Source organism: Rhinolophus hipposideros (assembly GCF_964194185.1).
Source record: "Rhinolophus hipposideros genome assembly, chromosome: 23".
Taxonomy (NCBI): Eukaryota; Metazoa; Chordata; class Mammalia; order Chiroptera; family Rhinolophidae; genus Rhinolophus; species Rhinolophus hipposideros.
Window position 1 is genome coordinate 3,537,830 of NC_138069.1, and position 144,179 is coordinate 3,682,008.

A 144,179-nucleotide genomic window follows, 5' to 3' on the forward strand; every position below is an offset into this window, starting at 1 on the left:
TGTGCCCAGAGCAGCTTTTTCAACAGGTTTTTATTGAAATGGTTATATTGGCAAATCCTGCACATACAGGTATACACTATTGGCACATAGGTATACGCCATATAATTTCACTACTTAATTATACTTACATCAACCACATGGACCTAGGGGTTGTGCTGCTCAGAGCATTTGAAAGGGCTTATACTTGCAGGTGTCTGTGTTGTAGACAAGGTAACTCCCCCTACAGTGAGTCCCCAAATTAAGCTAATGATCAGTTTTGTTTCTTGGGTATTTGACGTTTGTTCTTTCTGGCACAAGCTAGCCAATGGTGAATTAAAATTCAAGTGCATAGTTTCCCTTTCATCGCTCAAGGTGGAAGATAAGTCATTCGCCACATTGAGGTGTATTCAAGCCGCCTCTGCCCCAAATCACCTGTGTGTAGTTAGAAAAATAGTTTGTACCTCATCCTCGGAGATGTTGTGCATAGTTAGCAGGGACTCAGAGTAAGAGGGGCTCTTGGGATGACTCAGATACGAAAGGGACCACTTTAATATTTGATATGAGTACAAAAGCTACTGAGGGTCAGAAACAATTGTGACATTGTGGCCTAGGATTTGGACCCCCTCCTTCTCTTGTACAGGAACAGACTTGTTCTATTAGGGACAGTGTTCCCCAGACCCAAACAGCATTTCCTAGCTTGGGGTCTCTTCCTGTTTCTGTAATCACATTGGTCAATGTCCTTAGACAGAGCCATTGCCACTTGGGAGTAGACCCTGCTTCCCCTTCTCAGCTAAGGCACCAGAGTCCGGCCCCAAGTATGGGCGAAGGGCACCATGCCTCAGCTGGGTCAGCAGCCAGGTCTGGGCTGCCAGGGGACATAGTGCCCTCTCCGCTTCTCTCCAGGATGGCATGTGTCATCACAGGCTGTCCAGCCCCAGGAAAGGGGCTGGCACCCTGGTACCGGCCACACCTGGTGACCTGGTCCTCATGGCATGCCGGCAGTCCGTAGGTAGTCAGCCTTTCTGCTTGGGAAGAGCTTACTCACCTGAGGCCCACGATGTTACAGTCTGCCCACGCTACCCCCACTGGAGGCTCAGTACCTCCAGTCGCTAGAAAAGTCCTTTAATGTCACTTAGCATAAATATACTTGGATTTAGTTGTGGATGAAGGATAATTCTGTAAGCCAATTAGAATGCACTTTGTGTTGGGTTAAATTTGTAAAAACTAGCTCAGAACAATCATCTGTAACTCTTAATAGTCACCAGTAGCTGCAAAGATTGATTGCTGGCGAGCAGGGATGAGAATGACTGAGGAGGGTGAGGAGCTGAGGAAGGCGTCAGCATCGTCAGGCGAGCAGCAGTGGCCTGGTGAGCATCAAGCTGTTTCAGCTCAGCATTAAACAGACCGAGGACCCTGGGGATGTCCCCAGGGTCCCAGGGGATGAAGGGTCCACTGCAGCTGGGAAAAGGGTGCTCATGACATCCTCCAGCTCTCGGCTTTTCCACAGAAGAAAAGCTGAAGTTTCTGAAGGCGCTTCCTGCTGAGCTGGACCACCACCTCAGCTTGAGTATGCACACGCTGATAGCCTCCGGGCACAGCAATGCTTTCCCAGGCCTGCTACTCCTGAGAAAGTCCTTCAGGCAGCCGAAGCAGGTCTGCGCGACGCCAAACCTGCATCTTTCAGTGGGAGAAACTAGGAGAGCCCAGGACGGAAAGCTCCAGCAGCACTAATCCTCCTCAAAGTTCAATACTCAGGTTGCACGAAGTTCAAAGTTTTTATGTTTTTCGTTTGTCTTAAAGTATCTTCCTTCTTCTCCAAGTCAGATGGAAGAAAACAGAAAAGGTGGCTTGAGCTAGGGTGAACTGCAAGAGGGAAAACTCCAGATGAGTTCCAGGTTATGGACTGGGGACCCCCACAGGGCCTTGTGGGAGCATGAGAGCCAGATCTTGGGCGCAGATGTGTCATCCTCTTAGCAGCCGAGGCTGGTGGTACCCCTTCCTCTCCATGGTCCTTGAAGGCTGATGGGATGCAGCTCTGGAGAACATGGGTGACTGCTTTCATCCCATGTCTGTTGGGGACCCAACGATGTCTCTTATTCAAGGCTCAGTTTGTTGGGATCTTCTAGGACATCCCTAAGAAAGAGGGCAAACCTCCCAACTTGACCAACACCCCAGAGGAGCAGCATGGCCACAAGGGGGCTCCTGACCCCACCACAGCACCCCTCACCCAGACCTCAAGAGGAGGTTTGAGCTGGGGACCTGGGGCTCCAGCGCAGCTGGGGGGGCGCGGTCAGGGACACGTCCTCTGCAGGAGAAACCCAACCCCCTGGGCGCAGGCTTCTGGGCCTCGCTCTCATTGCTCTGGCTGCTGTTTCACCGGACGGGAAGGAAAGCAGAATTCCACGCAGGCGCAACATAGGCAGCTGGCCTCCGCGCCCTTCTTTCTGTACTTTCTCTGATGTCACGATACCTAAAATGCATAAGATATTTCCAGTCCTGCTCACAGGACCTCAACCACGTCCACGGATGTCACATGAACACGTACACTCAACACTCATCCTTGCCCAGTGTGCTTTGGAACAATTTACTAACGAGGCGAAAAGAAATGGCAAAACTAGATGTACCTTACTTGTAACAACTGCCCTCAATAGGGAAGACGCTGATTTTAAGTTGTGGGTGTCATAATGGTCACCCTGTGATACGGTCCCTTACTCATGAGTTGAGTTGGGAGCAAATGCTGAGTTTAATCCCAAACTCCATTTCTGGGAGTGGGTGAGGGCTGGCCAGCCTGCCTCGGGCACGGCGGTGAGGTGAACAAGCCTTTCTTAAACAAGGCAATCACTCAGTGGTTTTTCTAAGTCACTTGCTGTTAGCAGCTCCTTCTGTTTATACCTAATGTCAGTCTCCTCAGGGCTTTATCCCAGGCCTGGCTCTCATGTTGCTGGGCAATTTAAGCCCCGCTCTGGCTTCCACCATCATCCAAACTAAGGGAACACCAGGCCTGGCTAGACACTCACTCCAGGAAAGAGAGGGAGAGAGAGGGAGAGAGAGAGAGAGAGAGATTGGGGCACCTAAGGGACTGCAATTATGTGGCGACTACTTTGGTAGGTCTAGGTAACCTATACAGTTTCCCAGGAATCCTGGTGCACAGAAAGGCCATGCCCAGATCACCCTTCCATCACCAAATGTGTGCCTGAGACCCAGAGCTGCACCTCCATGCCCGCCTCTCGCCTCTCGAGGCCCTGCCAGCCCCACGATCTAAAGTGTCCCCATAAGGGCTGTCCCTGGGTCCTACTGCCCAGCCACAGAAACTGGCAACCTGAGTTTCTGCTTCAATCTCGTGGCTCCCTCCTTTTCCACTTTCAGTCAGACCTTGATCTTGGGCCTAACTGTGACGTCCTCAGCTCTGCCTGGCCCCTAAGGTAGGCCCAGGCACGAGGCATTGCAGTGTCTATCTGGCCCACCCCCACCCCAGCTCACTCTCTAAACAGAGATTTGAGTCCTCCCCACAGCAAAGCCTTTCCTGCCCAGCAAGTGACACCCAGACCCTTGCCAGTCTCATGCCCCCTTGGAGGTGGTGCGTTCCCAGCAACTGCAGGTCCCTCATGGCCTCAGCACAGCTGCACTATGTCCCTCCATCTGTGCCCTGGAAAACCCCTGTCTTCATGACTCACCCTCATTTCATTTGGTCTCACATCCCACTTGGTTGTTAATGTGCCAGTTTTCTACAACAGCCATAATCTTAACGATCATTGGATTCATCTACACTCTGAGAATATGCATTTGGTACACAATGAGAATGTAATAAAGGTCTGTTGACAAAGTTAGCCTTATAATCCTACCTTTTTCCTTCTAAATCCTAGTTACTGGAAATCAGTGTTTTTGTTTCATGACCTTTATGAGCAGCAACCACTTGTGAAAGTGACCTGACATTAACACCACTTCCTTGTTTTCCTGTATAGCAGAACCACTGCCTAAATAATAAAGGTTAACAGCAAGATCACATTTTGATTTTTCTTCAATTAAAACCAGTTTCATTTAACATGTAGACCAAGGAAAGAACTGGATATGAGGGATAATAAAAATATGAGAAGAACTTATAAAGCCCATAGGAAATATCAAGTTAGTTAATTTAGTAATCTTATTTTGTTTAAATCTTTTGCAACTGTGTCTTTTGGGCTGTTGCATGCATTAGGGCAGCTGGCAGGTGCAGGCTTGGCCCGAGGTCCAAGCTGGTGTTCAGGGAAGTGCCTTGTGGACATTCTCTGAGCTAGGCCTGAGGAGGGGCAGGGAGATGGAGTCTTTCTTAAACAGTGAAGTTCACCAGACTTTGCAAGGAGTTTTGAACCACCTGGTGGTAGAGCTTCTCTTTCCTTGAGGGGGCAGAGGCAGGCAGCCCTGGGTGGACATGCTGTCCGATAATACCACCACCACCACTGGGCAACTCTGCTGCAGACAGCATGGTTCTTTTCTGGCCAGCCGCCTCTCCACTCTCCCTAAGATAACAGGAAAAGAGAGCTGTGGGAAGTTCTCTTAGGAAGTTAAAAATCACCAAATAGTAGGTGTTTGCATTTTACCCATCACAGCCCAATTCCTGGCTGTTCCAAGCGCCCTCCCCATGCAGCCTGTGGTGTGTGCTGCCAGTTCTGTACCCAGCTCGGCCTGGGGATGGCTGCAGCCGGGCCGGGAGGAGAGGCTGGAGCCAGGCCCAGCTCAGAGCAGTCCACTGGAAGGACGGAGGGTCTGTGGTGTCAGTAGCTCACTCCTCTGCCCCTTCCATTCTCCAAATAGTCCTCCTCATACCCCCCACAATGATCAAAGGTTATCATACATTTTCTGGGTGATAATCACTGTGGCTGAGACTTACAGCTGAGATGCTCAGGCATGGCGGAAAAAGCTCCTCTCTGCACACCAATAAACTGCTCCCACACCTCGAGCTTCTCAAAGGCAGGGGTGCCCCTATTGTGTCCTCACAAAGCTCATATGCAAGCAACCAGGATGTCCCGCCCCAGCAGGGTCCATGGGTGGCTTGGCAGGTGATTTCCCCTCAGCACAGCTGCCAGCAAAGAGGCTGCTATTTGGGACAAATCATGGCACCCTCGCTATACCCAAGGTATGTGACCTTCACGGAGAAGTGATGGTCCCTCCTGACAAAGCAGGACATTCTGTAGCTGAGCAGGCAAATGGCCCCGATTTTCAGAAAATGGTGTCGAGGTGAGATCTGAAGCACTATTCTGAGTGAATTCCCTATAAGAAATGCCTCCTTGGTTATTCAACAGGGAATATGTGCCCTAGCTTTACCAGAAATTCAAATATTGTATCAGTACGTGGACTTTTAGGGGCCGGAAATTTTAATTTCTTCTCAAGCCATGTCATTTCTTTTCAGTAAAGCAATGTCTCGAGTGAAATTTAATGTATATGCTTTTGTAAGACTGCGCAAATCAGAAGAAAATACTGCTCTGGGATCTGAGTTTTAGTCCAGGAAAGCCAGGTCATGGTGGGGATAACATGGTCAAAACAGCTATCTCCCTTGGGGGCAGAGCCAAAAACAAACCAAATACAAATGCAGGTGCAGGTCTGGAACCCACGGCCGACAGGGTTTAACTTCCTTGACTCCACTGTCTCACCACAAAGCCAGTGGCAAACCTGCCTCTGAACAGTGTTCACTTGAAATTGGCTTTTATCAACAACCTTTTTTATAGTGCAAAGACTATTTAGGAAACAAACAAAAGCGCTTGGTTAGACGAAAAAAAAAGAAAAGCTGCGAAGACTTTAAAAATCTGCACTGTTCCAGTCTCAGATGATTAAAAACAAAATCCTGCTGGTCACGCCCAGGCGATGATCCTAAAGGCTGTCACCACCCTGGTTGTCTGAGGGTTTTTGTTCCAGGCACAACTGTGTCTGAGGCATCTTAGCAACGCATCATGAGAAGAGACACGGCTAAACAGGAGCCAGAGCACGTGGAGATACGGCACGTGCTCCCCTCAAACTTCTGTTCCACATCAGTAAAAACAGCAGCGTAGGGGGTCCACGGGTCTGCGTGGTTTGCTGCTGGGTCTGCCGCTAGGCTCATGGAGGCTGAACTTCCCACTCTCATAACAAGGACCTGCGGGTTTGAGCACATTCACACCTCTGCGTGGCTCGAGTCCACAGGAGAAACAGGCTGAGCTCTGTGCGTCCTTCACCAAAAACGATGCTTAGATTTGTTTGATAAATTTGATCCTCGTGGTTCCATGTCGGGATTACTCTTAAGATACACATTTCTAAGGGATGTTAACCTGATATCTTCCCAGATGTGTGGGAAGAGCGCGTGTGAATCGGATGTGCACTGTGCTGGCCTCGGCGTCTTTTCTGGGAGCTCCTGTGCCTTCATCATGCTGATGCCAGCTGGCGGGAGGGGACTGGGTTAGACCAGTGAGGACTGAAGAGGGAGCTTATCTGGTGTCTTAACAGCAAGGAGGAGGTTTGATTTTCTCAAGAAACTACTTGACGTTTTGTTCTGACGTTGACACCCACTGGCCATCACCCCAAGATCATTGCCAGGCTGGCCTCCCGGGAGCCACATCCCCACACACCTTGGCAGTTGCCAAGCAGACAAATCCACAGGCCTCAGGGACAGGGCCTTCAGTGTTTTGGTTGTCACATAAGCACGTGTCACCTTACGTCATGCTCTATGACAATGTGGACTGCCCATCCTGCTCGGTCTTCCTGCAGCCCCATTGCGGTGCTCTGGGTGGTCAGTCTCAGAGGCGGGACAAAAAGCGAGGCTTTCTCTCAGGAACCTATAGGAAGAGGGCCTTTAACAGAAAGAATAAGAGACAGGAAAACACAGAGCGGGCCACGCAGCAGCAACTGCTGCCATGTCAGTAAGAAGCACGCCTGCAGGCTTTAGTATGCGTAGTAAGTGGGGAGTGCAAAGGTATTTAAAAACCCAACGTCACCCAGACAGCATGTAATTATTCAGAGACACGTTTGCAATGCAACATTAACCCCCGGCCCGCCTCTTCTCTGCAAACAGCCAAGGTTGTCGGGGCCCATGTACAGTGGCCAGCTTTGGGTGGGTTTCAGTGCCACCAGGTCACCTGGACAATAACGCTGTCCTCAAAGCCTCACTTTGGGGGAACACTGCATTTTAACCCTGTGCCCCAACCTGTGCTTGGAAAGCGCTGCCATTCTTCCAAAATGGACGCTGACAGAAGAATACAAATAAGAAAGGTGATCATAAATCAAATCACAAAAGAGGTGACCCCCAACAGCCCATTTAAAAAATCAGGTTTTGTTCTCATCATACATGTCCAAAGAAGGTTCGAGTGTGGAGAATTCACTTTCATACACCAGGCTCCGAGGGGACAAAGAGCTTCGATGAAAGAAGTGACCACCTGGAAAAGGAAGAAGAAAAACAGACTTAGTAGGTCATCAGGCTGATACTTCCCACGTGGCTTGAAGGAAAGAATGTGGATTATCTTCAAAACATCACATTTCCTCAAATATATGTCTATATTTTGGACTCTTATCATGAGAGAAATTACAAGAATTCAGGCATTCCTCAATTTAACCATATACATACTTTAAACAAGTAAATTCCAATGTTTAGGTCCCCAAAAGACTAATCACTGGAGCTCTGCAAAGCCACAGCTGCCCGATACTGTTGCAAAGCCTCCACTCACAAACCTGGAGACTTCTACCCAGGGACCTCCGAGCCTGTGGCCAACGCCTGCCCCTCCCGTGTGAGCCCCTCCTCACTGGGCAAACTGCGGTTGTGACTTCGAGGCTCTGGTAGGGCACTACAAAGGTTTTATTTATATTAAGGCTATATCGTTATAGTGTGCATTTCCCTGATATTTGGCATCTTTTCATGTGCCTATTAATTGTGTATTTTTGTAAAGCATTTTCTTCAAATCTTTTGCCTAAAAAACTGAGTTGTCTTTCTATTAATGATTACACACACACACACACACACACACACACACACACACACATATTCTAGAAACAAGTCCTTTGTCAGACATATATATTTTGCAAATAATTTCTTGAGACAGTTAATCCCACATGTTAAGATCAGAAATCTGAGGTCCCCTTTCTCCGAGACAGCTGCTTTGAGGTGATTCGTGGCATATTTACCTCCATGTGTCTAAATAATATGACTGTGCTGATCTTTCCTCTTTTTTTCAGTCTTAAACTTTATCTATTTAATTCCCACTATGGAAGATGAGGACTTCCTCCCACCCCCATTTTCCTCTCTACCATATCCACCCATTTTTCATTGCCCCAATATAATTATATTTTGATATGAAAATTCAGTGTTTACATTATTGATGCTCTTCAGAGCTATGCCATGCTTGCATTTCCTTTTCTGAATGACTGTTTTGGTTTTTAGAGTTTTACTGAGGAATAGTTGACATATAACGAAATGCACGTATTTAAAGTGTATCATTTGATGAGTTTTGACCTACGTACCCACCCTGAGACCACCTCCGGAATCAAGACCGTGAACAGCTCCATCAGCTCCAAGTTCCCTGGTGACTCTCGCAATTCTCCCCCTTCTTCCCACCCTACTCCCATGCCCAGGTAAATGCAGGTCAGTTTGCATCTTTCTAGAATTCTATGTAAGTGGACTCATATAGTAATTTATTGGCTCTTATAAATAAAGCTGCTGTGAATATGTGTGTACAAGTTTCAGTGTGGACTGTGCTTCCATTTCTTTCGAGTGGACACCTAGGAGTGGAAAACTGTGTACGTGTATGCTGACTTTTCTAAAATTGTTGAACCATTGAACCAGCAGTGCGTGAGAGTTCCAGTTCCTCAGCCTTCTCAGCAACACTCAGATGGTCGGTCTTTTATATTTTAGCCATAGTAGGAGTACAGTAGCATCTTACTGTTTTAATTTGCATTTCCCTGATATTTGGCATCTTTTCATGTGCCTATTAATTGTGTATTTTTGTAAAGCATTTTCTTCAAATCTTTTGCCTAAAAAACTGAGTTGTCTTCCTATTAATGATTACACACACACATACACACATTCTAGAAACAAGTCCTTTGTCAGACATATATATTTTGCAAATATTTTCTCCCAGTTTGTGGCCTGCCTTTTTATTTTCAAACAATACCCGTTGAAGAGCAAAAGTTTTAAATTTTGATAAAATCCAATTTGTTGATGTTTCCTTCTATAGTGGGTGCTTTTTGTGTCAGAATAAAGAAATCTTTGCTGGAAGACATCTGGTCAAGATGGCAGAGTGGGTAAATGCTACACTCACCTCCTTTCTTGACCACATCAAAATTACAATTAAACTACAAGACAGACATCATTGAGAATCACCTGAAGTCTAGCTGAACAGAAGTCCTACAACTAAGGACATACAGAAGAAGCCACATCAAGACTGGTAGGAGGGGCAGAGACATAGAACAGGTTGGCCCCATATCCATTTGTGGTGGTTAAAAACCAAGAGGAATATCTGACTGCAGAGGTCTTCCTGAGGAGCAAGGGGTCCCAGTTCCACACCAGGCTCCCCAGCCTAGGGTTCTAGTGCCAGGAAGAGAAGTGCCCATAGCTTTTGGCTGTGAAAACCAGAGGAGATAGTAGCTGAGTGAGACTAGGGCAGTTCCAGTTCCAGGCGTTACTCTTAAAAGATCCGCACATGGGCTTACTCACTGACAGACTCACTCGCCCTGCGCTCCAGCACTGGGTTAGCAGCTTGAAAGGTGCCAGGGACATACAGGAAGGAACTGAAGTGTCTGGCTTCAAAGCAAGGGCTGGAGGGGCAGCTTTCTCCCAGACAGAAGTGCTGGCAGAAGACATTGTTGCTTTACTGAGCCCTCCACCCTCCCAGTGCACAGACTCAGGCAGCCATCACATCTGTGTCTCCATCAACCTGGCAAACACCATTCGCCCCACCATGGTGATTCCTTGAGACTCTACCCCATCCAACTTGCAGGTCCACCCAAGCCACTTACAGTAGCTTTCCCATACAAACAGCCTGTCTTGGTTCATGCTGTGAACTTTCCTAAAATCTCTCAAAGGGTCACAAACCCCCAACAAGTGCCATCAGACCTTGGCAAGTCCTGTACCTCTTGTTAAGTGGCCTCAAGCCCAGCATTAGTGGCAGCTGGCCTTGGTTTGCAGCTTAGCCTCTCCCAGTTGCCTCCAAGCCCAGTAAAACGACAACCAGTTGTAGATCATTTTGTAGCTCATACCAGGTGGCCCTGGGCCAGGCAAAAACAGAGGCTGACCTTGGCCTCCACCAGAGCCCCTCAAGAGGCCCCAGATACAACATACCCAGTGGCCAGCTTCAGACCATACCAGGGCACCACCCAATTAGCACCATAAGCAATACACCCAAAGGGCACACTGGGCAGGCACCAGACCCCACTAAAGTGAATCCTGCTCCATGGGGTCAGCCCTTACACAATAGCTCCTCAACTGTAGACATAGGCAGTCCTCAGCCAATCATTCTGAGCATCAATCCCTCCCACTGACGTGTCAACAGCAATCAAGACTCAACTACAGCAGGAGGGCACACAAAACCCACACAAGGGACACACCCGGAGCACCTGGCTCAGGTGACCAGGGAGACTGTGCTACTGGGCTCCACAGGACACTTACTAGATAAGGCCACTCTACCAAGACTGAGAGACATAGCAGCCCTACCTAATACATTAAGAACAACAACAAAAAATACACACACAGAAAGTCAGCTAAAATGCTGAGTTAGAGAAACATGTTTCAAATGAAAGAAAAGAACAAAATTCCAGAAAAAGAACTAAACAAAATGAAGACAAGCAATCTACCAGATGCAGAGTTCAAAACACTGGTTATAAGGATGCTCAAGGAATTTAAGGGAAGAATAGATGAACTTAGTGGGAACCTACACAAAGAGCTAGAAACCATAAAAAAGAACTAGTCATCCAAGGTGTGATCAAAAAATATAGTGAATGTTTAAATTAAAAAGAAATTATTACAGTAAAAGACACATTGCCATTAATCCCCCTCAACACACTCCCCCTCACTTTGAACACACTTATCCCATTGTTCTTTCCACTTTCTGAAACAGTTCTAGAAGTCCTACTTTGTGAGTGTCTTTGCTTTATCCTCCATCATGACAATGCTCTGTGTCACACATCACTTCTGGTATGACAATTTCTGTCAAATAAAAACACTGCAGTGTGTCCTCATCCATCTTATCCACTGCATCTAGTACTGTGTGACTTCTGGCTCTTTCCCAAAGTCAAAATGAGCCTGAAAGGAAAACATTTGAAATCGATTCAGGACATCAAGACAGCCACGACAGTGCAACTAAAGACACAAAAGGGGACTTCCAGAACTTCTTTAGAAAGTGGCAAGAACGATGGGAAAAGTGTGTTCAAAATGAGGGGGAGTATTTTGAAGGCGATTAGTGGCAATGTGTCTTTTACTGTAATACATTTTAAAAATTTAAACACTCACTGTAATTTTTGATCACACCTCATAAATGAAGAATACTAGTGAAATGAAGAATACATTAGAGGGAATAAACAAGTATATTAGATGAAGTAGAGGACTGAATCAGAAATTTGGAAGACAATGTAGTGGAAAACACCCAATCAGAACAGCAGAAATAAAAACAAATAAAGAGAATGAGGATAGGGGCTTTTGGGATAATATCAAGTATACCGACATTCGCATCACAGAGGTACTAGAAGGAGAAGAGAGAGAGCAGGAATTAAAAACCTATCTGAAGAAATGACTGAAAACTTCCCTAACCTGGCAACGTAAATAGATATAAAGCCCGAGAAGCAGAGTCCCAAACACAGAGAAGCACATGAACCCAAAAGAGGCCCACACCAAGACCCATCATAATTAAAATGCCAAAGTTTAAACACAAAGAGAGAAACTCTTTTTTAATTAAGAATCTACCATGTAGTAGGTAATTTATTATATAGAGTCTCATTATATCAACCTTACAAGGTGGATATTCCCTAAAAAGAAGTTGTTTCCTACAAAGGGAGAATCTTAAAAGCAGCAAAAGCAGTTAGTTACCTACAAGGGTAACTATCAAATAATGGGTATTTTCAAAACTGCAGCAAACATCATACTTAAGTAATGGTGAATTATTAAAAACTTATCCCATGGGCTGGCCCACTGGCTCAGGTGGTTGGAGTACCGCGCTCCTAACGCAGAGGACCCTGGTTAGATTCCCACATGGGCCAGTGAGCTGTGCCCTCTACAGCTAAGATTGTGAACAACGGCTCTCCTTGGAGGTGGGCTGCCATGAGACTGTCAGCTGATTTCTCAACAGAAGCTTTGCAGGCCAGAAGGGACTGCATGAAATATTCAAAGTGATAAAAGCAAGGACCTACAACCATGATTACTCTACCTAGCAAAGCAATCATTTAGAATCGAAGGACAGGTAGAGAGCTTCCCAGACAAGAAAAAGCTAAGAGAGTTCATCACCATCAAACCAGTATTACAAAAAATATTAAAGGGACAAGAAGGAGGACGAGGAGGAGGAGGAGGTGGGGGAAAAAGATAAAAAATATGAATAATGGTAATAATTATATACCTATCAATAATTACTTCAAATGTAAATGCTCTAATCAAAAGACATATGGTGGCTGAATGGATAAGAAAACAAGACCCATATATATGCTGCCTACAAGAGACCCACTTTAGATCGAAAGTAAAGTGATAAAGTGATAGTAAAACCAGGCATCCTGATTTCCAATCTTAGGGATAAGCGTTTCTTTCTTTCTTCTTCTCCTTCTCCTTCTCCGTCTTCTTTTTTTTTTTTTTTTTTTTAGTGAAAGTTTTACTTCTTTTCCAATTTGGATGCCCTTTTCCCCCCTTCTTCTGCCTCCCCCTCCGGTTCAAGCCATTGTTTCTCAGTCTAGTTGTGTAGGACACAGCTCCCTGGCCTATGCTGGTATTATGAGCCTTGCGCTCCCCCCAAGCTGAGGCAGTCGGTCGCCAGTCATCGGCTGGCCACTCACAGCAGCTCATGGCAGCTCTCGCCAGCTGCCAGCCAACGTGGTAGCCCACGGCAGCAGCCACAGCAGCACACAGCAGCCCATGGCCACCTACGGCTGCTCACGGCAGCCCACCTCCAAGGAGAGCCGTTGTTCACAATCTTAGCTGTAGAGGGCGCAGCTCACTGGCCCATGTGGGAATCGAACCAGGGTCCTCCGCGTTAGGAGCGCGGTGCTCCAACCACCTGAGCCAGTGGGCCAGCCCATGGGATAAGTTTTTAATAATTCACCATTACTTAAGTATGATGTTTGCTGTAGTTTTGAAAATACCCATTATTTGATAAGGAAGTGCTCTTTTTTACCTAGTTTGCTAAAAGTTATTATCTTTTTAAAACAAGAAATGGGTGTTAATTTAACAAGTATTTTTTCTGTATCTGTTAAGATAAAAATGTAACTTTCCACCTTTATTCTGTTATGTTGAATCACACTGATTTTCAACCTTCACTTTTTGACTAAATCTAACTTGGTTGTAAATTTTTCCTATTTATATATTGTCATATTCATTTAGCTAATATTTTATTTAGAATATTTGCATCTATATTCATAAAAGAAATTAATCTGTAATTTTTCTTTCTTGTAATGTCTTTGTCATGATTTTTTATTAATGCTATGCTGGTCTTGTTGAAGGACATGAGATTTTTTTCTTTTTCTATTTTCTGGATAAATTTGTGTAAGACTGGTGCTATTTCTCCCTTAATGTTAAATAATTTAACAGCAAAACCATCTAGGCCTAGAGATTTTTTTTTTTTTGAGGGAGGATTTTAAACTATGGATTTAATTTATTGCCTAGATGTAGTAGAATTCAGATGTCCTGTTTTTTTTGGTGTAAATTCTGGTACCTTGTATTTTTCAAAGAATTTGTCCACTTCATTTAAATTTCAGAATTTATTAGCATCATGTGGTCATAATAATCTTTTATTATTAATTTTTAAAATTGTAATAAAAACACATAACATGAAATTTGCCATCTTAATTTTTATGTGTACAGTTCAGTAGTGTTAAATTTGTTCACATTCTGAAACAGATCTGCTGTGGAACAGAACCTTTTCATCTTGCAAATCTGAAACTCTAATCCCATTAAACAACTCAATCCCATTAAACTTCCCTTTTCCCCTCTCCCTAACTCTGACAATCACCATTCAACTTTCAGTTTTTATAAACTTTATTACTTTTAATGTGTGTAGGCTCTGTAATGATGCTCCCTTTTCTGGATATTGGTCATTTGGGTCTTTTTTCTTGATCAGTAGAGGTTTGTTTTTAATTAGTTTTTATTAGATTTTATTAGTCTTTTCAAAGACATAAATTTGTTCTTGATTTTTTTCTATAGGTATTTGTTTTCCACCAAATTAATTTATGATCTTTATTATTTCCTTCATTTAATTTAATTTGATGTTCTTTATTTGAGAGAAATGCTTAGAACACCGATTTCTAGCCTTTCTTCTGTTCTAATATATGCATTTAAGGCCACAGATTTCCCTCTATCATGGCTTTAGCTGCATCACACAAGTTTTGATATGTATACCAATTCATAGCAGTATTATTCACAATGGCACAAAGGTGGAAGCAACCAAAATGTCCATCAGTGTATCAAAGGATGAATGGATGAACAAACTATTATATATATATATATATATATATATATATATATATATATATATATATATATGTATGTATCCATAAACGGGCATGAAGTACTGATACGTGCATGCTACAATGTGGGCGATAATTGAAAACATGCTAATGAAAGAAGCTAGACACAAAGGTCTCATTCTGTATGATTCCATTTATTTGAACTATCCAGAATAGGTATATCTGCAGAGTCAGAACACAGATAGGTAGTTACCAGGGGCTGGTGGGGGGTGGGGGTGGAGGGGATAGTGGAATAAGGAAAATCTACTTAATTGGTAGGGGGTCTCCTTTTGCCGTGATGAAAAATTTTAGAACTAAATAGAGATGGTGATTACACAACATTGTGAATATACTAAGTGCAATTATTAAAATGTTTAATTTCATGTTATATGAATTTCTTCTCAATTAAAAGTTATCTTTTTTTGTGTGTTTTTAAGTTTTTCTTTTTTTTGAGTTTTATTACAATGTAGTTTGGGCTGGTTTTCTTCAATCTGTGGTTTGATGTCTTTTGTCAATTTTGGAAAATTCTCAGCCATTCTCTCTTCCAATACTAGGATGGACAACTAAGTTCGCGAACTCATCCTAGAAAATGTGATACACACCTCATTGCTGAATATCATTACAGTCACCTTCAAAGTATTCCCCTTGGGAATCTATGCACTAATGCAAGTGCCTAGCCTATCCTTCAAAGCAATTTTGGAACTCTTTTTTTCTGGAATGGCCATCAGAGCTGTCATCATATTACCCTTGATGTCCTGAATGTCATCAAAATGTCTTCCTTTCAATATTTCCTTTATCTTTGGGTAAAGAAAGAAGTCACTGGGGCTCAGATAAGGTGAATAGGGAGGGTGTTCCAATACAGTTATTTATTTACTGGCTAAAAACTCCCTCACAGACAGTGCTGTGTGAGCTGGTGCATTGTCGTGATGCAAGAGCCATGAATTGTTGGCGAAAAGTTCAGGTCGTCTAACTTTTTCATGCAGCCTTTTCAGCTCTTGCAAATAGTAAACTTGGTTAACTGTGTCCAGTTGGTACAAATTCATAATGAATAATCTCTCTGGTATCAAAAAAGGTTAGCAACATCATTGCAACAAGTATGTGAACTTTATTGTCAGACCTTGTATAGCTTTGCCTCAATCTATCTCCTTTCCTTCTATGACTTAAATTACATGTATTTTAGATTATTTTTCATCATGATATAAACTCTCTTATAGCCTTTTCTGTCTTCTTCTCCTTCTCCTTCTTCTTTTCTCTGTCTGTCTCTCTGTCTCTGTCTCTCTGTCTCTCTGTCTCTCTCTCTGTCTCTCTCTCTCTCTCTCTCTCTCTCTCTCTCTCTCTCTCCCTCTCTCCCTCTCTCTCCTCTCTCCTTGCCACCCTCCCTCCCTTCTTCCCTCTCTCCCTCCCTCTCTCCCACTTCAGGTTGGATCTCTCCTGTATTCCAGTTCACAAGTTCTTTCTTCAGCAACATTTAAGTTGGTGTTAAACCTTCTGTTGAATTACTTATTTATTATTAGTTATTTATTATGTTTTCCAGTCTTCACATTCAATTCTTTGTTGTTTCCATTTAGTTGCTGCAGTTATCCATCTTTTCACTGGTTTCCTAAACATGCTAAAAGTTATTTTAAAGTCTGTGTCTACTGTTTCCAATATTTGTGTTTCTTGTAGATCTATTTCTATTCTTCGGTTTTCCTCTTTTTTGGTCATTTGGTCTTTTGGTATGCTTATTTCTTTTTTCTTTTTATTATTCTTTCTTTATTAAAGTATAGTTGACATATAATATTACTTTCAGCTGTACAACATAGTGATTCTACATTTATATAGTTTATGATGTGATCATCATTATAAGTCTGTTAATTATCTGTCACTAAGGTTATTATGATATTATTGGCTATGTTCCCTATGCTGTACATTATATCTCTTTGATTATTTATTTTATAACTGGAAGTTTGTACTCCTTAATCCCCATCACCCTTTTCACCCCTCACTTTACCCCCCTCCCCTCTGGCAACCACCACTTTTTCTTGGTATTTATGAGTCTGTTTGTTTTGTTTGTTCACTTGTTTGTTTGTTTGTTTTTTAGAATTCCACATACAAACGAGGCCATGTGCTATTTGTCTCGGTCTTACTTATTTCTCTTAGCATGATTCCCTCTAGGTCTATCCATGCTGTCATAAATGGCAAGGTTACATTCTCTTTTATTGCTGAGTAATATTCCATTGTCTATATAATGGTATGTCTATTTTTTATGGATTGCTAGATATTATATATGAAAAATATAGAGATAATCTGAGGCTGCTAATGGTGTCCTGTTGCCTTGGGAAGGGACACATCCCTTTTACAGCATGGGCATATCACTTTAATTAGAAATTAAGTAGATGCAGAGTTGGGCTTCAGTCTTTGAGATGGCTAGTCAAATTCATCTTCTAGTGACAGGGTGCAGACCTTTGGGAATCCCAATGGAAAGCCAGGGTGTTTTTCAGGGTTAGTCCTCCTTGGTGGGCCCTGCACTCCAAGTTTGGTCTCATAAGCACTGTAAGACTGCCTGAGCTGTCCTCATCTCTCAGTCTTTCAGCCACATTTTGGCCACTTCTTAGCTGTTGTTTACGAATTAGCAAACGCCTCAAATGCCCAGTGTTGAACTTTCCTTTTCTCTGGGTTCTTGGCAACTAAATTCCTCACCACTTGACAGCTCTTCAATGTCAAACTAGAATGTTTTTAAAAATGCTTTTTCCATTTTCTGATTGTGCTTGGTATGATGAATGGACTGAAACAAGCTAGTATGACATTACCAGAAGCAGAAACCTAATCAACTTATTATCAATGGCTGAGAGTTCCCTTAGAGTGGTTCAAGTCCCTTCTAGACTTTAGAATCCTGAAATTGATGAATGCAATTAAAAAAATAAAGAGATTTTACAATTCTCTTCAAAACATAGGTATCTGATATGCGTGTTATCTTATTTGCTGTTTTATATCTTTCTTCCTCAGTTAGACTCATGGGTACTACTCACAAATACCGTTTCAGTCTCCTCACACTGTGCCCATAAATACTCCATAAAATTGAATTGATTGGGATGTATACTATCCCAATTAGAGATCACTCACTTTTGTCCAGTTTTAACTTGGAATTATCTCAGCATAAAATAAAGAGGGCTTTCGCACTAAGAAACAATCAAGAAGCCAGGAATTACACAATAACCAAGACATGGAAACAACCGAAATGCCCATCGGTAGATGACTGGATTAAGAAACTGTGGTACATTTATACAATGGAGTATTACGCAGCCATAAAGAAGAATGAAATCTTACCAATTACAATGATATGAATGGACTAGAAAACATTATGCTAAGTGAAATAAGAAATAAGAATAAATGAACAAACTAATCAGAAACAGTCTCAGAGATATAGAGAAAAAAAACTGAGAGTTGCTAGATGGGAGGAGGTGAGGATGAGGGAGAAGGTGAGAGGATTACGAAGCACAAATTGGTAACCACAAGATGGCCACAGGGATACGAAAGACAGTTCGGGGAATATAATCAACAATGCTGTAAAAATTTTGTAGTGTGTCTGAGACCAGTTCATGGACGGTGTAGAGGCCAGACCACCGCAGTGTACACCTGAAGTTGAAGCTGAGTAATAATGAACGTCATCTATAATTTGTACTCCACAGGATGTGGAGCACAGCACAGGGAATAGAGTCAGTGGAACTGTAACAGCTACATAGGATGTCAGAGGGGTAGTAGCTTGGGGGAGGAGGGTTATCACTTGGTGAGGGGTAGAAATGTTTTGTACACCTGAAACTAATTTTAAAAAAAAGAAGTAAAAATTGTTTGTTACAGAATAGTCAAGGGATATAAAGTATAGCATAGAGAATATATGTAATGCCAGTACTGTAATAACTACGTATGGTGCCAGATGGATACTAGACTAATCAGGGGGATCACTTTGTAAATTATATAAATGTCTAACCACTGTGCTGTGCACCAGAAATAATACAAACTAATGCTGTAATGTTACCTATAATTATAAATAAATAATAAATAACTTGATAAGAGAAAAAAATATTTAAAAAGAAACAGAAAAAAAAAAGGCCAGGAATAAACTGCTGCTTGTTATCTGTTTATCATCAGTTTTAGTACTTATATGGCATTCATAAAAATTATGAACATTTTAAATAAGTGAATTGTCCATCAATTGAGAACTAATTCAATATGTAATACAATGCATTTGTTAATATTAAAGAGATTGAGGCAGACAGATCTGTATGCACTGATGTGGAATAATCTCCAAATATTGGGATTAGAAGAATATTATGGTCCACATATTCTTTTTTGGATAATCCATTGTTTCTTACATTCTTGGTCTCAAATTTTAAGTACTTGTTTTCTGATTCAGTTCCAGCAAAGAACAAATGGAAATCTGTCTGTGCCTTGAAATTGCAAGCTTTTGTAAGAAAGAATTTTAGACAGTTAAGGGAAATGTTGGTGCGGGTGCCAAATGGGAACAGAGTTGCGTAGAGGAGAGCTGTTTAGGAGAAACTTGTCAGTTTAAGATGAAGACAGGAAACATTCAAAAACCATGATCCTTCCTGCTTACAGATGTAACCATTAGAGCATCTGTGACGGCATTTGTGAAGCCCTTTTCTGAGATTTCTGGGTTTCAAAGGTAAAATTTTTTCCGGGGATGTAACATTTAATTCTTAAAACACCCTATGTTAATTTGTCATCTGTAACTGTGTCAGCTGTAACTCTCTTCTGTGGATATAAGGCAGGGATTCTTTTGTTTGTCAGAAACAGCTTTTTTTTTTTTTCTTTGAGCTAAAGAAAAATTATCAGACCAGTGACCAGTAGATAATTTGTCTTAAAGCTATGTGTAGAAGAGATTTTGTTGGGGAAGGGCAATGCATATATTATACTAATCCTTGTCTTATAAAGGTGTGAGCGAAATAACACGCTTCTCTATGCACATAACCTCTCTGGAAGTACACATACAGGCCACAGAGATGGTGGGGAGGTGGGGGACTGGGGCAGGGTGGGAGGGAGATGGACTTCTCACCTTACAGCCTTTTGTACTATTGTGACCTTTGGTTTCTACCATGTACATATATTATTCATAAAAATAATTTAGAATTACTTCTAAGTACAGTAGTAGGGGATAAAGGGGGAAAACTCAATATTTATATATAATTTCACAACAATCCCACAAGATAGATATCTTATTCTTATATCCTAGAGAGGAACACTGAGGCTCAGAGAGATGAAATCACTAACTCAAAATCACAAAGCTAGAAGTAGAATCTGGGTAAAACTGAATCTAAAGCTAAGTTATCTTTCACTTTTATAGTCTTAATACATAAGTACTTTAAATTATAGTTACAATCAAACTGCAAAAGATGTTTAACAATGATTTAAGCTCCCCAGTTGCAACACTACTGACCTGTTTGTTTCCCATGATGCATACAAAATGGCGACAGCACATGAGAAGCGGTACTTTTTCTAAGGCCATCAAAATGCAATTAAACTCAAAAACTTCCCAAGGACTTTACAAAGGTCCCGGGAACAACTTTGATTAAAAAAATACAATATTGGCACAGTTCCTCTTTCTTTTCAAGAAATTTAAAAAATATCCACAGGTGAAGACAGACAAGGTTTCAGCATTCAGTGCTATAACAGAACCAACCAGAAACCTGCCCGAGCTGGCAAATTTTAAGAATGACTTTCACTATGGAAACCTTATTTATAATTCATGTGACAATGGAATCTACAAGTCTCCATCTTGTGTTGTCTTAAAGAAATTAGACAAAGTTCAGGTCTTCTTATCCTGGAGTGAGGCTCTGGGGGGATATTGCCTGGCTGTCAGTGGGGCTGCTGCCCCCCCAGACTCCTTTTTCCTATTTTCTCTGTCTCGTTTCTAGCCAAACTGCCGCCCCATTTCCAGATCGGGTGGGTATGTTTGCTTCCAAGTGGCAGAGCTTTGTTTTAATGCTGTGTCTTAGGCTTAGTGGTGGCTGTACCTGCTGAAAAGTGATAAATGAGCAGAACTGTCACAGAAAGCTTTCCTCATGTAAAACAGGAATCATCACTGGAGGTGTGACACCCTTTCCAAGAATCCTTTCAAAGGGCCACACGAGTGCTCGCCTGTTCCTCCATGAAGAGGAGCTGTGCTGGGTGACCATGGGGTGGAGGCAGTGGAGCCCAATGGACCCAAACTTCAAACAGAAGAGTGGTCACAAAACCTGAGCAGTGTGGGGCCTTTTCCTGGGTTGGAGGACGCCTGAGCGAGGCTTTTCCAACCTCAACACTAGGCAGGCCTCTCATGGAGCCTGTTTTATGGATCAGTTCATCTTTCACGTGAGGAAGGAAGAGACATTCCTGGGCAACACGAGGTGCACAAACATCGCCTTTCTAACTGTCACAGCCCTAGGTGGCTGTTATTGTGCTTTCATTCCACTGGTGAGAAACTGAGGCTGGGAGAGGCCAAGTGGCCGACCCAGTCAGGAAGGGGCTGCCTGGGCTTCACACCCCTGTCGCCTGACTGCACCAGGATCAAAAGCACCAGGTGGTTCAGCTGGCTGTGCAGGGGAAGCACTCAGAGGGCAACGGAAATTCAATTTGTTCTGCCCACAGCTTAGGGAAGCTGGGACTCCACACGAACCCAAACAGTCTGGGCTGCTGCCGTGACCATTCGCCTCTGTCCCGGGCTGCTCGTGATCCTCCCAGCTGAAGAGGATTCCAGCCGGAAGCCCAGAGCTGCGTGATGGAGCACTCATACCCACGCACCACAAACGCAAGCAGAAGAAGAGGAGGAGGGGGGAGAGCACATATTTGGAGTGGGGTGACTCTGCCTGCGGCTCCACATGAGGAGCACCCGCCCTGTCATGACAGGGACACGAGGAGCACACGACTCATGTTCCTACAGCAGCTGCAGTCCCCTGTACTCCTCGTCAGCATTTCACTGTGATGTGAGGGAGTTTTCAAACATAATGGGGACATCTTGTTTTTTCACCTTTATAAACAATCTCAAATCCCTAAGATGTGACTCCCTCTCCTGTCGTTATAAGCATGGAATGAAAAGCGAGGTGCTAGAAACACATTTTTCTGGGTGTGAAGATTATAAAATCATTTGTGCCTCTGAGTTTTGAACGATTCTTTTCTGTCCATGCGCCCAGGCCGTTCTGATGCCAAAGCCAGAGAAAGATATTACAATAAAAGATATTACAGACTAACATGCCACAACTTCTCAGCAAACTAATAGCTAACTGAATCCTGCAATATATAAAACCATAATCCCATATGAAAAATTGTGATTTCTCTCTGGATTACAAGGTTGGTTCAATATATGAAAACCAATCAATGTAATATACCATATTAATAGAGGACAAAACCCACATGATCATCACAATAGGCACAGAAAAAGCGTTTGATAAATGCCAAAACTCTTTCATAAAAAAACATTCAACAAGCTAGGAATAGAAGGGAACTTTTTCAGCCTAATAAAGGGCATCTACGAAAACCTCACAGGTAACATCACACTCAGTGGTGATAGAATGAAAGCTTCTTTCCCAAGATCAGGAACAAGACATGGATGACTGTTTGTACCACTTCTATGCAACATTCCACGAATGGCGATTCTAGCCAGGGGCAATAAGCAAGAAAATGAAATAAAAGACATCCGGATTGGAAAGAAGTAAAACTATCTCTATTTGTAGATGACATGATCTTTTCTAAGGCATCTACTAAAAAAGTTATTAGAGGTAGTAAATGAGTTCAGTAACATGGCAAGAATGAAAGATCAATGCATAAAAATCAGTCATATTTCTATAGAAATTAAATAAATAAACGCCCATGGATGAGAAGACTTAGTTTTGCTAAAGTGACACGACTACCTAAAATGAACTGCAGATTCTGTGAAATCCCTATCACAAAGTCAGCTAGCGTTTTTGCAGAGATTGAGAAACCGATCCTAAAATTCATATGGAAATGCAAGGGATCCTGAATCACCAAAAATATCTTGAAAAAGAACAAAGTTGGGAGACTCATACTTCCCAAGTTCAAAACTTAGTACAAAGCAACAATAATCAACACCATGTGATACCAGCACAAGGATAGTCAGCGATCAACAGAATAGAATTAAGAATCTAGACATAAATTCATATATAATACTTAACTGACTTTTGACAAGGGTACCATTCAATGGGAAAAGAAGAATCTCTTCAACAAATGGTACTGGGATAAATGGATATCCACACGCAAAAGAATGAAGTTGGACCCCTATCTCACACCATATACCAGTATTAACTCAAAACGGATCAAAGAACTAAATATAAGAATTACAATGATAAAAATTTTAGAAGTTTTTGTGACCTTGCATTAGGCAATTGTTTCCTAGATATGACATCTAAAACACAGACCAAAGTAAAAAACAGGCAAATTGGACTCTCACCAAAATAAAAAACTTGGGAGGTGAGTCCTAGATGGTGGTGTAGGAGGATGCTGAGCTCGACCCTCCCAAGAACACACACATAATGTATACATATATTTAGAGCAATTCCTCCTGAGAAATGACTGAGAGCCAATTGAATAGCTTCTACACAACAAACGAGACAGAGAGAGATAGAGAGAGTGCGAAAAAGAGAGAGAGACTGAGACAGCATAGAGAAGGTTGTTTATGTTTCCCGGGCACTTGGGTAGTGGGCGGGAGCTCTATCCAGGTCCTTTGGCCAACCTGCAGGGCTGCTGTAGTGTCCCCAGCCATACTTATCAGAGCTAGCTTCAGCAGGAGGAGGTAAAGGCGTATATAACTGTGTATATATGACACACACAGTAAATCAACCACTTAAAAAGCTAATATAAAGGTTAAAAAACAAAAGTAGCAAACTTAACTATAACTACAATAAATAAGGGATACATAAAACAAAAAGATATAAAACATGACATCAAAAACATACAATGTGGAGGGGGGAATAAAAATGTAGTGCTTTTAAAATGTATTTGAATTTAAACACCTACTGGCATAAAATAGACTGATGGTAAGCACAAACCAAAAACCTACAATAAATTGAAAGGAATCAAAACAAAACACTAAAGAAAACCTGCAAATCAAAAGAAATTGAGAGAAGAAAGGAACAGAAGATAACAAAAACAGCCAAAAGACAATTAACAAAACAGCAATAAACATATACCTATCAACAATCAATTTAAATGTAAATGGAGTAAATGCTCCAATCAAAAGACATAGAGTGGCTGCATGGATTAAAAAAAAAAGACCCTTCTATATGCTACTTCCAAGAGACTCACTTTAGATCAAAAGGCACACTCAGACTGAAAGTGAAAGGATAGAAAAAGTACTTATATGCAAATAGTAATAAAAAGAAAGCTGGGGTAGCAATATGCATATCAGACAAAATAGACTTCATAACAAAGAATGTAAAAAGAGACAAAAAAGGACATTATGTAATGATATAGGGGTCAATCCAAGAAGAGGATATAACAATTGTAAATGTTTACACACTCAACATAGGTGCAAATATTAATGGACATAAAGGCAGAAACAGTAATACAATAGTTGGGGACTTTAATACCCTACTTACCTCAATGGATAGATCACCCAGAAAAAAGAATTAATAAGGAAATAAATGGCTTTAAATGTCATATACAACAAGACTTAAGACATTAATAGGACATTTCATCTCAAAACTGCAGATTACACATTTTCTCCAGCGTACATGGAACATTTTCCAGGATAGACCATATAGGACACAAAACAAGCCTCAAATTTAATAAGATTGAAATTATATCAAGCATATTTTCTGACCACAATGGCATGAAATTTAGAAATTAACTACAGGAAAACTGGAAAAAACACAAATATGTGGAGATGAAATAACATGCCTCTAAACAACCAATGAAAATCAAAAACTTCGAGACAAATGAAAATGAAGTATAACTTTCCAAAATTTATGGGATACAGCAAAAAAAAAAAAAAGAGGTAAGTTCACAGGTTTACAGGCCTACCTCAAGAAACAGGAAAAGTCCCAAATAAACCAAACAATCTAACTTTATACTTAAAGAAACTAGAAAAATAAACAAAACCAAGGATAAAAATCATGATCATCTCAACAGATGCAGAAAAAGCATTTGACAAAACTCGACATTCATTTATGATTAAAAACTCTCAACAAAATGGGTATAAAAGGAACTTACCTCAAAATGATAAAGGTCATATATGACAATCCCACAGCTAACATCATACTCAATTGTGAAAAATTTAAAATCTTTTCCTCTAATATCAGGAACAAGACAAGGATACCCACTCTCACCACTATTATTCAATACACTGGGGGTGCCAAAAGATGCATACAAGTGGACACTTTGGTCAACACAGCTCAAGCAGTAATTTGCCGTAATCAGAAGTGTCTGGACACTAATGGTAACCACTTTGAGCACCTGTTGTAAATTGCAGAAGTCAAACGTGACTTGTATTCATCTTTTGCTATTGGTACATATTAACTATTACAATTTTAATAGTTTTTTCCTTTCTTAAAATGTGTATACATTTTTTGGGCAACCTCTGTAGTACTGAAGTCCTAGCCACAGTGAGCAGACAAGAACATAAAAGGCATCCAAATTAGAAAAGAAATAAAACTTATTATTTGCAGATAACATACTACATATATAGAAAACTGTAAAGAATCCACCAAAAATAGAAAGAATTAAGTAAAGTAGCAGGATACAATATTAATATACAGAAATCTATTGCATCTTTATACACTAATGAATGATCAGAAGGAGAAATTAAGAAAACAAGCTCATTTACAACTGCATCTAAAATAATAAAATACCTAGGAATAAATTTAACAAAGGAGGTGAAAGATCTGTACTCTCAAAACTATAAGACACCGAAGAAAGAAACTGAAGAGGACACAAATAAATGGAAGGAAACACGGTGCTCATGGATTGGAATGATTATTAGTTAAAATGACCACAGTATCCAAAGCAATTTACAGATTCAATATAATCCCTATCAAAATACCAATGGCATTTTTCTCAGAACTAGAACAAATAATCCTAAAATTTATATGGAATCACAGAAGACCAAAAATAACTAAAGCAATCTTGAGAAAGAAAAGTTGGAGGTATCAGGTTCCCTGATTTCAAACTATACTGCAATGCTGTAATGATCAAAACAGCACGGAACAGAGAGCCCAGAAAGAAATTCTCACTTATATGGTCAATTAATCTATGACAAAGAAGGCAAAGAATATACAGTCTCTTCAACAAGTCATGTTAAGGAAAAATGGACAGACATATGTAACCTCCCCAAAACAAGCAAACAAACAAAAAACAAAAACTGGACCACTCTTCTATATCATATAGAAAAACAAACTCAAAGTGGATTAAAGATTTAAATGTAAGACCTGAAACTATAACACTCTTGTAAGAAAACATAGATAGTAAACTATTTGCCATCAATATTAGAATTATCTTTGTGGATATGTCCCCTTGAGCAAGGGAAATAAAAGCAAAAATAAACAAATGGGACTTCATCAAACTAAAACGCACAGTGAAGGAAACCATCAATAAAACAAAAAGACAACCTACTGAATGGGAGAATATATGTCAGTGATACATCTAATAAGGGGTTAATGTGCAAAATATCTAAGGAATTCATATTAAAACCAATAATAATAAAAAAAATCTGAATGAAAAACAGGCAGGGACCTGACTAGACATTTTTCCAAAGACATTCAGATGACCAATAGCCACAAGAAAAGGAGCTCAAAATCACTCATCAGGGAAATGCAAATAAAAACCACAATGAGATATCACCTCACACCTGTCAGAATGGCCATCATCAATAAATCAACGAACAAGTGTTGGTGAGCATGTGGAGAAAATGGAACCCTCCTGCGCAGTTGGTGGGGTTGTAAATTGGTACAGTCATTATGGAAAACAGTACGGAGATTCCTCAAAAAATTAAAAAAAGAACTACCGTATGACCCGGCAATTCCACTTCCCAGTGTTTATCCGGAGAAATCCAAAACACTATATTGAAAAGCTATATGCACCTCTGTGTTCATTGTGGCATTACTTACACTACCCAAGACATGGAGGCGACCTGTGTGTGCATCCGTAGATGACTGGATAAAGTGGGCATGTACGCAACGGAGCATTACTTAGACATGACAAAGAATGCAATCTTGCCATTTGTGACCACATGGAGGGACCTACAGACTCTTATGCTAAGTGAAATAAGTCAGACAGAGAAAGACAAATACCGTATGATCTCACTTATATGTGGAATTATGTGACATCTGAAGCAAATGAAGCAAAACAAAAAATGACTCACAGAAACAGAGACCAAACTGATGGTTCTGGGGTGGTGAGGGTGAGGGATGGGTGAAAAGGGAAGGAGAATACAGTCAACAATAATGTGATGAGTTGGCACAGTGACAGTGGTCACTACACTTAGTGTGGTGAGCACATTATAAGGTATATGTGTTGAATCACTCTACTGTACACCTAAACTAACTGAATATTGTATGCTAAGTATAATTAGAAAAACTAAAAGACAGGTATGACTGCAGAGGAAGGGGATACAGTTAAAAAAAAGGATATTGTAAAGACTAATCCAGCAGTGTCCCACAGAATCAAGTGAGTCACTTATGTAATTTTAAATTTTCTAGTAGCCATCTTTAAAAAAGTAGAGAGACAGGTGAGATTAATTTTAATAATATACAGTACCTAACTCAATCTATCCAAAATGTTATTATTTCAACATGTACTCAATATAATTGAGATACAAAATAGAAACTTGTATTTCAAGAGACATTGTCAAGAAAGTAAATAAAGGCCGGCCCAGTGGCTTAGGCGGTTGGAGCTCCCTGCTCCTAACTCTGAAGGCTGCCGTTTCGATTCCCACATGGGCCAGAGGGCTCTCAACCACAAAGTTGCCAGTTCAATTCCTCGAGTCCCACAAGGGATGGTGGGCAGCGCCCCCTGCAACTAAGACTGAACACCGCACCTTGAGCTGAGCTGTCTCCCGGATGGCTCAGCTGGTTGGAGCGCATCCTCTCAACCACAAGGTTGCCGGTTCAACTCCCGCAAGGGATGGTGGGCTGTGCCCCCTGTAACTAACAACGGCAACTGGACCTGGAGCTGAACAGCACCCTTCACAACTACGACTGAAAGGACAACTTGACTTAGAAAAAATCCTGGAAGTATACACTGTTCCCCAATAAAGTCCTGTTCCCCTTCCCCAATCAAACCTTAAAAAAATAAATAAAGAACTTATAACAGAAAATATTTGCAAATCATGTATCTGATAAGGACCTAGTACCTGGAATATATAAAGAACTCTTACAACTCAACAACAAAAATACAATCCAATTAAAACACGGGCAAAAGACTTAACACACATTTTTCTAAAGACATTCAAGTGGCCCACAAGCACATGAGAAGATGCTCCACGACATTAGTTATTAGGGAAATGCAAATTTTTGTTACATTACATAGTGTTATCTTCACACCCACTAGAAATGGCTATAATTTTTCCAAAAAGGAAAATAAGTGTTGGTGAGGATGTAGAGAAATTGGAATGCTTGTACATTGCTGGTGGGAATGTGAAATTGTACAGCTGCTTTAGAGAACAGTCTGGCAGTTTTTCAACAATGTAAACTAGAGTTACCACATGACCCAGCAACTCCACTGCTAGGAATGTACCAAGAGAACTGAAAAGGTATGTTCACACAAAAACCTGTACACAAATGTTCCTAACAGCATTACTTACGACAGCCAAAAGGTGGAAACAAGCCAACACTCACCAATGGCTGAGCGGATGGACAGAATGTGCTACATCTACCATCATGGAATGTGATTCAGCCACAAAGAAGAATGAAGTGCTGATGCGTGCTACAACATGAACGCACCTTGCAAACATCAGCCAGACACAAAAGGCCACACATTGTATGAGACTATTTATATAAAATGTCCAAAACAGGTAAATCCTAGAGACAGGGAGTAGATTAGTGGTTCCCGGGCTGGCAAGAGGATGGGAGGCGTGAGTGGTTACCATTAATGGGTATGGGGCTTCTTTTCTGCGGTGATAAAAATTGTATGGAGTTAGTTGTGATGGTTGTACAACCTTGTGAATATACTAAAAACCATTGAAATGGTTTACCCTTTAAAAGGGCGTATTTTATGGTATGTGAATTATATCTTAATAAAAAACAAAGAAAATCACCTCCCACCCCCTACCAATCTGAGTCTGACTGCAGCAGGAGCCCGTTCCAACGGGCCTCTGTTCTCTCCCCTGGTACGCTGAGGTGGAAGGCTGAGAGCTCACTGCTTAAAATGTTTATGCATACTGATAACCTTCAAGGGTATGATTCAATGTCACAAAAATTTCAATATCTTCCTCATCAATAAAGCAAAAATATTTTATTTACACATGTAAAACTGCTCCATTCTTTTTAGAATTTGCTGTTTTTAAAAGAATGCTATACAACAAACAAGGCTAAAAACAAGTCAGATATAATATATTACCAATCAATGTATATTTTGGAAATGTTTTCTTATGCTCATCCCTTCATTCCACAAATATTTATTGAGCACTTACTGTGTGCAAAGCACTCTACTAGGTATGGGTATACAGTGGCAAGGGACACAGTTTAAGGTCCCTGGCTGCTGCTGTGCAGCTGCCGTTCTGGTTGGAAGCAGCTCAACCACAAACAAGGGCAAAAGAAATGATCTGAGTGAATGGTGACCTTGAAGAAAAGAAAATGGAGTGACGCACGCCCCAGGGGGCACTACCACACAGGATGTCCATATGCTCAGGTCCTATCTGGGCACAGCAGGAGCCAACATGAAAATACCAACAGAAACAGCGTCACTGTCCTTCCCATGGGGAGTCATGAGCTCTGTCTCTGAAACAGAGAAATTTGGGTATGTGACCTCCAAATCAGCCTTCTAAAATTTACACAAGTGGGTGAACAATACTCAGTGGCACAGTCTTTTTATTTTATTATTTATTTATTTTAATACAAAGCTTTGGCATTAGCAATTTTATGAAAAAATAAAATGTACTAAAAATAAATGCTTGTGTGGCATGATTGGTAAATGATGCACAAAAATAGGTTCTTTTTCCTTCAAGGCAATCAGTCAGAAAGCAGTTTTTTCTTCTTCTTCAAAACCATTCTACCCTATGGAATAAAAGGAAAAAAGACAGAGATCAAGAATTAGTTAAAGGGCAGATGTCAATGTTTTAAAACAGAGAAAATGATCCTAAGTGAAGGGTGGCCTAACGGGGGTTGTCCTCAACTATCTCCCAACCCCATCTGGTAAAGCCAGGAAGCCATCAGCATTTTCCTGAACTCAGCAGCTTCAGATCTGTGGTCAAGTGGTACAGTCCTAGACGTGTGTTATAACCGCCACCCCCGCCCCGCCCCAAAAGTGCAGGCTAACAGCATCTTGTTAAAAATGCAGGGACAACTGGACAATTTACAACTTTTCCTGGTTTGAACACATGTTCTAATTCCTGAGAGTCCTGACATCTGTAGCTGTTGTCTTTATAACATGTTTCCCCCTTTGTACCTCAAACAAGAGTGTTATTATTTATTTGGAATAAGATTTGAAGACTATAGACTTCCAGAGATGTATGGTTCTCGAATGAGAATTCCCCAGACTGTGTGTGCACACGTGCCCCCCTAGATCTGGTGCCTGAAAGGTACGCTCACGCCTTGTGACATTTCCCGCACTGCCCCTCTGTAGCTGGCACTGTAGGACCACCCTTCCTGAACCATTGTACAGTCTGGTTCATTTCCACAGTTCCCAAATCGTGTCTTCAGTTTTGCTCTTTTCTCTCTGTTGAGTTCCTGATGTGCTTAAAACTGCTTCATCTTTCGTTACCATACAATTCTCCAGCGTTTCCTGATTTCATCTCCTCTCTAGCACCCAAACTTCCTTCATCAATTCTGTTATTGTCACCTAACATAACTTCCTGCCTCCAGTGTCTTCTCTACCAGGCCAGAACAACTTGTCAACCACCAGGAATTATTGTTTTGCTGAAAAGCCTTAGACATTAATCACTGTTTACAAGAATAACGTCCATCCAGCAGACACATCAAACCACACAGTCCCTGAACCAGCTGTGCTTCTTCCTCACTTTGCACCCTAATTGTGCCCGGCCTGGTTCCTCAGTCGCTCCCCCAGGAACGACTGGCAGGTGCTCTGTGTCTGTGATGCTGAGCGACTGCTCCCTGCACACCAGCACCCCTGCTATTCCGTCACGTCCCCTTCTCCCAGGCTCGGGCAGCCCAGGTGAGATGGTATAGGAATGAAGGAAAGGCTACTGCAACTTCATGTCACACTCTCTGCTTTAATATTTACTGTAGTTCATATCTAAGAAAACACAATGTTTTTATAGTATCTCCTCAGAAAAACTGGTATCACATGGAAGGACTTTAAATGGGCAAATAAAACATTTTAAACTTACTTTATTTTGCTGTTTTTCTAACAAAGTATAAACAACTAATGCAGCCATAACATAACATTTTTCAGAAAGGTACTTCTGAAAAATAAAAAAAATGACCATTGCCAAAGACAGTATAGAAGTCCAATCAAAGGTCCCATTGGCTTTAATCCTCTTTCTGTCATCGTGTTTTTAGAACCCAAATTTGTCTCTTCAACTACATGGTTTGGTGCATGGCTCTCTGGTGTAGTCAGAGACAAGCAGTGTAAAAGAGATGGAACCAGAAACACTGGCGTGATGTATACGGCATTTCTTGGGGGTCACTCGGCCATCTGGGGGCTCATGTTACTCTTCTGCGTACGGATCTCGGGCTCAGAGTGACTAAAAGCAGATGTACGTACTCAGAGGAAGAAGACGGTTCATTAACAAACTGGGGCAACTCCAAATCGTTGCTGACATTGCTCTAAGAAAGGCTATCTCAGACGGGTGTTAGTGTGAATAAAAGGTATTAAAAGTTGAGAACTAAAAAAATCAAAATTCTTTGGACCAGTGCTTCTGAAGCCGCAGACTGCAGCCTATGAATGGACTGCAGCCTATGAATGGACTGCAAAATCAATGTGGGAGCTCGTGACCAGCATTAACAACGAAGTATAGAGAAGAGCAGCTCAGAGAATGCTGCATGTGTAAGGAAAACGTTTGGGAAACTTCTGTTCCCGTTATACACGTGGGAGTACTGGGTCACAATATAAAAAGTATTTCTTACAGTGGGAGATGATAAAAAAAAAACACATTTTAAAAACACTGCTTTCGATACTTAAGGTTCCAAAAGAGGTGGCCAGCAGAGAACCCAGCCGGTCCTCTGGCTCTGACCTCTCCCAAGAAGGGACCTTTGGGGGACACAGATCAGGAGGAGTGTGCCCCTGAACAGCTCCAGTCTTGTAGCTGCTGTCTGAATAAGCAGGTCCTGCAAGCTCACCAGCTTTCAAGACATCCCACGTCATGGTGGACAATTCTGACGGGCAGAAAGTTCTTTCTTACATTAAGTGGAACTCTACCTCCCTGCAGATGTCTCTAGAGCTCCAGAACTACATAGTAAACGTCACCTCTGTGAGCCCTGGATAGTCACAAATGGGACTATTACGTGGCGAGTCCTTCAAATAACTGGAGACACCTCTCCTATCACCCAGTCTCCTCCTTCTCTGAGCTAAGCATCCCCAAGACATATGATGTCTGAGATATGTCAGTGTTTCCCTTAGTCTAAGCAGAACAATTCAGAAATACTGAATAGTACGTAAAATACAGACATGCATTCCTTTAATCTAGTCTACATGTTTCTACCATGTCCCCTTGGAGGCAGACAGCTCACGAGGGCGACTGATGGGACAGCCGAAGCCCACCGGCTGGCTACAGAGGCCGGCGCTTTGGTCCTGGGTGATGCTCCAGGATTTGACACTCGCTTGTCATTTCACTAGGCTAACCACAGCAGGTTCACTTCCTCCTGCTGAGGCTCGTTCTTGATCTTGAATGTCTGGGCTACACTCCGCTGCAGACTTCGGGACATGATATCTATGAATCCAAATAGTATAGGAAGTGAGAAAGGGCTGCAGAAAACAGGGAGCTGAACCTCCCACGCTACTCAAGAGCTCTCCCACATCATCCATGTATCCTATGACTTGTTCCTCAAAACAAAACATAAAAACACTGAAAATAATTTACTTTTCTTATGTTGAGAGAAAAATGGATCGATACAAAGATAAGCCTGTAAATGCTGGGCTTTAGCGAGGTTTGTTTGAATAATGATGTGGAGAAGAAAAGCTCCTTTGGGAATTGCACTTCAACAACCTTGTTTACGTAGGTACTACGGAACAGTGTGTAAAGCAAATATATAAACGTTTATTTGCTTCTTTGACTACTACTCTGTTTATTTTTCCAGTCTCAAATTGATTAGATTTGCAGTGTTGAAAAAAACTACAGCACCGTTAGTCATGGTTGAGTACTTAAATAAATAGTACGTCGCCACAATAGAAGGGGGAAGACAGCAGGGACGCGGACTTTCAATTGACTTCCGAGTTAAGCCAATAGCGTCAAGCTGTGGGAGGCGAGCGCTTTCACCCCTAGGGGACAGCAGTCCACGCACTGCAGGTGGAGGCGTGGGCCCACCGGGGGCCACACGCCTGCCCTTATCATCTGGCCGGCAATGCTTCATCTTGCCACAGGTTTTCACAAGTGACTAGACTGGGTCAAGGTCTTGCTGAAATCACAATAGACAAGTTCAGTGTAATACGGTCAGAAAAGTACACTGTATTAGTAGGTGGTATGCACTGAGGTGAAGTTTACTATCTATTTCCAGACAGATCACTAATGTAAAAAGATGGAATCTATATAGAAAATTTTTCTTACAAATGAATATGGTTATCTAGAAAATTGAAACAGCTATTAATCTGAAAAGGCAATCTCATTTTAGCTGTAAGTTTTTGGCAAAGGCAAAAAGGGAAGTAAAATAGATTTCAAGTAATTTATTAACAAATAATAAATTTATTTGCTAAAATAAACTTTTCTCTAGAATTAAAATCACATAGGAATTTTTCATCAAATTTTGGAGAGACAACGAGTAAGAGTGACGATTATCTTTTATCTCCTACAATTAAAAAAGGCTTTTTAAAAATTAAGTAATTCATATTATCAAAAAAATAAACATAAAAAGCACAATAGGAAAGAAAAACATCACTCAAAAGTCTACTAAATTAAGATAATCACCATTAATATTCTGGTGACCATCTTTCATGCATCCATATGTGCACACATGCGCGCACATACTCTCTCTTTTGCTCTCTCTCTCTCTCAATGGGATCATGAAAATCAGCTTTCAGGGTGATTTTGATTGAAGGCACAGAAATAATATTCAAATGAACAACTGCAGTATCCACCCTCTACAAAGGCTGATGGGAGAAGGGTTGGACTAAGACATGAATCTAAGATCTATGACTCAGACTGAGTCATGCAGGCATTTTGCATGGAACTGACATACAGTGGTACCTCGGTTTTCGAACGTAATCCATAAGTTCTGAAACATTGGAAAAGAGCCGACAGCTAGGCCTCAGGATCTTGCACTCAGCAGAAGCCGTGTGACATGTTCGACTTCTGAGTCATGTCTGAAAACCAAAGCATTTACTTCCGGGTTTATGGCATTCATAAACCAAAATGTTCATCAATGGAGACGTTCAAAAACCGAGGTACGACACTGTATTTTGGCCCAGTACTCTGATTGCTACTAGGTAACATGTCTATTGAGCATTTTTTAAAATACCTGATGCATGGACTGAGAATCTGGCAGACCCTGAGTGACAGCAAGGTGACCATTAAGTTACTTAAAAACTCCGTGCAAGTGCCCAGAGTGCCACTATTCGCTGTGACTGGTTTTCACTCATTTGTGAAGTTTTGAAGAAGTGGGTTTACATTATCATCTAGTCTGATGGGTCAGTATGGGAGTAAGCAAAAGAGGTGACTGCAGGTGAAATAAATGGTGCCCTCCAAATTGAGGTTTGAATCATGGGCATTCACAGAGCTCCTATGATTCTGTATTCTATTTCAAGAAGAAAAGTAAATTCATTTGCCAAACGATAAAGGCAGATGGCCATCTTACTCACAGGACTTAAAGACTCTCAGTGGAATTGTTTGGGCTAACATTTATTGAGCACTTATTACGTAGCAGGCACTGTGCTAAGCACTTCATAGGCTCATTCTCACAACCACCCTACGACGTACTGCTACCATTATGCCTGTTTTATGGATGACCAAAACGACCTTCAGATAAATGTAACTGCTCAGATCTCACAAGCAAAAAATGGAGGAGCAAGGAGTCCTATACAAGTATGTCTGCCTCAAGAAGCTGAGCAGTTAACAGGCTGAGACTACTCATGTGAAGGTTGAAGAATGCCAACTGACCATGACACCCTCTCGATATGTAACAGGTCAGCGATGCCGATGGCACTACTTACAGGCATCTAGCTGAGAGATCAGGTGAGAGGTAATAAAATCATGTCACTGAAGTGACATGAGGTAATAAGAGGTAATAAAATCATGCCACTGTTTCTACAGCTGGGCAATGAGCATTCGATTAAATCAATGACACGAGCTTGGTTGGCCATTACTGATCAATTAGAATGGCGGACAGAACTGAACACGGAGAGCACCTGACTTCCACCTGTACCACTTAGATTCGAATTTGGGCAGTGTCCTGGGGATGCTTCCATCTCTCATGAGTTCGCCTGAATACTCGTAAAAGAAAAGACTGAATTACATCCTTCAGTAAATGTCCCAAATTTAAACAAAACCAAAACCCTTTTCTGTATCTTACCCCTGTGAAAGCTACTCTTGAAAAAAATCACTGATCAAAACGGCCCTTAACAATTAGTCATCTAGTCCCATTTTCCATCCTCTGAAAAACGTCTCACCTACAGCAGCCTGATAAGTAACAGCCAGCGTCCTAGTCCTGGGCATTCTTGCGGCAAACCATCTCACTGGTAGGCAGCCAACTGACACATGGCCTGCCTTTTAAAACTAAGGTGAAACCTGCCTTCCTGTCAGCTACCCTGTGGTCCTCACTTTGCCTTAGGGAAATACAATTTAAGTTACTTTCTTTTCCTCGACTGTCTTCCTAGTATTTGGAAACAGCGGGTCTTCCCAGTTGCTTCCTTCTTGGAAAAGCCAACTCACTGTTCCTTGACCTTCTGGCCAGGGTACCAGTGCTCCACCGAAAGCTCAGTATATCAGATTCTAGGTCAAGTGTGATGGGCACGGAGTAAAGGGGGCTGTTCCTGCCAGTGATCGGGACATGGACGTGGTTTACGTCCTAGACCATACGGCACCCTTGGCATTTGCATTACATTGTTGATTCACGCTAAGCCTGTGGCTAATGAAAGCCCCTGGATCTTTTCTCAAGTGAGCTACTGTTGCTGAGCAAAGTGAATTCCCAATCTGAGTTTCTGTTCATGAAGTAAATGATTTCTCTAGGGATGATCCCATCAGAATCAGTATGAAACCGGTGAAAGCCAATTCTCACCATCTTTATGACATTACTCTACATGTTTTCCTGGGAGCGTCTGGCACATGCAATCCAAAAAACAATTTGTTACTTACTCATGAGCATTCAAGCTAGCTGTGGCTCTGATGATCATGTAGCAGAGTGTGAGGGCGCTGAGGAGGCCAAAACTGGCAATAATAAACCATTCTTCTGTTGACAAAGGAAAGGGAGGAAATCACTCTGGGGTGAAGGCTTAAGTCAAATCGATGTCAAAATTTCCCTCAAAAGCAACGACGCAGACGTCAACGGAGGTGTAAGCCAGACTGGCCCAAGGAAGTAAGGCAGGAGGAGGTTTGCCAGAGCGACTAAGTGGAGCAGGTTAGTGGGAGGAGTGCTGGAAGCTGCAGGGAGAAAGGAAGCACGGCCCGAACATGTCTTCCAGTTCAAGTCCGGAGGTCTGTGAGGAGTGTGGCCACCAAAAACCGTGCAGTAAAAGTAAGTATATCAAATTGCACATGGATATAGATTTTTCACTTGCTGTTTTAAGTGACAGTATAGTGGACTAGCCATACTTATAAACTTTCCTTCTTCATGGTTATGTCACTAATTCTTACGGAATGGCTTAGAAATATGGAGCAGTAGTTCCCAGAGGTCTTGTGGGCACAGCAGGCTGTCCGCAGGCAGGCCTTCCACGGCATTCGCGTCTACATTCTTTTCCCTTATGCATGGTCTTTACTTAAAAGGGACACGTTACCAGTGTCCCATGGAAAGGCCTGCCTTTCCAAAGTTCACTGCTGGGAAGCAGCAGTGGATGTTTTGGCTTGGCCCAGAACAAGTAAGAAGGGAAGGGTGAGTGATTCACACGGTACTTGGCCCATCAAAGAGTTGAAAACCTCTGGTACGTGGGTTTTTATCTAGTCTCTCTCTAGATCCAGAAAGTCAGGTCATATTTTCCATTAACTTTTCAGTCTGTATTGTAACATTCCAAAACCAACAGTTACTGAGAATCTCAAAAATAACTTGAGAACCAATTTGACATCCTAAAAAACTAAAATGTTTCCTACAGTATGCACCAACTAGGGCTAGTTTAACAAAGCGTTACACAGTGAAATTCCCTATATATCTGCAGTTAAGGCAGAGAGAAGAGATTCATGCTCGGAATGTCACCGTCATGTGCAACAGCTGTGCGTGACATGGTGTTTCTCAGTCTGGTTTTCACGAATCCTACAATTATGCAAAATTATGTGTGCCTAGGAATTTTCCTAGAAAAAAGTGATTCTACTTTCATTGCATTTTAAAGGTGACGATCTGTTCTTCAGGATTCTAGGCTGTTGAGGTCTCTGAGTATTTTTTTGCCTACCCTGGCTTATATTATTAAAACACTTAGCAAGCACGTTCTTTTTAGCTAACAGTGCAGCCAATGCTTCTTGGATTACAAATTCCTCATCAGTAGAGTGAATTTATAAGGTTTTTATTTGAGTCAAAATGCACATTCAAGAACCCATACAAAACCCACCATTTTTACCCATGTATATTTTAAGTTAGGAAAAATGTTTACTGGCATTTAAAAAAATTAAGAGATGATTGGTCATCAGTATCAAGAAGCTTAACACAGCATTCTTAATTTTATTTTCGTAGACACTATACACGACAACCAGACTAGCTTTTAGAATTTCAATTGTTTGTGTTTCTGAATTCTGAATATACCATCCATGTACGTGTGGAATTTCGGTGATAAAACTGGTAACCAAAAAGACATGAACACCATCATGACAACACCGAGTGGGCTCAGGGTACTTTAGCAGAGGGCACCGGGCTTGGTCACCTCTGTCCCCCAGTGTGTAGTTAGCACAGTGCCCTGCACACAGTGGAAGCTGGCTGAACACACTACTGAGCTTTGAGGGAAAACAGAGGTAGCTTTGGTGTAACTGAACCACGTTAATTTACTAACAAGTGTAAATTCTGCTAAAGGTGATTAATTTGATAAATGAATATTTTTTTAATCATCAAAACAGAAGATTTTGAAAGGACATTTCTACACCAAATATAATGGAATCAGTAATGTCGTAGTAGGTGCTCAATAAATGTCGATCAATGAAGGACCTACAAAAACTCATTAATAAACAAACAACCTTTGTCTCCTTTATTACTACCAGATCAATTTAAAAAAATCTAGACCATAAAACCTAAATGCCAAAGCAGAAAAATAAGAAATGCTGCTAAAACAAATGGCCAGAAATGAGTCAAACTATGTCAAAGACCAGTTTTACTTACTTTATGACTGAATGAAGTCTCCTTGAGTTTAGACAAATGACAGAATCAAGCCTGGGAAATTATTTTCTAACAGTTTTTGGGTGGTGAAAACATCAGTTGAACAGGTCGCACGAGTCTTACTGTGTGAAGGGAAAAATCTTTTCTAACAGCTGGCCCACTGGACTGCCTCTCAGTCAGACAGAGACTCATTAGGTTTAGGGCCTGAAGGGACAGGCAAGCGACAGCATGTACAGAGCGGTGAGAGATAGGGTGAAGAGCTGTTAAATGGAAACGACATGGAAAGAATGGAACTGAAGACAACAGCTGGCTGGTCACGGGCGAATGCCCACAAGCCGCACACACGCCCAGCCCACTCACACCTGCTTGGGCACTGCCGCCAACACTCGGAGCGCTGCTTCTTGTCAACAGCTCAGCAATCAGGATGCTCATACCAGCCCATTTTTCAGGCAGACCTCCCTTCGGCTTTATTCCCACCTTGTGTACCAAACAGGTAGCCAAGATACCAAACTTTATAAAAAGTGTGAAATAAAGTGAGCAGCAACACGCCATCTCAGCTGTTCCTAAAGCTATGAATCTTTAGGTCCAAATTCTGGATTCGTTTTTCACGAGGCTGCCTGCAGCCTGGAAGTGGAGAGCAGTGGTACCCAGTCACCCCCAGATGCTGCCGCCCTCCATCACGTCCCACATGACCCTTCAAAGGCCCGTCTGCATTACCATTATTTCAAACTAGGTTTATAAACAGCTACTGAGACAAGCCTCCGAACAAACTACTTGTCATGGCAACTACTCCTATTAATTCCACACAAATAAATACACAAGCTCCCTACTATAAAGAAGGTTTCGTTATTCTAAATATCTATTTTAATGCAAGTATCCATTACTTTCTCGGGTATAGACTAAGTCACTGGCCCCACGACTGCCTCAACTCCCCTGGAACCGTCACCACACACCCAGTGGCAGTAGCCACCTGCCCTGCGCCTGGGCACAGGACCCACTTACTTGTCACTGCAATGTTGATCTCTCCCGATCTAGGAGTGAGCTCCCCGTCCTGAGGAAGAGGCGAGATCCCCGAAGACCGAAGTGGCTCGAGGCCAAGGGAGTTGTCGCTTGCGAGGTCACCCAGGGCTGATCTTCTGTTCACTGCCTGGGTTCTGGTGAGCCTTTCCATGTCAAATGCTACGTTATCAGTGCATGGCAAATTTGGCTGCAAAATATTTCCAGGTTAAAAGTATTTGTAAGAATAACAAATCCTAAATATTTGACACTCTGCTGAAAAGACTTCATCAAGTTTTTTCCATGGGATTTCCTCTCATTTCTCTCCCCATCTATCCTTTCCAATCTCATCCAAGAGTTTTTCTTGAAAATAAACAGATGATTTCCTCCCAAAAAAGATAAAAGAAAACCCAAATCTATTGCAGAACTGAGAAAATGGGATACTTCATCTTTATAAAGAAATGACAAGCGTGTGGACGTGGCTCACAGGCAGAGAGGTGCATTATTGCTGGTATAACGCTGACAGTCAAGTGCCTCTCTTTGGCTCTATGCTAATGCTGAAGGTTAGCAGATAGCATAAAACACCCATTTCATCCTATTAACTTCTCTGCAATGCCCCATTTATCTGGTCGTTAGTTTTTAAATATCTTCTACCTTTAAACACAAGTAAAGCATAAAACCAAGAGCAGATGACATTGAAAAGACTTTTGAACTGTAGGAAAACTGTTTCAAAACCTAAGCATCTGATCCTGAAGGAGAGGGATATGGCTGCCTTGGGGCCAAAGCCTACCAACGAGAGTCTTCTGATGTAACAATATGGACATTTGGTTTCCCTAGGAACCTCCAGTTCTTCTAACCGATAGCAGACAGCATATTAGAAGCAGAGTTAGGAAGGGAGGCTGACAGAACCTTATGTACAGAAAAGTGACAGCCAAACAAACCCAACACAAACGGCTCCCTGAGCAAAAAATTTCATTCTCGATCACCCTAAATTAGCCCAATTTTAAAAGGAACTACAGCACAGTGTAATAACTTGTACTTATAATGACAGCCAGTTAGTTAGGTGTATTTCTTTTTATATTTAAGGAACCATGGTAACATGTAATACATTTTAGAATTTACATTAAAAACAGAAGGGAAAAGTATTAGTGGTTCAAAGAATAAGACTTAAAAAACAATAACTGAGAAGGCTGGAGGCAACAAAGAGGCTAAGTTATTATTTTCCAAAATGTCTCCTACGTGCCAGACATTATGGCAGGAGCTCTACGTTAGACCCCTCAAATGGGGGTGACTTTGTCCCCCCAGGACATTTGCAATGTCTGGAGACCTTTTGGATTGTGTGATTGGGGAGTTGTGCTACTGGCACTTAGTAGAGGCCAGGGCTGCACTGGACAGTCCACAGTGCCCGTGGAGCCAAGGCACAGAGACCCTGTGAAATTACCACCTCACTGCCCTCAGCTCGGGAGGTGGAAAATAAATGGGCACTTTGGGACCGCACCCAAACTGTCACCTGACAGCATATTTCAAACAGGAATACCTAGATTTTCTTTGGGTTGCCAAGCTAAAATGAGGAAATCATCTGTTGGATCAAAGTAAACTTTTTGTTCCATAAGGAGATGATTCATTCACTCTTTTTTGAGACCAGAAAGCATTTTATTTTCCTCTAAAAAGCAATGATCCTGGATATAGCCTTCTCTTAACAAAGGAACTGTGGGACGCCTCTAAGGTGCTCGGGTGGCAGCACTACTCCCCGTCAGAGCGGAAGTACCTCCCCCAAAGTCCCTGTCAGGTGGCAAGGTCTGCCCAGGGCTGGCACCGCCCACCTTCGCTGCCTGCAACCTACCAGTGCCCAGGAGAGTAAAGCCAAATTCAAGAGGAAGGAACACAATGATGATCCAGTTTTAGATTATGCTGAATGCAGAAAAAAATTACTGGAATGGAGTAAAAAGTCTACATTCCATTCTTTTTTTTTTTTTAAGATATTGGAATGAAGGAGAATCACATCCTTCTCTGTACGTCGGTTCTTCATCACGCACCCACCACCTAACTGAAGTGCGCTCTGAAGTGCACTAGCACAGTTCTCCGTCTTCTCTCCCGGGAGTTCCCTGACACAGGCTGGACTTTAATCTGGAAGAAAGGCACTAACAAGGCTACATGGCAAAGCAGCCAGTGTTTTCTTGTGAGACGCAACCATCCACTCGTTGTGCTACGCTACGTTACACTCACAGATGATACACCCCCGGGGGAGTCACACAACAGGAAACGTACCACGATTCCCAGCGCCTTCAAAATGTTAAGTTTGCACATAGGGCAGGTACAATGTTCACTAAGCCAGGGATCCACGCAGGATTTGTGGAAAACGTGCCTATAAAAAATGGAGAATTGTATCACAAATTATGTACTGAAAAACTGTTAGGCCAAAATGCGAAGGAACTGTATTAAAATATAGCTGACGGACCATCTCCTGAACCCAATCTTATCTTACGTATCAACAGGACTGTATAATGAGAACTGATAAGTAGTATTTGGCTGCTTAGTCTTTGTAGTCCACCAAATTCCAAAGAAGATTTGAGGAAACTTAGAAAATTTATTAAGAATGAAGATAATGAATTACATCTTATGAATCAGTTATGTTTTCTATAATAGCTAAAGGAGAAAAGTAGAATTTCACAATATTTAACAAGGGTTACATGAAAAGTTCTCTGTATAATTATTTAGTTTCACGGAATTCTGTTTAAATGTTATTTAAAACATTACAGAAAAGGACTTCTAAGCAACTTATGCTAAATGTCTGTAAAAGTTATAGGGACTTATAGCTGGGACTATTTTTAGGGATAAACTGTACTTATGAATCGGATAACACTTAGCCAGCAGTTTTCAGCTGAAATGGTCAAGGAAAAGAGAAAATAGGCGACTTTCTCTCTTATTTAGGGAAGTAGAAAGTCACTTCCTTGTGACTGGAAATAAGTCAGCTACGGAGGGTTTTGCATTCCTAGAGAAGGGACTTCTGCCCTTTAGAAGGGAGAAAAGACGTCCAGGGAGCTGTAGCAATCACCGCTCAGCTCAAGTTCCGGCACAGCAGTCCTGAGAAGCGGAGGTGAAGGCATGGTGAAGCCCCAGGGTCCGGGCCACACAGGGGAGGGAGGGGGCAGGTGCCAGGACAGACATTCCAGGCATCTTCGGAGGAAGTAGAACCTGAGTCCTGGGATAAGATGTAAGAAATTTTGAGAAAGATACCAAATTGCACCATAGCATGTCTTCAAAACGTTGATTGTTAATGTATAATTTATCTAGCTGAGAAAGTTACATAGAGCTGTTGAAAAATGCAGTTTGATTTTAAAAAGAGGTATAGAACACTCACTGTTTCAACTGGGATTTGGAAGAAATACATGTGCTGATGGCTTCAGCCTGAACATTGCACACCCACCCACCACCCCTCGGTGGCCCTGCATCCATCTCTTTGGGGTAAAAATACAGAGCTTGAAGACTGAATGTGTCAATCAAGTCTGAAACCTGCAGATAATGGAGGAACCAGAACCTCATCAGCCCTGAAGGCTCTTAATTAAAACTGAATGTTTTTCCTTAACGGTGGAAGTCGCCAAACCGCAGTCAGACCTAAATTCATGTGGTATGCATAAGGCACCGTCATGTCCGCTTCTCATTCCTTGCAGCCCAGAGGGAGGTGAAGGCTCCTTACTGCAGGTGAAGGTGCCACTGAGGGGTGTCCTCAGAGCGGGGTCTGCTCCCCAGCAGCTGTTACCTGCGCCAGGCTGCCTGTAGTCTAACCAAGACCAGAACTAGGCTTTTAATCCTTTTTGGGGTAAGACCCCTTTAGGTCTGACATAAGTGACAGATCCTCCCCTTACAAGGGTGCATTTGCCTAATGTCTGGTATAGGTTTTGAGGAGGCCCATGGACTGCTGAGGGCTTGGTCAGTACTGGGTGGGGGTAGGTGGCTGGGAAGGTGCTCTAGGCCAGTTCTGTGTAGGGTGGACAATGGACTTGGCTGGAGGACAGGTGACAGAAGAGATAGGGTTCTGTGCTCTCTGATGGGCCGCTTTGGTGCAGAGATGAGTGGGGCGACTGACAAATCAGACCGTTTCACCAGCTCAGCGTGGCCTTTCCCTTCCACACAGGCAACGTCCTGCTACTTCAGTTGTCTGACCTGGACAGCCCTGCCTCCCAGCTGTCTCACTGAGCTGGGGTTGGGGGTGAGGTAGTCGGGGAGGCTGTCTGGAGCAGTGAGAGAAACTGCACGTGGAATACTTAGAGCAGCACCAAGGATGTGCCAGCGGAAGGTATTATTAAACATATACTCAGGCAAAGTAACATAACGTTTCACACCACATCCCACTAAACGGTCCGAGTATCTGAACACGCCCAGCAGCAGTGACCTCTCACTAGCTTGCAGGGGCCACAAGCGTCCAGCCACCTCAGAGGGTGGCACCGGGACAGCCAGACCTTGCAAAGAAGCCTTTTTGGGGTAAGAGTCGATAAAATAACAAAACAGTGAAAATACACACAAAAGCAGAAAAGGCCCAACACTTTTTAGGGCTGAGTGGTGTACTGGGATGGAAAGCAGGTGGGGTGTCGAGGACAGTGAAACGTGAAAAGGACAAGCCGATCAGAGCTTCAACAAAGTCCTTTATTCCTATAAGAAATACTTCGGGATACAGAATGAGAGACGTACGGAACATAAAAGGCACAAAACCGTAATACTGAAACAACACTTCCCCCTGTCCTACGCCCACAGTGCACAAACTAGACAGTGAGAGGGGAGCACGCTGGGTGGGGTGAGGAGTCTACAGTGAAGGTGAGTAGTTTTCCCAGCTCTGCAGCCTCTTGGTGCCGTGCAAGAACCTGGCAAACATAAAAGGATCCAGGATTATTCAAGGTCAGAGACAAGCACGCTTTTCCCCCAGCGGGGACTGGCAGCAGACGCCGCTTTACACAGGCCCTCCCTCTGAGGCGGGGGCATCACAGTGCTGCCTGGGCCAGCAGCCAGATGACTGACCCATTTTAGCTCTGAAAGTGGCATCTCACATATTGTAAGTTTATCCACGCTGCAGCACTCTACTTATTAAAAGTATTTTTAACTACTAAAAACTCTTGTGGCTGACCTTTCAATAAAAGAGGTCTAAATAAGGTGACCGTTTTGAGTTGCTAAGACACGTTGGCTAACATCCAAAGGATGATTAACTGTAACCAACTGACACAAGAAGGAGGTCCGAAAGCAACACCAACTGCCATCTGTCCAAAGGACATTAATGTGACAGAAGGTGAAAAGTAAAGGCCATGCAACAAAGCCAGCCAGCCAGGAGAGGCAAGCTACCTACAGACAGAAAGTCTGGTGCAGTCTCCAGACAGGCTTGGGAAAATTAAGGACAGACAGACACAAAAGCACCTGGCCTTTTCTCCTCCACTGACTCAGGAGAAGAGGTGCCAGTGAATGCAGAGCCTTTTCAAAGTCTGGCTGTGAAGGACAGAGCTGTAGGAGGGTATTTGGAGACTGCTTTGAAAGAGTTCTGAGAACTGGAGTAGGAAAAGCCTGAGCATGATGAAACACTGATGAGCAGAGACAGAAAGAACAAAACCTGGAGGGAGCAGACACTAACAGAGCAAGGTCCCTGGGGAAGGGAGGGGCTGGCATGCGGAGGCTGTCAGAACACAGGGCACGCAGTAGCTGCAGGGTGGGCGTGGAGGGGGGGTGTGAAGAGCCGGGAGGAGAGCCGAGACAGTCCCACTGTCTCATGGCCATTATTTTCTGTGAAGTTGATGGTGAAGTAATCTGCTGAGAGTGAGGACCAGGGAGAGCCAACCAGGGAAAGACAAGGGCTCTGTGGGGCCCCTGGGAGGCAGAAGGTACCAGAGCGGCCTGGCAGCAAGAGCAAAAGGAAGACACAACAAAGTTGCACCTCTGCTCTGTGTCAGAGACCTACAGACACAAGACGAATGGCAGGGTAACAAAGTAAGTAGCAGAGGGAACAAATTAAGAAGCAGCACAAGGCAAGAGTTAATTAGAAGGTGCGTGAGAGGAATCCACTGGCAACTGGAGGCTTGGAGAAGATTTGGAGTAAAGGAGTACTTGCATGCAGCCAGCTTCTAGGTCAGTGGCTCTCCACTGGAGACATCTGTGGTTGTCACACTATATGAGTACTACTGGCTGCACCAGGGATCCTGATAAATATTCCGCAGTACACAGGACAGCCCCCTTTCCCCACAAAGAATGGTCTGGTCCCAGATGTCAACAGTGCCAAGGCTGAGAAACCTGGATCCAGGTCAAAAGTTGTCAACTCGGGTCCCACAGAATGTCGTTCGATGTGCAAAGTCAATTTTTACTACCCCTGGGAATCATGCTGTTACCATTTCAGTGAGGTGACATGCTTTGCTGAGCAGGCTGTGCAGTGCAGCTTAGAGAAAGCTCCATCCTGCTCCAGAGCACGGGCGGTGGGGGGCTCTGACACACAGGCAGGCAGGGGTGAGCGGTGCCGTAACTCGGGTGCAAAGGGGTGCTGTCAAGTTTGCCCAAACCCTAATATTCAAAAGCAGACCACAAACACAGAGGTTGAGGCGACACCCTGGGAGGCAGGCGCAGCCACAGAAACGGTGAAGACCAACCAGAACTCTGGGCGTCCGTGGAGGGTGGCCTTGCAGCATGGGAACCACCCTGGAGCTTACCCAATACAAAATGCCCAGCTGCTCTGCGGATGTGTTTCGGAAAGCTCCCCACAGACTGTGAGGCAGTCAGGTTTGGAAAGCACTGGACTAAATTAAGTAAAAAGAACTAACAATGAAACCCTTAACCAATGCTTACGGAATGGAGAGAATGGGGAGCAAGCTGCCCACATTAATGTTTTCGGCTGAGGCCCCCTGAGGAAGACATTCTCATATTAGTGATAACCGTGAACGGATCTGGAGGCCCTTGTTCCTAGGTCCCAGATGCTTCTGGGGGACCCTGAACTGAAACAGGGAGAATTGGAAAGACTTGGCTTTCTTCCTGGTCATTCTAGTGTCAAAAGAAATCTATGCAGGTAAAAACTGGTATTTAAAAAAACAGATTTCTGAAAAGCAGGTAACAGCTGACTATGTTTTATGATGTACACTCCCAGTCTACTTTCCTGATTTGTATTTGTATGTGTATTTCCTTTTGCCTCTTGTTTTAGACTGTAAAAGACTTCAGCTGAAGACAAACTGGTAAGTGCATAATTTAATTTCCTGTAAGACAGCTTACATGAAGTTTTACAGATTCACCTTCATGTGCAGACTACAAAGGCTTGATTTCCAGAATCTTGGTTTTCTGTTTCAGTGCATGGAATTATTCTTCACTTCCGTGATTTTTTAAAAAACAGATCTTTCTAATCTCAAAATAGATCACTTTGTGAATAAAGTAATACCAGTAGGCTCATGGAGACAATGGCTACTCATTATTTTATTCATTCACACCTCCTGCACTGTGAGAAGGTCAGAGATGTGTGGATGTTGTAAAGGACAGGGGGGAAGAAGAGGGGAAAACCTTTGATTTTAGGCTTCTCAATAGGTGCTTTCGTATTTTTCCAATCAGTGCTCGGAACTGTGTACCTTCCTGTGTTAGACTCTCTCGCATGGGACAGCGCCACGATGGAAATCCACAAGGTAATGAAGAAAATGTGCTTTATTTAGGGCACCAAAGTGCAGGTGAACACCCTCCTGGAGGGAGGTTTGCACCGAGTAAGGAGTGCCGATGTTCCAGGCAGACCTTTCTGAATTGTGTGGCCCTGGCAGGCACGCACTGTTGGCTTCACTGTTCCTCAGTGAACATGCAAAGAAAACTCTGACCCTCTTCCAGGAGGTAGGAAATGCAAGCCACAAAGAGCGTGCCACCTGACTGGAGGTGCACACAGTGCCGCACTGCCCTGCATAATCCAAGCCCCGGGGGCTCTGGCGGCCCGCCCCTGAGCTCTGCTGCTGCTTTATCGAGGGCCTTATCGAGGGCCGGTGATGTGCTGCTGATTCAAGGAGGAGAGGAACAGGGGCGAGCCCGGAAACCCAGAGAAGTCACAGCATGGAACATTTGTGACCTTAGTGCTCTTTAGGCTGCGGCTCTGTCCAGAGTTTCTCCTAAAGCGAGGCTTGTGCAGTCAGTCTGGCTAGGGGACATGACTCACCACACTGCAGCTCCCACGTGCCATGTGCAGTGAGGTGGCTCTCAAAAGCAGTGGGATACCCACTTGGAAAGGGAGACATACAAACCACATTAGTAGCATTCTTTTTGAAACAAAGAAAGTTGACATACTTGCAGGGCAGAATCCGGACAACATCATTCTGCTTATAGCTCTCTATGCAGACGGCACAATGATCAAAGTCTGGGTCTGTTTCCTGAAATGAAAAGCACAGGGACCAAAGTCACAGGCTAACGCTAACAACTACGGGAAACAAATGATTATTAAGGTGAAAACGTATAAAAAAAACCCTTAATATGTTTCCATTTGCTTAACTGTGTCAACCCAAATCATACCTAAGCCAATCTATTTTGTTTTTAAACTGTATTGTAACAATGAATACTAATTCTGTTGTGAAACATCTTAGAAGTCAGAATTCTAATTGTTTTCAAGATTCAAAGCAGCTGTCACCTGGGACGGTGACCCCAGCCTCTCCCCACTCCTGCTGCATCACTATGCTGGTCTCGGAGGTGTCCCTGCACCCTGTCCACGACCTGGGCGCTCACTGGGAGCACGCCTGACCACGTGGCTCAGTGCCAGCAGCAATGACTGATGGGCTCCCAGAAGACTGCTATCCAGAGACCTGCCCCAAGGGTGGTCACAGATTTGGGGTAGAGAGCTCATGGGCTCAACTTGACACTGGGTCTTTATCACAAGTCAAGAAGTCAGCCAGGTGTCCGGTCTTCCAGGATAACTGATTTCCTTCCTCCTCTGGGCTGGGGATGGTTCCCCTGAATTTTCATAAAACAGTATGTCCAGGAACGTAAGCCAGGAAAGGTGATACTATTTGCTATGTCACTGCCACTTGGACTGAAACTCAGTGGGACAACTCTTGGCAGGTCTAGGAGACACACACTAAGAGGTGTTGGTTTTAATAAGATTGTTTTGTGCTACCTGAGGGACAAAGCAGGATGTAGGATGGGTAGCTTAGACCAGCTCCCTGGAATTTCAAATTAATGTGGCAGTGGAAGGCCACCAAGCCAAGATCATGTTATCTGCATGGGTGACCGCTCCTCACATTCCAGTGCAGCTGCTGTAATGCTGCTTACATTTTCTGCAAGTGCTTTTCCCTTTCTCGTTCCTTAGCGTACAGTGAAGTTTACTGACAATGTGTCACAGAAAACTACATGTGGTGCTGTCAAGGCAGCGGGAACAAAAATGAGTCGGGTGAAAAAAGTGGTAAAACTGAGGATGCAGAATCACCTGAAACAATCCTGCAGAGCTCTTTGTTAAAACGTTAGAGCTGGGTGTGAGACAGAGGAGAGTTCTGGTTTCAGGCTTCCAGAGAAGCAACTTTTTCATTCGCGATAACCTTGACTATGTGGAATGTAGAGTCTAACGTTAAGTTGCTGTTTCGCCCTTACAGAGCAGAAGCGGGGCTCTAGCATAACTTGAGAGTTGACTGGGGAATTGTGCTGAGCGGTCTCAGCCACAGCCTGTCACTGCCTCTCTGATCCGGTCCCCCTAGGCCACCAGGCCCAACCCTGACATCCTGTGCTCTTCCTGCAAACTGCTAGGCCCACTGTACAGAAAGCCTCTGGGAGCCGATACTCCCCTGGAATGTGGGTCTCCAGTTCTCCATCTAACTGTTGAAACAATAAAACATCAAGGAGACGTGGCAAAGTCTCAGGAAGCATAGCAAGACAATGCATATTCCTGGCTACTCAGGGTACCAACTGCCCCATTAGAGTTCTTCCCAAACGAACGCTAGGTTTTGGTGGAAGAAAGCTCTGTTGAGCACCACAGCTAAGGGAACACTAAGTCATCCAGTGAACCTAATCATGGCAAGGGCATTTAAAGCCCAGGAAAGGCGGAGCACTGTATGAGAGCCTTGAAATAGCAGGCATACTAAGAATAAGATTTCAAAGAGAAACTAGTTCAAAATAAAGCATTAGAGAGAATATGTGGAGAAAAATAATACTCTAACAATAATGAGACACAAATAGGTAGGGTATATTCTCTCCCACCAAATCAAAAGCAAAACTACTTTATTATTTTTATAGTGTCAAACTTATTTCATTACTGTACCTTATCACCCTTCTTCACTGTTCTGGTTGTCAATTTGCTGATGGCTTTCTTGGCTGCATCTCCAAGACGACGCTATGAAAGTTGCAAAGAAAAACAGACACTGAGTGCAAGATCTCTGGATAATGTTCTTTATTTTACAATAATTAAATGTATAAAGTCCCTAATATCCTACATAACTCTCCGTGTCACTGCATATGAGAGGGCGCTAAAAAAGCAAATGAAAAATTAGAAAAACTGGCAGTTTTCCCGAGATTCAGTATTCTGGTTAAATAATTAAAAGGGAATACAGTTAAAAGGCCACTACATTTGTGTGTAATAAGCATTTGAAATATCACTGCATTGTCAAAATCTATTTCTTATACATGTCAGAGCTACTACCATTGTTCTAACAGTTTTTCTATTCTGCTCAAGGACCCCAGTATTAGATGTATAAGCTCTGTCTTAGTAAGAGGACACATCCAATGCTCCTTGAAATAGTTCATCCCCTCAGCCAGTGAGGGAGAAGGAATGCGGCCAGGAGTTCTACCTCTGTCTCTGCCTCTACAACGCTCCGTGATCTCAGAGAGATGTATTTACCTTCCTAGGGTTGAGTTATTCTCATTTATCCGAGTTTAAGTCAGAAAATCTTAAGGTGGGATTTACCCAACATTTTGCCAGACATTGCTAGCATTACCAGACACCAACGACCCAAAGGTGAAAAGACAGTGGACCTCGAACCTTGAAAAGCAAACTGAATTGGGGACAGCCCAGTAAGCACATTTTTAATCACTGTTGTAACACAGCGTGCCCAGGTGGCATGACAGCACAAAGGAAGCAATCTAATGCAGGGGGGTGGGATAGGGCAGAGGGGCAATGCCAGGCAGAGCTTTGAGGAAATGATGCCTGAGCTAAGGCTTGGAAAACTGAGCAGGAAGGAGTCAGATAAGGAAAGCACAGGGGTAGGGAGGGGGATTCTGGACAAAGGAATAATCTCGTAAAGACAAACAGGTGTGAAGTGCAGGTATGTGAAGGAAATTATAGCACGATTTAACTAAGGTGGGCATATACTTTATTGTTCAAATTAGCATGCTTCAACAGTCAGAAGGCCCTATTAATAATTACATGGGGATAACAGGTGCACACAGGCACAGGGAGAGAGATGGTCACTATACATAACCATGTCCTGAACTGCTGAGAGGCAGACGCTGAGACAGAGCAGGACTGGTGGCTAAAAGGGAGACCTTGGATTCTATCCCGAAGATAAAAAAATCATAAAACATCAAAATTTTGGGGGGAATTAAAACACAGAAAATAATTTCTCATCCAGCTGTAAATATCAATATTTTACCTGTATTTTTCATCTATTCCCCCTTTATCGTGCTAGAGGATTTCAAAGCACATCACAAGCATTACATAATTCTATAAAGTCTTCACAGTCCAACAAACCCACTGTCTTATCCAACAAAATTAACAATAATTAATCATTTACCAAGTACTCAGATTACACTACAATTGCCCATTGTCTCCAGAAGGTCTTTTTATAGTTGGCTTGTTTGAATCAGGATACAAAGTCCAAACAATGCATTTGGTTGCTATGCCTCTCGTCTCTTAATCTGAATCCCCTTTATCATATACTGGGGTTGCCAAAAAATATATACAAGTGGACACTTCAGTCAACATTGCTCAAGCAGTAGTTGGCCATTATCAGAAGTGTCTGGACACTGATGGTAACCACTTTGAGCACCTCTTGTAATTGCAGAAGTCAAACGTGACTTGTATTCATCTTTTATTATCGGTATATATTGACTATTACAATTTCAATAGTTTTCCCTTCTTAAAAATGTATATACATTTTTGGCACCCTCTAAATACATGAGGGCCCCCAGATGTGTTTTCTGCATACATATCTATGTAAATAAACATCAGCTTTACGGAGGTAAAACTGACTTAAAATAAACTGTATATATATATTTTTTCCCGCTGAAAACTTGAGCTTTATTTCGTCTATTCCTTTTTTAAAAAAATTTATTGAGGTGACAATTGTTAGTAAAATTACATAGATTTCAGGTGTACAATTCTATATTACATCATCTATAAATCCCATTGTGTGTTCACCACCCAGAGTCAGTTCTCCTTCCATCACCATACATTTGATCCCCTTTACCCTCATCTACTACCCCCCTTATCCCTTCCCCTCTGGTAACCACTAAACTATTGTCTGTGTCTATGAATTTTTGTTTCTCATTTGTTTGTCTCATTTTTTTGTTGTTTTTGTTTTATATACCACATATCAGTGAAGTCGTAGGCTTCTCTGCTTTTTCAGTCTGACTTATTTCACTTAGCATTATACTCTCAAGATCCATCCATGTTGTCACAAATGTTCCTATATCATCTTTTCTTAGCCGAATAGTATTCCATTGTGTATATATATCACAACTTCTTCACCCATTCATCTATCGAAGGACATTTTGGTTGTTTCCATGTCTTGGCCACCATAAACAAAGCTGCAATGAACATTGGAACACACGTGTCTTTATGTATAAATGTTTTCAAATTTTTTTGGTAGATACCCAGTAGAGGGATTGCTGGGTCATATGGTAATTCTTTTTTTTTTTTTCTTTTTTAAAAATTTATTGGGGTGACAATTGTTAGTGAAATTACATAGATTTCAGGTGTACAATTCTGTATTACATCATCTATAAATCTCATATGGTAATTCTATTTGTAATTTTTGAGGAACCTCCACACTGCCTTCCATAGCGGCTGCACCTGTCTGCATTCCCACCAACAGTGTATGAGGGTTCCTTTTTCTCCACAGCCGCTCCAACACTTGTTACTGTTTGTCTCGCTGATGATAGCCATTCTGACTGGGGTGAGGTGGTATTTCATTGTGGTTTTTGTTTGCATTTCTCTGATGATTAGTGATGTTGAGCATTTTTTCATATGTCTATTTGCCACTTGTATGTCCTCTTTGGAGAAATGTCTCTTCAGGTGGTCTTCCCATTTTTCAATTGGGTTGTTTGTTTTTTTTGTTGTTGAGTTTCATGAGTTCCTTGTATATTTTGGTTATTACCCCTTATCGGAGGCACTGTTTGCAAAAATCTTCTCCCATTCAGTGGTTGCCTCTTTATTTTGTCGATGGTTTCTTTTGCTGTGCAAAAGCTTTTAAGCTTCATATAGTCCCATTCGTTTATTTTAGCTTTTACTTCCATTGCCTTTGGAGTCAAATTCATAAAACGCTCTTTGAACCCATGGTCCATAAGTTTAATACCTATGTTTTCTTCTATGCAGTTTATCGTGTCAGGTCTTATGCTTAAGTCTTTGATGCATTTTGAATTAATTTGGGTACATGGTGACAGATAGCAGTCCAGTTTCATTCTTTTGCACGTGGCTATCCACTTCTCCCAGCACCATTTATTGAAGAGGCTGTCTTTTCTCCACTGTATGTTTTTAGCTTCTTTGTCAAAAATTATCTGTCCATATTTATGTGGTTTTATTTCTGGGTTCTCAATTCTATTCCATTGATCTATGTGTCTGTTTTTCTGCCAATACCATGCTGTTTTGATTATTGTTGCCCTGTAGTACCAGCTAAAGTCAGGGAGTGTGATACCTCCAGTATTGTTCTTTTTTCTTAAGATTGCTTTGGCTATTCGGGGTCTTTTGTGGTTCCAAACAAACCTGATGATTTTTTGTTCTATTTCTTTAAAAAATGCCATTGGGATTTTGATGGGGATTGCATTAAATCTGTATATTGCTTTGGGTAATGTGGCCATTTTAACTATGTTGATTCTTCCAATCCATGAGCACGGAATGTCTTTCCATTTCTTTGTGTCTTCTTCAATTTCTTTCAAAAATGTCTTATAGTTTTCAGTATATAAATCCTTCACATCCTTGGTTAAGTTTATTCCTAGGTATTTTATTCTTTTTGCTGCAATTGCAATGGGATTGTTTTTGTATTTCTTTTTCAGAGATTTCATTGTTAGTATATAGGAATGCAATGGACTTTTGTAGCCAGCAACTTTACTGTATTCGTTGATTGTTTCTAACAGCTTTTTGGTGGAGTCTTTAGGGTTTTCTATATATAGCATCATGTTATCTGCAAAGAGCGATAATTTAACTTCATTCCCAATTTGGATGCCTTTTATTTCTTTCTCTTGCCTGATGGCTCTGGCAAGGACTTCCAACGCTGTGTTGAAAAGCAGAGGTGATAGGGGACAGCCCTATTGTGTTCCTGAATGTAGAGCAAAGGGCTTCAGTTTTTCACCACTAATTATGAGATTAGCTGAAGGCTTGTCATAGATGGCCTTTATTATGTTAAGGTATTTTCCTTCTATTTTATTAAGTGTTTTAATCATCAATGGATGTTGTATCTTGTCAAATGCTTTTTCTGCATCAATTGATATAATCATATGATTTTTGTCCTTTATTTTGTTTATGTGATGTATCACATTGATGGATTTGCGGATGTTGAACCATCCTTGTGCCCCGGCGATGAACCCCACTTGGTGTGATGAATAATCTTTTTAATGCATCATTGCATTCGATTTGCCAGAATTTTGTTTAGGATTTTTGCATCTGTATTCATCAGAGATACTGGTCTGTAGTTCTCTTTTTTGTGTGTTGTCCTTACCAGGTTTTGGTATCTGAGTAATGTTGGCCTCATAAAATGAGTTAGGGAGTACTGTCTCTTCTTCAATGTTTTGGAAGAGTTTGAGCAGGATTAGTATTAGATCCTCTTTGAAGGTTTGGTAGAATTCACTAGTGAAGCCATCTGGTCCCGGACTTTTGCTTTTGGGAAGGTTCTGGATGACTAATTCAATTTCTGGTTACTGGTGATCTGTCTGTTTAGATTTTCCAGTTCTTCATGGTTCAGCCGTGGAAGGCTATATGTTTCTAAGAACTTGTCCATTTCTTCTAGGTTATTGAATTGGTGGCATATAGTCCTGCATAGTATTCTTGCATGATCCTTTGTATTTCTGTGGTGTCCATGAATACTTCCCCTTTTTCAATTCTGATTTTGTTAATTAGTGTCTTCTCTCTTCTTATCTTAGTGAGTATAGCCAAGGATTTGTCAATTTTATTAATCTTTTCAAAGAACCAGCTCTTCGTCACATTAATTTTTTTCTATTGTCTTTTTGTTCTCTATTTCATTTAGTTCTGCTCTGAGTTTTGTTATTTCCTTTCTTCTGCTGACCTTGGGTTTCACTTGTTCTTCTTTTTCTAGTTCTTCAAGGTGTAACATGAAGTTATTTATTTGTGATTTTTCTTGTTTCTTGAGATAGGCCTATAATGATATAAATTTCCCTCTTAAAACTGCTTTCGCTGCATCCCAAAAATTTTGGTAGTGTGTATTTTCATTGTCATTTGTTTCTATGTATCTTTTGATCTCTCTAATTTCTTCTTTGACCCAGTCGTTCTTTAAAAGTATGTTGTTTAATCTCCATGTATTTGTGTTTTTTCCTGCTTTCTTTTCCCAGTTGATATCCAATTTCAAAGCCTTGTGATCAGAGAATATGCTTGGTATGATTTCAATCTTCTCAAATTTGCTGAGGGTGCTTTTATGCCCCAATATATGGTCTATCCTTGAGAATGTTCCATGTACACTCGAAAAGAATGTATAGTCTGATGTTTTAGGATGAAGTGCTCTACAAATGGCAATTATGTCCATTTCATCTAATGTGCCATTTAGGGCTGCTATTTTGCTATTTATTTTCTGTTTGGATGATCGATCCATAGCTGTCAATCACGTATTTAAGTCCCCTAGTATAACTGTGTTTTGGTCAATTTCTCCCTTTAGTTCTGTTAGTAGTTGCTTGGTATATTTCGGTGCTCCCTGATTGGGGGCATAAATATTGATGACTGTTATGTCTTCTTGTTGTATAGTCCTCTTTACCATTATGAAACGTCCATCTTTGTCTATTGTTATCTTTTTCACCCTGAAGTCTGTTTCATCTGATATCATTATGGCTACACCTGATTTTCTCTGGGTACCATTTGCTTGGAGTGTCAATTTCCACCCTTTCACTTTGAGTCTATGCTTGTCCTTGTAGCTGAGATGTGTCTCTTGGGGACAGCAGACGGTTGGGTTTAGTTTTTTGATCCAATCTGCTACTCTGTGCTTTTTTATTGGTGAGTTCAGTCCATAGGGTGATTATTGATATGTGAGGATTTTCTGTCATTCTATCTTTAGTTTTCTGGTAAGGCTGTGTCTCCATTGTTTCTTTGCCTTTTTGTTGCTGTGTATTATTTCTGTGTGGTGGTATTCTATGATGTTTCCCTCTATTTCTTCTTTTATTACAGTATATATTTCCATTCTGGATTTTTTTTTTTGAGTGGTTACCCTTACATTTATGTAAAAGAAAGTTTGATATTTAGAGTATTCCATTTGCTTCAGCACGCTTACTGTCTCCATTCCCATATTCTGCTCAGGCCTTTACTCCCCCCCTTTTTATGTTGCCACCAATTGTCCCTGTTGATGATGGTCGAATAGTTTCCTTTAGTATTTCTTATAGTGCAAGTCGTGTATTAGAAAATTCCCTCAGCTTCTGTATGTCTGGAAAGGTCTTTATTCCTCCTTCATATCTAAAGCATATCTTTGCTGGATATATTATTTTTGGCTCATAATTTCTCTCTTTGAATAGTTTGACTATTTGGTTCCACTCCTTCCTGGCTTGTAGAGTTTCTGCTGAAAAATCTGATGATAATCTAATGGGCTTTCCTTTGTAGGTTACCGTCTTCTTTGCCCTAGCTGCCTTGAGGATTCTTTCTTTGTCGTTGATTTTAGACAGCTTCAATACAATGTGCCTTGGAGAAGGCCTGTTGGGATTGAGGTAATTAGATGTTCTATTTGCTTCGTGGATTTGAGGATCCAGTTCTGTCCACAAGTTTGGGAAGTTCTCATCAACAATTTGTTTGAATATATTCTCTGTTCCCTTCTCTCTTTCTTCTTCTTCTGGTATGCCCATTATTCTTATATTGCTCTTTCTGATAGAGTCAGAAAGTTCTTGTAGAGTTCTTTCATTTCTTTTAAGTCTCAAGTCTCTTTCTTCTTCCATCTGTGTAATTTCCAGGTTTCTATCTCCGATGTCACTGATTCTTTCCTCCATCTGGTCAACTCTACTACCTAAGCTGGTTATTGCATTCTTAATTTCTTCTATTGACTTCTTAATCTCCAGAAATTCCATTTGGTTCTTTTTTAAAATTTCAATCTCTTTCGTAAAATGCTCATGTTGTTCTTTGATTGCGTTTCTGAGTTTATTAAATTGCCTTTCTGTGTTTTCTTGCATCTCATTGAGTTTTTTTCAGAACTGCAATCTTGAATTCTCTGTCATTTAAGTCACATATTTCCATACCTTTAAGTTCCTTTTCTGGAGACTTTTCACTTTCTTTCTGAGCTATCTTGTTGCCTTGGTTTTTCATGGCAATTACTGATTATTTCTCTTCCTAGACATCTACAGGAGTGGCTTTTGCAACAGGTTGATAGGAAGAGGTCTTTCTTTTGTTTTCCAATACTTGTTGGTAGAATGTTTTATTTTTTTCTCCGACTGCAGCAGTTTTTTTCCTCTCTCACACAGTAGTGCTATGTTTTCTCTGCACTCTTCCAGCTTCTCAGAAAATGGGGGGATTCCCGGGGAAAAGGGCTTCTCCTCTGTTAACAGTTCGCCTGGGTCATAGGGTGCCACGTCCCTGTGGGGATGCGGAGAGCTTTTGAAGTTCCAAAGCTCTTTCTGCACCAGAATCAGAGACCGTATGTTTCAGCAGTTCTGTTTACTCCTGCAGGGATCCGCCCAGATAGGTGGGGTCAGGAGCGGGGTTGTGAGTTCTGAGAGGTGTCCCAGAGCAATGGCGGCGACCACCACCACCGCCGGTCCCACTTCCACAGCTTCCTCCCCTTTGCCAGAACTAGTTGCGCTGCGAATCTGTGTCTGTGGTCCACAGTTGTCAGAACAGTAAATAGTGTTCTTTTGATCTGACACTGCTACTGTTCCGCTTCTAGCACCTGGCAGGTGGGGGCGGGATGAGCTCTGGGAGGGTAGGGAGGGGGCGGCTAGTCTCAGTGCCTAAGGCTTCCGTTCTTCACTTGGCAGTGAGGCCTTAAACCACCATTTTCAACCTTCTTCCCTCAGTCTTTTCTCCGAGGTCTTTGCCATGAGCATTGGGTTCAGCCGTGTTATATGCTGCCCCCTCAGCCCTCTTGGCCATATGTGGAGCCCTAGCGGTCCGAGTTCTTCCCTCTCCCGCAGCTGTGGTAGTTCTGAGATGCAGCGAGTTCGGAGCACTGAGCTAGGTCTGCGACCTGTGCCCACACGGCTCTGTCTCCGCACTTCTCCCTTCCCTCCTCCCCCGCTCTCGTCCTTCTCCCACCTTTAGGTGAATTCAGTAGTGAGCCTCTTCGTCTTGCCGGTCTGCTGTGCAGCGAGTCCTTTGTGGAGTTATTGTTGTTCTATTAGTTGTAAATTCCAGGGGAGCTTTACAGAGGTCACCTCACACCGCCATTTTGATGATGTCTCTCAGTTTTCTTCTTTTTTAATGCTAAATAATATTCAACTGTACGTACATTTTGCTTATCCACTCATTGGTTGATGGACACTTGGGATGCTTTCATGTTTTAGCTTTTGTGAATAACGCTGCTCTGAAAATGGATGTACAAATCTCTCTGAGACCCTGCTTTCAATTCTTTTGTGTATATACCGAGAAGTGAAACTGCTGGGTAATTCACTAATTCCATTTTTCAATTTTTTGAGTAATCTCCATACTGTTTTCCACAGCAGCTATACCATTTTACATTCCTACCAACAGGGCACAGTGTTGAAATTTCTCCATGTCGTCAACACTGACTGTTTTCTGTTTTTTGTATAGCAGCCATCCTTATGGTTATGAGGTGGTATCTCACTGTAGCTTTGATTTACATTTTCCTAATGATTAGTGAGTAATGTAGAGTATCTTTTCATGTGCTTATTGGCCATTCGTATATCTTTGGAGAAATGTCTCTTCATGTCCTTTGCTCATTTTTAATTGACTTGTTTTTTTGTTGTTGAGTTGTAGCAGCTCTTTATATCTTCTGACTATTATCCTCTTATCAGATACGTGATTTGCAAATATTTTCTCACATTCTGTGGTTTGTCTTTTCATTCTGTTAACTGTATCCTTTAATACACAGAAGTTTTAAATTTTGATGTAGTCCAACTTATGTATTTTCTTACTACTTGTGCTGTTTGTTGTCATATCTAAGAAATCACTGACAACTCCAATGTCATGAATGCTTCCCCTATGTTCTGTTCTAACTGTACAACTGGGAGTTTTACAGTTGTAGCTCTTATGTTAAGGTCTCTGATCCAATTTGAGAAAATTTTTGTATATGACATAAAGGAAGGGCTCTACTTCATTCTTTTGCATGTGGATATCCAGTTTTCCCAGAACTGTGTGTTGAAAAGACTGTCCTTTTCTGTTGAACATTCTTGGTCCCTTGTTGAAACTGTCTGACCATATAATCAAGGTCTCATTTCTGGGCTATCTATTCTGTTCCACTGTTTTATCTACCTGCCTTTATGCAGTCCCACACTGTTTTGATTACTGCAGCTTTGTAGTAAGTTATTAGGACCACACTGTTTTGATTACTGCAGCTTCGTAGTAAGTTATTAAATTAGGAAGTATGAGACCCCCAACTTAGTTCTTTTTAAAAATTGTTTTGGCAATTCGAGATCCCTTGAGATTCTATATGAATTTTAGGATGTATTTATTCCTGCAAAAAAACGTCACTGGGATTTTTATAGGGATTGCATTGAATCTGTAGATCAGTTTGGGTAGTGGATGTCTTACCAATATTAAATCTTCCAATCCATGAACATGGTATGTCTTTCCATTTATGTGTCTATTTAATTTCCTTCAGAAATGTTTTGTAGTTTTCAGGGTACAAGTCCTTCACCTCTATGGTTAAGTTTATTTCTAAGTATTTTACTCTTTTCGGTGCTAGTGTAAATGGAATTGTTTTCTTAATTTCCTTTTTGGATTGTTCGGTGTTAGTGTATAGGACATATTCTGAAGGTAGATCTGAGAGATGGATTAGATGTGGGGTAGAAGAGAAGGAAAGGGTCAAAGATGACACTGTGGTTTCGGCCCAAGCAGCTTAAAGAACAAAATCACCATTTAATCACATGGGGAAAATGCAGGAAGAGCAGGGTGGGAAGAATTCAGTTTTGGATGTATGAAGTTTGAGGTCAAGTATATGAAGAACAAGGAATTGACAACTGGAGATGGCAAACAGAGGTCTTGGGGGCTTTGACAAGAATTGTTCAGTACAATCCAAAAAAAACTTGACTGAAGTGGCCGTCAACCAGAGCAAGGTGGTGGTAGCTGGTAATTTTTAAAATCTTACCAAATTTCCTCATAGAAATGCACAGAGGAACTTTAAGGGTAAAAGTAAAAGCACAGACAACATCTTCAACAAAACCAGGTGAAAGGGTATCTCCACAAACCCCAGACTGCAGTAGGTGGGGTCACACCAAATGTAGCATTCCTCTGTATAGACACAGAATCAGCAGCAGTGCTGAGGTAATAGGTGTGGTGGGGGTGGAGAAAAAAGGGCTCTGACAGTCCCGAGAGCCAAGGAATCCAGAAACCACCAAAAAGCAGCTCTCCCCTGACCCTGCCAAAGAGACTCCTCACTGAACAAAACCTCAGCAAATGACTCTGAGAAACAACCAGTGAAACTGGGAACAAATTTCTCAGACTCCTGTTCACAGATAAGTAAATATAACATAAAATGGAATCCACTAACAGGTTGAGGGAAGACAGAGAACCTGGGGCGGTCCAAGCCCTTGAGGATCACAGAAATACCCAACAAAAGCTCCCTCCCCAAAGGAAAGAGCCCTCCGAGGGAAAAAGAGCTGGGACTGAGCAGGGAAGGGACCCTGGGGGAGGGAGGGGGGGTCAAGGAGAGACTGCAGCAGAAGACGGCCCTCCAGCTATGCAGGGCGGAAAGCTACCCTGCCCACATCTGCCCATTCGTACACGTTCTCCCGAAGGGACAGGAAGTCGTGTCATTTAAATGTGAGCAACAGAAGGATATGACCACACCCTATAAAAAGTACTGTAGGAGATAAACGAAGCAAATAACACCCCACAGAGAAAGCACACTAACGCTTTGCTGTTGAGCTGCAGTTTTTCTGGTATTTATCCCTTATCAGATGTTGTTTGATTATCTTTTAAAGAAATTTAGATAAGAAAAAAATCAGGTACCCATATACTAAATGCATTTCTTCTGCTCCTCCTTCGTGTATTTCCCTATATCCATTGATACCATTTTACTTCTGCCTAAAGGACTGCCTTTAATATTTATTATAGTGTAAGTCTGTTGGAGATTCATCCTTTCAGCTCTGTATAGGTGAATTTCACTTTCATGTTTGAAAGCTATTTGGGGTACATATAAAATTAAAAATGTTGCTCCAGTGTTTCCTTTTATTACTTCCAGTGAGACAACTGCTATTGTCCTCACCTTTATTCCTTTGTGCTTGTTTGTCTGACATGCCCCCAATTCCAATTACATATACAGAGGGTGCCAAAAAAAGTATACACATTTTAAGAAAGGAAAAAACTATTAAAATAGAATACTCAATATATATTGATAACAAAAGATGAATACAAGTCACATTTGACTTACACAATTACAAGAGGTGTTCAAAGCGGTTACCATTAGCATCCAGACACTTCTGACTCTTGAGCAACACTGACCAAACTATCCACTTGTATACATTTTTTTTTGGCACCCCTGGTATATACAGGTTGCTTGAAGTTGTCCCATAGCTCATTGATGGTCTGCTCATTTTTTTTCTGTATAATTCTCTTTTTCTCTGCATTTCATTTTGGGTAGTTTCTATTGCTATGTCTTTAGGATCCTAATAATTTCTTCCACAGTGTCTATTAATTAATGAATGCCATTAATATTTCAGTTTATTTTTCCTTTCAGACAGTATAGCTTTTACCTCCACAATTCTGATTTGGTCCTCTTTTTCTTCTGGGTAATATCTTTTATGTCTCTACTTCATTATTTGAATATATGAGAGCTGACAATTATGTTCGCAAACTCATCCTAAAAAAGGGCTACATATATCTCATTGCCAAATATTACTACAGTCACCTTTGATGTACTCCCCTAGGGAAGCTATGCCCCGACACCAGCACCTAGTCCACCCTTCAAAGCAATTTTGGAACTCTTTTTCTGAAAAGGCCATCAGAGCTGTCGTCATAGTACCCTTGATGTCCTGAATGTCATCAAAATGTCTTCCTTTCAATATTTCCTTTATCTTCGGGTAAAGAAAGAAGTCACTGAGGACCAGATCAGGTGAGTAGGGAGGGTGTTCCAATACAGTTATGTGTTTACTGGCTAAAAACTCCCTCAGACAGTACCATGTGAGCTGGTGCATTGTCGTGATGCAAGAGCCATGAATTGTTGGTAAATAGTTCAGGTCGTTTTCATCGAACTTATTCACGCAGCTTTTTCAGCACTTCCAAATAGTAAACTTGGTTAACTGTTTGTCCAGTTGGCATAAATTCATAATGAATCATCCCTCTGATATCAAAAAAGGTTAGCAACATTGTTTTGAATCTTGATTTGGACTAATGGAACTTTCCTGGTTTGGAGAATTGGCTGACTTCCATTGTGCATCTTGACGCTTTGTTTCAGGGTAGTATTGGTACATACATGTATCATCACCAGTGATAACACGGCCCAAAACATCATCTTGCCTCTCAACAGGTCCTGGCAAAGCTCGATTCTCCTTTGCTTTTGTTCATTGGTGAGCTCCTTTGCGACCATTTTTGCACATACCTTTCTCATGCCAAGATTTTCAGTTAAGATTTTTCCTGTTTCTCTATCGATGTTTACTTGGTCTGCTATGATTCTCACAGTCAGTCGACGATTTTGACACACAATTCAATGAATTTCTGCCATGTTTTCATCACTTCTGCTCATTACTGGCCACCCTGACCTCTCTTCATCAGTGACACGTTCTCTTCCCTCAGAAAAACATTTAATCCATTTGTGTACTGCAGTTTTCTTCATGGCATCATCTCCATAAACTTGGACTAACACGCCCCTGATTTCACTTCCACTCTTGCCAAGTTTAACAAGAAATTTAATGTTTGTTCGTTGATCTAACTCAAGCTCAGACATTCTTGCGAGGCCACACAAAAATATGCAACAATAATGGCCGTCACTCAGCAAGACACTGCCGCACATTGACACGAACACAGCTGTGCAACACTGATATACCAAGGTTATGAAACCTTACCCAGCTGTTTGTACAGTGCTGCCAATGTAAGTATACGGTGGCAAGTTCATGAACTTGTGAGACCTCATATGTGTGGCAGGCAGAGTAATGGGTCCCCCAGATCCTAATCCCTGAAATTTATGAGTATGTTCTATTACATGACATGGGGGAATTAAGGTTGCAAAACAGCTGACTTTAAAACAGAGAGATTAGACTTGATTATTTGGGTGGAACCAATGCAATCACCAGGATCCTTGAAAATGGAAAAGGGAATAGGAAGTAGGAACTAAAGAGGTGGCAGTGTGAGGAGGACTCGGCCTGACAATGCTGGCTTTGAAGATGGAGAAAGAGGGCCATGAACCAAGGAATGTTGGTGGCTTCTACAAGCTGGAAAGGGCAAGGAAATGGATCCTTGCCTAGAGCCTATAGAAAGGAATGCAGCCCTGAAAACACACTGATTTTCAGCCCAGTGAGACTCATTATGAGTACTCTATTCCTATGACTTAGGAGGTTTTCCAGTCTGGCAGTCTGGGAACAGGCATTGTTTGCTGGGAAATATTTCTTTGAGTCCTTCTGGATGGTTTCCCCAGTCTTGGGGAGTTTCCTCTCACACACAGCTGATCAATACTGTTGTATACTAAAGTGGTCGGACCCTCTACAGACCTCAGGGCTTTGTTTTCTCTGTGTATTTCCCTACTCTTCAGCAACTATGTTCTGTCAGTGCCAGCCACCTTGAAGACAGACTCACAGCTCTGTCTTCTCAAATGAGGTGGTTCACTGGGCTCTGCCTTCGTTTCCCCTCCATACACGGTGGCCGGGAAACTCTCTCAAAATATTAAGCTGAATAGCCAAAGGCTCATCTCTCTACCATTTCTCAAGGATCATCTGCCTTTGCTGCCTGTTGTCCAGTGTCTTGAAATATTGTTTCATATATTTCTGTTGTTTTTTTCCATTTTTAACTGTTTCAGGCAAGAGGGAAAGCCGAGTCCATTATTCCATCTTGACCATAAGTAGAAGTCTCCACCATATATTTTTTAAAATGCTATTTTAAAAAGTTAAAACTGGGTTATTTATCCTACATTCTAAATTTGGCTGGCTGTTTCCTTCTTGTGTCATTTTATTTGGTCCATTTCTTATAAATGGTTCAGATACAATTGCCTATAAATGTCCGGTTCAGGTACAATTGCTTTGACAAGAATACCTCCTAGGTGGTGCTGTTTTCTTCCTGATGCATCCCACGTAAAGACACAATGTTAGATTGCCCAGCTTTCAGTGATATCAAGCATGATCAGTGGGTTCAGGTTCTGCCAGCTTGATCCATCCATTGTAAAATCCATCAGTCTTTCAACTGATTTCAGCATCCACTGATGATCACTGCCTAAATACATCATTTCATTAAGGGTTACAAAATGGTGATTTTCGAATTCTATACAGTTCATTATTAATTGGAATTCTTCCATAAAGAACTTTCTCTCATCAACTAGTTTGTTATTATGCAATACAATTTGTACAGACAAACAGGATGAACTTTTTTAAAAAACTTGATTTTCAGAATAACCAGTCGGTCCTCTCACAACCTCCAATATCAATCACTGGCAGTCTTTATTCCTTGGTGCTGTCTCATGTTTGTATATGGTGAGTTCCTTGAAGACGGCACATGCGTCCTTCAGCAGTCTTCAGTCCCTGCCTCCCTCCCGTCCTCTTTTCGAGTTGTAAATGGTGTCTCCCTCTCCCCCATTTTTTTGATTTTATTGGGGAAGGGGAACAAGACTTTATGGGGGAACTGTGTGTACTTCCAGGACTTTTTACCAAGTCAAGTTGTTGCCCTTTCAGTCTTAGTTGTGGAGGGCGCAGCTCAGCTTCAGGTCCAGTTGCCATTTTCTAGTTGCAGGGGGTGCAGCCCACCATCCCTTGCGGGAGTTGAACCGACAACCTTGTGGTTGAGAGGACGCACTCCAACCAACTGAGCCATCCGGGAGCTCAGAGGCAGCTCAGCTCAAGGTGCCGTGTTCAATCTTAGTTGCAGGGGACTCTGCCCACCATCTCTTGCGGGACTCGAGGAGTTGAACCAGCAACCTTGTGGTTGAGAGCCAACTGGCCCATGTGGGAATCGAACCCGCAGCCTTTGGAGTTAGGAGCATGGAGCTCTAACCGCCTGAGCCATTGGGCCGGCCCCTCCCCCATTTTTAAAAATCTTTTGATTATTTCTCTATGCTAATTTTATATCCTGTTCTTTTACTAAATCTTTTCCCTGTTTGTAGTAGCTTCTTGATTCTTTTGGGATTTTGGATAGACATGCAGACCAATGAAAACAGAAATACTTTTCCAAGCCTTACGCATCTCACTGCTTTTTCCAACACCTCAGCAGGACACAGGCAGCTCTGTTTTGTCCAGACTTTAGCTGAAGTGTCTACATATTTACCCATTAAGTAAGAAGCTGGCTTTCAGGCTGAGTATGCACATGTGTGCTCATGTTGCTGACTGCCTCCAGGGCTGAGGCTGCCCCACCCCCCTCTGTGCCAGAGGCTCCTTAACAGGTTTCCAAGGTCTTTTTCTCACTTGTTCACAGATGAAGAGTCTGCAATGCCATTTTCGTTCTGCACATTGTTCTCACATGTATTTTCTGAGGTTTCCCCTCAGAGTGAAGTCATCTCCTTCTGATTTCTGGGCTCTGATTCTCAGGACACCACAACTACCCCTGTTCCCCCCCTACTCGCCCCCGCTTCCTTTCTTAGAGTTACAGTGGTCCTGCTGCCGCTGGCAGTCTGGCCCGCCCCTCCCTCATCCTGGAGTTCTTGGAGGTGCCATGTTGCTTAGTATCACGGAGATGCCGTCTGTGGGTTTTCCTTTTGCCGTGTGCTAACTGCTCTCTGCATTTTTTTTTTTTTTAAGGAATTGGGAAGATTAAAAAAGAAATACAATTGTTTCTTTCTTGCTCAGGTCAGAATTCCACTGAAGAATTTTAAGTGTATGCTGAGATCTGAATTTTGGCTGAGATCTGGCCTCCTGAGAACAATGTATGGAACACAGGAAAGACCGGAGACAGAGAGACCAAAGAGGGTCCAGTACTTCAGATAGGTAAGAAGGGCCCGAGTTAGGCGAGTGGTAGTGGGGAGAGAGTACAGGCCAAAGTTAAGAAAGATTTAGAAGGTGAAACTGACAGAACCTAAGGGCTGGCTGACGTGGGGGTACGAGAACAGAGGGGAGGTAGGGAGGACGGTCCCAGCTTTCTTAGCTAGGTGATGAGCTTTGTGGGAGTGGCATCACATTAGATTAGAGAATATCAGACAAAGGAGTGCAGGTGCTACAAGCAGATGGGGAGCTCTCAGCAAGCTGATATGGATGCAGGTAGGATAGCTACACCTCCCACAAATACCTGGATATAGCACCCTTTCTACTTCTGAACTTCCTGTGGAAAATTAAAAACATTTGTTCTCTGTGTCTGAAATTAACGTCAGATATCTTCACTGTGGTATTTTTCTTTGGACATAGCTTCTGTATTATGACCTCCTTCTAGATCATCTTTGAGTGTTAAATCCCTCCCTCAACATTTCCTACCACTTTGTGTTAGGTACACCCCCACTATGATTATTTGGTCTCTTACTTGAATCTAAAAGCCACTTTTTTTTTTCTCCCGCTAGGTTTTTACACTACTAGCATCCTGCTGACTCTCAAATATCTAAGATGAAGCACAAATTCCTTTTGTGAAGATCATTTTTTATTAAGGTCCCTTACCTTCACCTGACTACCATGCCATTAAGTCACTGTTTTTCAAGGTGTGGCCCATGGGCAAATGCTTTAAATCTATGTTGGATGCTTAAAAATGATAATATGAAATGATGATGACATTTATAGTAACTAAGACTTATTCAGTACATACTACGTGCTAGGTACCATTCCAAGCCCTTCACATGTACTGACTCACGTGACCCTCACAATCATTTTATGAGAAAGGAACTACAATATTTGCACTGTACAGAAGAGGGGATTGAAGCACAGAGAGACTAAGTAACTTACTCAGATGGAAAGCTGGTAAGCAGGTCTTATGCAGACTTCCCGAATCACACTGGAGGGGAGACTTGCAGTTTAAAACATGTGCCTCTCCAGAGGGGGAGGAGTCCTCCACATGATTCTCTGATGCGAAAGTTGACACTCACTGAACTAAGTATAAACAACCAACCTAGTGTCCAAAGCATTTCCCACTTACTCCTTTCAGTACTTCTGACTGTACGCTGTTCGTTAGATTAGGAACATTACTCAAGTTTCCACGTGGACACACACAGAATGTCAGAATGGGACAAAACCGCAGGGATGCATCAGTTTACAAAGGAGAAAACCCAAACCCAGAGAGCACTGAGGTGGGCTGTCTAAAGTAGTAAAAGCGCTGGGAGCAGAACCCGAGGTCTCCTGACTTTCTGGCCCAGTTCTTTTCCCACTACAAATGCTGAAAAGACTTCCCATGTTACAGAACATAGGGATACAGACCGTCAGGGGCCAGCTTATCTTATTTCACCTGGCTGAACACACCAATGACACCAGTATGAACACTGTTCTGTATTTGGATGCAGAGTGTCAAAAGTTTTAAAGTGGTAGAAAACAATTTAAAACCACTTATACCGCTTAATCTAACAGGAAGGATTTGTTCATAGTACATTGAAGACAGGTCACTTTAATGAAACTCATCTCAGGTGTCCCTTTTAAGTGATCAGAACTCTCCCACAGAAACAGAATTAGGTCTGTATCAGCACACAATCAGATTTTCTTCTTTTAAACATTGGTGAAATCCAGGTGCTGTGAGTGTAGTTTTTTCCTGATTGAAACTGCCTTGTAGTTTGCACCCTTTCATTCACTCACATCACTACCACCTTTATTCCTTTGTCTCAAAAAAAGCACATCTATGCTTTTCCAAGGTAACCACCTGTCCATGCCCTTGACTCCCAGCTCTGTGCCTAACCCTGCTTTATTATCTTCCTTTGCTACTCAGCATTTCCCTCTTTAAGAGCTCCTTCCTTCTAATCCTCTCCCACCAGAAAATATCTCCTATCACTCCACTGCTAAAAACCTTTGATGACTCCTTACTGCTTAGAGAATAAAGTCTAAGTTCTTCAGCATGAGATTCAAGCCCTTCATCTTCTAGTGTCGATATCCTGGTCCATTGCCGGTTCACAGTCTTAGGTCTCCTCACACCATTCCTGATGTCATCCAACTCTCTCTCTGCTTTCATTCTGTCCACAGCTCCAGCTCTGTGGAAAATGATCCAGTTGCCTGACCTTCCTTCCAGTCTGTCTGATGAAGTCTTTTCATCCTTTAAAATTCAGCTCAAGTGTCACTACCTCCTCTGTGAAGTATCCCAATTTGCCTTGAATCATATCACTCTGCCCCCACCCAGTAACTCTTATACCACACAGTATTTTGATGACACCCGTCTGCTTTCTCCATAGAAGTTCATTCTTTAATTCACGTAAGCATTTACCAAGTCAGTGTGACAGGCCAGGCCCTATGCTAAACCCCAAGGATGTAGAAATGCATGTCTTAGAAACACTCTGATCTCAAGGGCATATTTTGTGCTAGAAAAACAAAATCTTAAACTCTTGACGTGTAATGTTTAGAAGGCATGAAGTCTCTGTATACAAAGTGTTATTTGTTTACGTAAATTGATCATAACAGCAGAATATGAAACAAAATATACAGTATTTGCAGTATATTTAAAAAGTGGTAAAATTCTCAGCTCAAAAATCTATTTTCCCTTTCTAGTTCTTCTGAATTGTTAATCCCTAATAAACACAACAAACAAAATTCAATCTACCACCCGACAATGAATGGCAAAAGAAGTCGGTTTCTTTTGACAACATAATCTTTCCCTAATGGAAAAAAATCTCCACAGTATGTACAATATTCCCCAGCCCTTCCCTCCGCCCCCAATTTGGAAGGAAAAAACTTCTAAACCCACCATTTTCCAAAGATTAATGGTATACATGCAAAGTTATTAGCCTTCCTCTGAAGAACATTCATAATTCTTCCACACTCTAATATGCAACTGCATTCTTCAACTAGCTACATTTTAAGATAAAAAGGGGCAAAAAGCATATTTTGTTTCAGTAACCTTGAGACAGTTATAAGCTCTAAGAATATTGTATACATATTTTGGCAAGGAGCTTTAAAAAGTTTTAATGGTATGCATTTTTATAGGGAATTTTCGTAAGAGGATATTCTAAACTCAGGAATCCATTAGGTTGTGGAATTTTTTGTATCTGCCTTATTCCTCAACAGTGAAATAAAAATTTTATTGTTCTTTTTGTGATCAAACTTGACTACCTTGGGATCAAAGGTATAATATTAACCATGTAATTGTGAAACAGTTTATATTTCTCGGAAAAACCTCAGGCACCCTTTCAATATAAACACACCAAACAAACATCCATGATCTTGTGTGACATAAAAATCAGACTTATTAGAAGATGACATTTAAGTTTACCATCAGCAATCACCTGAGCTGAACCTTGCATTTGTGTGTGTTCTAACAGTTTTTCAGGAAGAGCACACTATGATACCTAGCAGGATACTAAAAAGCCAAAGCATTAGATTCTTATTTCACATGTGAAATGGTGTCAATTATGTACATTACATTGCTTAGAAAGTTATTTACAATATATGGCTCTCTTTGGTAGCTGTAGAAAAAACTACTTTATGATGACAGTTTATGGGAGAAAATGAATCTCCTTAGACTTACTGTTTTTCCTTTGCTATTAGTTCTGGCTTCTTTTTTAAAATAGCCAAAGGTTTCAACCAGTTGAGTTGCTGCCACCTTCTGATTAAACTTTAATAAACTAAGCTTTTTAAGCCACATAAAAATTTCATCAAGCATTTCTCAACCTTAGGAAAAACGGAAGGAGGAAAAAGGTCAGAACATCATCACTCGGCTACAGCAGGTCTGGAGAAGAATGCGTTGGAAGGCTGCACGCAGTCAGCCGCAAAACAAACGCCAGGCAAGCTAGGAAACGAGCTGCCATTTGTGGCCTGCGCCAGATGGTATGGTGACCGCTGGACTCCTGCCTCACACTTCGCCCCGCGCCCCTGCTAATGAAAGCACTAATCAGACAGCAGGCGCCCAGGACATACCATTGCTTTCTGTCAAAAGGCCTCGACAGGCTACATTCAACCCACCATCACAAGGTTTTCTAGTCAAGAACATTTCAGAGCAATTCTCGATAATTTTACTTTCAGTGTTTTATAATGGTAACACATTTAAAAATCTGTATTTAAAAAAAGGAGTATCGCATGCTACTTAGATATCTGAAATTAATAATAGAAGGAACAGATGAAAGAGTTGAAAGGGGTGACTTGTCTCTGGGAAGCAATACTTAGAAGTAGGAAAAGACTGGGCAAGGAACCAAGCCCTGTACTATTTATTTTTAAAAATCATGTTCATGTATTAAATTGGTTAAAAATTTTAATTTCAAAATGAAGCAACATCACTGAATAACGAGGGTTGTTTAAAAAAGACTTGAGGACTGCACTCTCCTGTCCTTCAAGCAGCTAAAGAGCTTCGGCTGACATCTGTTTCCTTCAGAAGCCATTAGAGTTCGTCAGGTGCTTTGATGATAAGCTTTGAAAGGCTGTCATTTTGTTAGTACCCATCTGCCTGTGTCACTCCATCAGCACTTGATTTCACATCTATTCATTTTGTCAAAAATCTGTTAAAACTGATATATTCTATTTTAAGGCTATATTTATAAATTTCATTTCATACATGTATATCCAATAATCTTTTCTATGGAAATGGCATATTTTTTGATCAGTTAACATTTTCATCTAATGATCCTTTATTGCTTTAATCACCTATGCCCAAGTCAAAAATCATGTGAGACGCTATGGGGACTTGTAGTTCTGCCACGATGAAGGAGCCCCATTCCTCCCAGATCCTCTCCCTTATACCTAAAAACCCTTGGACCTAACACAACAAACAGGCACCAGAGTCTCTGAAAGGTGGAAAGAAGAGATGGGCTGCTGAGGGACCCTGAGACTCAGAAACGCGGGCCGGTGAGTCCTCTGGGCTTCCTATGGCCTCTCATATACCCCAGACAACAGGCTGCAGAAACCACCAATCTGCAGCCGCCAACCAGCAGCTGCCAATCTGCAGTATGCTTCCCCTAGCCAAAGTACCAGGACGACTGGCCTGTACCCACCCTATATACATAAGCAGAAAATACATAAACTTTAACCCAAACCTCATTTAATTCAAAATGGACCATGGACTTAAATGTAAAACTCAAAACTATAAAGCTTTTATTTAAAAAAATGAAAATCTGGGCAGGCCCGGTGGCTCAGGTGGTTAGAGCTCTGTGCTCCTAACTCCGAAGGCTGCCAGTTCGATTCCCACGTGGGCCAGTGGGCTCTCAACCACAAGGTTGCCAGTTCAATTCCTCGAGTACAGCAAGGAATGGTGGGCAGCGCCCCCTGCAACTAAGATTGAACATGGCACCTTGAGCTGAGCTGCCACTGAGCTCCCGGATGGCTCAGTTGGTTGGAGCACGTCCTCTCAACCACAAGGTTGCCAGTTCGATTCCTCGACTCCCGCAAGGGATGGAGGGCAGCGGCCCCTGCAACTAGCAGCGGCAACTGGACCTGGAGCTTAGCTGTACCCTCCACAACTAAGATTGAAAGCACAACAACTTGACTTGGAAAAAAAAAGTCCTGGAAGTACACACTGTTCCCCAATAAAGTCCTGTTCCCCTTCCCCAACAAAATCTTAAAAAAATAAAATAAAAATAAAAAATGAAAATCTTTGGGATCTAAGGCTAGGCAGAGTTAAAATTAAAAATTTTTGCTCTTCAAAAGTCCCTGGGATAAGAAGTTGAAAAGACAAGATACAAACTGGGAGAAAATATTTGCAAACCACAATTTCAATAAAGTACTTGTATCTGGATGTATAAAGAACTCCCAAAACTCAACAGTGAAAAACAAACAACCCAAGTAGAAAACAGGCAACAGACATGAATGGACATTGTACTGAAAAGGATATACAGATGGCAAATAATCACATGAAAAAACATTTAACATCAATAGCCATTAGAGAAATGCAAATTAAAGCCACAAAAGAGATGTTACTACACACCTATCAGAATGGCTAAAATAAAAAATAGTGACATCAAATGCAGTCAAGGATACAAAGAAACTGGATCAGTTTCTAGTCTAGTAGTCATGGCAGCTTCTTACTAAATAGGAGCTTTTCATAATGACCCAGAAATTGAACTCTTGAACATTTATCCCAGGGAAATGAAAAATCATGTTCCCACAAAAATCTGTACATCAATGTTCAGTCACTTTATTTATAATAGCCCCAAACTAGAAACAGTCTGGTTAACCAAATCGTGGTATATCCAAGCCATGGCATACTACTCAGAAATAAAAAGGAATAAACTATTGACACCACCACGACTTGGAAGAATCTCAAGGGAACTATGCTAGGAGAAGTCCAAACTCTAGAGGTTAAGTACTATGTGATTCCATTTTTATAGAATCCTTGAGATGACAAAGCCAGAGAGTGTGGAATTGATGAGTGGTAGTCAGGGGTTAGAGGGACGTGGTGTGCCTATAAAAATGGCACAAGGGGTCCTTGTGATGAACTGTTCCGCATCTTGACTGTGGCAGTGGTCACCTGAAGTTGCACAGAACTATACACACACACACACACACACACACACACACACACACACACACACACACACGTTCAACTGGAGAAATCTGAGTAAGATCAGTGAATTGTAAAAATGTCAATATCCTGGTTGTGATATTTACTATAGTTACACAAAATTTTATCATTGTGGGGAAATGGGCAAAGGGTATATGGGATTTCTCTGTTTTATTTCTTACAAATGCATGTGAATGTACAATTATCTCAAAATAAAAAGTTTAACGAACATAAAGGACTGGTGTACCTAACAAAAACACATATAACCTAGATCTAATCATGAAGGAACAACAGACATCAGAGAAACTCAAATAAAAAACTGGCCTGTACCTCTCATTAAAAAATATCAATGTCATGAAACAGATTAAAAGAGACACGATAAGTGAATGTAACATACAATCTGTTCAGATTGTATGAAATCCAAGGTTTTCTTTGCTATAAAGAACATTATTAAAACAATTTCACAAAACTTAGGAAAGGTCTATAAATGGTATTGTATGAGCATTGATTTTCTGATTTTGATAATCAACTGTGGTTATGTAAGACAGTGTTCTTACTTTTAGAAAATACGCAGTGAGATATTTAAGGGCAAAAGAGCACTGTATCTCAAACTTTCTCCCAAGTGGTTAAAAAAATATACACATAGAAAAGGAAATACAGTAAAATGTTAACAATTGGAGAATCTGGGTACGGGAATACTTTGTACTATTCTTACAATTTTTCTGTTAAGTCTGAAATTGTAATAAAAATTATAATAAAAAATTGTAAGGATGTACAAGATACTGCACAGAGCCTGGTACATAAATGTTTGATAAAGTAGAGTTTTCAGATATTTTATACTGATTTTCAGATGAAGAAATAAGTTGAGAAACTAAATAAATTGTCAGGAAGAACCATAGCAAACTAATGGTAAGGTCAGATTCTGAACTCAGATACTCATATCTGTTCCATACCAAAGTCTGTCCTCCTCTCACTAGAATGAGGAAGGATGAAAACTGCAAGCCCTCACAGGGATTTGGATGGACTCTATTTAAGTGGAAGATGGTGTTATACAAAATTTGGCTTCAAACCATTTCTAAGCAATTCACTTCTTAGTTTCCTACAAGACAAGCCTAGGCCTGTGACAGGGCCCCAACACCTCAAACCTGGCCCCCAGGGTGGGCATCTTGCCTACAGCACATCAAACAAACCAGTAACAAACTGACTGAATCCCACGTGCAGGCCCTGCTCTTTGGGCAGCACCCTGTCCTTCCTGGGCACTCAGGCCTTGCTGATCAAGGCAATTTCTAGGATGGCTATCTAGACACAGCTCTTCTGTCGGTCCCTCCTCACCTCACTATCACCCCACGGCTAAGCTTACATGATTTATTTTTAATTTATTTATTTATTCTGAATAGATAATGCATAATTCAAAACTCACATGGAACAAAAGGGTGTATAACGAAAAGTCTCCCTCCGCCATTCTCTAGCCCCCTTCCACCGACAACTAAAGTTTAAAAATGCAAATTTGTATTTCTCCAAATTATTAGAATTAGCTAGATCATATGATACTAAGCTAACCATCTATCTAGAATATTCCAAGTGATAACTATAAATTTAATAATTTCCCCATGTAGGCATTCAAAATATCCTTAAAATACTTACATAGCTATGCTTTCAACACGTGAAAATGAAGTTACAATTTTGTTTAATGTAAACATTTGTAACACGCATGCTCACAACAGCTTCTGTGAACTCTGGCTGGAAAGCATCCATCGCTAGAGTACTGGCAGCTCACCTGGTTCCTGTCGCGTGCATTTGTGTACCTGATCTTCTGAATGAAGTAGAATATGAGCCACGCTGAAGAAATAATCATCAAAACAATGAAGGATATTGACACGAAGACTAGGGAGCCTCGGCTGAAGTTCTTTGGTGGCATTCGAGTTCCAACAGCTATTGTCATTTGTACCGAGACGTTTTTCTCCAGGTAGCTCAGTATATCCTTACCCCTCAATTCTGTAATCATGACAGCAATAATATCTCCAGTGCCTGTAACGTAAAACAAATGTGTGTACTCAAGTGACATTTAAAATTTATAGGAACAGCAAAGATATAAAAAGGCTACTTAGAAAAACTACTGTAATTTCTGCTAATGGCAAGGGTTTGCAGATTCCACTTTTCAAATGAAACGAAGCTGCAGTTGGGTATGCGGGCATCAAGTGGGAGCAGGAATTTGTTGTGCATGCTTCCGACTTAAACAGACTTGAAGTGTAAAACGACTGCAGTGTTAAGAGCCATATTAACTTGTGTTACAATTATATTTAAAAAATAGATTACTAAATCAACCAAATATGACAGCAGATAGTACAAAACATTATACAGCAATAAAAATATGATAAAATCATGGCAAGTTTTCATTGTAAAACTTTTTCCATTTAAAATGCTCGTTAGAAAGTCCTAACTCCTTAAGGAGAAAAATGCTGTTATTTATAGTACAAACATTGGCACTTTTCATACTAATCATTCTTAGAAACATTTATAGAGCACCTGGTGCATGTAGACCAATTACAAGGAACAGAAAGAAAACAGGACATGCAGTTGTATAACAGCACTGAAGGGTAGGACACAAATCTGGTAACTGGGTCACAACTGCAAAACGCCAAATGGTGGTATCTTTTTAGTGAGAACAGTTGAAACTAACTTTGGTCCTTTTCTAGTTCACCCCGGAACTCTTCCAGAAACCAAACCCTTCTTGAGACAAGTCCAAGCTTCAATACTCTGGACTAGTTTGGCATCAAAACACTTCCAGCTCCTAACAGCTGTCCAGAGGCTCTGCCACAGCCACAGACCATTGAAGTGCAGTAATTATAGGGATGCCCTTCAGTTGCCTTTGTAGTCACCTAGTTCTTGCACTCACATAATTTCCAGACGCCGTAATCCCATAAGGGTAAGTGACTCTCTCTTCTACACATAGCATGAAATTGCTATTCTTTCCTCCTCCACAAAGAGAATAATTTTTCACTTTCTTTTAAGGAAAAAGAGAAGCCTTCTACCACCCATCTAGCTGTCAGTGATCGTCCTTTCATAAGCTGAAGCTGCCTGTGGCAACATGCAACTTTTACAATTTTTCTTCTTCAAAGAGCCCCAAAGAACCTGGGAGTCAGCGGAAGGAGAATAAACATTTTATTTGGGGAAAGAGCAAATTATAACCACTTATTCAAATCTGAATAAGGTTTGTGTATATAAATGTAAACTACTAAAACAAAATAAGCAATCCCTCAAAACTTGCCCTTTCAAAGAATTCTTCGATGACTACTACTACCAAATATTTGGTTTATATGCGTATGTTTATCATTTTTAACTAAAAGGACTATGCTTGTATCATGTACAGTCAAAAGACCACATGCAACTGAAAAGAAATTCAATAATTAAAAGTTGTATGAAAAATGTAACCCAATGGAACATAAACCTTTGTTCAAAATTGTGCCAGCCACTTAATCAGAACAGGGGTTTTGACTAATTAAAACCTCCAAATAAAATGAAAACTGCAAAATTAAAGCAAGCAATAAAGTTAACATCTAATTATCTTTCTGAAATAAGAGATCTGATCAGTAAGTTAGAGAAAATTATAATATTACGCTAACCCATTTTAAATTTCCATTTAAACACTTTAGCTTTGTGCTTTTAAAATGTTGTTCAACAGGCAATGGTCTGCGGAATAAGATACCAGGTATGGCTATAAAGTAACTGAGACGGATCCCACACACGACACATGACAATCAGTCTCATTGCTTTATAATCACACCAGGTACAAACTCGGTTTTAGAAATCAGCTCTGAAGCTCCCTCTTGAAGATTCAAGCTGCAAAGGAGCAGAGAAAGCTGCACAGGTAGCCAAGGGAACCAATCCATGCAATGTTACTCATTCAAAGAACACTAAATGAGCGCCACCTAATTTCAGTTGGAAAGCTGTTTGGGAAAAGAAGTGTTTAATTATTTCCACCATCAATTCAACAATATTTATTGAGCACCTACTATGTTTAAGGCTCCTTAATGTGCACCTTTCAAAGAGAGAGAAAAATTACTTGCTGTGAAATAAAAAACTACACACACACACACACAGGGTCTCTGCCCCAGATTCCCGGCACAGGGTTCCTAAAAGCCTTGAAATTTCCTAAGTGATAAACATTAAGAGAATCTTTGTCTTTGACTCGGTTCCTGACACAGAGCTCCTAAATCCCATGGAATTTCCTGGGTGACAGAAGCATCTTGTGCTCTGGGTGGGCTCCTGGATAGCTTCAGGATGGGCACTGGTCACCAGTAAGACCAGGCCATGGGAGAAGCTTGGAACTGTCGGCTCTGTCCCCATCCTCTGGGGAGGGGAGGGGCCGGACACTCAGCTAACCATCCATCGTGCCTATGTGATGAAGCCTCCATAAAAATCCCCAAAATATGGGGTTTGGAGAGCTTTGGGGTTGGTGAACACATGGAGGTGCTGGGAGGGTGGGGTACAGCAACCCCTTTCCCCATACCCTGTCCTATGTAATTGTTCATCTGGCTGGTTATCTGTAGCCTTTATTAAACCCTTTATAATAAACCAGTAGATGTGTTTTCCTGAGTTCTGTGAGCCATTCTAATAAATTTTTGAACCTGAGGAGGGGGTTGTGGTACCTCCATTTATAGCCAGTTGGTCAGAAGTACAGGTGATAGGTAACCTGGGACTTGTGACTGGCTTCCGAAGAGAGGGTGGGGGGGAGGTCTTGTGGGGCTGAGCCCTTAGCCTGCAGGATCAGATGCTCTCTCTAGGTAGACAGTGTCAGAATCAAATTGAATTATAGGACATCCAGCTGGTGGAGCTGAGAATTGCTTGGTGTAAGGAAAACCCCACACACATTTGGTGACCAGAAGTGTCAGCAGTTAAGTCCCTTGTGTGTGTTGTAAAGGAAACATACACAGCGGTGTTTGTTCCTCCACACCTGCTCTTGATTACATGAAAACTGCATCTACCCTCAAAGGGCAAAGGGGGCTCTGAAAGGGACTAGAGAGAGGAGCCAGACACAGGTAGTCCCATCAGGCCAGCAGATGCCAGGCAGAGTGACAGGAAAGGAGACTAAGACACTGCAGGTCACGCCAAATGAAAATAATTACAGATCACTGGAATAGCAAAGGTATTAGGTTCTTAAGCATTTTTGGCAGTAAATCCCTTCAAGAATCTGAAAATAGGGGACCCCTATTAGGAGAAAAGCCCCTCCCAATTCTGGTGATTTCAGGGGAGGTTCACTGACCTCATTCCTCACCTGTAAAGCTGATCTGGCCTCAAAGACGCTGATTTAGGACACCTCAGACAGTTGACTTTTAAAGATTTGTGCAGACTTGGCTCAGCCTCTGGGGGATATTAATGCCAGAAATGTAAGCTTCAGGATGCAACTAGGTTTCAATCAAGTAGTTAAGGACTCATTAGACTGGAATGATGTAAACATTCAAGGAGAGAGGGCAAATATTTGGAACATCCATCACCACCCTCATATCGAGGTCCCTGGCAAACATTGCTAAGAAATCATGGATGTGACCTCAGAAACTCATGAATTCCAATATGCCTGGCAGCCAGGGTTAGTTTACCAGAAATGAGAAGTAAAAACTAGCTGTGATCCCTGCTTTCACATATTTTCTTGAAAATGTTCTGCACTGTTATCATTTAATGTGAATCTATGCTTCCAGTTCTTGAGTTTGGCATCTTTCACAAACAATTCAATTCTTTGTTCTTTTATTTTGAGAATTTTCAAACCCACAGAACAGTTTCAATACTATATGAACACACATGCACTTTTTACTTAGATCTGTCAACTGGCGACATTTTACCTTTTCTGTATGTATTTATTGTTGTTGAGCCAATTGAGATAAGTTGCAAACATGACATGACCTACTTAATACTTCAGCATTATCTTCTAAGAACAAAGATGCAGTTCATTTATCACACTCAAGAAAATGAAGTCTGATACAACATTCCTCTGCAATATCCGGTCCACATGCAAACGGTGCTGCCTGGTTCTCATAATGGCTTTCAGAACCGTTTAGCTTAGCACCCAGGACCCAATCAGGTCTTGTGCGCAATGCCCTTAGCTGTCTTGTCGTGTTAGTCTCCTCAGATCTAAAGCACATTCTTAGTCACTTGGTCATTTACGACACTGACCTTTCTGAAAGACCCAGGCCAATGTTTTGAAAATGTCCCTCACTCTGGACTTGTCTGATTGTTTCCTCATGATTAGATCTGTAAAATAAACTTTTTTTTTTTAATGGCATCTCATTGTAGTTTTTCCCCCCGTTTTTTATTTTTTATTAGTTTCAGGTGCACAAGACAAAGTAATACTTAGACGTTTATCATTTATATCCCTCACACAGTGACAACCCCTTCCCCCATCCACTACCCCTCTGACTTCGCACACAGCCATTACATTTCCACTGTCTCTATTCCTAATGCTGTACTCCGCTTCTTGTACGTATATACATATATATACACACACATATACATAATTATAGTTGGCATTCATTATTGTTCAGCTTCAGGTGTGCAGTGCAGTGATCAGGCATCTACATCTTCCCTGAGGTGGTCTCCCAAATGGGGCATGTGTCCATCAGATACCCTACAACATCTTTACAACATTATTGATTACGCTCCCCAAATTACTTTTCAAAACCCCGTGGCCATCTTGTGGTTACCGACTGTTTTCTAATCCCCTCACCTTCCCCCTTATCCCTACCCCCCCGCCCATCTAACAACCCTCAGTTTTTCCTCCTTGTCTCCAAAACTGTTTCTGATTAGTTCATTCACTTATTCTTTTCTTTAGATTCCGCATATAAGTGAGATCATATGGTATTTGTCTTTCTCTGTCTGACTTATTTCACTTAACATAATGTTCTCTAGGTCCATCCATGTTGTTGCAAATGGTAAGATTTCTTTCTTCTTTATGGCTGGGAAATACTCCATTGTATAAATGTACCACAGTTTCTTAATCCAGTCATCTACTGATGGGCATTTTGGTTGTTTCCATGTCTTGGCTATTGTGTAAAGTGCTGCAAATAAACATAGAAGTGCATAAAGATTTTTGAATTGGAGTTTTGGATTTCTCGGGATCGATGCCTAGGAGTGGAATTGCTGGATCATAAGGTAGTTCCATTTTCAGATTTTTGAGATACCTCCATACTGTTTTCCATAGTGACTGCGCCAATCTGCGATCCTACCAACAGTGCACAAGTGTTCCCTTTTCTCCACATCTGCGCCAGCACTTGTTATTTGTGGATTTATTGATGATAGCCATTTTGACTGGGGTGAGGTGGTATATCATTGTGGTTTTTATTTGCATTTCTCTGATGGTTAGTGAGGTTGAGCATTTCTTCGTATGTCTGTTTGCCATCTGTATGTCCTTTTTAGAAAAATGTCTCTTCACGTCCTCTGACCAATTTTTAATTGGGTTGTTTTTTTGGAGTTGAATGAGTTTTTTATAAATTTGTGATATTAAGCCCTTATCAGATATATCATTAGCAAATATCTTTTCCCATTCAGTAGGATCCCTTTTTGTTTTATTGATGGTTTCCTTTGCTGTGAAAAAACTTTTTAGTTTGATGTAATCCCACATTTATTTTTTCTCTTACTTCCCTTGCGCGAGGGGATATATCAGTAAAAATCTTACTCCGGGTAATGTCTGTGAAGTTTCTTCCAAGTATTTTATGGTTTTAGATCTTACATTTAAGTCTTTAAGCCATTTTGAATTTACTTTTGTATATGGTGTAAGTAGGTGGTCCAGCTTCATTTTTTTGCATGTGTCTGTCCAGGTTTCCCAGCACCATTTATTGAATAGACTGTCTTTACCCCATCGTACATTCTTGCTTCCACTGTCGTAGATTAAATAGCCATATAGGCATGGATTTATTTCTGGACTCTTTATTCTGTTCCATTGATCTATGTGTCCGTTTTTATGCCAGTACCATGCTGTTTTGATTACTGTAGCCTTGTAGTATAATTTGATGTCAGGTATTGTTATACCTCCCACTTTGTTCTTATTTCTCAAGATTGCTGAGGCTGTCCGGGGTCTTTTATGGTCCCATATAAATTTTAGGACTATATGTTCTATTTCTGTGGAAAACGTCATAGGTAGTTTGATAGGAATTGCGCTGAATATGTATATTGCCTTAGGCAGTATGGACATTTTAATTATATTAATTCTTCCTATCCATGAACATAGTATGTGTTTCCATCTATTTGTATCTTTCATTTCTTTCTTCAGTGTCTTATAATTTTCTGAGTACAAATCTTTTACTTATTTGGTTAAATTTATTCCCAGGTATTTTATAGTCTTTGGAGCAATTGTAAATGGGATTGCTTTTTTAATTTCTCCTTCTGAAGTTTTATTATTGGTATATACAAATGCAACTGATTTCTGAATATTAATTTTGTATCCTGCTACTTTACTAAATTCATCTATCAGCTCTAATAGTTTCTTGGTGGAGTCTTTAGGTTTCTCTATATATAGCATCATATCATCTGCATATAATGACAATTTTACTTCCCCCTTACCAATTTGGATGCCTTTTATTTCTTTTTCTTGTCTGATTGCTGTGGCTAGAACTTCCAGCACTATGCTGAATAGAAGTCGAGAAAGTGGGCAACCTTGTCTTGTTCCTGATCTTAGGGGGAATGGTTTTAGCTTTTCCCCATTGAGTATGATGTTAGCTGTGCGTTTATCATATATGGCCTTTATTATGTTGAGATATGATCGCTGTATTCCCACTTTCTTAAGGGTTTTTATCATAAATGGCTGCTGGATTTTATCAAATGCTTTTCCTGCATCTATTGATATGATCATGTGATTTTTATTTTTCATTTTGTTAATGTGGTGTATCACATTAATTGATTTGCAGATGTTGAACCACCCTTGCATACCAGAAATGAATCCCACTTGATCATGGTGTATGATCTTTTCAATGTATTGATGAATTCTGTTTGCTAATATTTTGTTGAGAATTTTTGCATCTATGTTCATTATCGATATTGGCCTGTAGTTTTCTTTTTTTGTGGTGTCTTTGTCTGATTTTGGGATCAGGGTAATAGTGGCTTTGTAAAAAGTGTTTGGGAGTCTTCCCTCCTGGATTTTTTTGGAAGAGCTTGAGGAGAATAGGTGATAATTCTTTTTTGAACGTTTTGTAAAATTCACCTATAAAGTCATCTGATCCAGGGCTTTTGTTTGTTGGGAGATTGTTGATTGCTGATTCAATTTCCCTGGTGGTAATCAGTCTATTCAGGTTTTCTGTTTCTTCTTGAGTTAGCCTTGGAAGGTTGTACGCCTCTAAAAATTGTCCATTTCTTCCAGATTGTCAAATTTGTTGGCATATAGTTGCTCATAGTAATTTCTTAAATTTTTTTTTTTGTATTTCTGCGGTGTCTGTTGTCACTTCTCCTCTGTCATTTCTGATTTGATTAATTTGGGTCCTCTCTCTCTTTTTTTTAATGAGTCTGGCTAAAAGTTTGTCTATTTTGTTTATCTTCTCTAAGAACCAACTCTTGGATTCATTTATCTTTTGTATTGTTTTTCTGGTTTCTATTTCATTTATTTCTGCTCTGATCTTTATTATCTCCTTCCTTGTGCTACCTTTGGGCTTATTTTGCTGTTCTTTTTCCAGATCCCTTAAGTGTGAAGATAAACTGTTGACTAGTGATGTTTCTTGTTTCTTTAGGTAGGCCTGCAGTGCTATGAATTTCCCTCTTATGACTGCTTTCGCAGCATCCCATAGATTTTGGGTCGTCATGTTTTCATTTTCGTTTGTCTCGAGATATCTTTTGATTTCTTCCGTGATCTCCTGCTTGACCCATTCATTATTTAGTAACATGTTATTCAGCCTCCATGAATTGGTGTCTTCCAGTTTTTTTTCTGTAGTTAATTGGTGTCTTCCAGTTTTTTTCCTGTAGTTAATTTCTAATTTCATAGAACTGTGGTCAGAGAAGACAACTGGTATGATTTCAATTTTCTTAAATTTATCAAGACTTGTTTTGTGGCCTAACATATGGTCTATCTTGGAAAATGTTCCATGTGTGCTTGAGAAAAACGTGTATTTTGTAGCATTGGGGTGAAATGCTCTGAAAATATCGATTAAATCCAAGTGGTCCAATGTATTATTTAAGGCTGTTGTTTCCATATTGATTTTCTGTCTGGAAAACCTGTCCCTTGTTGTTAGAGGTGTGTTAAAGTCCCCTACTATGATAGTGTTACTGTTGATCTCTGTCTTTATGTCAGTCAATATCTGTTTTATATATTTAGGTGCTCCTATGTTGGGTGCATAGATGTTTCCTAGGGTTCTGTCCTCTTGTTGGATCGATCCCTTTATCATTATACAGTGCCCATCTTTGTGTTTTAATATGTTCTTCATTTTAAAGTCTATTTTGTCAGATATATGTATTACAACTCCAGCTTTTTTCTCATTTCCATTTGCATGAAATATCTTACTCCAACCCTTCACTTTCAGCCTGTGTGTGTCTTCTGATCTGAGGTGAATCTCTTGTATACAGTATATACAAGGGTCATGCTTTCTTATCCACTCAGCCACCCTATGTCTCTTGATTGGCGCATTTAATCCGTTTACATTTAAAGTGATTATTGATAGGTACATAGTTATTGCCATTTTTAAATTTGTAGTTAGATTGTTTTCATCTTTCTTTTATTTACAGAAGTCCTTTTAGTATTTCTTGCAATGCTGGCTTGGTGGTAATAAATTCCTTTATTCTTTTTTGGGAAGCTCTTTATCTCTCCATCAACTTTAAATGATAGCCTTGCTGGATAAAGCAATCTAGGTTGTAGGCCTTTGTTTTCCATCACTCTGAGTATCTCCTGCCACTCCCTCCTGGCCTTCAATGTTTCCGTAGAAAAGTCATTTGATAATCTTATGGGAGTTCCCTTGAATGTAACCCTCTGTCTTTCTCTTGCTATTTTTAGGATTCTCTCTTTGTCTTTAAGCTTTGCCATTTTAACTATAATGTGTTGGTGTGGACCTGTTTGGGTTTATCCTGGTTTGAACTCTCTGCACTTCCTGGGCTTGTATGTTGGTTTCCTTCATCAGGTTAGGGAAGTTTTCAGACATTATTACTTCAAATATGTTCTCAATCCCTTGCTTCCTCTCCTCACCTTCTGGTATTCCTATGATGCACATGTTGTTGCGCTTGATGTTATCCCAGAGGTCTCTTAAACCATCTTCACTGTTTTTTATTCTTTTTTCTTTCTGTTGTTCTCTTTGGGTGATCTCTGCTAACTTGTCTTCTAAGTCGCTGATTCGATCCTCTGCTTCGTCTAACCTGCTGGTAATTCCTTCAAGTGAGTTCATTATTTCAGTAATTGTGTTCTTTTAGTTCTACCTGGTTGTTCGTTATGATTTCTACATCCTTCTTTATGTCGTCTCTAAGCTCCTTAAACATTCTTATCATCAGTGTTCTGAACTCTGTCTCTGATAGGTTGGTTACCTCTGTTTCATTTGGTTCCACTTCTGGAGGTTTCTTCTGTTCTTTTATTTGGGACATGTTTCTTTGAAATAAACATTTTTGGTAGGAATGCTACATAGGTGAGCTCTGTGCTTCAAGTAAGCACATTAGGATATGTATGTTGAGTTTTACCTTTACTGGTGATGGCAAATTTTGTCACTTAGCTAATCTGTTGTCTGCCAGGTTTCTCCCCTATAAACAAATGCTTTTTTCTTTTTAATTAATAAGCTATCTGTGGGGTGATGATCTCAGAATATCCAGTTCCCCAATAAGCTTTCATTTAATGCTCTCAGCCCCCACTGATGCTGGCCTGAGTTACTACCACAGTGTGCAAAATGGTGACTTTCTACCACTGTAATTTCTCCTACACTGTGTAAAGTGGTTCTGTAATGAGAGGACGTAACATCTTTTCCTATCTGTTTTCCCATAAATAGAATAGAACTGCTGGGTGGGCAATTTTTCTGTAAACAAGACCCCCACACACACCATTCCTAGCAATTCTATTTTTTAATGGGAAAAGAGATAAATGGAAAAATATGGCAATGCTGCTATAATCCATACTACAAAATAAATTTTCAGGGCCTAACAAAAGAAACCTCAGAATTAAAATCCTTTGGGCTCTGGAGCCAGAAGGTGTAGGTTCAAATCCCAGCATGATACTTAAACTCTCTGAACTTCAGTTTCTTCTTTCAAAAGATGAGGTATTACCTGCAGGGCTCAGGGCAGATGCTCAGTAAATGCCATAGCTTTCGGAACTAATCCTATTCGTGTTTTTATTACTCACCCAAAGTACAGGAAGGCGTGCTCAGGAGGAAATAAAAAAGCCCCCCCCCCCACAGAATTTTGGAACTACTATTCCCTCTCTTGAACTCCTCCCTATCAGCTTGGAAAGCCCTCAGGCACCTGCTGACCCACACAATCCTCCTGGCTTCCAGAGGAGTCCAGCCTCAGCTCAGGGAGTCCCCTCCCCCCATCCCCACTCCCAGAAATCTGAGCCTCTTGGGAAGAAATCTCAGGCAAGCCCAGTTCAGCTGGGCAGCAGACCCTTTAACCCTAGAAAGGCAGATCCAGGAAGACAGCAAGTGAGTGGTCTGAGGTGCTTTTTTTACTTTTTTACCGTAAGCTTACCTGTTTTTTTAAGAAAACAACCCTGCACAATATCCCATTTAGCAGAGGTTTTATACCTTAACAGATGAACTTATTTATTCAGTTCAAATCAACTGCTAATGTTTTCAGGAATTTTAAAGCTCTGAGATAATTGTAGAAAATGTCCCATAAAAAGTTTGAGGGGATGCTGCATTTCCACATTAAGGTATCTCCTGATACTTTTGTAACTTCTGGTAGGTTACTATCAATGGCCTCAGAGTTGTTCCTATATAATTCAATGACCTATTTCTATGTAAAGCAGAACACCACATACTTGAAGCGAAAGAGATGAAAATCGCTTTAGAGATCTAGAATGGCTGCCGCTGAGGGAAGTTAGGTGTAGCTCAGGGACTTTCTAGAACACCATCTCAGTAAGCTGGCAGCAACCAGCCTGGCCTAGCTGCTTGTGTCTCAATGAGTCTGCTCACTCATAGTCTGGACCTTCTCACTCTCACTCCCACTGGCTTAACTGAAGTTTGTCTCAAATGTTCGTCTATAATACTTTCACTTCTTCAAACCTAGTACTCCTTCTTCTCTTTACTGGCCCCTTAAAGAACTCAAGAGGAAAAAGAAGATACACTACATTCTTTTATGAAATGAATAGCAGTAATTCTGACGTGTACATGACACATTATATCAATTAGAGATTTCCTGCTGAGATCTGTCAGTGGCTTTTCTAAAACACGCATTTGTCATGTCATTCATGTCATTCCTCTGTCCAGAGCTTTTGATGTGTCCCTTCTGTCAGCTAAATAAAGTTCAAACTCCTTACGTTGACATCCAAGGCATTTGGGAGCCAAACGGGCGTAAAGGTAACTGACAGTCACGTGATAGTAGACACTCCGTATTGACCAAATGAAACGCTGGTCAGTGACTGAAACCGTGGCTTGTGTGGTCTAGATGGAATGGGGGAGTAAAGAGGGAGGGAGGATAGGAGAGAGGGCCCAAAGGACTGGAAGCTTCAACAAAACCACATGACAGAAGAGAGGGAAGAAAGGGAGAAGCCTCGATCAGATGAGAACAGTGGAGTTGAGACACAAGAGCTACCACAATTCCAGGAGACAGTGAGGCCCAGGGGAGTAGCTATGGGACCAGGTTTCTGGCGAGGTGAACGGTCAAAGGACCAGAGGAAGGAATTTTAGGTTAGGGTGTTCACTTTCCACATGGATCTTGAAGAAGGCCCGATGGGGGCAGGACTCTGCGTGCTAAGGACGCCAGGAGCCAAGGCTGCTGATAGGTGTGGAGCCGTGACAGCAGGGAAGCAAATGACTGCCACAGGGGAGCACAGGGTGTGGAGCAGGAGAATGAAAGGGGGAGTTCTGTCAGGGGAAAGTGTACTGGTGTGAAAGCAGCGGTACGGAATCAAGAAAATGCCAACACCATTGTACCTAGTGGGTGTCCAGAATCACAGTCCTAACTTGTAACTGTGCTGAATCCTGAACCTAAATTTCCTGCCACGAGGCTGACTGACATACAGGTGGGAGCTCAGAGTCTGAGTCATTGAGTGAGTCTAGTCACATGATAATTCCTGATGACACACAGCCCTAGTTTGTCCTCACAAAGAACAAGCGTCTACTGAGCCCTTGTTCCTTTATTTCTTGGGCAGGAAGTTCTCCAGTCTCATACAAGTACAGCAAAGGCTCCATGCCTAGCACTCAAATGTCAACTTGTTTTCTTCTTATACTATCTCCCAACTGCATGCATTCATCACATGATCTGTTTTTCCATGACATAAAGAGGAAAAGAGAGTAGGAGCAAAGACCTGCATTGAAGAGAGAGCCATCTTCTTCCTTCAGAGACAGAGAGGTAGGGGGAGTAATGAGGAAGACAAATCACTAGTCAGCAGAATCACAGAATCTTTTAGTTAAAAGGGTTCTCAGGGGGTCACCTTTGACATAATACAGAAACCCCCATAAACTACTGACTCTTTTTAGGTAGCTGTTTCTATACATAGGTGGTTTGGGGTATTAGAAAAGGTCGTCTTTTTCTCCACAGCCTCTCCAACACTTGTTACTGTTTGTCTTGTTGATGATAGCCATTCTGACTGGGGTGAGGTTTTTATTTGCATTTCTCTAATTAGTTGGTGGGAATGCAGACTGGTGCAGCTGCTATGGAAGGCAGTGTGGAGGTTCTTTAAAAAATTAAGAATAGAATTACCGTATGACCCAGCAATACCTCTCTTGGATATATGCCCAAAAAATCTGAAAACATTTATCTGTCAAGATATATGTGTCCAGTGTTCACTGCTTTATTTACAGTGGCCAAGACATGGAAATCAAAGTGTCCTTCGATACATGACTGGATAAAAAAGTTGTGGTATATATACACAATGGAATACTATTCTGCCATAAGAAAAAATAAAATAGTACCATTTGCGACAACATGTATGGACCTTGCGATTATGCTAAGCGAAATAAGTCAGACAGAAAAAACAGAGAACCATATGATTTCACTGATATGTGGTATATAAACCAAAAACAACAAAAGAACAAGACAAACAAATGAAGAAACAAAAACTCATAGAAACAGACAATAGTTTAGTGGTTACCAGAGGGCAAGGGGGGAGGGGGGAGGGAGATGAGAATAAGAGGGATTAAATATATGGTGACGGAAGGAGAACTGACTCTGGGTGGTGAACACACAATGTGATATATAAATGATGTAATACAGAATTGTATACTTGAAATCTATGTAACTTTACTAACAATTGTCTCCCCAATAAACTTTAATTACAAAAGAAAAAAGAAAAAAAGAAAAAGTCTTTATAACTAAAATCTTGATTCCTAACTGCCCATTCATGGCTTTTGGCTCTTTTCTCTGGAGAAGCACCACCAAATAAACTGTATCGCACTTACTGATGGTACAAAATACCATCAACTGTAAGGTGCATCATCACTGTGTGTAACAAAGAAGAAAAACCCTGTCAATAAATTGTAAGATGCCATTAAATGTAAGAAACACCCCGACTTCAAGCTGTACATACAGAATCAGTGTATTTCCTCCTCCACACAACAGTTCTTCAAATAGTTAAGGACAGCTTCCCTGGAACTCCACCTCAGTCTTTTCTCCATACTAACTGTTCCTAGAATAACACATTATTCACTCTTTAAAAATATTTTTAAAGACTCTAACACTTACAGAAAAGTTGGGAATATATAAAAACCTCTTCTCTTAAAACCATTCAAGAGTAAGTTACTGGCATGATGCCTCATCACCCCCAAATATTTAGTGTGTATTCTCCTACAAACAAAAAACCATTTATAAACAGAGTATAACCACCCATTTCGAGAAATCAACACTGAGGCATTACTGCTGTCCCATCTGCGAGTCTCCCCAGTCCCCCAGTCCCTCAGCAATGCCCTTTATGTCCAGACCGGACCAGGGATTGCACTCAGCCATCACGGTCGTTAGTCTGCGTCAGTCTGGGACAGTCGTTCAGAATTTCCTCCATGTTCATGACCTTGATACTTCTGAAGATTACAGAGCAGTTATTCTGTAGTATGTCCCTCATTCTGGATTTGTCTGGTGTTTCCTTGTGGCTGGGTCAGGTCATGTACCCCTAGCACAGCACAAGTGCTGCTCTGCTCTTTTCAGCATATGCTACCAGGTGGCACATCTGTGACATATCCCATTCCTGCTGAAGTTCACTTGGATCATAGTGATGTCCTCCGGGCATGTCCACTGTGAAGTCACTCTTTCCCGCTTTGTAATTAGGAAGTATTCTGTGGGGAGGTACTATGATAGACTAGGTAAATCAAACTTTCAATTTACTCTTTTACTTTTTAGATCAGCAGGAACTCATAGTTCCTGTTTTATTTAATGGGCTGAAATAATTATTAATACTATCAGTATTGATTTTGATGCTCAAATGCCAAAATGTGTTTGATAAAACATTGATCAGACATTTTCCATCCTGTTTTCTTTTGGACATCAGTTTTATTTAATGGGCTGAAATAATTATTAATACTATCAGTATTGATTTTGATGCTCAAATGCCAAAATGTGTTTGATAAAACATTGATCAGACATTTTCCATCCTGTTTTCTTTTGGACATCAGTTTTCCAATGTCTTTATGAACACAATAGTTCCAATATCAAAAGCAGCATGAGACTAACATCTCCCTACATTTGAAAGTTCTGTTCACCAGGGATACAGCCCAAGCTTTATTTTTTAGCAGCCGTGGCAGATGTTAGCATACATTCAGCTTATGATGGAAGGTTCCCAGGAGTCCTTCACTTGAACTGTTAGTTAAGACAGGTCTCCACAAACCCGTTACTAATTTTTGAACCCATTTGCAGGTGGACTTAATGAGTACTTTCTTTTTGTGGTTGTATGTGTTCCAAGATCCACCTAATTTTGTGTCATTTTCAAATTAAGATACTTACAAGTTTTTGATGCAAGAATTTTAAATGGCTGGGGGAAAAGGTTAAGTATAGAGTTAGGCATCCAACCAGAGAATATCTGAGAGGAAAGAAGCCTACATTGGCTTTCACACCAAGCACCTGAACTCTAAGCCTTCAAGTCTGTTATTTATATTTCAGAATCTATGTCTGAGAGCTCAGTGAATTGAACAATTACAAAAATGGACGGTGGGGGTCAGGTGTCTCTCTGTGGGAGGGGAAATTTACAGATAAGCAAGGGGAAGAGGCTAGAATGATCCCTGTGGTAATGGATTCGAGTTGAAGGCATTAGTGTGAACTTATTATTAGTGTAATATAGATACAGATAGTTACATATAGTAATACTTACCGATGTGTATACACAGGCGTCAGTATACGCACATGAGGTGTGATCCAACAATAATGGTGAATGTTTAAATAAAAAATAAATTTATTACAGTAAAAGGCACATTGCCATTAATCCCCCTCAAAATACTCCCCCTCACTTGAGACCTACTTATCCCATCGTTCTTACCATTTTCTGAAGCAGTACTGGGAGTTCTCTTTTGTGAATGTCTTTAGTTGCGCTGTCGTGGCTGCCTCGATGTCCTGAATCGATTCAAAACGTTTACCTTTCATGTCATTTTGAGTCTGGGGAACAACCAGAAGTTGCAGTGCCAGACCTGGGGAATAAGCTGGATGACAACACACCGTAACGTTTTTATTTGACAGAAATTGCTATAACAGAAGTGGTGTGACACAGAGCCTTTCCATTGCGATCGCAAAATACGGTGAATGCTGCTGCCGAGTGCCATCCAATGAAAAGGCAGGGATCTTCAATACGGGAAGCACCGCATCGAACCTTAGTAACAGTGTGTGACAAGTTTCAACTTGTTTGGTGCAGTCAGTCGGGTGTGAGCTATGGCTGAGAGAAAGTGTGTTCTAAAGTGTGCGGTAAATCACCTTCCATCATGACAACACTCCATGTCACACATCACTTCCGGTACGGCAATTTCTGTCAAAAACATTACAGTGTGTCCTCATCCACCTTATTCACCAGATCTGGCACCGTGCAACTTCTGGCTCTTCCCCAAAGTCAAAATGATTCGAGGCAGCCACAGTAGCACAACTAAAGACACTCATGAAAGAGGACTTCCAGAACTGCTTCAGAAAGTGGCAAGAATGATGGGATAAGGGTGTCTGAAGTGAGGGGGAGCATTTTGAGGGGGATTAATGGCAATGTGTCTTTTACTGTAATAAATTTTTTTTAAACATTCACCACATTGTTTGATCACACCTCATATATTTTCATGCTCCCTCAGCTGAGAGGGCCAAGAAGCAACAAAACCTGAACAATAACCAGTATACCCAATGCCCAGATTTCTAATATCATTCTCCAATAAATACAAACCAGGGTTCCTTGGAGAGATCGCTGATTCCAGGACTGGGACAGGAAATATAGACAAGAGCCTGGAGCATCTTATGGCACCAGAAAGTAAGGAAGTGCTCAAAAGGCAAAACAAACCAAAAACCAACCCCCACGGTAATGGGGGGGTGTCAAAGGACACAGTAGCCAGCTGAGAGAGCTCCCACTGGCCAAAGCTGGAACAATTTGAGAAACAAAATAAACAAAGTGTATTGTATTATAACACAGAGCATAAAATAAATATCCACGATTCCATACTGATAGAAGTGACTGAGTAAATTAATAAATGAAGAAGAGACAAATCACCAATGCAGAGTAATTCCAAGTGAGTCCGTACTATTCCGCCCTCAGGATGGAGCCTAACTCCCTGTGCCAAGGGACCTTCTCCCAAAGATACTGGGTGGACAGAGCAGAGAAGCCTGACAAACACCATCTCAGTCAGATGACCGTTCATGTGGGCAGTCAGTACGTGTCCTGGATACACTGTGATGAGAATGGCACCACACCTCTGTGGTCTTTCTCCCCTAAACCCATATGCTCAGTCTAATCATGAGAAAAACATCAAACTAGTCCCAACTGAGGGACATTCTACAAAACAACTGAACAACAGACCTCAACATGGTCAAGGTCATCAAAAACAAGACAAGTCTGAGAAACCGTCACAGCCAAGGGCAGCCTAGGGAGACCCAGGATTACACGTGATGTGGATCCTGGATGAGATCCCGGCACAAAAAGGACTTTGGATAAAAACTAAGGAAACCGAATAAAGTATGGACTTCAGGTAATAATAACGCCTCAATTTGGTTCATTAATTACGACAAACGTACCAGACTAATGTGAGATGTTAGAAACAGGAGAAACTGGGCAGAGTCCATGGGAATTCTTTGTATTATCCTTGCAATTTTTCTATTAATGCAAAACTGTTCTAAAAAAATAAAGTTTACTTAAAAAAACCTCGGTATATAAAAGGAACAACTTCTCATTAGAAAAAAATGAGGCTAGAAAACAAACATTTTAAAAGTGCTGAAAGGAAAATACCATCAATCCAGAATTCTGTATTTATGCTCTTGAAAAATGATGGTGAAAAAAGACATTTTCAGATAAATGAATGAGAGGATTCATCATTAGCAGATCTGCACAGCAAGAAATGATAAAACAAAAAAAATGATCTGGGTTGAAAGGGCAACGACAACAAATGGAACTCAGACCTGCAGAAAGGAATAAAGAACTCCAGAAATGTTAACAAGTGGGTAAAAGTAACAGCCTATCCATCCCCCTCACCACTGAGGGACCCCTTTTCATTCCTCCTCTAAAGCGTAGGCTCAGAGTTTGACAGAGGGTCTCAACAGGGGCAGAAACGCCCTCTTAGGAAGTGTCTGTCTGGAATCTCCAGGTATTATACTGGAACAAACATGGAGAGGGGCTACCGGCAGTTAGTAGGCAGGGGCCTGGGAGGCTAATCATTCTGTAATGCAACAGTCCTGCAGCGCAAAGAATTATCCTGCCCCAAATCCCCCTTATCTGCACCCCCTAGAGAAAAACCTGAACTGAGCACTGTAAGGCACCAATCAAAGGGTGAGGGAGTCCCACCAGATCCCTAACCCGCAGCAACGCTGCTTCATCTTCCTTAGCAGCTGTGCCTGTGGGAGGAACTCTGAGCTTGCAGCTCTGAGGCCAGAGTCACTATCATAGAAACAGATATTAAGTAAAAAAAGTCTTTCAGCTTGTAACCTATAGAACTGATTTCTAAACCCTTGTAGATTCTTTATGTTGCATTAGCTCCCTTCTCTTCTGCTGCTGGCGAGGAAAGGATAAGCATGAGAAAGACAAAAAGGCAAATTAAGCGAAGAGCTCCAACAACCGACTCAGGATTGCATAGAGCCTGCAGTATCTAAGTCAGACAGGAAGCTAGCAGAAAAATTATCTCAAGTGTCTGACAGAGGGAGGGGCTCTCGAGTTCCACCTAAGATTTACAGAATTAAAGGAAAAATTCAGAGCTTATAAAAGGTTTTAAAACAGAATCACCAGCAGTTATTTTTAAAAAGCTATTTTTTAAAAGTAACTGCCTAAGTGTTTCGGTTTTAGATTTCTTTTGGATAACGATGAATTTTTAAAATGATGTATATATTTAGAAAAAACTCACAAAGAAGATATACAAGTACTTGCAAACTAAGGCAAAAAGATACATACAATTTAAAGTCATTTCCTGCCCATAGCAGTACACTTAAACTGTAGGCTTCATCTTTTCTGAGGTAATTAAATCCATATTTAATTAGAACCTAAAAACATTAAACAGTAAAACAATAGCATGACTACTATGTGATTCATTTTTTTGATTGGTTTTTAGAATAAAGGTAATAGATTTATAGCAAGTGGCCCAATTTATTGATATTTAAAAGTATTTCGCAAGGTGTGATTTATCTTGTTTTCATTGTGATTTTTATATTCACAAAGTAAACATTCTACATTTTACAGATAATAAATATAGAGCTACACAAGTTTTCTATTTTTAAGAGAATAAAATGGAAAAAAGGTGAAAAGGCATTCAACTTAATTCTGTTCAATCAACAAAGGAAGAATAAAAAGCATTTGATACTGACTAATAAAATGACCGAAAACAAACATTATTATTTGGTTACATGTTTATCTAAATTACCTCACCTTCCTTTTAACAACGGAAAGTAGCTCCAGATTCTTAACAACATACAAATAAAACTATTAAAGAGGTTTTCAATTTGACACAATTTAACACTGTTAAACAATAACAGTAAAGTCTATATAAATTTTTTAAAACCAGGAAAATAAATCCTTAACTTTCAGACAAATGTCCATTATTTTAAACTACCCAAGAGCCCATAACTTCCCCTTTATACTACCACATATCCGCTAACTACATTACAAAGAACTCATTCTGCTAACTAGAGGTAACAAATAAAACCGCAAATTGACCGGTCTTTCCTGTCAATGATGTCATAGACGCTGCATTGGGAAAATGTCCTTCAGTCACCAGATGAAGGACGTCGATTAGAACAAACATGAACAAGCTCTTGAAACATCAATGATGAGGCAAGAAAACAAAATACTTATACTCAATAATGTAGAGTGTTAACATGTGTCCTTAAATTGAAAGAAAGCTTGACAAAACTAAATGTCTTCATGAAATCATTTCAATGCGGCACACTTATTTTGTTCCAGGCATTTTGTTGCCCACTGCAGAGAATAGAAAGGTAAGACACAAACTTCTCTTAAAGACACCTGCAGGACTTTTCCTACTGCTAGTCAAGTATGCAAATAACAACAATAACAATATAAAAGGAAAAGGACAATACTGTCAAAGAGGTAGAAAAAGGTGCTCTGAAGACTGCAGGAGACTGGGATTGTTAATTCACTGAGGGAGTGATCCAGGAGTCTTTTTTCAACTCTCACCAGTGTATCAGTGCATATTAGAATGCAGAGCATAAAGCTTTCTTTACTCAAATGAAGGGTGGGCAGAACCACCATGTGAGCAAAGGAGGGCAAAACAGGAATCTTTAGGTCGATCCCTGGAGACCTGGAGTTACAGGTTGGGGGGGTATCTAGTGGCTCTGATGCATGGTCCTCACCCCTCCCGTGGGCAGGACCATCCTACAGGGAGAGAAGAGCAGCTGTGACACAATAATGAGCCAGGAAAGCAAGCAGTTCTCAGCACACAGATTTTCCGCTGCTGTCCCCCACACCAGGGACTCATGGCCTGCCACAGAATTAGACTAGAGTCTCACAAGAGGCCTTCCCATTCAGGAGGCAACTTGGCCTATGTCACAGAGGAAGTCGGTGGAAAATCTGGGATTAAAGCCTAGGTTTCCTGTCTTACTTCCTTGTTTCTCGAAGCAAGATCTGCAGACCAGAGTGGCACAGCATCATCTGGAAACTTGTTAAAAGTAGACTCTCCGGCTGTACCCCAGACCTACTGAATCAGAATCTGCAGTTTAACGAGATTCCCAGGTGATATATATGCATATTAAAGTTCGAAAAGTACTCTATGATTCTAGGTATGAAATTAATAAACTACAATGTGTAAGTTCTTACTTTCCCATATTATTCTCTTTAATTTTCTATGTATGTAATTATAACATAAAACCATTTCCTATTGCTAAAACTACTCCAAAAAAAAAGGTCTATTAAAAAGCAAAAACCAAAAGAAAGCTTGTATCACAGTGCCGGGCACATATATAGTAAGTGCTCAATAAGTTGCAACTATTGTTATTAAAACAGTTACATTAGAAGTATCCTAAATGCTGCCACAAAAAATGAATAATACTGTTCCTCCTGCAATTCTGTTAATTACTAAGTCAGTTTCAACACTCATCCTGACAAGATAAAAGCATCTTCTCAAACAGGTAAGCCTTGAGAATCCATGATATACCTGGACGAATGATTCTAAATCTAATACAATATTTTTTAAAGTTACCAAGCAAAATGTAGAAATGTAAAATGATGAAGGATTCAATCACAGCCACTTACTTAGTAAGCGCAAGTTTTAACAGGCCCTTCTGGTCATTATTTAACAAAAGGAAACAAATTTAGCTAAGGGGAAAAGACATGCATCTCAACAAACAAATGGTAACACCAAATATACACATAACCACAGAATTAGGTTGAAAATGGTATGGTTTCAGTGGAGGTGGAATGCCTACCTATGAGGCAATAGCTTCTAGGAGGAAAAACAAATCTGTAACTTTTTTTTGTTTACCTGGATGAGTCATGGTGACTGGCTCCTCTTTGGACTTATTATTGTAGATGACTACAGCGACTGCATTGTGGAAAGCAGCCCGGGATATTTTCTCTTTAAATGTGCAGTTTCCCCTCTGCAGCAAGGCAATCCACTGTTTGATATTAGGAGGGACCAGGAACCGTGTTTGAGGGTCACAGCCCAGATGATCAGCAACTAAATGAGAGAAAAAAATACATTCATTTTTTCTCAAGTAGATAAATAAAATCAATCAAGTCTTGATCACAGTGCTCAGTGCTCTCTGAACACTACACAGCTCTACAGCACATCACTGCCCGCAGAGCTGTGAATACCTCCAACCAAGGACCTTACAATGAGGCTGAATCCTTATCTGTACAGGGAGAGAGACTCCTGTAATGCAAATTAAAATAGTGAAAAGTTCTGTTAAACTTTACAGATTGACAAAAATAAAGAAGACTGTAATATCCAGGGCAGGCTGGTGAGAGAGGAGGAAGAAAAGGCAAACACGAAACCCCGTGGGCCCCGGAGATTGATCCTCCCCCGACTTTTGCTCATTCATTTGTACCTCCCACCACCTCCACACAGGACTGGTTTCGCCTGGGGTAAATTAGGAAGCCAAGCTAATCTTTGGTTCAATTACCAAGTGGTCTTGTTCAAATTCAAGCATGCTTGAACAAATTTCTTCATAAGTGTCTAAAGAAATTAGAAAAGTTCCCTTTTGGCCTATATTTGAAAGTTTAAATAGCCAAAGTAACACAAAATCAGGAGAAACAGGTTATTCCTCTAATTTATGTTTCTCGGTAAAAATTACAATTCATTAGGATACATACATACATTTATAATATCCACCTAACAAGATGCACCAAGGCTATCCCTTGGGGCCACAAATTACACGGCTACTGTCCTAGATTTGGGGGGACAGCTTGTTTGAAATACCCTCAAATACATTTGAATCGGCTAGGACAAACTCTGCAATTTTGGATTCTGCAGATATGGTCATCCTAGCTCTGACTCCCTTTGCAAATCTTAAGAAGCTGCCTTGGCTGCGCTTCCTATTCCTCATCCTTACGTTTCTAACAGGTTAAAATGAAAGGCAGGGCAGTCCAGAAGGAGCAAGAAGTCACCGTGGCTAAGTGTGAAGACCGCCAGCCCACAATGCCAGAGGACAGCGGTCCCTATGCCTCTCTGGGGTCAGTCACTGCTTACCGTGCAGGCGTGGGGTGGGGTGGGTGTGTGTGGGGGGGACGACACAGCACAGAAGGGCAACACTGGAAGCAAATAAATAACAAAAACATTCAATAACTATTAATCAATAATAAAATTTGAAAAAAAGACCCCACCAGTGGGGAAATGTCTGCTTTCCAACACACCTGAAAACACACTGCTTAGTGAAAGAAAAGTTTAAATTAAACTGTAAAATGTAGAGATATCACTAACTTTCGAGAAATGTCACATGTATCATTTCTACTTAAATATCTTTCCCCCAATTCTCTAATTATTGTGGGAGCACATTTGCTCCTAGAGGCCTCCTAATACACAGGAAACGGGAGAGAAGTGATTCCAGAATGTCGGGCCTGCACTGTCCACACCTATGACTCACCTTACACAAAAAAGCCCATCCCGACTTTGTCTACCATGTAAAGACACAGACAAGACAGTGTGAACCTGAAGTCGTGAAACAGACTGTTTACTTTCAGTGAAACATTTCAGATTACGGTGTTTTAAAATGTAAGCACTCAGACGATGTGTTAAGATAACCTCATCGCCTCAGGAAAACTTCCAATACTGCATCCAAATAGGGAGCAAACAACTGGTTTTCAGAGTTTCATTGTGATTTTTCAGCACACAATGCTGCACAAACCTTCAAGAAAATGCAGAATCAAGACAAATCTACAGAGATTTATGCGCTGGTCTTCTGTGACTCACTCGTTTTTCTGACCTCCCTGTGATCTCATGTGAGTTCAGTGTGGTAAAGAGGAACACAGGTATGGACCAAAGATTTGGGTCCAAATTCTAGATCAACTACTTACTAGCTGAACAACTGTCACAGGCTCAGTTCTCTAACTTTCAATTTTTACTTACTCATAAAGATTGAAATAAAACTCTTATCTCCTAAGAGTTACATATGTGAAAAAGTCTATAATAATTCCTCAACTCTGGGGTACTTCAAACATTCTTCCTTCCCTTCCGTTTTACGGGAGTTACCCTACCTTGCCCTAGTGACCCAGTCTCGTGCCATGGCGCCTCTGTGCCAGCGGACATGCAATCCACCCACAGCTTGGCAGCACACTCCTCCCGCCCCCCCCACAGTTCCCGAGTCTCATCCTCGCTCCCTGCTGCTGACAGTGTCACTGTCCACTTAGAAGAACAGCAGTTCAATAACAGTCACAACGTACAGACTGAAAAGCCACAGCAAGGGGTGCAACCACACAGCACATTCTCTCTCTTAAAGGAACTCCCACCCGATAAGAACAGATTCTATGAAAACTGCATGATCAAAACAAATTCCCACAAAAGACTGTCTGAGCAAAAGCATGTCCCTGATCCCCCAAACTCACCCAAGCCACCACACATAAGTCTCTGAAAACATTTATACCAGTAAGAATATGCAATGATAAGCAAGAATAAGGTATTCAAGTTCCTGTTCAAGGAAGCAGTTTTTGAAAAAGACAATAAGGGATTTTCATAATCACTTAACACTGCAGGATGCCTATTTTATCTATTAATTCCTTCCTGTAATTAAAAGTAACTTGGAAAATGAAAATAATGTTAACAGCTCTAAAACAACTTCCCAAGAGGACTGATGGCTGGTGATTAAGTGGCACTACTTCAGAATTTAGTACCAGTTGTTTTCACCTGAAGTAATTTATTAAGTGAAGACACAGTATAGCACAACATATCTATATAATTATGAGCCATAAATTTTGTCAGTAGCAATTTTGCTCAAACTCAAAATCATTTTACTTCCATTTTTTGTTGGTTTTTTACTGCCAAACTCAGAAAAGGGCATCACCCTGACTTCTTTGCATTTACTAGTCAGGGTGTCAGGAAAAACTTATTACAAGTTATCATGAAAATGTGAGATTATATAAAATATTGTACAGTAATACCTTACAATTTCGTCAATTACATCCAATAAAGCTGAAAAACTGTATTACAGTGAAACGTAACTTCAATATTTTTTTCTGTATGGCCTTTCCTGTTGAGTCCACCGACAGTAATGACACTTTTTATTTATTCCTTGACTGGAACCAAACAATTCTCAACAGGAACAATTATGGAACTCTCACCTCCATGAACATTAACTTAGGTGTTCAGTAACATACTAAGTACCACAAAAAAATACAGTGGAACCCAACACCTAGGTCTTGAATCTTACAGAACCTCTAATCGTGTGGAGGAGGCCTGCCTGGCAGAAATGAAATCAACCAGGTGGTGTAAAACACCAACAGGAAGAGTGCTTAGAAACAGGAAAAAGAGCGACATATGAATGGTAAAGGAACCTACATGAATCCCTGGAAAATTGCTCAAGCAGAAAGGAGGGAACTGCAAAAATGAATAGCTAAGAACTTAGTGCAAAGATTAATCCCTTCTCATAAACTCTTGTGGAAATCAAGTAAGATGATATATCCCCAAGGCTAAGACACTATGCAAATTTAGTATAATGACGTTCTGAAAGGAAGAGCCCAACTGCACGGGAAAAGAGGAAGACTATTCTGGCAAAGAATATGTAAACATTTAAAGAGTTCTGTGAGGGAATAAGTGAAAAAATAAAATCTCTCTTCCCCAGCCCATTAGCCTGAAAGTCACCCTTTTGATTCATCTGACTTCATAGGAGCTCTGACAATTAAGTTCACGAAATTGTTGCAATGATGTTACTAACCTATTTTTATGTCAGAGGGATTACTCATTATGAATCTGTACCAAATGGACAGTTAACCAAGTTCACTACTTGGAAGTGCTGAAAAGGCTCCGTGAAAATGTTAGATGACCTGAACTTTTCAGCAACAATTCATGGCTCCTGCATCACAACAATGCACCAGCTCATACGGCACTGTCTGTGAGGGAGTTTTTAGCCAGGAAACAAGTAACTGTATTGAAACACCCTCCCTACTCACCTGATCTGGCCCCCAATGACTTTATTTTGATGACATTCAGGATGTGAAGGGTAATATGACGACAGCTCTGATGGCCATTCCAGAAAGAGTTCCAAAATTGCTTTGAAGGGTGGAACTAGGAGCTGGCGCCAGTGCATAGCTTCCCAAGGGGAGGACTTCGAAGGTGGCCATAGTGATATTTAGCAATGAGGTGTGGAGCACTTTTTCTAGGATGAGTGGGTGAACTTAATTGTCCGACCTCATAAGACCTCATCTTTTCAAAATGCAAACGCCCCACCTAGTAAGCAGCAGTCACCACATTACTGTGGGGGTGGTATTTCCTTCCATGCGCAGAGAATCATCAACCTGCTGCCACTGTAGGGCTGACGCGGGGCTGGAGCGCATAGTGGAAGGTCACTGATGTGTCCTGGGGCCAGCGCAATGCCTCTCACTCTCGGAGACTGTGTGTCTTGTTTCCCCTGCCTGAGATGCCAATCTCACCACTCCTTTGCCAACCACCTCCGAAGCTTCAGGGTTCCGCTAGTGTGTCTTCTCAGGCCGCCTAATGCCGAGCTGGGTGCTGCTGTGTTCACATCTCCACAGCACCCAAGCTTACGTGAGCACTGATCAGATTGTATTAGCAACGGGTGTTTATTCCGAGCATCTCCTCCAACATGGCTGGCACATTCCGTGTTTCCCCGAAAATAAGCCCTAGCCACATCATCAGCTCTAATGCGTCTTGTGGAGCAAAAATTAATATAAGACCGGGTCAAAAGGTCTTATTTTCAGGGAACCATGGTAGTAGGTGCTTAGCCTACCTGATAAAGGGAGGAAAGGGAAAACCGACAGAGGGAGATTAAGCAAGAACGAATATAAAGAAAAAGCTTGTGCCAGTGACCTCTGTTTCATGCGGCAATGTTCTGACCAGAGTAATGTTCTATCAGCTGTTTCCTACAAAAGTAAAAATAAAAATAATCCTAACAGTTACCCTGGATTCAGATATTTCCATTGTCAGGTATGTCCTGGTTATTTGCTTTCCTATTTCCACATGAGATTATAATCTCTTTAATCTTTAGGTTTCCTGCTGCCACCTTGCTTTTCCGTATTTTTCCCTTTGTTAAATTCTTAATTTTATGATTCAAAGGGGAAAATACAAATCTTTATTTTTGTTCCCAATTTCTTAATTTTATTTTTAATGTTCAACTACTGGACTTCAATGCCCAGCTCTTATCCCTTCATCTGCTTGCAGATATAACTTAATCTCTTACTATTTCTACACTTTCACTTAAATCTATTTGTTACTACTTATCTTCATTGTTTGTTTAGTCTTGCTAAAAATGTTTTATTCTTCCTTTTGTCTTCATTTGTAAATTTCAATCTTTTTTCTCTTAACCTTGTCTGTATCTATCTTATTCCTGTAATTGTTCCCCTTCCCCCCCCCCCCCCCGCCCACTTCTGTGACATTTTCCTTTTCTGGTTGGAACCGTTATAATGGCCAGCAGAAATGATCTGGACCCCAGAGCCTCTTGATTTCTCAGGAGTCCTATATTAATGACCATTCCCTCTTTTTCTTTTTGTTTTCAATTGCACCTCCTGCCGGTCTCTTCCAGCAGAGGGAGAAGGGGCAGGAGAGAAGTGGGAGGGGAAGAAAATGGGTGTCTCAAAAGACCCCTTTACTGTCACTGCTTTCAGGAGCTACTCGTACCTGCTGTTCACCTCTCCTCAGAGTCCACTCATTCCTCATCATACTTTCACCTCTGCGTCCTGCCATTCCACTAAAAGTGCTGCCTAAAAAGCACCAATCAATCCCTCCCAGGACACCGTTCCTCCTCCCAGCTGAGCGCCCAGGGCCCTCCTTCTCCAAGCTTCTCTCCCCTCCTCCTTCCTAGTCTCCTCCAGCAGACCTCTCACTCCACCTGCACCTTAGTGTTGACATTCCTGAGCCCGCAGACCACTGGGAGCACTGGAACCAAGGCCCAGGACCCTTCGGGGCTGAGCTCTCTACATTGACCGTACACTTTTTTCTTACGGGAACAAGGTTGCTCACTAACATCTCATGCCAATCAGTCCTTCTCTAAGAAACTATTTTTCTCTTTTTACTTATATAAATCCAGTTTCCAATACATACAAATCAGGTCAACAACATGCTAAGAATCAGGAGAACAACATGTAAAATTAAAGAAAAGGGATCCATTCCCTCCCATTCCAAGCAGAAACTGATCTTGACCCTGAAGAGCTAACAGGCATTCTTGCGCGTCTCCGCTGACTCACATGGAAGGAGGAGTGGGAGGGGGGCTCTGCAGGCAGGTGTACGGACTGTTATTGTCTCATTTGTTTGTTTCTAGGCGGCTCTGCCCCATTGCCGGGCAGAGCCATGGGATCACCCTGAGTTTGAAGTGAACTGTTATTTGACCCCCCCCCCCAAAAAAACCCCAAACAAAACCAAGCCAGAAATCTTACTGAATTTTGGCATCTACAGATCACCTCCACACGGCCACATGCTTTAAGCAATACCTACCTACGGCCCAGCTCCAGGGGGAGGGGCCACACACAGAAGTGAAGAACCTAAATCCCATTTGAAGGAGAGGTCTTTCTGTTCCCCCGGGGGTGTGACTAAGGAATCGTGTGACTCCAGTTGTTGCTGGCAACCGTTTGACGATAAACAGGGGACACTCTTAGGATGAAGTTAAAGCTATGATGGCAAAGGGAGAGACAGAAATGAGCCGCGTCCCTGGTAACACTGCTGAGTGCTGAACTGCTGGACCCTGAAAGCAGCCCTATCTCAGAGCTCCCAGTCCTGAGAAAGGACAAATGTCCTCATTTCATGCCAGCAGGCCAAGCAGGGATCTGTCACTTGGAGCACTCGTGCTTCTTGTTGAGTCAAAAGCAATGGTCAGGCCTGGGCTTTATCTCTGCCAGTGGCTATCTTACTCCACCAAGATCCACAGCTGGCCGGCGACTCTCGCCCAAGAAGGTGAAACGTGAGGAAAAGTCCTCTGGCCTGGGAAGCAGTGCGGGCCAGGCTTTGCCCTCCTTCCCTCACCGGAGCAGCGTGGAAACCTCCCCGCAAAGACTAACGTCTACAGCGAGGGTTCTTGAAAGGGCTCTGTGGGGGGAACCCACGAGGTCAGTGAAACGTGCATGAGGGGAAATCATCTTTATTTTCAACTAAACTCTACTGAAATCTAGCATGTTCTTCATCTATGAATATAGACAAAACATCTATAACTGTAAGTAACAGCAATTACATTACTACAGCTATTGGTAAATATCTGGTAAAGTTAATGTGTTAATAAAGAAGTATATATATGTTATGTCACAAATATTTGAAATACATTGCCACTGTGTTTCAGTATACTTAGTTTCTTTTAATCCTATTTCCTTTTGTACTTACCACTATTCTGAGAAGTAGCTCACAGGTTTCTTTTTCACTACACTGCAAAAGGAGTTTAGTCTACTTGTATTATTTATGATGCACTTGGATCTATTTCCATTACTTTTCTTTGTTTGCATGTACTGTTATTCCTAAGCTTCTTGATACATCCCCCTCCTTCTCTATTTCTGAATGCACTAATCAAGTTTTTATTCCCTCCTTTATCCAGAGAAACAGACCAATAAGAGTGTGTGTGTGCGTGTGTGTGTGTGTGTGTGTGTGTAAAGACATTTATTATACTGGCTCACACAGTAATGAAGGCTGACAGGTCCCAAGATATGCAGGGTAATTCAGCAAGGTGGAGAGCTGATGGTGGGGTTCCAGTCCAAAGGCTGGCAGGCTTGAGACCCAAGAAGAGACGATGTCTCAGTTCGAGTCCAACGCCTGGAAAAAGCCAATGTTTCAGTTCAAAGACAGTCAGGCAAGATTCTCTTACTTGAAGGAGAATCAGGCTTTTTGTTTTATTTAGGCCTTCATCTGACTGGTTGGGGCCCACCACATTTGGGAGGGCAATCTGCTTCATTCAGTCTAACAATTTTAATGTTAATCTCATCAAAAACACCCTCACAAAAAATCCAGAATAATGTGTGACCAAATATCTGGGCACCCTGTGACCTAGTCAAGGTGACACATAAAATTAACCGTCACAGTCCTTCTCACATCTCACTTTTCCTTCTGTTTCACTTCTGTCTTTCTTATTCTACACCCTTTAGAAGTTCTTTCAGTGAGGAGCTGTAAAGGTTAGTAAGCTCACTTTTTAGGGTGAACTTGTCCTTTTACATCTGAAAACATCTTTCATTTGCTGTCATTCTTTTTTTTTTTTAATTTATTTATTAGTTTCAGGTGTACAAGACAAGGTAATACTTAGACGTTCATCATTTATATCCCTCACACTGTGAACCCTCCTCCCCCCATCCACTATCCCTCCGACCTCACACTGAACCATCACATTATATATATAAAATTATAGTTGGCATTCATTAATGTTTAGCTTCTGGTGTACAATGCCATGATCAGGTATCCACAGTATCCCTGAGGTGGTCTCCCAAATAGGATGCATGCTGTCATTCTTCAATGATGGCTTAATCAGGTAAAAAATTCTGGATTGTTCTTTTTGTCCCAGCATTTTGTAAAGATATTATTATACTGTCTTCTGCTTTTTATATTAAGAAGCTGAGCAAAACATTTTAATTGCATAGGCTCTCAAATGTTATTGTGTATCTACTTTTTATTTTTAAATCTATTATTTTTAAAAAGTAAAATAAATGTTGCTTTTTAATTTTTCTCCTGACATTTTTTTACTTCTTTGGTTATATTCTAAAGAAACACATTTTTACAAGTCATTACTTTTTCATGTAGGATTTTTAAGAAGAAGGCAGCAATAAATATCTTCTGTACACCTAGAGTGCTGGACATATCAATCAACATTGCAAGAAGGGTCATACGGAGCTGAACTGTCAGCAAGTTTAACTGTCAATAGCTAGCCGTTATCATTTGTCTTCAGTCCTCAGTCACTGTAGACCTCAAATGGATTTCACTTTTCACATCCTTAGAACTGAAATATATCTGCTGGATGTTCTCCATGACATAATGAAAGTATCTTAAGAGTAATTTTAAATGATGGTTAATACAAATCACTGTACCTGAAAAGTCATGTTCAAAAACAATTTCTATTACAATTGATACAACAAACACTTCATGCAAGAGAGATGCTACAAATCAAAATAACTAAGAATCACACCCAGGTCCGGCTGGGTGATAACTTTTTGGAATTGGCGACAAAAGCAAAAATACACCAGTGGGACTACATCAAACTGAAAAGCTTCTACCAAGCAAGGGATACGATCGACAAAATGAGAAAGCAACCCAAGAAATGGGAGAAAATATCTGTAATTCATATATCTGATAAGGGATTAACATGCAAAATACATAAAGAACTAATACAACTCAATAGGAAAAACATTTCATCTTAGGGTCCTTGCTTTATGCAAATTTCCATTCACACAGTTTCCCACCATTCCTTACATTTCACAGGTGCCAGCTACGTATGTGACATTGCTGTTAGCCTTTGAATTAATGATATGTGAGTTAAAAGAAAGGACTCATTCTCCCACAAAAAGAAAAAAAAGCTAGGAAATACGTAGCTTACACTAATAGGGGAGACGTATTTGTCCAGAGGTTGAGCTAAACTGCTGAGGAAGGAAGTAGGTGAACATGAAAATAAAATCATATAATCAGTCCTTATGGAGGACAATTAGGAAAAAATACGCTGTGAGAGACCACTCACATGAGAAACAAATGAGAATAGGAGGGTTCAAGTTTTCATCATCTGAAACGTTCATAAAGCAATAAATGTTAAGATATATTTAAATAAAAGCATTAAAAATAAAGCATTAAATATACAGAATAACATGGGACATTCTTTTATTATTTAGATGTTCTTTAATTTCTTGCAATAATGTTTTGCAGTTTTCAGTGCCAATGCCATTTTAAATGGATTTTAAATTTTTTATTTTCTAATTGTTCCTGGCATATACAAGTTCAACTGACTTTTTTTGGCATGTGTATTGATCTTGTATGTAGTGACTTTTCTAAATTTACTTGAATTTTTTAAAAAATCACTTACAGATAATAAGAAATTAAGCTTTATTGATGTTTCATTATGGATTAAGACTAGCTGCTTTCCTTAATCCATGTATTTCATATTGTATCTGAGGTGTCCTGATGAGAGTGAAAGTCCACAAACGTAAAAGGGATGGCAGTGACTCCTTCACGTGTTTATTGCAAAATAGCATATACTCAGTTACATGGATTTACAGATGAGACCGTCTGCTTTTAACTAAATTGTCCCAAAACCCCAACTACTCAGATTTGGAAAAGCCAAAAAATTAAAATTAACATGAAGACTGTTAGAAAGAAAGCTTTATTACAGCTGTTATTATCTATTAACCTAAGTGTTGGGCCTTAAGATACTCTGTCAAAGAAAACCGACATTGTGGTGTAACATTTGTAAGTATAATACACACAAGGGGGCTACGAGCACATACACAAACAAAAAGTTTGTCTCGCAGTTCTCCAAGGAATGGGTCAGAGGGCCAACAGTGGACACAGGGAAGCCAGTCAGGAGGCCAAGGTCCACGTAAGGGATTAGAGAAGGCTGCAATAGGCATGGAGAGGAATGGACACACTTCAGAGCTCTTGAGGAGTTTGGGTCAGCAGAACTTGGTCATTAGATATGGTGTCTGAAGATGTCTCGGTTTCCGGCATAAATATTCGGTAGAGATGGTGCTGCTGACTGAAACAGCCAACATTGGAGGAGGAACAGATTTCTGGAGGAAAGATGATGAAGCATGTTGGACATACTGAGTTTGAAAGAAAACAGAGGGAGAGAACAATTCCACTCCTAAGCACACACCCAGTAGGATGCTCTAAAACATGTGTACAAGCAACTTCGGACAGCATCGCGATTAAGGCAGCCCACACGCCCCCCCACAGCAGCACGGATGAAACGGGGACGCATACTGGGTCCCTCACAGTACTCTATGTGCAACAACATGGATTTATCTCACTAACATGATCTGAGCAAAGGTAATGAGTCACAAGAATGCAGAAGAACGCTTCACAAGATTCCATGTATAAAGACTAGAAAGTTAAAACATAGGCATAAAGTGTGATGTTCAAGGGCAGGATCATATTACTTTGGGGAGGGAGGAAGGAGTCACTGAAGGGGACTGCTGGAGACTCTGGGGGCTGGTAATGCTGTTTCCTGACCAGGTTCGGGGTTACGGCAGTGTGTCCACTGTGCTTATTTATTCATCAAATTGTATCTTTTTCTGCATGTGTTATGCTAGTAAAAATGTTAGTTAATTTTTTAAAATTTGGTTATCTCACTCCCCAGGTTAAAACCCCTCAACAGTACTCTGACCCCCGCTCCCTGGATGGTCCTGGAGAACATTATGCTAAGTGAAGTAAGTCAGTGACAAAAGGACAGGTACTGTACGAGCCGTATGATTCCCTTCGATGAGGTTCCTAGAGTAGTCAAGTTCACAGAGAAGGAAGCACAAGAGTGGCTGCCAGAGGCAGGAGCGAGAGGGGAAGGGGGAGTTGTTTAATGGGTATGGAATTTGTTTTACAAGATGAAAGAGTTCAGGAGATTGTTTGCACAACAATTTGAATGTGCTTAAAACTACTAAGCTGTACACTTAAAAATGATTAAAGTGGTAAAATTTATGTTGTATGTATTTAGCCATAATTCAAAATGAAAAAACAAGCAAACTTTTGGTACTTTTCCATTCCTCTTGGGATGAAGTCCAAAATGCAACGCAGCCCAGAGGGTGCTGACCCGTGCTCACCTCCGCTCACACCACCGCCCTTCCTCTTAGCTCCGTTAGTCCCTCAAGCACACCAAGGCTTCTGTCCTCGGGGTCTTCCCGTAGGTTCCCTTGGCCTGGAACCAGCCTCCTTTCCGAGCCACTCTTAATTTAACATCTGCTCATGCTTAAACATCGTTTCTTCACAGAAGCCTTTCCTGACCATCCTCGACTGGGTCGGTGCTCTCATTTATGCTCTTACACCCCGCTACTTTCCCCAAGAATCATTATTAAATAATTACTTGTGTTATTACCTAATAATAATTATTGTCTAATAAAACTAGACAATAATTGTTGTCCAGTTTTCTACTAGACAACACACAAGTGCTGATTCACCTTGCTCCCGTCACCAGGCCAGAGCTTCCTGTCCTGTCCGCCACACCTACCGAGTGTAGGATTTCTGATCCAGATGACGTCTGACTCTGATCAGGTGACAACATGCAAATGAGAAACTGAACTACTGACAAAGATCTTTGAGGAATCATGAAGCTAGAGATATTAGAAAACTAAGCTGTGTAAATAGTGCTGCAATATTTATAAAACGATAAAGATGGATTGTGCAAATTATGGTCTAGGTAGGGTGCCACTAATCCTTAGCTAAATTTCAGAAATGATATTGGAGTAATTTGTAGGCACTGAGGAGAGAAAGCTGTTAATCACAGGTTCATTATGTGTGAGAGGCACAGTGATGGCCCTCCACCACGTCCTCACCCTAATCTCTGAGATTTGTGAATATGTTCCGTTACAGGGCAAGAGGGACTTAAGGTTACTAATTGTTGACTTTAAAATAAAGAGATTAGGGCCGGCCCGGTGGCTCAGGCGGTTAGAGCTCCATGCTCCTAACTCCGAAGGCTGCCGGTTCGATTCCCACATGGGCCAGTGGGCTCTCAACAAAACAAAACAAAAAACAAAAAAACAAAAAAAATAAAGAGATTACTCTGGACTATGTGGGTGGGCCCAACGGGCCCAGGTCTTCTAAATTTGGAAGAAAGAGGCAGAAGGCCAGAGTCAAAAGAGCGCTTTGAGATACCTCAATGCTGGTTTGGAAGACAGAGGCAGGGCCAGAGTCAAGGAACGCAGGTGCCTCTAGAAGGTGGAGAAAGCAAGGAAATGGATTCTCCCCTGGAACCTCCAGAAGGAACGCAGTCTTGCCAACGTCTTGACTTTAGCTCAGGGAGACCCATTTCAGACTTCTCACTTCTCAACTATAAGATGAGAAATCTGTGCTGTTTTAAGCCACCTAGTTTGTGGTAATTGGGTACAGTGGCAACACAAAACAAACACACTATGGCTAAGCCATAAAGATTGGCTTCTTTTCCTTCCTTGCCAGAGCTCCTGACCTAGCAAATCAGGAACAGAGTTAATAAAATACTTTTATGTTTCTTCTATCAAAGCTCTTGATTATTCTTTTACGGTATCATAAGACAAAGAAACATGCACTAAAGTGAATCAGAAAACTTTGTGAAATGCACCCTCCCTCCCCCTCCAAACACACACCCAAGTGCTGATTAATGAAATAATGTCAACCATCTAAGGATTTTAGCAACACACTACAAGGGTCTGTTCAGTCACACTTTTATCAGTAACTTAGAACAGGGATTCTTAACTTTGGGTTTACGGACCACTTACTTGGGGCTTCAAGGGGTATCAGAACCTCCTAAACCTTACTGAAAATTTTCTGTGTATCTACATAAATATGTGTTTTTCTGCAGAAAGGTGCAGACTTTCACTCAAGTCTTAAAGGGGATCTATAACCCCAGGAGATTAAGAACAATGGACTTAGATGAAGATACAGAACACATGCTCATCACATTCACTGGTGACACAAAGCTGCCAGAGAGAGGGGACTGTGAATGACACATCAGCATTCGAAAATATCCTGAAAGGCTGGATGAACAGGCTGAATCCAGTAAAATCACACGGCCAAGACTTAAGAAGGTTTAATCAACAGTAAGCTCAGTATGAGTCAGTGATTAGAGCTACCAAAATAACTTCTATGACTCCAGGCAGGTGTCCAGAGGATGGGAAAAAGCAGTTCTACTTACTCTCTTCCGCACTGGTAAAACCAAATTACAACACTGTGTTCAAGTGGGGGTTTCTCTTTGTATTCGTTTCCTAGGGAAGCCATAACAAATGACCATAAACCTGGTGGCCTAAAACAACAGAAACTTATTGTCTCCTAGTTCTGGAGTTTGGAAGTTGAAATCAAGGTGCAGCAGTGCTGGCTCCTTCTGGAGGCTCCAAAGGAGAAACAGTCCCATGTTCTCTTCCAGCTTCTGGTGGGTGCCAGCAACTGCGGCTCCTTGGCCATGGGAGCACAACTCCAACGGGGGGTCCCTCTGGCTTCCCATGGCCCTTCTCTCTGTGAGTGTCTCTGTGTCCCCTTCTCTCCTTATAAGGACACCAGTCACTGGATATAGGGCCCACCTTGTACTAGTATGATCTTAGCTTGATCCTTAATTACTTAGATCTACAAAGAGCCTATTTCTAAGTAAGGTCACATTCTGACATTCCAGGTGGACATGAATTTTTGTGTGACACTATTCAACCCACTGCATCCTTAAAAGTGGAATACTGAGACACAAATGCATTCTGAGGTTTACAATACCATATTCTTAAGAATGGTCAAAAGAAATAGGGATACGAAGCTGAAGGACTAGAGTCAGACAAGGAAATAACGATCTATAAATATTTGAACCAATTTTTTTTTCTAGATGGAAAAAAGACTTCCCACCATTCTTTTCTCCAGAGATGGACCTGTCACTCATTTGTTCTAGCTTGAGCTGTACAGTCATTGGATAGGAATGCTAAGGCCTCAGCTGGGGGGCTAGGCTTGATGATCCCTGACTACCAATACGTTCTGAGATTCATAATTCCTCTCCCATATCTGTTCTGCCCTTTAACTGGCCATTACATAGAACCAACGAACTATAAAACTGCATTAATTAATGCAGCAAACACTATCGGGGGGGGGGGGAGTAGGGGAGGAGGTGGGTGGGATGCCAGTCAGAAGGTACATGGTTGTAAAGAAAACTTGGGAGCTCTAGGAATTACAGAATATCAGAACAGCTTCAGCACGGTGAGCAGAGTGAGATGGACGGCCTGGGCGGGAGAGGCAGGAGCCAGCCAGACCGAGCAGCGAGTGCCTTCTAAAGCACAGGACGGAGCGCAGACTTCCATGAAGGATGATGAGACACCACTGAACAGATTTAATCAAGGAGTGACACGACTGGGTGAAGCTTCAAGATTATTCTGACTACTGTGGAGAAAAGATTGACAGAAGAGAAGAAGCAGAGACCACGCAAGGGTAAGAGATGAAGCTGCCGGCACTAAGATGGCAGAAGTGAACATGGCAAGCAACAGACAGAATACAATCTGAAGGTCAATTGTGGGGGACAGATGAGATGTGGAATGTGAGGAAAAGAAGCAAGGATGACACCTACATTTGTTGAAATAACAAGAGTGTCATTTACTGAGATGGGGAAAATTGGGGAGTGATGGTAGCAGACTAGAAGGCAAAAACCTCTCCACCTGAGGCTTACCAATTTGGGTATGTCCTTGGGACACTGAAGTTAAAGATACCACGTAGGCAGTTGAATGTATGAATCTAGAGCTCAGAGGAGAGGACTAGGCTAAAGGGAAAGATACAGGAAGAAGTTAATAGGAGGTATATGGAGAGAGAAAATGTCTCAGAGAGTTGTCTTATCTCTTTACAAGAAAATATTGGATTACTTTACTGTTAAGTGTCCTTTGTTTTTGCTTAAATTTTATGATCTCAAACCCCTATCAGCTGGGTTCTAAGATTTTCGCCAGCAACGTTCAGCTGCTTGGAGATAGGAAGATGGAGAAAGAATGGTACGTGCTTCATCCAGGATTGAGATTTTGCCAAGTGAATGTGACACAGGATAAAGGGAAAAAAGGGTGACTGTCACGAAGAATCTTGGAATCTGAATCAGACAAGGAGAGAAGGGAAAAGCGAGGAGGGGCTGAAAGAGCTTCCTTAACCTGATGTGGGCCCAGGGACGGATCACTGCTCCATTCAGTTAACGTGGAGTGAAGACTCACCACACGGATGAGAAGGGAGAGAGTGGCCTGAGGAAAGGAAAACACTGTGGGCCTGGCAATATAGCAGCTACTAAAATAAATTGTTTTAGGGTCCATGGACTTAAGATTTGTTCATGAAACACAACGAGTTAATTCAATGGTAGCATTTCCTGGTTTCGCAGTCAACGTCAGTGCGTACTGTGCAGGAGATTTCCCGAAACAGTGCATTGCTGCAGAATCCTACGTTCCACAGCATGTCACTGGAGTTGGGGAAGAACTCAGATGCTGGGAAAACGGAGCTTCTTCAAAGGAAAAAAACAGGGAGCAGAATTCATTCGCAGTGCATAAAGGGCAAGGACCCGGGATCTTCTGTCCACATGGATAAAAAAGACAAATTCACCCAGCGGCATGCAGTAAAGTACACCTGCCCCACGCCCGCCATCTTCCCAGTCACCAGAAGTGATCACTTTATCTGTTCGCAGTTCTTCTGATGGACAGCCTCCACCTGTTCTAAAAAGGCTTAGAGCCATTATTTCCCGGTTTGTCAACTTCAGCTATTACCTGTGGATTTAGGATGTCACGAATTAGGATTTTGCTCACTTATGCTTCCCCACCTTCCTTTCCTCCTGATTTTATTATTTCATTATGTTTCTAGTTTCAGCAACTACAGACTGTCGAATCCTCACCCTGTGAAATGAAGATACTGGCCCTCACCAGTCCCTAACATCCCTTTTCCCTCTTCCATTGTTCCACCAGTGTCATCTATTTATAGTTGTATATTCTTAATCTTAAGGTTGATAACAGTTCTGTTCTGTTCTGCAACTATAATTATAATAAACCTTCCATGCTTTAACTACAGATTGATTTTAAACAGTGAAAACCAACAAAACCAGTAAATGCATTAACAGAATCACAAAAATATTACAGAAAAGCCAAGTCCAGTGTTAGGATTCCACTTCCCTCTCTAGGATCCACTGACGGCTCAAAACCATGCCACATTTTAGCTTGTTTCACATTTAGACCAAGCATTCTTGGTCTTGGAGTTCTTCTTTTCTTACGAAGGTAAACATGCCCCTTTCAACATATTCTTATTATCTTCCAGTTTCTTACTCATTCTAACCACTGCTCGGAGTTCACTCCATTCTTTTTGAACCTAGGGGATAAACTTACACACACACACAAAATCACCTGTAGACACTTGCTCCTTTCAGAGAGTATGACTTTTTCCCTATGAACTGTATTGAAAGTTATAATTTGCAAATAGAGAAAAGAAAATGAAAAATGTCACCCACAATCCAATCAATATAACACAATGATTTTTATTTTTGTGTATTATTTTGCATCTTTGTCCACTGTAAACAAATTTAACACAGGCACAGTTCAATCACTTTATGTTTACTTTTGTAGGATATACACAACTTTCAGGACAATCCCCTGAATGGCTGTGCAATACTCCACTTAGTGGATGTAATTCATCAAACCCACCAGGGAAGCAGTACAAAGAAGTGGTTCAAGTCAGACAGACCTATGAGGTGTGACCAAACAATACAGTTAAGTCAAAACAAATTCATTCCAGTAAAAGACACATTGCCATTAATCCCCCTCAAAATACTCCTCCACTTCAAACACAATTATCCCATACACTTGCCACTTTCTGAAGCAGTCTGGAAGTCCTCTTTTGTGAGTGTCTTTAGTTGCACTGTTGTGGCTGCCTTGATGTCCTGAATCATTTTGACTTTGGGGAAGAGCCAGAAGTTGCCTGGTGCCAGATCCGGTGAATAAGGTGGATGAGGACACATCATAATGTTTTTACTTAACAGAAATTGCCGTACCAGAAGTGATGTGTCCCACGGAGCGTTGTCATGAGAGAGGATGATTTATGGCACACTTTAAAACACACCTTCCCTCAACCGTAGCTCACACCTGACCGAACAAGTTGAAACTTGTCACACCAGTTACTAAGGTTCGACGCACCGCTTCCCATATTGAAGATCCTTGTCTTTCCGTTGGATGGCACTCGGCAGCAGCAGTCATATTTTGTGATTACAACGGAAAGACTCCGTGTCACACATCTTTTCTGGTATGGCAATTTTTGTCAAGTAAAAACATTATGGTGTGTTCTCATCCACCTTATTCACCGAATATGGCATTGTCCAACTTCTGGCTCTTCCCCAAATTGAAAATGACCATGAAAAGTAAATGTTTTGAATCGATTCAGGGCATTGAGGTAGCCCTGACAGTGCAACTAAAGACACTCATGAAACAGGACTTCCAGAACTGCTTCAGAAAGTGGCAAGAATGATGGGATAAGGGTGTTCGAAGCAAGGGGGAGTATTTTGAGGGGGATTAATGGCAATGTGCCTTTTTCTGTAATACACTTTTTTATTTAAACATTCACCATATTTCTTTTATTACACTTCATACATCCAGTCCCAGCTCCACTGAACTCCCACGGCCATGCAGCTGGTGGGTTACCTCACCTGCTTTAGTTGGTCCAACACTAATCACCCAGTGCCACCTGCTATGTTCCAGGTACCACACTAAGCATTGCACATATAAGAGTGGACACAGAGACAAGATCCCTGCCGACAGAAACAAACAAAATAGATACACAATTTCCAATCATGTTAAGTGCTATAAAGAAAAAAGGCACTGAGAGACAAAAGTGCCTTGAATTCCATCCACAAAACGAGGACCTGGTACCACCCACGGCTGTTAGGAGAACTGATAACTCATGTACACAGTATGTACCCAATATATGTTACCCACATCACTGCCAGGATAAGATGAGAGCACCAAATAGGAAAAATCATCCTCCAGGTACACCCTTTCCTTTTCTTTTTGTCAGTATAAATCCCACACTTTTCTAGGTTTGAGTTTATTGCTCAAAGTTTGATGTGGGTCTTTTTATATCCATTTCTCTTCTCATAATGTTCATGTTTTGTTTTTGTTTTTTTTTAACATCTTTAAGTAAATTGAGCATATCTATAACAGCTGTTTTAACATCCTTATCTGCAATTCCATCATTTGTTCCATTTCTAGGCCTGTTTCTATTGACTTTTTTTTGGTCTGGTTATAAGTCACATTTTCCTGTTTCTTAGCATGCCTGGTAATTTTTTATTGGATGTCTGTCTTGTATTTTATGTTTTCAGGAGCAGATTTCATTGTATTGCTTTAAATATTGTTGGACTTTGTTCTGGACCAGTTCAGTTTCTTGGAATCAGTCTGATATTTTTAAGGTTTGCGTCTGAGCTTTGACAGGTGGGTCCAGAACAGGCTTCTCTCTGGAGCTAGTCTGGCCTCACCCTTTTGCCCTGTGCATTCTACTCTGACTAGCGAGACTATAAACTACTCCCAGCTTCATGTGGACTCCACCTGCTACTTTCTGACCATTCTTTATCAACTGTGCAGATCAGCACTCAACCAGAGGTTGACCCAGTGCAGTTCTCCAGAGATCACTGTCTGCACAGCGCCCCCCTGTCTGGCACTTGACTTCCACTGCATTCAAGCCTCCTCTGCCTTCCTGAGCTCTGCACTCCTCAGCAGTTCACGAAGACCACCGGATTCTTTTGGCGAATCCACTGCACTGCAGCTTGGAAACACTCCACGCGGTAGGCTGGGGCACTCACAGAGCTCTGTTGTTTATTTCCTTTCTCTCAGAGATCACTGTCCTGTGCTGTTTATTGACCTATTTCTAAAACTGCTGTTTCATAACTGTCAAGTTTTCCAGTCACTTAAGGTAGGACGGTAAACCTGGTGCCTGCTACTCCATTATGGCTAGAAGCAGAACTAATCAAGTTTTACTTCAAATTCCACATTTTCAATGAAACCGTTCTAGACCATACGTCCAAGTAATTTTTATTTCTCTGGTCTCCATGCCATTTATGATCTAGCACAACAACAGAGGCCCTACAGTATATTCTGTCCATCACCCCCGTCCCCCATACACACACCTTCCTACAACACCTGCCACTGGGGTGCAGTACCAGACCAAGCTCCACAGGGTAAATGCAATCACATATCCCAGTGGCTTGCTAGTGCCAGGCACAGTCCTGGGTGCTGGACTGAAACAAAGAAGACATTGTCCCTAATTTCCAGGAGCTCACAATTTGGGACAATTTAGGAATCAAATTCTCATCCATAAATCTGTAACATAGTTTTTGATGGGAAACACTAAGGTATAAATGAACCTTTAGAACAGGGACTGTCAACCATTTTCTTAAAAGGCCAGAAAGTAAATAGTTTTTAGGCTTGCAGGCCACAGAGGCTCCTCTTACAAGCATTCACTCTCTAGCCTGAAAGCATTCCAGACATATGAACAAATGGGCATGGCTGTGGCGTTTTTTTCATTCGTTTTGAATTTTTTTAAATTAAATTTATTGGGGTGACAATTGTTAGTGAAATTACATAGATTTCAGGTGTGCAATTCTGTATTACATCGTCTATAAATGGCTGTGTTCTAATAGACTGTTTCAAACAACAGGTGGCTGGGCCCTGCATGATCTGGGATCACTGACACAGCAGAGCTCTCCATAATGTGAAGAACACTAGTGGGGAAAAACTGAAGGCGGCAAGTACAGACACTATGAGGCGTTCTTCCATAAAGAGAAAGAGAAAAACCGGATGGTAGCAAGATGGACATTTGGTGGGGAGGTAAACTATTTTTTAAAAATTCAAATATTTATATGCTAATGGTCATGCAAAAATCAAAGGAAAAATGCAGTATGTAAAAACATTTTCTAAATTGTAAAAATATTTATTGTATATGTCGCCTTTATTTTTTTGCTTGGTTATTCTGTTTACGTTAAAATTTGGTTTTTAGAGCCTCCAGCTCCGTCTGAATTCTCTTTCCTTTCAGAGTCTCTGCTTCCGGGATCATTCCTCCTTTTTGTCCAAATATTCTGAAATCTATGTATCTAGTAGCTCTTGCATTTACCATTATGCATTCTAACATTACATGACCCCTTTCATCCAAGGTCTTATTTCCACATCAATTTCCTTTACTCTTTATGAGAATTTTAAAAACCAAGCTCAGGTTTAATTGATGCATCCAATCGAATCACTTTTTAAAACATAAAAACCTAAGATTATTTTTCAAAAATTTTATTGCATCCCTACAGTTAGTCAGCAACATGGGAAAAAGAAAAAAGTTTACCATTTGGGAAAATGGTTCTCTAAGGCTGTAAGATCCGATCCTGAAAATTTCTATGCAAAGCAAAAAGTGGCTGATACCAAATTCTCCCACCAGTACATCTGCACACATAATGACATCATCAACACCCGGCCCTCTCCTCTCCCAACCCCCACTCCAGGCTCAAACAAAAAGCACACTTACAATGTCTGCTCCACAGTAGCTACTACTAGCTAGTTTACATTTTGTTTCTAGGTCTAAACTCACCCTTTGAGAAAGCAACTGTGATCTGCACATAAATACAAGATATGCTCCTTCAAAAGTCCATTTCTAAAAATGAATTCTTTATCAGTTAAAATATGAAATTTGTTAGCACCAAAGGAATGAATCTCTATTTGCAAATCTCTATTTGATGACAAGAAACATTTAAAAGTACACTTGCTTATGAAGTATTTTATGAAGTTTAACACTTTCCAAAATGTACTTTTCAAATACCATGGCATCTAAGAAAAAAACTGCCAATTTGCCCTTTAAAGGTATAGGACAAATAAATCTTGTTCAGTATTTCATACATGCGTAATTGATAGTAACGCTACAAAATAACAAGAAAGGTTTCTAATTTCATAAACCAAGTCATAGATTTAAAGAGTTAGGAAAACTATAGTTCTTTTGTCTTCACGTTCATTTCTACCAAATACTTATCCTCAAAATGAATTTTCATTAATTTCACATCTGTTGACCACAGCTATTTTTTGCTAGGAACTTCATCTCAAAACTTTAGTTTTTATAATTTAAACATCACTTTTAGGGTCAACACAGTAAGCCTTTAATAAAGATGTCAAGAATTTTCTTCAATTCAAAATTATAAAAGCATAAAGATCATAAGAAATGCAATATTTTTTCTAAAAATATTAAAATGGGAAACTCACTAAATAATATGTGAAATACCTAAACATTACTCCAATTTTAAGCCATTTTCTTAAACATGAATGAAATAGGTTTCTATCACCATTCTTGTTTTTAAAATACATTCCTAAGTTCCCGCTGCAAAAGCAGAAAAATGCCTTGGATTTCATGTAAACAGATAAGATTTTAAAACAATTTACAGGTAAACTGACTTATAAAGACCCCAACCAGAATATCAATGTCAGGAAGGGGAGAGATTTTTCCGTTTTGTTCACTGCTGTTGCCCAAACCCCCTCCCCCCTCCCCCCACAGTGCCTTAAATGGTTTTTGGCACATGGTGGGATTTCTTTTTTTTCGTTTGTTTGATTCATTATTTTTTTTTAATTAGATTTATTGGGGTGACAATTGTTAGTAAATTTACATAGATTTCAGGTGTACAATTCTGTATTATATCATCTATAAATCCCATTGTGTGTTCACCACCCAGAGTCAGTTCTCCTTCCATCACCATATATTTGACATGGTGGGATTTCAATTAGTATTTGTTGGACTGAAAGAACCCATGTGTGCAGACCCCTTAGAACAAAGCCAGACCCAAAACACCTGTAGGAACCCACCACCATAATAAAACCTGGAGCAAATTCAGGTGCAAACACAAAATGAGCCCTTAGCGAATAGAGGAGAGAAAGAGCAGACACACATTCAGGGGAACTGACCCCAGACTCAGTCTTCACACACTGCCCCAATGTGATCACTCTAATGGGGTGTCTAAAACCCCACTAATTTAGACATTCCTTTAGGTTAATAAAACCACTCTTTTAAGAATGCAGGAACCATTTAAGCCTCTCAACAGCCTTAAGAGGTAAATATTTCATCATACCGTTTTGCTGATAAAACTGAGGCTGTCGTGCAGGGCTGCCTGCGGGGTCTCTGGTCCCGCTCCCCACATAAGAACGCAGGACATGGTGAGGCCAAAAACACGCACGGAGCCATAAGTAGGGGAGTCATATCTCACCGGCGGCATCCGCCTCTCTGCAATCCACTCTTGCTAGACCCCATTTTTTTCTGCTAGCGTAGCCACGGCAGTTATATTAGTTAGTGTAGCTACGGCAGTTATATTAGTGGCCAATGGCTCACTGGTTACAGCTGACGGCCAACTAGCCACAGCTGATGGCCATCCAACCACAGTTGATGGCCATTTACTACCTGAGCCAGCACCTTTCTATGTGAGGCCGAGAGCCTGGAAACTGCTTTCTGGGGCTCTGTCCCCACAGAGGCTAAGAGGCCAAATTACTTCCCCAGTGTCACACAGTTTACCTACAGCATGAAACGGAACATTTGCTCCTACAGCGCTATCTCCCCTGTGACAGGGAAGTAGGACTAACCTTCATCCACACGTCAGTGCCCGTTAGTTCCCAGAACCCTCCATCCAGACACGGAAAACAAGCTTTCTCAAAGATGGTGCTTTTGTTTGTGACAGGCAACCAACAAGTAGCTTTACACATGGAACAGTTTGAAGGCAATAGTCTAGTGAAGGATTTGGGGTGCCTAGGGGAACCAACCCCAAAGACAAACCACAGATTTCAAAACACTGCACAGCTCTTTCTCCAGAACAGCCTGCCTTTCTCTTCCTCTTCCTACTCTTCCACATGACCCTCAGGGTTCTCCTCAGCACCAGAAAATAGGCAACCATTGTTAGTGCCATAGTGCGGCAACACTATGTGTGTCCCAACCACAGTGACTGGCACAGACCAGGCACGCATATATTTATGGAATGAACAAAAGACCCAGGTTGTTTCCGTGGGCAAGTTGGGACCCTGACCGTCGTTTTTAACAAAGTGGAGATGAGAAATGCACCTTACGCACCTGGTTATGGGTGTGGAAGTGGACTTTTAAAAGGCCGGCCTAAATTGGGGACAGGCTACAATGAAAGCCTTAGGTGATTCTTTTTCGTGGGCCAGACCGCCTCCAAGAGTAAAACAGCTTCGCACTTTAGCATACAAATACAGACCTCAGAAGGGACATGATGTTTTCATTTGTTAGAGTATAAAAACAAACAATTTATTTAGGTTGCCTAGTTTAGGTCATCTTGACACGAATAGCGGTTTAAAAAAAATCCCAGGCTCAGCATTCTTAGGGTGAGAGTGGGAGTGAAGGCAGCATTTTCCAAAAAGTTCTCCGTGGGCCAAACAATCATACTCCACAGTGTGGAAAAAGTTTCCTTTAAAACATGACCAATAATTTCTACAAATATATGTTTTATACTAAATAACTAAACAGAACCCATGTTTATGCTTAACACTGAATTAACTAAACGGCTTCAAAGACAATTCTTTTAATATTTTACTTATTTCCCCTTTGGTCGGCACCCCTGACTTGAAGACTTGACTTGAAGACTTCAATTGGCATCCGATTCTCCATAAGGTGCGATTTTTCGGACGTCAAATTAAAGTAAAACTACTGGGGCAAAACAAGAGCCAAAAGCAACAGGGAAGACGCCCATTTTCCTCTTCCATCCCCCCGCCCCCACTTGCCACTTAAAAAAAAAAGGCACGTTTCTACGTGAGAAAAGGACCTCATCCTTGGCGCGGCGCGGCGAGGCAGCGTCAAGTCTGCGGCTCCGGCAGGTTAAGACCCCCCCGCCCCCCCGTGACTGAATTTGCGCTCCTCCACCTCCTCCTTTGTCTGCGCCGTCCCCGCAAACTCGCCGTGCAGCGCCCGCCGTAACCAAGCCTCCCGCACGCACAGCAGCGACCCCCCAGTCTCCCCACGGAGAGGAAAACCCGCCACGCGCGGGAGCCTCCCGCCCAGCCGCGCACAGGCCGAGCTGCGCACCGGCGAGACCTCGCTCGGGGCCGTCCGCCGAGCGGCGCGGGGGAGCCCGCAGGGCAGGGACCGCCGCCTACCGGGCCGGGCTTCGGCTCCAGCCCAACACTCACCTCCGTGGAGGGGCAGCGGTGCCAGCACCTGGCCGCGAACCTCGGCCTTGGGCGAGTCGAGCCCGTAGCGCCCGCGGTCGATGCGGAACGTGAGCGGGGCGCCGCGGCCGGGCTCCTGCACCGTCACGTTGATGAGCGCCGTGTAGTATTCCTGGCTGGCGTTGTCCGCCCGCGTCGGCCACAAGCTGCAGGTCAGCAGTGCGAGCGCGGCGAGCCGGGCCGGGCCCACCCGCGCCGCGCCGCTCATCGTCCCTCCCGCCGCCGCGGTCGCTCGCGGACTTGGCTCCCCAAGCCGGCGCCAAGAGGCGGGGCGGGCGCGGCCGGTGCTGCGGCGGGAGCGCGCGCGGGGTCGCGCACGAGCAAGGGCCTCCTCGGCGCCGCGGACGCGCCCGTGGGCCTCTCAGCGTGGACTGAGGGTCAGGCCGCGCGCGGTCGTCCCCTCGGGGCCCCTCCCTGGCTGAGAGGGCGGGCCCCTTCCATCTCCAGGGCCCGGGCCCGCCCAGTCGGGGGCGCCACGCGAGGACGCGGCGGTGGGGTGGGGGCGGGGGCCAGTGTCGCGCCCGAAAGGGCCCGTAGAGCAGAGTCCCGCCGGTCCGGCTGCCGCCCACGGCGCGCGCTCGCCGCCGCCCCGCCCCCGCCGGCCGGGAGGTAACGCGCAGGCCCGGGTGCGGCCCCGCCCCGCCCCGCCCCGCGCATGCGTGCGAGGCCCTGCCCGCTCCCGCCCGCTTGCACGAGGGCCCCAGCAGGCCGGGGGAGTCGCCCGCCCCGCGCTGGGCACTCTTTATCCGTGCGGCGTCGAAAATACAAAAGAAAAAAGCTGAAACTTTACGATTTTAAAATTAAATGAGATTTCATATTTCAACTGGTCAACTCCAAGTCATGTAATTGACATCACGCGGGAGTGCGTTCTCTCTACCTAAGAGTATCGGGGGCCCATTAGTCTGGAACGCTAAGGACGCCCGAGGTTAGGAAAGACTAGATGAAACCTCCGGAGGCCCTAGACAATGACACATCTACCACCCCAACCTCCCACACACATCCCTCCATCCACACACACCCACACACCGTGTCAGTTAAGCTATGCACCCTTCTAAAGCTTAAATAAGGGGAAGGATGGTTCAGGTGTAGCCGAATTTAGGAGCTTATAGGATATTGGGTGGTGTCCTCATTATCGCTCGGGTGGCCAGGCCTGGATCTCCTTCCTCCTATAGTGAGAAGAGGGTGGAGTCAGCCTTTTCCAACCAAATGTACTGAGAATTCTGGAATTTTTGCAAAGGAAAACTGAGATGCTGTTTCCAGGAAAGGGATATGGGTGCAGTGCAGGTTGAAACATCAGATGTCCACCGGTGCCTTCTTAGCGATTTCCTTTACAATTTCTCCCTCCAGTTCCTTCCTTTCTGCCCTCCTGCCATCCCCACTCCCCCAGTCACTGTCTGTCTAGTTTATGCTTATTGAGACTGCCTCCAGGAAGTACAGCCCCTAGACAAAAGTAACCAGCCCCCCATCCTGGGCCCAGCATTTAAAGAGGTCTCTGCTCTGGCTCTGCCTCAGCTGGACCCCTTCTCTCAGGGTAAGGAGTCCTTGGGACCCAGTTACCTAGGCTCAGGCACCTAAGACCTGGAATGCCTGCCCAGATAGCCCAGGGCCACTTAGGGCCTGAACAAGCGCTTTTGCGTGGGGGTCCCCTTGCTCTGCTCCTCTCACTTGACATGCCCTGGCTGCCCCCTGCCTGACATGCTCGAATCCCCATCTCCTTTGTCCTTACAGGGTCTAGCAAAGTGTGGGGTTCCCATGCCCTTAGCAAGAGAAATGATTATGGAGGCCCACCCTGTTAAATCAGGTGTGGAGAAGAGGGTCCCTTTAAAGCTTTCTTCCGACCCTTCTGAATTTGTCAAGGAGAAAGTTGGTTCTGAAACACTTTTAGCACTTCTCTGTCATTTGCTGACCTCCCTGTTAAAGTGAGATGAGGTCTCTGTGCACAGCTTCAACCAACACCAGCATCTAGGGTGTTGTTAACACCACCCTGGATTGGGGGTATAATTGCCTTTAATTTTATGGAGACTTTGCCTGTCGGTCAAGAGGTTTTTCATTTATGATAGTGATAAAAGAATAAAAACCCTCCCTTTAAAAATTTGTGGTAAAATACAACATAAAATTCACCATCTTCACCATCTTTAAGTATACAGTTCAGTGGCATTAAGTAAATTCACACTGTAGTGCAGCCATCACTTCCATCAATCCTTAGAACTCTTTTCATCTTGTAAATTTACACTCTGTCCCCATTAAACAACTCCCCATTCTCCCCCTCTCCCAGACCACCATTCTATTTTCTGTTTCTATGAATTTCATTCCAGGAACCATGTGAAATCACACAGTGTTTGTCCTTTAGTGACTGGCTTATTTCACTGAGTATAATGTCCTCCAGGTTCATCCATGTTGTAGCATGTCAGATTTTTTTTCCCATCCATGCAAAATGTATGGTAGTTTAGTGTACGTATACTTCTTAATTATTAATCAGTATTGGTTATAGATGTCATTCTATTTCTCACACTCTTCACCCAGCACTATGTAGGTTTATTTTGTTACCTTTTTCTTAACATTTTTTGTTACCATCAACCACATCAAGATGGAACACATAACTATCACCCCTGAAACTTTCCTGGACTTCTCAGTCATTAGCACTCTAATATTCTGATTTCTGTTACCATAGATTCGTTTGCCTGTTTTTTGAATTTTATAAAAACAGAATCACACAACATGGTTTCTTTGCTGTCTGCTTTCTTTTTCTTAATTTTATTTTTGTGAGATTCTTTTTTTTTTAGTGTAGTAGCAGTAGTTGCTTTTTATTTGTTCCATAGTATTCCACAATTGACATCCATTTTCCTGTTGATAGGCATTTCTATTGATGTCTCATTGGGCCTATTATAAACAGCTGTGTCCCCTGGAGGACAGCTGTATGCCTCTCTGGGAGTGTATACTTTGGAGTAGAATGGCTGCATCAAAGGGTAGGCACTCATAAGCTTTGGTGGATACAGCACTGTGTTTTTAGGCTGCTTTCCCACCACCCCTGTCTGAGCCACTGTTGTCTGTTTCCGCACTGGGGCTCTGTCCCTGCAAGGTCTTGCCCACGTGGGCTGCTCCCACTGCTCTGGCTGCTGCGGCTCATTATCAACCCCACCCCTGAAGTTTGGCCAAGGGTGAAATAATTGTGCAAAACCAGCCCTCCACATGGGCAGCTGTCCTGGAGAAGCTACTCACAGAGTGTTCCTCATGAATCCTAAAGTCCTGAGAGACGCTGTAGGTGACAAGCCCTGTAGACACATTAAGTTTGCACAAGACACATTTCTGGATACTGGCCAGACATTTTCACACTCTCATCAGATTTGCTGTCTCCACCTTTGGAAGGGCCCTTTCACATGGCGGCCTGAATGGAAGATGGGCAGAGGGACTGGCCCCAGATCCCCAGACTGGGTCACCTCTTGGTCACCGGGACAAGCACACACAAACGGTATTTTAGGAAGCACAAAGAATGCTTTTATTTTAATAATTAAATGTTCATTTTATATTAACTTATGCTTTATAGCAAGTGATTGTACTCTCAATGATATTAATGTCATATGTCTTTAAAAAGTGAGGTGTCAAACAGAAACAGACTCATAGATACAGAGGACAAACTAATGGTTGCCACAGGGGAAGAGGGTTGGGTGGAAAAGGTGAAGGTATTAAGAAGTACAAATTGGTAGTTACAAAATAGTCACAAGTATGTAAACTACAGGGAATATAGTCATTAATGTTGTAATAACTGTGCATGGTGCCAGGTGGGTACTAGACTTATATAAATGTCTAACAACTATGCTGTACACCTGAAACTAATATAAAATAATATTGAATGTCAACTGTAATTTTAAAAAATTAAAATTAAAAAAATGATTAAAAAATAAAAAGTAAGGTGTCTTAGAGAAAATTATTCAATAAATAATTTCCAGGTAGAACGCAGATGTGGCAAAATTTTGAGAGTGGTGTGCAAAGGCCCAATGTGCAGGAAATACTGACAGAGAACAGAGTAGAGGCTTCAAAGACTGGGTCCAAATCAATGGTGCTGATTGTGAAATATTCAAGGATTTTGCAAGCCATTTGTCAAACCACTTATACCTTGAAATTGGCCATGGCAGTAGAGTAATAGCTACACCACAGAAATTGGCAGGCACAAAGGCCTCCTCTCTTCCTCCCTCTCTCTCTCTCTTCTTATTTTTCAGAAAATAGTTAACTAGAATGCCACCGGTTCAAATTCCTGCTTGGCCACACGTCAACTGTGCGACACCAAACTCGTGTCCCCTCTCGGGTCAGTTTCCCTCTGTGAAGTGGACCTAGTGACCCTTCTGTCTCTAGCTCTCACATTTGTAAATTGGATGATGGGTACCTGGAATCACAGCTCCCGCAGTCACCGCCATTTCCCTGTGACCTGTTTGTTACTGGAAGCACAGGGGCTGTGAAGGGTTCAAGTGGCGGCCTGGTAGGGACTGCGTTACCGACCTCCAGGAGCATCACCCAGAACAGGGCGTCCTGAAAGGATGCACACTCAGGCCAGCTAGCGAGCAGCACAGTCAGCTCCTTAATTTAGAAAAATGCACAATCCGCAACTTTTAACCTTTCTTAACGAAGACCTTCAAGTATAAGGAAAAGTTGAGAGATTGGCACCAGGAAGCACTTGTCCCCACCACCTGGGTGCAACCGTGCTCAACATTTGGTCATAAATGCTTTACCTGTCTATCGCTTTCCTTTTGAAATTTTTTTCCCTGAGCCATGTTATCACTCTTTGGTCTGTTCTCCTCTGTCACCATGACCAAGACAATGAATAGTAATGCCATAGAATAATGCCATATCCTTCCTATTCAAATGTTCCCAGACATCAAAAAATGTCCCCAAATCCCTACTGTTTGCTTTGAGTAGGCTTCGGTGAAAGCCCTTCATTGGGTTCAATTATGTCTTTTTCTAGAAAATTCAGACGTTGAGGGTACAGCGCCAGCTCCAGCAGATTACAAGAAGTTGATGGCCGTCCTGAAACTTTGAGCTGGTGTCCGATCCCAGAATGCCCTGCTCAGAGTTCTCCAGAAATGTGCTGAGTTCTGCAATTACCTTGTCAGTGACACGAATATATTGCATCATGCCTTTGCTGTGTAGACACTTAAATTATGCCACAATTACTGCAAATTTCGTCACTTTTTCTATATCAGGAACCTCAAAAAACAGAAGTGGCCCAGGCTTCTCTCTCCTCTGTGAGGTCCGCTGAAGAAGGAAACAGCTGCCCTGCCCCATGGCACGGCCTTAGGGAGGTAGCGAGTAATGGGGCATGGGAAGGGAGGTGCTGGCAGTCCTCTGAGCCCAGGGCCATCAGGCCATGTCGGTGAGAATGGGCTTGGGACCGAGTGGGGTGACACTGTGAAAACCTCTGTAGACAGAAGAGCAGAGAGAGACAAAACGACTCAAATTTGGAACCTGTCATGGTCCAGGGACCGGAGTGTCATTCTCCTGAGGACCCTCAGACACAGGAATTATTTTGCAGATGAGGAGACTGAAGCTCAGCGAAGTGGGCTCTTTGGCCAGTGGCCTTGCCCCTGCTAATGAGCAGTGAGTGGTGGCGCTGTGTGGGGGCCCAGTCCTGCTGGCTCCAGTAGCCCCACTCATTTCACTCCCACAGGTGGGTGCCAAGCTCACGTGGGGATTCAGCCCACGCCTGGGTTTCCTGGCATTTAACCTAGCCCAGGAAGCCAGAGGCTCTGTCCAGGAATTCGGGTGGGGCCTGGGCTGGTGCTGAGTGGGCACAGGCTGCTGGGGAGGCTGCCATTTAGCAGGATCGAAGGCACTGGCACTGCCTCGTTTTTTGTCAAGGTTTGTTTGGTCAGAGTGATGAATGGCTGAGCAGAATGAACTGAGAAAAGAGACACCGGCTGAGCTGAGCTGGCCTGGGCAGGCCAGTTCTTTTGTCTGACTGCTGGTCCTCACGCTGACCTGGAGTGGTGGTCCCTGGAAATCCCAGAGCCCCTCTGCCAGGAGGCCTGGCTGAATCTGGACGAGGCCTCTCACAGGTAGGAGAGATGTGTATAGAAAGAGATTCTTTTGGAAGGCTGCATGGCAACTTATTTAGGTGAAGCCAAGGCCACAGGGCTGGGCTCAGCAAGGACAGCACCCAGGTGGCTCTGCGGATCTGGGCAGGTGGAACAAAGGGGTGGCTTTATCCGGCACCGTTGTTGGGCTAAGTCAGCATTGCATCTCTCTGGGAAGAAAGCATCTGACCTGTGTACTTTGAGTGGTGCCCACACCTTGATCCTTGCAATTCAGGGCACCTTGACTGTCAGCTTGCCATGGAACCCCCTGCAGTAGGAACAGACTCCAAGAGCTGACCTAGCCCAGCTGGCATGGGAGGCCGGCTGCCGTCAGCTGCCTGATCTCACTTCCTGGCAGGTGAACACTGCTGGTTTCTTCTAGGAGTGGTGGGGTTCCAAACCTCTCCCTGCAGACGGGTCATCCTACTGGGGGATCACGTTGCTTCCAGTTCATTTATTGTCTGTCGAGAGATTGGCATCAGAGGCCCTGCAGCTTTTCTCTGACGGGCAGCCTGGGGATTGAGGTGGAGCCAGGCATTGCAAGCTGCCAGCCCAGAGCTGACACCAGCCCTCATGCTGCTTCCAAACAACATTCAACATAAGAAAAATAAAACGATGTGCACAGGATGTTTATTGCAGCATTAGCTATATGGGCAAAAAGTTGAAAATAAATTCATTTATTTCTTCAGCAAATTATGGTACAACTAATTAGAGGATGATTATGCAGTTATTAATGTATCAAGCAAGCTGTAGCAATGTGAAGAAGGCTTGTGATGTACTGGTGAGTGCAGAAGCAGAATACAAAATAACACTCTGCTTGTCACTATATAAGTCCGCATGTGTGAACAAGGCCTGGACGGAAGCTAGCACAACAAAAATAGTTTGTTTATTTGGGAGGTACATGGGTGACTGTTTTTACTTTCCTTTTTTTTCCTATTTTAAAAATGTTGTGTTCTTTTTGCAATCATGAAACAATGTGTCTGTGATGATCCATCAAGGATCACTGAGGACCCTATTAGAAGTGGTGGGATTGTGGCAGGTGGAGCTAAGGGTGGGGAGATGGGGTGCTGTGCGGGAGGGGGTGCCGGACGGGTAGAGTTGGGGGGTGGCTCCAGATTACCTCAGTCAAGTTCTCTTTTGCAGGCCTAATACTCTCCATGTAGTTAATCATTCTATCTCCACCCCTTGAGGAAAAAATAGACATAATTTTGGTCCGTTGACTGTGTGTGCATTCACTAAAGATAAATCTCCCGTTAGTGCAGTGTGTAGGATATGAATGCTGGGAATGTTCTTCTAAGAAGTCTTAGTTCAAAAATAGTGTCAGCTGGGGTTTTCACGTTGTTAGTGAAGGCAGACAAGGCCAGCTCCTACCCTGCTACAGTCACAATTGAATCTCGTTTCTGTCAATCATTTTTGCTCCAGGAGAAATTACAAAAATGTGGAGAATACATCTTCCCAGTGAGGCATACGTCCTCTGATGGGTAAGAATCTTCTAAGAAAGTTTGAAATGGGGTTGTCCAGATCTGCTCAGATATATGAAGAAACCTTGACAATGGACTAGGCAGTGCCTTCGATCTTTAGGATCCACGAGAATCCCACTGGGAAAGAGGCCTCTTTAAGATCAATGAGTGGGGCTGGCCAGGTGGCTCAGTTGGTTAGAGAGTGAACTCTGAACAACAGGGTTGCCAGTTTGATTCCCACGTGGGCCAGTGAGCTGTGCCCTCCACAACTAAATTGAAGACAATAGGCTGCCGCTGATCTTCCGGAGGGGCAGCTGGATGGCTCAGTTAGTTAGAGCTCGAGCTCTCTGCAACACCTGTTCAATTCCCGCATGGGATGGTGGGCTGCGCCCCCTGCAACTAAAGATTGAAAATGGCGACTGGACTTGGAGTTGAGCTGTGCCCCCCACAACTCGACTGAAGGACAATGACTTGAAGATGATGGGTCCTGGAAAAACACACTGTCCCCCAGTATTTCCCAATAAAATTTGAAAAAAAAGATGAAGTATGTGTAGGAAATTCCTTGGGTTTTTTATAAATTCCTGTTCCTGCCCTGAGGACAGTCCCAATTACAAAGCTATCGTGTGGTGCCAGCAGCACAAATACTATACCTCTAAGAGGAGACTCACGTTAGAGATGTAGTAAATCCCAGAGGAAAGAGCATGAGAACGGAGTCCCCATTCTGTGGTAAGTCAGTACAGATAGGTCTCAGGCTCACTTGTCCGCTGCAGGGAACAGACCCAAGCAGCATGGCAAAGTTCATTTACAAGTCTTTCATTTTGAAATAATTATAGGTTCATGGGAAGTAGAAAATCTTGTGTACCCTTCACCCAGCTCCCCCAGTGCTGATATCTTCCATAACTGCAGTCTAATATGAAAACCAGGAACCTGATTTGCTGCAATACTGTCAACTAGACACAGACCTTCGTCAGATTTCACCAGGTTTTACATGCGCTGTGTGTATGTCATTCTAAGCAATTTTATCCCATTTGTGTAACCACGACCACAATCAAGACAGAGAACCATTCCATCCCCGTAAATAGACTCCCTCCTGCTGCCCCTTTGAGGTTGAATCCAACTCCATCCCTGGCAACCACCAGTCTGGTCTCAATTTCTATGATTTTGTCATTTTGAGAATATCGGATAAATAGAATCACACAGTATAAACTCTCTAAGAATCACACAGTATATAACTCTCTAAGATTGGCTTTTTCCACCAAGTAAAATTCCTATGAGATCCATTCAAAGTATGATATGTATCTATAGCATGGTCTTCTTTAACACTGAGTAATGTTCCATAGTGTGATGGTAACAGAGTTCACTTAACCATTCACCTGATGAAGGACATTAGGGTTGTTTCTGGTTTGGGACTATTATAAATAAAGCTGCTATGGACATTCACGTACAGGTTTTTGTATGAACGTAAGTTTTCATTTATGTGAGATAAATGCCTAAGAGTGAAATTGCTGGGTCATATGGCAAGTATGTATTTAGTTTTATAAGAAACTGCCAAACTAGTTTCCAGATTAGTTGTGCCACTTTACGTTCCTGTTAAGCAATGCCTTTGAAAAGGTGACATTGTAGCTACCACCCACAGAAGTTAAGGTCGAACTTGTAGTCTGAACCTAACCAGGATGGGTTGACTGATTGCTAAAATCACCACAACAAAAATCATTCTCCAGAGGAATTTAATAATACCCAGAATCTCACAATATGATATTTAAAATGTCCAGGATGTAATCCAAAATTACTTGAAGAATCAATAATAAGGAAAATATGACCAAATGTCAAGGGAAAAGATAATTAACAAAAGATGCCAACCCCCAGATAACACAAATGTTGAAGCAGCTATTATAATTATAACCCAGGAGACATAAGTAAACACTCTTTAAACAATGGAAAGGTAGATATTCTCAACAGAGAAACTGAAACAACCAAATGGAAATTTTAAAACTGAAAAATCTGAATATCTGAAATTTAAAATTCATTGAATGAGATATATAGCAAAAAGGAGATGACAGAGGCAATAGTGGACTTGTTCTTAGAGCCCTAGAAATTATCCAATTTGAAAAATACAGAGAAAGAAAACGTGAAAAAAAAAAAAAGAAGAAGGACCTCAGGGATAGTGGGACAATATCAAAAGCTTTATGGTTCATGTTATTGGAGTCTCAGAAAGACGGGAGAACGTGATTGGTACAGAAAAAATATAGAAGAAATAAGGGCTGAAAATTTCCCAAGTTTGATGAAGGTAAACATTTATGGATTTGAGAAGCTCATACAATCTCAAATAACATAAACTAAAAGAAAACCACACTCAATCACATCATAACAAAGCTGATGAAAACTAAAGACAAAAATAAATCATGAATGATCATGTCCATGGATTGGAAGAACTAATATTGTTAGAATCTCTATACTACCCACAGCCATTTATAGATTCAATACAATCCCTAACAAAATCCCCATTTTTCACAGAAATAGGAAAAATATATCCTAAAATTTATATGGAAACACAAAGACTCCGAACAGCCAAAGCAATCCTGAGAAATAAGAATAAAGCTGGAGGCATCACACTTCCTGATTTCAAACTATGTTACAAAACTATGGTAATAAAATAGTATGGTTTGGGCATAAAAACAGACACAGAGACCAGTGGAAGGAACAGAATCGAGAGGCCAGAAATGAACTCCTTTATAAACAGTCAACTAATATTTGATAAGGAAACCAAGAATACCTAATGGGAAAAAGACAGTCTCTTCAACAAATGGTGTTGGCAAACTAAATAGTCATGTGCAAAAGAATGAAAGTGGACCCCTATTCTACATCACCCACAAAAATTAACTCAAAATGGATTAAAGACCTAAGCATAACAACTGAAACTGTAAAACTCCTAAAAGAAAACAAAGGGGAAAGCTTCCTCACATTGGTTTTGGCAACAATTTCTTGGATATGACACCAAAAACAAACACCAAAAGCAGAAATCGACAGGTGTGACTACATCAAACTGAAAAACTGCTGCACAGCAAAACAAACAGTGGACAAATGAAAAGGCAACCTACAGAATGGGAGAAGATATTTGCAAACCACATATCTGATAAAAGGTTAATATCCAAAATATATGAGAAACTCATACAACTCAATACCAAAAAACCCCAAATAATCCAATTTAAAAATCAGCAGAGGACCTGAATAGACATTTTCCCAAAGACATACAAATGGCCAACAGATATATAAAAAGATGCTCACCATTACTAATCATGAGGAAAATGCAAATCAAAACCACAAAGAGATAGATATCACTTCACACCTAGCAGAATGGCTATTATCAAAAAGACAAGAGGTAAGTGTTGGCAAGGATGTGGAAAAAAGAGAACTCTTGTGTGCTGTTGATAGAAATATAAATTGGTGTAGTCACTATGGAAACAATATGGAGGTTCCTCAAAAAATTCAATTAAAATAAAAAATAGAGCTATCATATGATCCAGAAATCCCACTTCTGGGTATATATCTGAAAGAAATGACATCACTATCTTGAAGCGGTATCTGCACGCCCATATTCTTTGCAGCGTTATTCACAATAGCCAAGACATGGAAACAACCCAAGTGTTTATCAATGGATGAATGGAGAAAGAAAATGTAATATATGCACATATATACATATATATATACACACAATGAAATATTATTTGGCCAGAAAAAAAATCCTGCCTTTTGTGACAATGTGGATGGACCTTACAGGCATTATGCTAAGTGAAATAAATCAGACAGCAAAAGACAAATACTCACTTATATGTGGAATCTAAAAAAACTGAACTCACAGAAACAGAGAGTGGAATAGTGGATGCCAGAGCCTGGAGCAGGGTGGTGAAGGAGATGGTGAGATGTTGGTCAAAGGGTACAAACTTTCAGTCATGAGATGAGTAAGTTCTGGGAATCTAATGTATAGTATAATGACTATAGTTAACAATGGTGTATTATATACTTGAAAGTTGCTAAGGGTAAATCTTAAATGTTCTTATCACACATACACAAAAAAAGGTAATTATGTGAGGTGATAAAGGTGTTAACTAGTTTTAATGTGGTAATATTTCATATATATATATATATCAAATCATTTTGTTGTACACCTTAAACATACACAATGTTATATATCAATTATATCTCAGGAAGGCTGAGGGAAAAAATAAACCTTGAAATCAGCCAGAGAAAAGTGACACATTGCATGTAGGGGAACAACATTTCAAACAACTGTGGATTGTTCATTAGAAACCATAGACCCCAGAAGACAGTGGAGCAGCAGCTTCAAAGTGCCGAAGGGAAATAATTGTCAACCAGGAATTCTATATCCAGCTAAAATATTCTTTAGGAATAATGGTGAAATAAAGATGCTCTCAGATGAAGTAACAGTAGGAGATTTGTTGCTAGCAGATCTGCTGTAAAAGAAATGCTTAAGGGAGTTCTTCAGGTTGAAGAGAAATAATACCAGAAGTGGGCTTGAGACTTCAAGAATCAAAGAGCACCAGAATGCTAAATATCTGGGTAAATATACTAGACTATTTTTCTCCTCTTAAATTCTCTAAAAAATATGAATGACTGCTAAAAGAGGAAAGTATAGCATTGTTTGACAGATTTTGCAATCTATGTAAATATAATACATGTCATAAATTTTTAAAGAGGAGAGGGTAAAGGGAGGCATATAGTGGTAAGGCAACTAATTCAAAGTTCAAGGAAACACTGAATTCATTGAAACATGGTATGTGCCCTTTCTCTCCCATGTCAAAGTGCTGCAGGCCCGATTTGCGCCTCCTACCTAGTTAGACTGAAAGTGTTAATACTCAAAGAAAGTGACTGAAAGAATGAATGAATGGATTTAGCCCCAGATGTGTCGCTCAGTTAGCAGTTTTCATAGGGCCTGTGGGTTCTGTTCTCAGACAGATAGATTTCCAGGGAAAGAAGCCTTTCCTGTGAACCCCTCAAGGTCATAGCTCTGTCTCCCTTTTTCTCTATATCTTCATCCCCTGCTCCCATCCCCCCCACCCAGCTCACATTCAGGTCTGACACAGGAAGTGTGGATCTCAGCAGGGGCGCATGGTTGTTAGCTGGGCCTGGCTTGGGATCATCTGTGGTTTGCCTGCATGGAACTTCTTTACATACTCCCTTCTTTGATGAAAGACCCTTGAATTTTCTTTGTGGAACCCTTGTAGCTTGGGTGAGCCCCACCTCCCGAGGTTCAAAGAGAGTCCCTGACCCTAGCCTGGCCATTCAGGATTGACTTGTCCTTTAGGCACAGAAGGCACAGTGCTTAGGCCCAAAATGCTTTCAGAGGTTTATGGAAATGTTTTAATTTCTCTTAAAATCAGAAGAAAAAAACGACCTTTTAGAGTATCCAAGATTATATTTGTCGTCACACCAATGCAGTCGTAAAGCATATTTTAAAATATGTCTTATGGAGGAAGGGGCCCACGAAGTCAGCAGTGCCAGGGGCCCACAGAAGTCATGATGCAGGCCTGCTGAAAGGCCAGCAAAGGCCCAGGGTGGGCACATGCCACAGATTGGTCTGCCAGGGGGTGTTCTGAGACCCTTGCTGGAATTTCTGGGGAGGAGATTTTCCAAAGTCATGGAGGGTTAGCCTTGAGCTACAGTGGGGAATGGGCCTTGATGCCCACCCACCTGGGGATGGCCTACCTGAGAGGGGAACCAAGTCAAGAGGAAGGAGCAGGTTTCTGACAGCCTCACAGGTGTCAGTGGGCCTCAGGCCACTGCTGAGCTGGACTTTCCAGTTACTTGAGTCAAAGACTCTGAAGTTTATCTGGGACCAGTTTGTGCTGGATTCCAACTGTTCACCACCACAAGCGTCCTGGCAGATGTAGCCCAGAAGGAAATGCCTTTTTCTTTAGTACAGTGGAGTTTAGAGTTGCTCAAACACTCTAAAATTACTGGCCCATTCAGATTTTTCAGTTTCTTCTTGTCAGTTTGATAACTTGTTTTTCTAGGAAATTTCCACTTTTATCATGTCACTTTTTAAAGCATGAAGTTCTTTATAATATTCTCTTATTCTTTAGAGTTCTTTTTACTTTTTATCATGCAACCCCTTGGTATCCCAATCCCTGGTTATGGTTCATAATTTGTTGTGTTAAACTTTGCCTGTTCAAATAACTCAGTGGTTTCTTTTGCCTGCCTGGATTCAGACTGATGTAAGTGTTTTTATCTATCTATCTATCTATCTATCTATCTATCTATCTATCTATCTATCTATCTATCATCTATCTATTTATTATTGGTAAGTATTGGAGAACAGTGTGTTTTTTCCAGGGCCCATCAACTCCAAGTCGTTGTCCTTCAATCTAGTTGTGGAGGGCGCAGCTCAGCTCCAAGTCCAGTCGTCGTTTTCAATCCTTAGTGCAGGGGGTGCAGCCCACCATCCCATGCGGGAATTGAACTGGCAACCTTGCTGTTGAGAGCTCGTGCATTAACCATCTGAGCCATCTGGCCGCCCAAGTGTTTTTATTATTAATGCAAATTTCATTTTATGTTTTGTATAGATAACCATATCAGTCAGGAGGAGCTAGGTTGTGCTGTGGTCACAAATGCCAAAATCCCATTGGCTTTCAAACTTTGCTCATGCTCCGTGTTTATTCCAGGCTGTTGTCAGCTTCACTCTGTGTGGTTCTTACTCCAGGACCCCGGCTGATGGAGCTTTTCCTGCTGATCTCTGTGGCAAGAGGAAGAGGATGGCATCTGTCATTTCTGCACACATTTCATTGACTAAAGCAAGTCATATGACTGCATCTAACTTCCAGAGGGTGCAGAAGTATAATCTGACCATTGAGTAGGAACTCCTGAAATTTCAGTGAGCAGAGCTAATGATTACCAGGGTAGTACGTTCATGTGACATACAGCCACATGGACACTAGAAGCATCACTTGTTGACCTCATCCTTGACACAGGGCTCCTAAAACCCTTGTAAATTCCTAAGTGATAAGAGCACTAGCAGCATCTTTTGTTATTGAGGTGACTCTGGGTGGGATCCTGGATGGCTCTGAGACAGGGGCATGTCACCAGACAGACCAATCCATGATTAGAAGCTAACTGGGACAAATTTCATCACTGGAAGTAGGGCTGTCTTGATGGAAACCAGAAACATGTGGCATTGGCTTTGGGACTGATTGCTAGGTGGGAGTGTGAAGGGTCTTGTAAAGACTACTGAAAAGCACCTGAAGGGCAGTGAGAAGACTGTGTGTCGGGACGCTTGGGCCACAACACCTACCACCCTGCTGTCTTCTTTCTGAACTTTCAATTGGGCCAAGGCTCATACAGATGTCATCTCCTGGGCAAAGCCTCCGCACGCCTGCCCTGGACAAGAGGTCTAGGACGTTCTCTTGCCAAAGGCCTCAAGTCGGTGTCCCCGGGTAGGGCTGGCTGGTCTGGGCCCTTAGGGACACCTGGGAGCCTAGTCCTTGTCCTTTCTGCTTGTCTCCCTTCTGTCCTCCTGTGGGGTCCCCGATGACCCCCTCTTTCCTCCCTCCCTGCCCAGTGTTGGCCCCTTCCCCAGGATGACGGGTCCCGATGGAGCCCTGGGACCCACCTCTTCCCAGCTGCTACAGCTGACACTGAAGGGTGGGCTTTGCTTTCCTGCCAATGGTGAGGGGCTAGGACTATTAGGGCCAGGGTCCTGTACCAGCAAAGCAGTAGTAGCTTTTATTCTCAGGGCCCCTAACACCAGACACACTCACCCCGTGACCATTGGCTTTCTCTGCAGACCATGAGGCTACTCCACATGGTGTTTCCACTCATGGAACCAGACCCATTGCCTGGGAGGGAGTCACCATATTCGCTTCCTGGGCTGCAGCACAAATCCCCACAAGCCTGGTGGCTTTAAACCACACACATTTATCCTCTCACACACAGTTCTGGAGGTCAGAAATCCAAAGGCAGTCTCATTGGGCTAAAGTCAAGGTGTCGGCAGGGCTGGTTCCGTCTGCAGGCTCTAGGGGAGAATCCATTTTCTGGACTATTTCAGGTGCTAGTGCTGCTCTGGTCCCCTTCCTCCGTCTCCAAAGCACACATTCCAATCTCTGCTTCCTCATCGCGTCACCTTCTTCTACAGTCGCATCTTCCCCCTTTCATAAGGACACTTGTGATTGCATTGAGGGCCCACCTGGGTGAGCCAAAAGAATCTCCCATCTCAAGATTCTTAATTAACTTAATCACACATACAAAGTCCCCTTTGTCACGTAAGGTGACAGTCACAGGTCCCAGTGAATTGGGAAGAGGACCACCTAGGGGCTGTTACTCAGCTTGCACAGTCACCTGGCATCATTATGCTTATGGTGCACAGGCCTCCTTCCGACCTGACTTTTTCCCTCCAGAGAGTCCCATTGCAACTGGAAATGCTTCCTCCTGAGTCTCTCCATGAACAATGCCAAGCTCAAGTGGCTTCTTTAAGCTTCAGTAAGCTCCCCAGGGCCAGGGTGAAAGGTTCAATTTATCCTGCCATGAGTGCCTGACTCCCCAGCTGGGGTTAGAGGCCACTGCTCATCAAGCTCCTGGATGGCGCAGGCTTCCATGGCGCCCACTGACCCAGGGGCAGAGGCCAGTTCCCACTCCCACACTATGGCCTGGGCCCATGACACGGCCCTCTGTCTTCCTGGAGGGCTGGATAGGAGGCTCTGCGCTCCTCCTTGGTCCCTCACAGCCCGGCCCTCCTCCAGGGTGCATTCATGGCCCAGCAAGCATCCTTTCCTGCCCAGCTGCTCCTCCGGGATACGATACGTGGGTGAGTTCAGTTCTGGGGAGAGAGGGGACATCTGTCTTAGCCAGGGGCCAGTCTGGCTTATTCTGTCCAGCTCTGCCAGCAAAAGTCCTGACTCTATTGCTCAGAAACCACCTATAAGGAAGGGCCACCAGACACGCCTGGCAGTTTCTGAAATCTTCTCTTCTGTGTATTAAAAAAAAAGAAACAAGAGAGTGGTATCATTTTCAAGTAGTTGGAAAATTGAGAATGGGTCAGATTACAGAGGGCTGTGGATGGATTGTATTTGAAAACACGTGGATACCAATCTCGGGGCTCCCTTAAGCTCCCAAACCCAACCAACTACAGCCCAGATGGGCCCCACAAATGGGTAGGAAGGCCGCTGGGGACTGTATAGGATTGCCATCAGGGGATGTGGGCCAGAGCTAGCAGATGGTGCAGTTTCTCAAGAAAAGCCTGAGACCAAGGTTGGTGTGTAAAACCTCCAGTTCTAAATGTTTGCTGCCAGTTAAATGAGCTGAAACCATCCTGCAGGCTGGGCTAAAAGGGTCTGGGATGTGGGTCCCCCACTGTGCTTTTGTGTGGTCATGCCTTTGGCACCATGCTCGGTGGAGCCCAGGCTGCTGTTTCCTCATTCTGGGGATTGTGGACCACTGTGTTGGCATCACCTGGGGACATGTTACCGTCATGACCCCGGGCCTGTCCTGGACCCCTGAGCCTGAGCCTTAGGGATGCGGCCCAGGCCCCTGCATCTGTCAGAGTGCCACAGCCCTGGGTCCTTTAAAACTGCTGGATTGGAGACCCTGGCCAAGGTTCACCGTGGAGAAATCAGACATCCAGAGCTATTGACCCTACTCAGTGTCATGTTTGGGACTTATGTAACATAAGAGTTCCTTCAAAAAGGCAGCCTCACCTGCTGAATAAAGTGTCTGTCTTGCTCTGCGGATATGGGGCTGGGGCCATGGACTCCATGGCAGCCAGAGCCATCTGGATCTTACGAAAACGACTCCAGCCACGTCACTTGTTTGCTTCCACCCTCCAGTGGCTCTTCGTACACCCACAGTCCAGTCCTCAGTGTTCCCACAGCCTCGGACCCTCAATGTCTGCGTCCCTCCTGCTGTCATTCTCCACCATTGTACTTGCCCCTTTTCTCAAATGTCACTTTCTCAGAAAGGCTTTCCCTGACCATCTCTATAACATACCCCTCCTATCCTACACACTCTCTCATCCTTACTTAATTTTCCTTTCTAGTCCTTAGCAGCTTTCTCATTCCCCACATCTGTTATAGGATGTTTTGTCCCCTGTGGTATCCCCAGGGGACAACTCTAGCAAGAATAGGAGTTGTAAAACTATTTGTGGATTGAATGAATGAATGAGTGACTCCACAATGGTTGTTTCTGCCTCAGGACCTTTGCACGGGTTGGGGCCTTGGCCTAGAATGCTCTTCCCCTAGCTAAACCCACAGTTTGGCTCCTCTTTATCACTCTGGTCCCATCAAGTGTCCTCATTTCAGGAAGGCCTTTCTGGTCTCCCTAACACACCACCTCTCAGACTTTCCTTATTACCCTGCTTTATGTTCTTTTTCATTAACTTGAGATACAACTCATACAATGTAAAATTCTACATAACATGAAATTCACCATTTTAAAGTGTGCAATCAGTGCTTTTGAATATATTAATAAAGTTGTACAACCATTACCACTATTCAATTCCATAGCATGTCTGTCACTCCAAAAAGAAACCCCACGCTCATCTCCCTTCCCTCAGTCCTCAGTAACCACTATGGATTTACCTATTCAGGACATTTCTTATAAATGGAACCATGCTATATGTGGCCTTTTGTGTCTGGCTCCTTTTACTTAGCATAATGTTTTAAAGATTCATCCATGCTGTAGCCTGTGCCAGTGCTTCAGTTTTTGTTTTTTGTTTTTCATGGCTGAATAATAACCCATTGTGTGGGTAGACCACATTTTTGTTCATTTGTTCCTCACTTGATGGGCATTTGAGTTATTTTTACTCTGGCTATTATAAATAATGCTATGAACATTCACATGTAAGCTCTTGTGTGGACAACTATTCTCATTTCTCCTGGGTGTACACCTAGGAGGACAATTACTGGATCACATGCTGATGTTTTATTTATTTATTTGGGAGAAGTGTTAGCATTTCCTGAAGTTTTACTAGGATTACTTGCTTGGTGACTGTATGTGCCGGTGCCAGGACTACGGTGCAGCGAGTGAAGCACCTGCCTCAGGTCCTGAAACCTCAGTCATGAGCATAAATAATACTGTTATGCAATATTTTTAAAAATCAAAGACAGGATCACTCAAAGTTCTGGAGCCTGAGGTACAAGGAAAAATCAAATTCTGTCTTTATTTAAAATGTTGATGTTTTATTTATCATACATTTTTTGCATTAGTTTTTTTTTTTAATTAATTTTATTGGGGTGACAATTGTTAGTAAATTTACATAATTTCAGGTGTACACTTCTGTATTACATCGTCTATAAATCCCATTGCGTGTTCACCACCCAGAGTCAGTTCTCCTTCCATCACCATATATTTGATCCCCCTTACCCTCATCACCCACCCCCCACCCCCTTACCCTCTGGTAACCACTAAATTATTGTCTGTGTCTATGAGTTTTTGTTTCTCATTTGTTTGTCTTGTTCTTTTGTTGTTTTTGGTTTATATACCACATATCAGTGAAATCATAGGGTTCTCTGCTTTTTCTGTCTGACTTATTTCACTTAGCATTATTCTCTCGAGATCCATCCATGTTGTCACAAATGCTCCTATATCATCTTTCCTTAACGCTGAATAGTATTCCATTGTGTATATATACCACAACTTCTTTATCCATTCATCTATCGAAGGACATTTTGGTTGTTTCCATGTCTTGGCCACCGTAAACAAAGCTGCAATGAACATTGGCGTACACGTATCTCTATAGAGAAATGCTTTTATATTTTTGGGGTAGATACCCAGGAGAGCGATTGCTGGGTCATATGGTAATTCTATTCGTAATTTCTTGAGGAACCTCCACACTGCCTTCCATAGCGGCCGCACCAGTCTGCATTCCCACCAACAGTGTATGAGAGTTCCTTTTTCTCCACAGCCTCTCCAACACTTGTTACTATTTGTTTTGTTGATGAAAGCCATTCCGACTGGGGTGAGGTGATATCTCATTGTGGTTTTCATTTGCATTTCTCTGATGATTAGCGATGTTGATTTGCATTAGTTTTGATTTTTAAAAATCTTGCATTAAAATATTATGAAGCTCGATGACTGAGTTTTTGGTGTCCTTGTACATTTCTCAGGGGAGGTGGGTGCCTCCATCACCTGAGTCCCCTCGGGTGCAAGCTTCATGGTGCTCTTATCTCCAGCAGACATGGCAGGCTGTCAGGAAGTGCATGTCTGGGTGAAGGAAAGGACTGTTTGTGAGCAGGGAGTGGACGGTCATTTTTCATTTTAGGGCAGGCCCTCAAGCTGTGAAGTCTCACAGCCTCTCCGATCCCCTCAGAATCCCAGGGGAGGCTAGACCTCAGGGAGGGCTCCCTGATGGAGAGGAAGGAGCCAATCCCAGGGCATCTTGGAGGAGAACTGGACACAGACCATGGAGCAGTTGACGAGGGAAGTTGGGAGAGGGATTTCCCATCCAGGTAGTTAGTATCTGATACCTTGCATTCGTGGTGCAGAAGGCCCCATGGCTTTGGATTTAGGGGGGCCAGGACTGGGATACTTGGGGTTGCTCTCCAGAGCTGAGTTGGGAGTGCCAGAGGGAGGGCGCCCCCCTGATGGCTCCATGCTATGCTGCCTCTGGTTGTGGCCTCTGTGAGCCTCCAGGTAAATATCTTAATAGGACCACAACCCAGGTGCAGAATTTAAGGGGGCACCAAAAAACCCAATAAACAAGATCAATATTTTTAATGAGGTATTAAAAAAATGAAATCAGCAAACTACTGCCTGTGAGCTGACCACCTGTTTATTAAAATGAAATGCTATTGGAAATTAGGCAAAAATTAGAGAGCAAAGCCTCTGGTACTGGCCACAGCATCATGGAAGGGGACCCTCCTTGGTGTCTTGAGTGTTCTGGGATGGCACTGACTTTGGCAGGGCTCTCTTTGACTGTCTCCCTTATGACTGAGGGGACTGGGTGTCCACACAATCTTTTGGGAAAGCACTTTGTCAATATCTATTAAAATGTAAAACTACTTCTCCTTTGGAGCTGTCATCGCATTTTTGGAAATCCATTTAATTTCTTTTTATCAGCCCCTGTATTAAATACTCCCATTCAAAACATAAGAATGATTCTTCTTTTTTTAATCTGGATTCCGATTGATTTGTCTCCTACATCCCTGTGCAATCATTTTAGGGAGAGAGGGGAATTGTACCCAGGAGTGGGATCACTGGTTTACAGGAAATATGCACACACAGTTTTTCCAAATGCTGCTGCCATCCTTGCCAGCATGACTAATTTCACACCTAATCCCCCTCACAGAATCCCTCTCATTCTCATCAACATTTGAAATTACCTACCTTCCTAATTTTTGACACTTGGGCATGAAGTGGTATTCCATCTTAGTTTTGATTTGCTTTTTTTCTTAGTTCTTGGAGAGTTTTAGTTCTTCATAAAGTTGTTACTTTTTCAGGATTCATGTTTTTGCAGTATATCTCCTTTGTTCATTTTAAAATTGTGTTCCCTATCTTTTTACTGCTGATTTTAGAGAACTTTGCTGTAGGTTCTCGGTGTTAAACCCTTGTCAATTTCAGACTTCACAAATACTTTCTCCCAGTCTATTATCTGTCTGTTAATTTTGTCATGTGTACTTCTTTGAATAGAAATCCTTAATTTCATGTAGTCAAATTCAAAGTTTTTTTTTGCTGCACCATTTAATTTCTATAGAATTAAAAATACAGTACAATGTGATGGCTCGGTGTGAGGTCGGAGGGATAGTGGATGGGGGAGGGGGGTTCACAGTGTGAGGGATATAAATGATGAACAAGTATTACCTTGTCTTGTACGCCTGAAACTAATAAATAAAAATAAATTAAAAATAAAAAAAATACAGTACAGCAGGATACACACACACAACATTTTAGTCTTGTTTATAATGATAAAAAACTGGGGCCTTTCCTGCCCCCCATCCCAGTCCCATGTCGTCAGTAGGAGAAAGGCTGAATACATTGAGGGACACCCATACTTGGTACGACACAAATTATTAAAAAAGAGTGAGAGACAGCTGTATCTATTGCATTTACAGAAAAAAGAAAATTGTAATGTGTACCATAAGATCCAATTTTGGTTAAAAATTGCTTCACCACTATCTATTCATGTATACGTGTTTATAAGAACAAAGAGAAAGATGAAAAAAGATAGCCAGCTGGCTGTTAATATTAACTAGGATATAATGGGATGCAGGTATAGGAGCAGAGGGTGGTGGGCAGTTCATGTGTGCGTGTGCACACTCTGGGCTTCAGCACACTGTTCCTTCACAGCCAGTCAATCCCAAGTCCTGTCCAGTCCACGTCCTTAACACTGTCTTTTCCTATCACCTCTGCTCCGTCCATTCAACCATCCCTTCCCCCTCTCTCTCCCTCGATTCCATCCATCTGTCCATCCATCCCTTTATCCGTCCATCCATCCATCCATCCATCCATCCATCCATCCATCCATCCATCATCTATCTATCTATCCACCCATCTACCCAGCTAAGCCTTACCCCCTAACGCCTTACCCACGGTCCCTGTTCCTTGGGGGCTTCCTGACCCTCAGCTCTGCCTTCTTTCCCAACTGGTACGCTGACCACAAGGAAAAGTATGTGACCTTGTCAGGGACCATGACTCTTCATGGTTTCCAAGGACCTAGAGGATAAAAGCCATACCCCTCTTCACGCTGAGAGTGAGGAGTGAGAAAGCAGGTCTTGGTTCAGGCGACATAACTCTCACTGTCTTGAGTTTTAGTATATTTTCTTAAATTTTTTTCCATTTATGCTGTGCTTTTAAGACAATTTCCAGAAGCTTTTGCCTTCAAATCCTTTCCACCGCTTCTGCCTGTGTTGCTGGGGAATGAACGAGCTCCTTTACTACCATTCTGGAATTGACTCCCTCCAGCCAATGCCGGGAGGCGCCTGATGCTCAGTGCCTGAAATTCCCCTGGCCCTCCCCTCCCTGTTCCATCCCCTGTCCCTTGTCCCCTGTCCCGGGGCGTCCTCTCCTGGCAGCCTTCTGTGTTTGGGATCACGTTATTTTGCACAGAGACACCTTTGAGACATGCAGGCCCCACACAGCTGTCCGTGTGCTTCCCCACCACCGTGCCCAGCATCCTGGGTGCAGAACCCCCTTGCAAGGCCACAGGTCCTCTTGGGAGCGGGAGCCCACCCTACTTCCCGCCGCAATTTACAGTAAGTTGTAGTTACACAGAGCATGAATGACATTTTATGATTCGGCTTTAAAAGTTATATTTAAATTAATTTTAAAAATCGGAGTATTAGTTGAAAATTATTATAGTGATAAAGGGCTTATAACAAAAGCCAGCCATCTCTCTCTTGCCCTCTCCCCCTTTATTCCACCCTCAGAGGCCTCTGGACCAATGGTGAGGATGGCTGTGCCTGCCAGCCTTCTCTCAGTGCCAGCTTCTCCTGTAGCCCCTGCCCTTCCCCTCACTCCAGTCTGCCCTGCGTGCTCCCTGGACACTGTCCACTGTCTCCCCTGGACGTGCTTTGTTCTCTCCCTGCGTTGGATGCTATGCTTTCTGACTCATCGTCTTGATTTATTTTCTCATTTTGGTGCACATATCTTGCAGCAGGAACATACCGTATTTCCCCAAAAATAAGACCTAACCGGAAAATAAACCCTAGCATGATTTTTCAGGATGCTCATAATATAAGCCCTACCCCAAAAATAAGCCCCAGTTAAGATCGTCAGCCAGACGGAGGCATTTAGTACATCCATTGCAACACACAACAGACATATTGAATTATAAAATAATAACATTAATATATAATTAGATATAAGTAAATAATATTATTGACATAAATATTTAAAATAAATGAGAACATAAATTATAATTAAGTATTTGTAAATACCCAAGCGGGCACCTTTGGACGAGAGGTAAACGCCTATGTAAACAGATGAACTCGAGACTTATTGCCGAATGACCAATCGGAATACAGACACAACGCACGGATAACGTGCTCA

At 42.0% G+C, this 144,179-nt stretch overlaps 2 protein-coding genes across 4 annotated transcripts in view; both read right to left on the reverse strand.

Moving 5' to 3' along the window:
* Positions 1-7,113: 7,113 nt before the first annotated feature.
* Positions 7,114-121,255, reverse strand: RNF130 (ring finger protein 130). Of its 3 annotated transcripts, XM_081035852.1 has the most exons (9): positions 120,626-121,255; positions 95,706-95,900; positions 74,303-74,553; positions 49,588-49,659; positions 47,634-47,716; positions 41,631-41,727; positions 39,369-39,573; positions 36,212-36,305; positions 29,020-29,804 (listed from the first exon to the last, which is right to left on the reverse strand). In XM_081035852.1, exons 1-9 carry the CDS (start codon positions 120,870-120,872, stop codon positions 29,789-29,791), a joined length of 1,260 nt encoding a protein of 419 aa, XP_080891978.1. In that variant the 5' UTR covers positions 120,873-121,255; the 3' UTR covers positions 29,020-29,788. The 3 variants fall into 3 exon arrangements, with proteins under 3 accessions (XP_080891979.1, XP_080891978.1, XP_080891980.1); XM_081035853.1 differs by lacking the exons at positions 29,020-29,804; positions 36,212-36,305 and adding an exon at positions 7,114-7,358; XM_081035854.1 differs by lacking the exon at positions 36,212-36,305 and having other exon boundaries at positions 29,021-29,804.
* Positions 121,256-140,282: 19,027 nt separating this feature from the next.
* RASGEF1C (RasGEF domain family member 1C) overlaps positions 140,283-144,179 on the reverse strand; it is a 100,947-nt gene continuing 97,050 nt past the window's right edge. The window contains exon 15 of the mRNA XM_081035587.1: positions 140,283-140,396. Within this exon, the coding sequence (XP_080891713.1) occupies positions 140,356-140,396 (41 nt within the window). The 3' untranslated portion in view covers positions 140,283-140,355. The remainder of the gene's footprint in view (positions 140,397-144,179) is intronic.

Bases quoted from the DNA above. Each gene is read 5' to 3' on its own strand.
- RNF130 (XM_081035853.1), bottom strand. From the start codon at position 120,872: ATGAGCGGCGCGGCGCGGGTGGGCCCGGCCCGGCTCGCCGCGCTCGCA. The intron at 49,660-74,302 runs GTGAGCTGCCAG...CAACTTTCATAG, and splicing joins ATGCACGCGACAGGAACCAG to CGTCGTCTTGGAGATGCAGC. The intron at 39,574-41,630 runs GTACGTTTCCTG...AATATTTTGCAG, and splicing joins TGAAGGCGCTGGGAATCGTG to CCAAATTTGCCATGCACTGA.